This window comes from Nothobranchius furzeri, chromosome 2, assembly GCF_043380555.1.
Source record: "Nothobranchius furzeri strain GRZ-AD chromosome 2, NfurGRZ-RIMD1, whole genome shotgun sequence".
In the NCBI taxonomy this organism is placed as follows: domain Eukaryota; kingdom Metazoa; phylum Chordata; class Actinopteri; order Cyprinodontiformes; family Nothobranchiidae; genus Nothobranchius; species Nothobranchius furzeri.
In genome coordinates, this window is record NC_091742.1 from 96,489,588 (window position 1) to 96,615,243 (window position 125,656).

The 125,656-nt window shown below is 43.3% G+C and overlaps 3 protein-coding genes and 1 long non-coding RNA gene across 8 annotated transcripts; 2 read left to right on the forward strand and 2 right to left on the reverse strand.

Annotated features, from left to right (window-relative positions):
- Positions 1-24,923: 24,923 nt before the first annotated feature.
- LOC107374203 (oocyte zinc finger protein XlCOF6) lies at positions 24,924-37,915 on the reverse strand. Of its 2 annotated transcripts, XM_070548474.1 has the most exons (4): positions 37,631-37,915; positions 37,433-37,499; positions 28,688-29,161; positions 24,924-26,827 (listed from the first exon to the last, which is right to left on the reverse strand). In XM_070548474.1, the coding sequence occupies exons 2-4, from the start codon at positions 37,440-37,442 to the stop codon at positions 25,230-25,232; spliced, it is 2,082 nt and encodes a 693-aa protein (XP_070404575.1). In that variant the 5' UTR covers positions 37,443-37,499; positions 37,631-37,915; the 3' UTR covers positions 24,924-25,229. The 2 variants fall into 2 exon arrangements, with proteins under 2 accessions (XP_070404575.1, XP_070404573.1); XM_070548472.1 differs by lacking the exon at positions 37,631-37,915 and having other exon boundaries at positions 37,433-37,595.
- Positions 30,793-36,904, reverse strand: LOC139066258 (uncharacterized). 4 transcript variants are annotated; one of them, XR_011519184.1, is made up of 4 exons: positions 33,203-36,904; positions 32,997-33,065; positions 32,652-32,726; positions 30,793-32,063 (listed from the first exon to the last, which is right to left on the reverse strand). It is a non-coding gene; the product is annotated as an uncharacterized lncRNA (long non-coding RNA). The 4 variants fall into 4 exon arrangements; XR_011519185.1 differs by having other exon boundaries at positions 30,793-31,373; positions 31,613-32,063; positions 32,997-36,859; XR_011519183.1 differs by having other exon boundaries at positions 31,012-31,806; positions 31,959-32,063; positions 32,997-36,828.
- A 6,405-nt stretch (positions 37,916-44,320) lies between the features above and the next one.
- LOC107373262 (uncharacterized) lies at positions 44,321-116,921 on the forward strand. Its single transcript, XM_070548755.1, has 29 exons — positions 44,321-44,689; positions 44,833-44,905; positions 83,954-86,488; positions 91,346-91,595; positions 91,650-91,729; positions 92,982-93,043; positions 94,776-94,861; positions 97,484-97,770; positions 97,821-97,955; positions 98,714-98,841; positions 102,324-102,402; positions 102,777-102,909; positions 103,509-103,652; positions 103,736-103,869; positions 103,987-104,088; positions 104,843-104,908; positions 105,226-105,271; positions 106,973-107,102; positions 107,903-108,005; positions 111,695-111,842; positions 112,081-112,202; positions 112,582-112,661; positions 112,719-112,773; positions 112,868-113,033; positions 113,125-113,196; positions 113,303-113,360; positions 113,499-113,721; positions 114,737-114,742; positions 114,806-116,921. Exons 2-29 carry the CDS (start codon positions 44,890-44,892, stop codon positions 116,767-116,769), a joined length of 7,410 nt encoding a protein of 2,469 aa, XP_070404856.1. The 5' UTR covers positions 44,321-44,689; positions 44,833-44,889; the 3' UTR covers positions 116,770-116,921.
- LOC129157213 (uncharacterized) lies at positions 47,373-55,841 on the forward strand. The gene is made up of 3 exons (XM_070548677.1): positions 47,373-49,120; positions 49,207-49,416; positions 49,529-55,841. The coding sequence occupies exons 1-2, from the start codon at positions 48,518-48,520 to the stop codon at positions 49,411-49,413; spliced, it is 810 nt and encodes a 269-aa protein (XP_070404778.1). The 5' UTR covers positions 47,373-48,517; the 3' UTR covers positions 49,414-49,416; positions 49,529-55,841.
- Positions 116,922-125,656: the final 8,735 nt, after the last annotated feature.

A 125,656-nucleotide genomic window follows, 5' to 3' on the forward strand; every position in this document is an offset into this window, starting at 1 on the left:
GAATAGGGGTCAAAACAGCATCAGTGAATGACAGGATGCCTGAGCTCTGTGTGGGTACCTCCTGCTCTAATCAGTGGACTATAGAGACCAGGGCTTGAGGGATTACTTTTATAATTATTTATTTAGCAGACGCTTTTGTCCAAAGCGACTTACAAGTGATAATCGGCATGTTGCCCTTGAGGCCAACAACAACAATAACAAAAACAACAAACAATTTCCAGTCAGTCATAGGTGGCAGTGAGGCAGCATGATGAATCATGGAGAGGAGAGAACAAGGAGTGGACAGTAGAGAGGGGGGACGGGTGCAGGGAGGGTGCTAGTTTAGAAGATGCTCTCTAAAGAGCAGGGTCTTCAGGAGTTTCTTGAAAATTGAAAAGGAAGCTCATGTTCTGGTAGTGCTTGGAAGGTCATTCCACATTTGTGGAATGATGCATGAGAAGAGTCTGGATTGTCCTGAGCATGGTGTAGGCACTGCTAGCCGACGATCATTTGATGACCGGAGCGGCCGGGCCGAGACACAAGTCTTTGCAAGAGGATTCAGGTAGATGGGAGCCGTACCATCTCGGACTTTGTATGCTAGTGTTAGCAATTTGAATTTGATGCGTGCTGCTAGCGGTAGCCAGTGGAGCTCAATGAACAGAGGGGTGACGTGTGCTCATTTTTGCTGATTGAAGACCAGACGCGCCGCTGCGTTCTGGACTATTTTAACAACTTAGTTTGAGCCTTTTTGTTTGTACTTAGTAAATCTAAATTTGCTGTACTGTATTTGTGTCCACCAGCAGCACCTCCTAGCCAGCTAACGTTAGCTACATGATAACATCTGCTGTCTCCCCCAACAAACATTGGTCCGACGCAGACGTGGTGTCCACATCTAAAAATGGTTGCGGTAGGACAGCCCGAATTTGTAAAAAACTATTACAGATCATGTCTTTAAAATCCATTCAGATACATTTGTACATGCCTACAGTTATATGTATAATTCTTATTTTGACAATTAGTTACTTGTAGTTCAACATAGAATCCCAGCAAATATTGGACCGATGGCATTGTCGTGTCTACGGCAGGGATTGATGCAAAAAATTCTCATCTGACTGAAAATTATTGGGGGGGGGGGGGGGGGCTCACATTGTTTACACGCAGCCAGTATTTGGGTTTTGATTAATGGTTTTAAGGTCAGTATTCTTGTTTCTGAAAAATTTGGAATAACCCGTTCACATACACTGTGTTTATAAGTGTGGGTGTGGTGACTATCAAGTCCCACTTTTAGTCACCCTCGGGTGCGGGTGGAGGCAATGACTCGCTTCAACAATACTGTCCAGGCAGAAAGCGGGCTTGGGTTTATTGTCCCATTTATTGAATATGTTGACGATCACAAGCTGGGTCCAGAATGGCTATTTCTTGTCCAGGTTTATGTAAATGATGAAAGTTATAACGGCAAATGAAACCAGACGAAGCGGTAAAAACCGTGTGACCTCCCGTCACCCAGAAAACGCCAATGCACTGCCACCTCAACACCTTTATAGGCTCCGCAGTGCCACCAGTGGTCAAAGGAAATACAAACCGTAGTGCAATAAACTGAAATGTACATAAAACATTCTCAAAATAAACTTAGACCATAATATAATCTAAACCAGGGGTGGACATTAACTTCAAAACCAACCGGCCATCTGGGCCGGTAACTCTGAATATTTACCGGCCCTGCCAAGAATCTACCGGCCCCGCTGGTCAGCTGCCAAAACGAGTCAAAATAACTGAACAGTTTTAAATGTAATAAACCTTTATTTTGTACACATTCACAAACATAATTACGTATTCAAGTTTGAATTTGTTTGTTCCATCAACAAAACACGATTTTGTCGTCGCATACTTCCGGCATACAACGCAGTACATCACCAACTCCGCTTTGCAGTACTCGAGCCTTTGGCTGTGTTCGAGATGAGCCAGTTCTGCGCAGATTAGACCAGCGGTGATCGGCGAGCAGTGCATGCCAGTTAGATTTGTGTCCGACTTGACGCCGACTTGCTCTGACGTCATGCATACGTAGGCAACGATAACCTCGTGAGATCAAGGCGCCGCAGATTTTAGCGCAAGGCGATACAGTTGCTCTCCCTCGGCTGCAAAACCTAGAGGATGACGGGAAACGCCTGGCTCTCACCTGATCTAGATCTGATTGGTTCATATTTTGATCCAAACATCTGGTGGTAGAACATGAAATGTTAGTTGGTCACATGTATTCTGTAAATCATATTATGTTGATGATGACAACTATATAGGCCATAAAGAGAAATGTGTTTTGTTTTCTTTTGTCACGTTTCCAATGAGTACACTGAAGCTACAGCTGATAACCATTACTTATTATTACAGTCATCAGTCATGTTTTCATATACAATATATGATATCCACAAGCACGTGAGGATGTGTTTCAGCTGCTAACAGGCACCAGAATTAAAATTGAAAATTGAACAAGTGTAAACGCTAACGCGATATCTTCAGCCATCGTCACCCCCGAGCTACACATGCAGGGAAATCCAAGAGATTCAACTGGCAGAAACAACTGGTTCACACCAGTCTCTCTCACTCTCACACACTCACTCACTCACTCACACTCTCACACACACACACACACACACACACACACACACACACACACACACACACACACACACACACACACACACACACACACACACACACACACACACACGTAGAGGAAAAGAGCCAAGGAAATGGAGGACAAGTAGTTAAAAGAAAAACTACAGCTGAGCCGAGGCACGCCTCGAATGGGGCGCGTCTGATCTGAACTGAGGAGCGGCGAGCAGCGGCCGGACTTCGTGAGCGATTCGCTTCGGGCGCTTCCGCGGCCGGTGTGTCCCCGGCGAAACGCCGGCTTTCAGCCACTCCCCCCGCTGCTTCCGTCTTCTCTCGCCTTTTTTCCAGGCGAGGCGCTGCTCAACTCGAACACGGCCATTCTCTGCGCCTCCCGTCTTCTTTAAACTGCCAAGAATCATTCCACCTACGCACACGCTTCTCTGCTTCATACCGTTTCAAACTGTCTCGCTTCTCCTCACCAGTTTTAAAGCGTTTTGCCGGAGATTTCATCAAGAAACCCCATCCCTGTGGTGGCGCGATCTCCCTGCGTGCTTGTGTGTTTCTAGCGTGGTTCCACTTCGTCTTTAATAGTGAACTTATAGTTCACGTGACTATAACTAGAATGTGCAGTACGTGCACGAATCGTACAAGTACGTGGCTAGAGGCGCGCAGGTTCACGCGCACAAAACGAAAACGGCAGCTTCCTACAGGGCGGGGCCATGATGTAGGTGAAAGCCGGTGTGTAAATGACAAATAAGGCTTGGGCACCACCCGGGTGGTAAGTCGTCAAGTATTTACCGCCCGACGAGAAAATTTAGCGCCATTGGCGCTCGGGCGCTTTAAAGGTCCACCCCTGTAAACCAAAACAATAATGGCTCCTACACACCGGCCCCAATTGTGTAGACAGCACAATTAAATAATAACAAAATAAGGAGCCAAAAAATGTCCCAAGTAGTCCCATGCAGGATCTTCTCTCCATCTTATACAGCTGCTTGAAGAAAGCAGATCTTCGAGATGGGCCTCTCCAGCTGTCCGGTCTTTGTTTTCAGCTGAACTGCTCGAACAAGTCCATTTTTGTCAGGATGAATGTTGATTATTCTTCCAAGTTTTTTTTTTGTGGCAGATCTTGAAGCCATGAAGTCCCTTGCCGTGACATTGTCTGGGAGACAGGCTCATCCCAAGACATTTTTCTCCTGCACATCTCCTGCAGCAATAACTTTGGTAACAAAGTGAATGGTGCTAGGAAACCCAGTGGATCATTGATGGAACTGACCATTGAGAGAATGCCACATCTGGTGTGAGGTCTTTCTTCAATCACTAGTTGAAAGATAAGTGTCACTCTCTGCACACCAGCTTAGACCAAGAGCCTTTTCTACAGGCAGACTATCCCGTTCCAGATGTAGTTGTCTTGTTGAATTGGAACGTTGCTGTTCAGGAATGGACGATAGCACAGCACGACTTGTGCTTGTCCACTTTGAAAGCTCAATTCCTCCTTTAGAACACAATTCAGTAAGATCTTCTGCCAGCTTCACTGCAGTTTCTTCCATGGCAACAGATTTTAGACAATCATCCACATAAAAGTTATTACAGACAGTGTCAGTCACTTCTTTAGGACAGGGGTGGACCTTTAAAGCGCCCGAGCGCCAATGGCGCTAAATTTTCTCGTCGGGCGGTAAATACTTGACGACTTACCGCCCGGGTGGCGCCCAAGCCTTATTTGTCATTTACACACCGGCTTTCACCTGCATCATGGCCGCGCCCTGTAGGAAGCCACCGTTTTCATTTTGCGCGCGTGAACCTGCGCGCCTCTAGCCACGTACTTTACTTGTACGATTCGTGCACGTACTGCACATTCTAGTTATAGTCACGTGAACTATAAGTTCACTATTAAAGACGAAGTGGAACCACGCTAGAAACACACAAGCACGCAGGGAGATCGCGCCACCACAGGGATGGGATTTCTTGATGAAATCTCTGGCAAAACGCTTTAAAACTGGTGAGGAGAAGCGAGACAGTTCGAAACGGTATGAAGCAGAGAAGCGTGTGCGTAGGTGGAACGATTCTTGGCGGTTTAAAGAAGACGGGAGGCGCAGAGAATGGCCGTGTTCGAGTTGAGCAGCGCATCGCCTGGAAAACAGGCGAGAGAAGGCGGAAGCAGCGGGGGGAGTGGCTGAAAGCCGGCGTTTAACGCCGGGGACACACCGGCCGCGGAAGCGCCCGAAGCGCTGAGAAGCGAATCGCTCACGGAATCCGGCCGCTGCTCGCTGCTCCACAGTTCAGATCAGACGCGCCCCATTCGAGGCGCGTCTCGGCTCAGCTGTAGTTTTTCTTTTAACTTGTCCTCCATTTCCTCTCTATCTTTTCTCAGCTCTTTTCCTCTACGTGTGTGTGTGTGTGTGTGTGTGGGGGGGGGGGGGGGGGAAGAGAGAGAGAGAGAGAGAGAGAGAGACACTATGGTGTGAACCAGTTGTTTCTGCCAGTTGAATCTCTTGGATTTTCCTGCATTGTTCAATTTTAATTCTGGTGCCTGTTAGCAGCTGAAACATCCTCACGTGCTTGTGAATATCATGTATTCTATATGAAGACATGACTGTAATAATAAGTAAAGGTTAGCAGCTGTAGCTTCAGTGTGCCAAAAGAAGAAACGTGACAAAAGAACACAAAACACATTTCTCTTTATGGCCTATATTGTTGTCATCATCAACGTAACATGATTTACAGAATACATGTGAACAACTAACATTTCATGTTCTACCAGCGGATGTTTGGATCAAAATATGAACCAATCAGATCTTAGATCAGGTGAGAGCCAGGCGTTTCCCATCATCCCCTAGGTTTTGCAGCCGAGGGAGAGCAACTGCAGCGCCTTGCTCCAAAATCTGCGGCCACCTTGATCTCACGAGGTTATCGTTGCCTACGTATGCATGACGTCAGAGCAAGTCTGCGTCAATTCGGACACAAATCTAACCGGCATGCACCGCTCGCCGATCACCGCTGGTCTAATCTGCGCAGAACTGGCTCATCTCGAACACAGTCAATGGCTTGAGTACAGCAAAGCGGAGTTGGTGATGTACTGCGTTGTATGCTGGAAGTATGCGACGACATAATCGTGTTTTGTTGAGGGAACAAACAAATTCAAACTTGAATACGTTATTATGTTATTATGTTTGTGAATGTGTACAAAATAAAGGTTTATTACATTTAAAACGGTTCAGTTGTTATTTTGACTCGTTTTGGCAGCTGACCAGCGGGGCCGGTAGATTCTTGGCAGGGCCGGTAAATATTCAGAGTTACCGGCCCGGCTGGCCGGTTGGTTTTGAAGTTAATGTCCACCCCTGTTAGGATAACATTCAATGTTGTCTGTAGCAGTTTGCCTCAGAGCATAATTGGAGCAACTTGGCGATGATACAGCTCCGAAGAGGTGAACTGTCATCCGGTATTCCATTGGGCTGACAGACATGTCTCCTAATGGCCACCACAGAAAGCGCAGAAAGTCCAAATGCTTTTCTGACACTTTTACTTGATGGAACATGGCCTGGACATCTGTCATCAGAGCAATGTTTTCTTGCCTGAATCTGGTAAGAACACCGAAGAGAGTGTTGGTAAGGTCCGGCCCCTGTACAAGCTGGCCATTCAATGAAGAGCCTTTGTAGCTTGCTCCACAGTCAAAAACCACTCTCAAAGTCTTTTTCCTTGGGTGATAAACACTGTGGTGTGGAAGATACCAGACTTTTCCTTCTTTGGGTTCCATCTGGTCAAGAGGTACCTTTTCTGCACAGCCTTTGTCAATAAGATCCATCATGAATGCTGTATATTCCTTTTTGTAGACTTTGTTCCTCTCAAACTTTCTTTTGAGGGTCTGAAGGCGTTGTGCCATAACACACCAGTTGTTGGGCATGATAATGTCATCCTTTTTGAAGGGCAAGTCCAAACAATAATGTCCATCCAGCATACAAGCTGAATTTTCCATTATTTCCATAAATTTCTTGTCCTCGATTGACATTTCATGTTTTTCTTCCAGTGTTTTTTCATCAAAGTCTTGATTGTATTGAGATATCAACAGCTCCTCCAGTTTGGCAACAGAAATCCTGTTTGCGTAAACAGTTGTACAACCTTTCTGGGTAGTTACACTGCTTCGCAGGGGACCATTAATGGCCCATCCAAGTGGGGTTCTGACAGCATATGGTCCGTTGCCTTGACTGTTGATCATCTCCCATGGCTCCATGAGGTTTGATGCATTCATTCCAATCAAAAGCTCGACATCAGCATCCAGTTCCGGAATCCTGATGGTGCTGAGATAGTCCCATTTTTCCACATCTCTCTGAAGAGGAATGTTGTTCCGAGAGACTGGAATGGCTTCTTGTGTGTAAACTTCAGGAAGTTCTACAAAGCTGTTACTTTGTAGCCCCGAAATTTCCAGTCCAGTGGCACAACAGCTGCTCATCAACCTTTCTTGGCCCATAGTATGCAGCAAGATGTTAATCTTTGGGCCTTGCACGTTTAGTTTCTTCTTTAATTTGTTGGTAATGAAAGTTGCTGTGCTTCCAGGATCCAAGAAGGCATAAGCTTGAAACACTTGATCTCCTTTCTTAGATTTTATTTTGACGGAACAATTGAAAGAGTACAGTCCTCTCCTCCATCAGTACAAACATCAGCCTTATGAGACACGAGGGCACTGCTGACAGGTGTTTCTTGGGCTTTAGCTAGTTCTTTGTCAGAATGTAGGATGGTAGGATGCCTTCGGTTGCATTTATCACAAGTGAGGCGATTTTTACATTCCTTACTCATGTGGCCAACCTTAAAACATCCAAAGCATATTCCTTTTCCTTTCAGAAATTCAATTTTATCCTTTTGAGGAATCCTGGTTAGCTTTGGACATTTCAATAAGGAATGAGATTGATCACAATATGGACAGGCTTCTGGAGCTGGACTTCTGGTAGCTACTGGCTGCCCTTGTGGCTTTGGTAGCACAGGTGGGGAAGATATAGCACAGTCACCGGGTGCTATAGCTGTAACAAAGGTGCTTCCTTTGATGTTGGTCTTTATTGAGCCTTTGTTTCTTGGTACTTTCTTTGCTGCAAGACTTAGCCTTGTTTCAGAAATGTCTCCAAATAAAGGATGAGACAATATTTTTACTTGATGCTCAAGGAAGGTGACCATGTCAGTAAATGTTGCCCTGAAACCTCGCCATTCCTGTAGTTCACAGGCTGCAGTTCTCCATTTTTCACGTAGCTTGTAGGGCCATTTCAGGATCACTTGCCTCATGTAGGATGGTAGATTAAGTTCTTCCATATAATGTATGTCAGACACAGCATTACAGCATCCTCTTAAAAACAAAGCAAAGTCTTGCAAAGCTTGAATTTCTTCAGTTTTAATTGCTGGCCAACCAATGACTTTGTCCATATATGCTGTTGCTATTTTATGTTCATTGCCAAAGTGCTCCATTAGAAGACCTTTTGCCTTTTGGTAACCTTGCTGTGATGACATATGCATGCAGCTCCTGACAAGCTCTCTTGGCTGTCCCCTGGTGTATTGTTCGAGAAAGTACAAACACTCTTTATAGCTGTTGGTTTTTTCCTCCACACAATGTTCAAAGGCTTTAAGAAATGAAATACATTGTAGTGGATTACCATCAAAAATTGGAATTTCTCGCTGGGGCAAAGTAGCTGATAATTGGTGCTGAACAAGCATTGCTGTGATTTCATTTTGCTTTTGCATAATAGCACAAATTGCATTGTTATCTACAGGTGAAAATATTTGCACAGGGTTCTGCTGCTGGTTTTGGGAAGATTGTGGTTGTAGTGATTCACTTTGAATGGACATCTTTAACTTCTCTGTTGCTTGAGTTGAGTCGGTGCACTTGACTTGAGTGAGACAGTTTTAGGTCGAGCATCTGGTTCAGACACTAGGGGCGCTGTGGAGCTCAGCTGAAAGACGGCACCTTTTGGCACAAATTCCTTTGCTTGAGGATTAAACTCGGCTTGATTTTGTTCTCTGAGTCCTTTGCTCACATAAGTGTTCATGCCATTTGAGCAGGATCATCTTCCCACATCACTTCCTTCCAAAACAGAGAGTTTTATTGATGCAGCAGCTATTTGTGCTTCCAACTCCATTTGTTCCTTTTGCTTTCTTAATTTCTCCACTTCCAGTCTGTGTTTTTCCTCTTACTCTTCCAGCTCGTGTCTCCTCTTCAGAGCAGCAGCTTTCTCAATCAATGCTGCTTTCTCTGCCATGACCACTTTACAAGCGGATGAAGTGCTTGATCCGGACGCACGGCTGCTTTTGCGCGACCGTTTGGATACAATTGACGCACTATCTTCAGGTTTAACACAGTCAAAATGTTCATCATATTCTTTCACCCCAACCTTCGCGTCGGGCTCATCATCAGCATTTTCATTTTCATTCAAAACTTCGTTTTCTTTTAACCAACTGCACACTTCATTCACGAACGCTTCATTTGCAGCACTTTTATCTTTAAACCATGCATTTTGTCTCTGTAGTTCATCTTCGGGTAAAGAAAACTCCTTTAATAAAGTGTCATTAAGTGAAGATGCATTTTTACATAATGCACTGAACCCTTTAAGATGTTGTTTGATGGCAATAAAATTGGCAGATGATGAACAAAGTTCTTTTATTTTTGCCTTTATTCTATTGGCTTGTTTAAATAAATAAGACCTCTCCTTTTGCAGTTTTTCGATCTCAAAAGCCAAACCTTTAACAGAAAACTTCCTTTGTCTTCTTTCACTTTCATTGTCTCTAGAATTGGTTTCATCATTATCCAAATCCATTTCATTCATAAAACACCACTCAGCAAACACAAATGATTGTGGCGCTCTTCCTCACGCTATTTTACGCACTGCTGCGCTTTAATTTGCCACAAAGCACGAGTATTGACACAGTCACGTTTGCGTTTTCCAGACATCAGCACATGAATGAACAATTTAATGAGTGGAAGCCATCAATATCCTTAGCAGTTCTTATGAAGGCAATCAGCTCTTGTCAGGCCGCAGCGGCCACAGCGCATCAAGACTCCACTCCAGCGTCTTTAACCCAAAAGGATGACTGCACTCACCGGAGATGTCTTGAATGTTTTGCTTGTGTCTCAAACCTTTTAGATTGCTTTGATGTGGAGTCACAACAAAGGATCGATATGTGCTGGCGTCTCAATCCAACCTCCAGGTAAACAGCGCCGCGGGCGTGGCACCTGCCAAACTTTTCCTGATGAGCTCCAGATGATGCAACTTCCTCCAATTCCAGGCAGGTCCAGGTTTTTACTTGTTGTAGTGACTATCAAGTCCCACTTTTAGTCACCCTCGGGTGCGGGTGGAGGCAATGACTCGCTTCAAAAATATTGCCCAGGCAGAAAGCGGGTTTGGGTTTATTGTCCCATTTATTGAATATGTTGACGATCACAAGCTGGGTCCAGAATGGCTATTTCTTGTCCAGGTTTATGTAAATGATGAAAGTAGGGCTGGGGGTAAACGATTATTTTTAAAACGATTATTTTATCGAATAGTCGACTATTCTAATGACTATTTAGAAAATTAATCTAATGATTATTTTTCTATTGCACAATTAACAAAAACCAGAAAATCTCAAATAAATTCCTCAAAAAAATTGATAAATTCTTACTGTAAGAGAATAAACACTACAGGCCTTCCATTTTGTATAACACTGCTTTTATTGTGTTGCGGTTGGTTATGTTCTGGTGACATGTAGAACTTGGGAGTGCAGGCTGCTGCCTGAGAGGTGGTAGAAGATGGTGTCTCCATGCTGCTTTGTTTTGGTCACTTATGTGCGTGAGGCGAGTGGTCTTACGGGTTAAACCAAACTCAAGGTGATATTTTAAACTAAACTGAAAACCCACAACACTCTAAATGTAATAAAAGGGAGATCTACGCTACAAAAAAGATGAACTCTAAACCAAAACGTAACAGCTTATCCCAACGCAAGAAGCTGTTAGCGAAGATGCTAACAGTAGCTTTACCAACGTTAAGTTCAAGTTACCAAGTTTAAATAAACCAAAAACACCCAGCAGCAAACAGACCAGCACGGAGGAGAGACTGCTACCACCAAAACAGCTCTCCTAATGTCTGAAAGAAGCTCCTTAATGAAGGGAGAAGCGCTCCCGGTGATTTTCTACATCTGCGATAGACACGAAGCAGCGCATCTGACCCCGGAAGTTGTTGTCCGTTGCCGGGAGACGAAGGGGCAAAACAGGAAAATAATCTAGTAGTGGACGGACGTTGTTCCGGGTCTTCTGTATTTGGCGGAGATGTTAGTGAAGGCGGAGAAGAGGGCAAACTAGAGGAAAAACAGGCAGATTCCTCCTCTATTTACAAACTCCTGGGGATGCAACAAGTGGGCGCGGTGCGTCGACTACCGGATCTGACGTCGACTAATTTTTAGAATCGAGCCGTCGACTTCGTCGAGGCTTCGCTACAGCCCTAGATGAAAGTTATAACGGCAAATTAGATGTGGCATATGAAACCAGACGAAGCGGTAAAAACCGTGTGACCTCCCGTCACCCAGAAAACGCCAATGCACTGCCACCTCAACACCTTTGTAAGCTCCGCAGTGCCACCAGTGGTCAAAGGAAATACAAACCGTAGTGCAATAAACTGAAATGTACATAAAACATTATCAAAATAAACTTAGACCATAATATAATCTAAACCAAAACAATAATGGCTCCTACAGTGGGCACTGAGATTTTTCTGAGGTACAAAAGATGATAAGTATTAAAGTACACTAGGGGGGTTGGGGGCATGCTTGTTCAGCAACTCACCTCTTCCACTGACACAGACAGACAGACAGAGAGAGAGACAGAGACACAGAGAGAGAGAGACAGACAGAGACAGACAGAGAGAGAGACAGAGCGAGAGAGAGGAGAGAGAGGAGAGAGAGAGAGAGAGAGAGAGAGAGAGAGAGAGAGAGAGAGAGAGAGAGAGAGAAAGACTCCTAAACCCAAGCGAGCGCCAGAAGAGATTTTGATGGAACTTTTTTCTGATTATTCCAACTGAAGTATTTCCGTCGCCATGACGGAGAAATTTAATCCCTGGCTAACGTTCTAGGGTACCTCTTAGCCAATAGCGATGGCAGATTTAAATTCTAAAGCCTGATCCATGTTTCTCCGTCTGCGTCACTGCGGAGACTCGCAACGTCCTTGCGGGCCTGCCAGAGAGCTCCGTAAGGACGGACGGAGTCGATCTCTCTTTTCTAAACATCCGTCAGTCGAGACGGACAATGCAAGCTTGTGATTGGTCAAGACGCCGCTGTTGTCTACAGCGCCACCATTGCGCCCTCAAAAACATAAAGAGAGCCGAGGACAACAAGAGGCAGACACAGAGCAGCTTGAAGAATACCTCGCGAAAAAACTAAAAACATGAAGGTTTAATTCCCCCGTGACTGGAGGAGTGAAAAGCTGCGCAGCAAGTGTTTTATTTGTGGACGGAAATGACAGGAAACGTGGGTTTAGAGGTGGCGAGCGCATGAAGAGGTGGAGGAGGATGAGAGACAAATTTGTCTGTGTTAAAAAGTCTCTTATATACAAAAAACATAATATAAACACACTATCTTGGACCGATACATGACAGGATACCAGAGAACAACGCTACGCCCTCTGTTGTCCTGCCGAGGAATTGCTTTGCAACACTCTCCAGGAGACGGAGAAGTATGAGAGCAAAACGCTTCCGTCAATTTGTGCGTGTCTGTCCCTTGCGGAGCTGACGGAGAAGCATGAACCAGGCTTAATGCTGAGCAGAGTTTTTACCTGACAAAGGCACAACACTGACAGTTTTACGCAGAAAATTTAAATTTTAACTAGGGCCGTGACTCGATTCAAAATGTAATCTAATTAATTACAGGCTTTATAATTAATTAATCTAAATTAATCGCATTTTTAGTTTTTCTGTTTTAACTTAAACTTCTGTTTTCAACTTTAAGACACGTTGTTTGTGATTGTTTAACAGAGTAGTGAGAACACGGAGCGTTCTCCCAGCGGCAGCCAGGTGCCTCTCGTTTGTCAGACTACTTTCATAAACTACTGTTAGGGCAAAGAATTATTCTGTCTGGTGCTTTCAGCGCTGCACAGATGTTACGTAAATGTTAAAAATATAGCTTACAGCAACTTTTGTAAAGTTTCCGGTGCCACCGGGCAGCCGCGGCAGAGACGATCTCTGAAAAATGTCCGCGACACGGACTCCGTTGTTGTCTGGAAGTTTTTTTTCCCCAAGTTAAGAAAAGAGGCGGACGGGTTTCCTAAATCCTGCATCAGCCCAAGTAAGGCAACTTCTTTCTGTTTTTTTTTCCGTTTTAGTAGCCATTAGCACTGTGCATTGTTGTGTGCGTCAGTGATATTCGCTCTACAAGGAAATCGTGCAATAACAAAGGTTCCGCCTTTCTCAAAATGCAAGCTGTGATTAAATGCGTTAATTTTTTTTACGCGTTATTTTTTCTAATTAATTAATCATAATTAACGCGTTAAAGTCGTCGTCGTCGTCGTCTTCCTCCGCTTATCCGGGTCCGGGTCGCGGGGGCAGCATCCCAACTAGGGAGCTCCAGGCCGTCCTCTCCCCGGCCTTGTCCACCAGCTCCTCCGGCAGGACCCCAAGGCGTTCCCGGACCAGATTGGAGATGTAACCTCTCCAACGTGTCCTGGGTCGACCCGGGGGCCTTCTGCCGGCAGGACATGCCCGAAACACCTCCCCGGGGAGGCGTCCAGGAGGCATCCTGACCAGATGCCCAAACCACCTCAACTGGCTTTTTTCGATCCGGAGGAGCAGCGGTTCTACTCCGAGTCCCTCCCGAATGGCCGAGCTCCTCACCCTATCTCTAAGGCTGATCCCGGCCACCCTACGGAGGAAACTCATTTCGGCCGCTTGTATCCGCGATCTCGTTCTTTCGGTCATTACCCAAAGCTCATGACCATAGGTGAGGATTGGGACGTAGATCGACCGGTAAATCGAGAGCCTGGCTTTCTGGCTCAGCTCCCTCTTCCCCATGACAGATCGGCTCAGCGTCCGCATCACTGCAGACGCCGAACCAATCCGCCTGTCGATCTCCCGATCCCTCCTACCCTCACTCGTGAACAAGACCCCGAGATACTTAAACTCCTCCACTTGAGGTAGGACCTCTCCCCCGACCCGGAGGTGGCAAGCCACCCTTTTCCGGTCGAGAACCATGGTCTCAGATTTGGAGGTGCTGATCCTCATCCCAGCCGCTTCACATTCGGCCGCGAACCTACCCAGCAAGAGCTGAAGGTCAGAGCTGGATGAAGCTAGGAGGACCACATCATCCGCAAAAAGCAGAGACGAGATTCTCCTGCCACCAAACTCGACACACTCCACACCACGGCTGCGTCTAGAAATTCTGTCCATAAAAATGATGAACAGAACCGGTGACAAAGGGCAGCCCTGGCGGAGTCCAACCCTCACTGGGAACAGGTCCGACTTAATACCGGCTATGCGGACCAAACTCACGCTCCTTTGGTAAAGGGACTGAATGGCCCTTAACAGAAAGCCACCCACCCCATACTCCTGGAGCGTCCCCCACAGGGTGCCCCTGGGGACACGGTCATAAGCCTTCTCCAAATCCACAAAGCACATGTGGATTGGTTGGGCAAACTCCCATGCCCCCTCCATCACCCTTGCAAGGGTATAGAGCTGGTCCACAGTTCCACGGCCAGGACGAAAACCACATTGCTCCTCCTCTATCTGAGATTCAACTATCGATCGGACCCTCCTCTCCAGTACCTTGGAGTAGACCTTTCCAGGGAGGCTGAGGAGTGTGATCCCCCTATAGTTGGAACACACCCTCAGGTCACCCTTCTTAAAGATGGGGACCACCACCCCGGTCTGCCACTCCCTAGGAACTGCCCCCGATGACCACGCAGTGTTGTAGAGACGTGTCAACCATGACAGCCCCACAACATCCATAGCCTTGAGATACACAGGACGAACCTCATCCGCCCCCGGGGCTCCGCCGCTGTGTAGTTGTTTGACTACCTCAGCAACTTCTGCCCCCGAGATCGGACAGTCCATCCCCAGGCCTCCCAGCTCTGGTTCCTCCTCGGAATGCGCATTGGTGGGATTGAGGAGCTCCTCAAAGTATTCCTTCCACCGTCCGTCTATAGCCTCAGTTGACGTCAGCAGCTCCCCATCCCCACTATAAACAGCGTTAAAGTCCCGGCCCTAATTTTAACTAAAATGCACTAAAGAGCAAAACTATTGACTACACGTGTCTGCAGCATGATTAGACACGCATTTATATAGTTTATCAGGAAAAAATAAAGTTGATTTGGGGGTGACTTGCTTTTTAAATGTTAACCTAGCGCAAAACCTTTAATGTAAAGGAGTCCGTCCGGGCAGTGGGTGCTGTCACAGCCATTCATAGCCACCGGCAGCGCCGGGCAGGGCCTTGGGAGGTCTCAAGACCCTACCAAAAAACGCCTTGACCACACATTTGATCCCACACCCCCTTCCTGAATAACAAATTTTTTTTTAAAATATATGAGCCTGAACCAAAATAAAGATTTTAAAATGTTTCTATTCAAACTATGCAGAATAATAATTTATTTGTTACATAAAAAATATAGAGTCACTGCCACGCCCCATGAACGTTACTGCGCCTTCCGTAATTGTGTTCAAGGTGCTGCCGCTGAGTCACAAGCCTGCGGGAGCTAGCTTAATGAAGCTAAAATGGGTCACTTTGTCATACCTCTAACCCTAACACAGAACTACATCAACTGAAATGCCTCATTGACAGAAAAAAACAAAATGGGGTCTCTCTCAACAGCACCCATGACTTGCTGATTCTGTTGAGGCCATACAAGGAGGCTTCCATTGACTTGTACAAACTTGTGTGCATCTCCACGACACTGCCAGTATCAACAGCTGCTTGCGAGAGGAGCTTTTCCTGCCTACAGCATTTAAAAACCTACCTCAGAAACTAAAGTGGCGATGTCTGAACTAGCAATCTTGCTGTGCTGGCAATCAGCTCAAGAAGAACAAAAGAGATGGATGCAGATGTTGTTATTGATCGCTTTGCAGCCAATCATAAAAACAGATGTATTGATCTCTTTTAAGTGGTGAGTACACTCCTTACATTATATTTTAACAATTTTAAATTGTTCTGTGTTTAATGTGCTATAAACCCAATTGTTGCAGGAAATCACAGCTGTGGAGAATGGAGAGAAGACAAGCGGAGACTGGAGACTTAAGAGGAGCAGAGAAGAAGACAGGACACTGGAGAAAAGCAGCAGAGAAGAAGACAGGAGACTGGACAGAAGTGGTGAGAGTTTGAGAATACTCTTTTGTAATTATGTTTTCTGTCATGGGTGTGGCTATGGCAATTAAAGGATATTATGTGCACACTGCAATTGACTAATTAATTAAAAACAAAGTAGTTGTAGTATTTTTGTTGTTTAGTAGCAGTAATATGCAGTTAGTAGCTGTCCACTGCATTTTTTGTTTTTTTTGAGACCCCCCTTGAAATGACCAGGTCCCCCCAATAAAAGTTGTCTGGAGACGCCACTGTTCATAGCTATAGCCGTTGGCTGTTCTTGTAGCTGGGTGATAGCGGTCACAGCCATTAGAGGCTACCGACGCGCCCTCGTGGCTACAATCGGAGCTCGGCCCTACTGTAAATAACTCTGAAGGTGTGTCACATGACACGTGCTTCGGTTAAGATGTGTTTAGGAAATGTTTCTGGTGTAAAGGTAAACTTACTGTTGGCTGTCTTCTACTGCAGCGTTACCGTTCACAGCATCAAGGGTTAAGTGTGCCCTGCGCAGTGCCTTGTAGGTAGCTGGCCAGGCCTGTGGTTAGCCCTGTGTAATGGCTTGTAGGAGTGCAACTGTAGCCGACCTCCTCGGTCTCTGTCCTATTGTCTCTTTGTATTCTGCGTTGTGCGTCGTGGACCGAGGGACCGGCAGACAGGAACCACCACAGTTGGTCAGGCAGGTTTATTCTGTTTAAAACAAGAACACTTTCAACACAGCCCTTTGGTTACACAGCTCTCCTCACAAACACTGCACGGATTAAAAAGCCGCTCAAAAACCTCAAACTGGACAGATAACAACACTAAACAGGCTGTATGGTTGATAAATATAAGTTTAAAATGGTTTTTCTTTCTTTGTTGAAAAAGGCGGGCTGGACAACAAAACGGCGCGTTGCTGCCACAACAACCAACACAGCCACAGCGCCACCCATCGCACTCAACACAACAAACGTACATCACCACCCCCATGGACACAGAGCCGCGATCAACAGACACCACCACCACCTCATAAGAAAACTTACCCCACTACCACCACCCCCATTCTTCACCAAGAACGTCCCATTAACCCGCAGCAGACCCAGACCCCCCCCTACCCTGCGCGAACACGCAGGCTCCCAAACCTCCTCGGGGGACACGTGACCAAACCCCAAAAAGGTCTCTGCAGCAACAGTCACCTCGCGTGCAACAACCGACTTGATGGTCGCTACATGCTTCACCACCAGAAAGGCCAGGAACTTCCTCTAATCCCTCACCACCACCACTCTTAACCCCCATACGACATAAGACACCTCAAACGCCCTGACCGAGAAGCTGAGAAAGCCCAACATGACCCGGCCGGGCAGGCAGCTCCACCGCATCAGAAGTAATTAACCGTGGAGTGGACCCACGAGCCTCAAATCCCACCGCCGCCCCACTCAGGGAGGGAAACACGTGAGGAACAGAAACCTCACTCGACACGCGGTACACCCCCTTAACCACAGCACCCGAACGCGACTCACACACATCCACTCCCACCCCCATAAACGTTTCAAGCCGCAGCGCTTTGAGGCACTGGGCCTCGTCCGACAAACCACCACCAACACACCAGGAAACCCGACAGTAGCATCTAGCACCTCCCCAATCACCGTACTGAGCTCCCTGGACACCGCGAACGAGGCCCACTCAGAGCGAAGTTGAGCTGTCGTCGTACCGGGCCCGTTCAGGCCGTCGGCCCGCCGACCACCCAACCGACCCGGTACCACCCAGTCAGTCACTCTCTGTTCCACCTACTCCTGTCTAAAATGGTTTTATATTACCAACACACACACATATGCGACACAGCTCCACACACTCACCTGTCCCGAGCGCAGTTCAGCGCGAACTAAAGGAAACTTCTTCTTCTTCTTCGAGTTTAATGGCGGGTGGCATCTAACTTCTTGGTTCATTTGCGCCACCTACTGTGCTGGAGTGTGAGTCGGAGTAAGATCGAGAAAAAAAGAAAAAAAAAACTAAATTCTATGCAGACCACAGTGCTGTAGATACCCAACAACCAACTTAATTCCTTTCTTCATCATATAACAAATTCCTTACAGTCATCACTCCACCCCCTATGTCTCTTAATTTCTCCCTGAGTTGTCCTACTTCCCTCATATTTTATGCAGTCACACAAAACATGTTCCACTGTTTCTCCCCCCGCCCCACATCCACACAAACCTGTGGGATGTTTACCCATCAGATGCATTGTACTATTAAACCCAGTATGTCCCAATCTTAATCAAATTCAAATTTTAAATTCAAATTAAAATTTTATTTGTCACATACACATACATACACAGTACGAAATGCAGTGAAATGCCTTACACAACTGCTCGTGACCTAAGAGTTGAAAATAAAAAGACTGTACACCACGGATTAAAATGAAGGGTAAATTAACTGGGAAAGAGTAAGGTAAAATATATCTGAATTAAAGTTGAATAATAGAATAGCTTTACAACAAAATACACAACACAATACAAATGAGAATAAAAGGTAAATTTAGCTGGGAAGGAATAAGATAAAATATATATAAGTTGAAGCTGAGAATAAAGTAACTGTACAACAAAATACACAGTATGTAAATGTATAAGAATGTATGAAGAAATAAAAATATCTGTACAAAACAGCGGCTGAACAAGTATTAAATGGAAAATGAATATATATTTGTATATACATACATATATATATACATACATACATATATATGTATATATGTATATACATACATATATATATATATGTATATACATACATACATATATATGTATATACATACATACATATATATATATACATACATATATATATATATATGTATATACATACATATATATATATGTATATACATACATACATATATATGTATATACATACATACATATATATATATATGTATATACATACATATATATATATGTATATACATACATACATATATATGTATATACATACATACATATATATATATATATATGTATATATACATACATATATACATATATATATATATATATATGTATATATACATACATATATATACATATATATATACATATATATATATATATATATATATATGTATATATAAATACATATATATACATATATATATACATATATATATATATATGTATATATACATACATATATATACATATATATACACACATACATACATACACACACACACATACATACATATACTTTCTATTATACTTCTGACTGTATCCATTAATTTTTGCATCAACATAGTTTAGAGCCACATCCTATTCAAATACCATATTACTCCAAAAAGTAAGACTAATCAAATATTTGGCATACTTCTGAAAGCCATAAATATCCTATAACCCCCGTTTCCGTTCCTTAACTATATTACCGTCCTCCTCCCCAGTGACGATCAATCAGTCAATAGTTCCTCCCTTTGCGGTCTGTCCGTCTTTGTCCGACGGCATATAAGCTCCATTGCCTTTCGGGGATCCTCAAAACTTTTCTTTTCTCCTTTCCACGTGAAACGGAGGGTGGCTGGGTATGATAACGTAAATCTAATGTCCAGATCATACAGTTTCCTTCTTACCTCCGTGAACTTTCTCCTCTTCTCCACTACGTCTCTAGTCATATCAGGAAAGAAGGAAATCTTACAATCGTTCCACTCGATCCCGCCCTCGTCTCAAAAACGCTGCCTAACAGCCATGAGCACCCTCTCTTTTTCAAGAAAATTATGAAAACGAACAATAATCTGCCTTGGTGGTTGCCCGTCGTTCGGTAACGGGCCAGGGGAGCGGTGCGCCCGCTGCAGCTCCCTGTAGTGCAGATCAATGCCCAATGCTTCAGCAATGATTATTCTCACCAGCTCCCTTGGTTTGCCGTCATCAGCGCGCTCCTTAACCCCCACCAGGCGAAGATTTAATCTTCTGTCCCTGTTCTCCATGTCCTGACAACTCTCCGAAGCTCTTCATGCTGACGTGCTCTCTCTCTGGCTTCCTTATCCAGCCTCTCATTCTACTTTTCCAAATCCATAACCCGTCCATCCGCTTCCTCCAGCTTTTCACCAAGGCTAATAACTTCTAATTCCATTTTAGCCTGTGATGCTTTCACTTGTGAAACGTCTGCCTGTAGATCCTGCAGAATGCTGCTCACTTGAGCCATTTCCCGCATTGCGTTTTCCAACGTAGACTGCAGCTCCGCCATCGCATTCACTGGCACCAGGTTCGACAAGCCGGCCTCGTGACTCTGCGTAGTGTCCTCGCCATTGTTAACGCCGGCAAGCTTGTTGCTACTAGCGGCTACCATACTAGCTGCCTGTTTAGCCGACCTCGTTTTCGGATTCACAGTAGACATTTTGTCGCACTTTTCTCCTACACGCTCCGGGATCCTATCGTCAATGTTAGATTACTTTAACCTCTTAGAAAGTAAAGTCCCATTCAAGAAAATCCAGGGGAAAGTGGCTGACCCATCAGGAGGTCTTGCCTTAGGCGGCCATCATGGTCTGCGGTCGCACGTGACAAAGACCCGTTGGATCCTGGTAGCTTCAGGCCTGTGAGTCTGGTGAATGTTGACTGTAAGGTCCTTACAAAAATTTTGTCCATGAGATTAGAAAAACTTTTATCTTTGTTCATTCATCCTGACCAGGTGGGCTTTGTTAAAGGAAGGTCCTCATCTGATAATATGCGGAGACTGCTTCACTTGTGACACACCCTGTCCTGTCTCCCCGTTTTGGTTCAGCCTTGTGTCTCGTTAATTGCTCCCACCTGCCTCTCGTTTCCCAATCACCTTAGCTCCCGGCCCTCGTGTATTTAAGCCCCTTCTGTTCTGTGTCTTGTGTCGGTCCATTGTTTCAGTGTCCTGCGTGTTACGTATTAAAATACATGATAAACGTCCTACCTGTCTGTGTGGATCCTCGCCTCACCTCCGCTCCGCCAGGAGAGCGATGTGCCAGTCGCTGTCTTCTCCCTTGATGCTGAGAAGGCATTCGATCAGGTAGAATGGGAGTGTTTATGGAATATTTTGGAAAAATTTGGATTTGGGAGTGGTTTCCTTACATGGGTTAAGGCAATCTATGCAAAGCCTAGGGCAGCTGTAGTTACAAATGGTTTTATTTCCCCCTTTTTTAGACAGTATAGGGGTACAAAACAAGTAGACCCTTTGTCCCCGTTATTGTTTATATTGTTTATCGAGGCATTAGCAATTGCAATAAGAAAGGAGGGAGCGATTAAAGGGGTGGAAGCAGGTGGGAGAGAACATAAACTCTTTCTTTACGCAGATGACATTCTTTGTTTGATTTCAGAACCGACATCTTCTACACAGGCTCTTCTTGACAAAGTTGATTTATTCTCTCAAATTTCGGGTTATAAAGTTAATTGGCATAAGTCAGAGGCTACGGCCATTTCTAGAGCTTGTCATTCTACCATGGTGACTGCAGGGAATTTTAAATGGCTCTCAACTGGGATGAAGTATTTAGGGGTTAAATTGTGCGCTAATATAACAGATATAATGCACATTAATATGGCTCCTCTCCTTATTAAGATAAAGCACAGCCTGGAGAAATGGAAAGCAGTCAATTTAACATTATGGGGAAAAATTAATACCATTAAAATGGTGATTGTGCCACAATTTAATTATTTGTCAATGATGCTTCCGATTTCAATAAGTGAAGAGTATTATTATCAATATAATCAGATGGTAAAGGAATATCTATGGAATGGAAAGAAACCAAGGATAAGTCAACAAAAAATGTATGTAACAAGAAGGGATGGGGGTCTTGCTTTGCCAAATGTGGAGCTGTATAACATTGCCTTTGAAGTGGCTAAATTAACAAAACATGGTGGTAAAGAGGACACTTATTTAGGATGGGTAGCTATAGAAAAATAATTTACTGCCCCCTTTTGGCCTTTAGAAGCTTTGTCACAAAAAAGAGCACAAAAGAAGGAAGCTGAGTATAAAGAGAATAATCCAATATTACAGCATTCTAAAAATATCTGGATCAAACTCCACAAATGGTTAAAGATATCTCAGTATAAACAATTATATTCATCAATTTGATATAACCCAGCAATAAGGGTGGGAAAGGAAGTCATCTGTTGGAATACGTGGAGAGAGAGAGAGAGGGGCATGAGAAAATTAGAGGATCTAATCGACAACAGAACAGTGAAATCTTATCAGGACTTGAGGCTACAATTTAACATGGATAATACAGGTAACTTATGGAGATATTTCCAAATAAGAAGTAGCTTGGACAGTTTGGTTAAGGAGCTGCCTGAAGAGGACAATGTTGTACAGCTCTATTTAAATCTGGCAGAAATGTATCAGTCAGTATCTATGTTTTATAAGATGGCAGCCACAGTATTATATGGAAATTATGATGGCTTAAGGCATGTTTGGCAGAGGGATTTAAGCATAAGGTTGGATAGAGAGTCATGGCAAAGGATAATGTCCAATATGGGATGGTTTACCAGGGAAGCACGGGGAAAGCTGACACATTATAAGATAATCCATAGATATTATTTTACACCGGTTCGTCTTTATAAAATGGGTTTAATGAAGAACAATTTATGCTGGAAATGTAAAAGGCAGGACGGTACTTTTATTCATTCTATGTGGTCATGCTATGTTGTTCAACCTTTTTGGAAAAAAATATTGAATACAATGTGAGAGTGGTTGGGTATACCGCTCCCGGAAACTGCTCGACTTTGTTTATTAGGAGACTTGTCGTGTGTACCGAATATATCTACAACGGCAGGGGCCCTGGCTCTTACAGGCTTTATTTCAGCAGCTAGAGTCATACTGCGTAAATGGAAAAGTTTTGAGGCACCTGTTTACAGAGACTGGATAATAACAATGACGGAGATTGCATCTTATGAACTATTAATTGCTAAAATGAAGGGAAAAAAGACTCATATTTTGAAACCTGGAATGAATTTTTGTTTTTTATTGGTAAAAAGATATAAAAGTTGTTGGATAGCATGTTTTGAAATTATTATGAATGGTGGTTGTGTGTGGTTTTGAGTTAGCCTGTGCTGTAAGGGGGGTGGGTTATTTGGGTATTTTGTTTTTGTTTGTATGTAAAAATTTGGAAAACTTAATAAAAAAAACTTGAATAGCAAACTACACTTAAACAAACACAAGATAACCCCCCCCCCCCCCCCTCTCCAGTCAGTTAGTTTCTCCCTCAGTAGAGCTGATTAAGCACACCAGGAACTGATCATGGCTGCCTATGGGCGCGCTTCCATGGCAACACTTAAACAAATGACCTCAGAAGGAAAGGAGTGATGATCACCAATAAATCAACTTAACTTAAAGTAATTTATAGATTACCAAGATTATTTGACCTAAAACACACACAGAAATACAGGATTAAACAGAGACAAGAGACAAAACCGATCTGACCCTCTTAGACTTATCTTTGGGGTCATCTGAAGGCAATTGTCTTTGGTGTGAAGATACGAGACGTGCAGCACCTGAAACTACAGATACTGGAAGCCTGTGCTGGCATTTCTCAGTGTGGAGTTGCTATCAGTGTGTGAAAGAGGGTTGCACTGACAATCCAATGCAATGGGCAGCACATTGAACACATTTTATAAGTGGTCAGAAACTTGTAAATAACTCATGAAAGAATACATTTATATTAAAACCAAGCACACCATTGTTTTTCTTGTGAAATTCCCAATAAGTTTGATGTGTCACATGACCTTCTTCCTCTTGAAAAAAAAAAAAAAGTTGGATCCAAGATGGCCGACTTCAAAATGGTCACCAGTCATCTTGAAAAGTTTGCCCCCTCACACATATCCCATTGTATTAAGGTGTATCCATAGAAATGGCCCACCCTGTATTTATTATGATGGTGCAGTTTTACACGGCCATCATTGAGTCCATCCTCACCTCCTCCATCACTGTGTGGTATGCTGGAGCCACAGTGAGGGACAAACATAGACTGCAGCGCATTGTGCGCTCTGCTGAGAAGGTGATTGGCTGCAGCCTTCCATCTCTCCAGGACCTGTACGTCTCCAGGACTCGGGGGCGTGCAGGTCGGATAGCAGCTGACCCTTCTCACCCGGGTCACAGACTTTTTGAGCCGCTTCCCTCAGGCAGGAGGTTACGGTCCATCCGGACCAGAACCTCTCGCCATAAGAACAGCTTCTTTCCATCTGCCGTTAGACTTGTGAACAGATTATAAACACACAACCATGTTCGTCTTCTGTACTTGACATAACGTCACGTTATCGGCCATGTTACCATTACCTGCCTTTTTTTATAGCAAAGTTTTATGCTAGTTTATTATATTTTATTCTACTTTATTCTATTTTGAATTTTATTATTCAAGTTATATGTAGCACATTAGTACCGAAGCAAGTTCCTAGTTTGTGAACTGTTTGTTCACTGACAATGGCAATAAACCTTTTCTGATTCTGATTAACAAAACAATGCAACGATTTCAGGGTTGGACCTTCCCGACATGCGCCTGTTTCCACTTCACTGGGCTGTTTTCCAGGCCATTATAAGGAGCTTTCAGACTACCTGTACATGGGTATGGACTCCAAAAGGCCCGGTGGAGTAGCTGAGCAGAACTTTTGGTTAACACGTGCTGATAAGTTGTAACCCAGTAAGGAATTATAACCAGACTGGAAGCACAAGCAAACGAGCATCATTTGCACCGCTTTAATATCGCCATTATAAATTCCAGCACTGAAAAACCCAAGAGAAATCCTCCACAAAGACATAATTCACAGCATTTTGTTGTGTCAGAGAGCCATAAAAAAGGCATCGAATGCCACATTTTACATCACACAGCTGATCTCTGTCCTCTGCATGCTGTATCTTGACAGAAGAAAGTATTTTATGTTACTGTGGATGCTTTTTGGTGCTGCTCAGTGACATCACTGACTACTGGAGCAGTAGCAATATGTGGATGTCTGTGCATGTTCCTGAGAGGGCTGAATTTGTATGGAGACACAACATTTGAGGTCAAATTTCCTCTTCCCCGACTACCCTGAATTTCCGACAATGGAAACATGCCTAATGTTTTACCAAGAAGGGATACCTGGACATTTTTAGGGCCACCTGGTAGTTTATTTCTCACAAAAGCAAGCTACACCACTAATGTCTGGCTTGTATATTATGATATTGCATCTTTAAGGGTTCCATAACCCCTCAAAGTGCTTCACAACATAAACATTTACCAATGCACACACACCTGGGTCCATCAGGAGTAGTAGAAGAAGAAAAAAAATGCAGCTTTGGCAATCACGTGATCATGTTTGAATTTGCTATTTTTAATCAGAGAACAATAGATCTTTCAGCCCTAGAGGGCTGCTTAAAGATACCTTTAAGCTAAATCTTTGTCCACAGAGCTCTTAAGCAAAAGGCTTCTTGTCTGTGTGGACTCTCATGTGTCTGTTTAAATTTGTCTTAAAGCTAAACTTTTTTAAACAAAATTTACAGGCAAAATTTTTCTGTCCTGTGTGGACAGTCATGTGACCATTTAAATGTGTTTTCTGGCTAAATCTTTGACCACAAATCTCACAAGCAAAAGGCCTCTGTCCTGTGTGGATACTCATGTGACTGTTTAAAGTTGTTTTACGGCTAAACTGTTGTCCACAGATCCCACAAGAGAAAGGCTTATGTCCTGTGTGGACATTCATGTGACTGTTTAAAGTTGTTTTATAGCTAAATTCCTGACCACAAAGCTCACAAGCAAAAGGCTTCTGTCCAGTGTGGACACTCATGTGACTTTTTAAAGTTGTTTTATGGCTAAATCCTTCTCCACATAGTTCACAGGCAAAAGGCTTCTGTCCTGTGTGGACACTCATGTGACTGTTTAGAGCAGTTTTACGGCTAAATTGTTGTCCACAAAGCTCACAAGCAAAAGGCTTCTGTCCTGTGTGGATATTCATGTGACAATTTAAAGATGTTTTTCGATTGAACTGTTTTTCACAGAAACCACAAGCAAAAGGTTTCTGTCCTGTGTGGATATTCATGTGACTGTTTAAAGTTGCCTTATAGCTAAATCTTTGACCACAAAGCTCACAAGCAAAAGGCTTCTGTCCTGTGTGGATATTCATGTGACTGTTTAAAGATGTTTTGTGACTAAATCTTTGATCACAAAGTTCACAAGCAAAAGGCTTCTGGCCTGTGTGGACTCTCATGTGTCTGCTTAAATTTGTCTTAAATCTAAATGTTTTTACACAAATTTCGCAAACAAAAGGTTTCTGTCCTGTGTGGACAATCACGTGTTTGGTTAAATTGGATTTTTTCATAAATGTTTTTCCACAGTCATCACAACTAAATGATTTTAGTTCTTTCTGGACTTTCCTGCTTGAGTCTACATGTTGCTTCTCTTTAACACATTTTTTATTAACCAGACCGACTGAAGAACTTGTTGCTGAATGACCTGTCACTCTCACATGTTTCTGGAGAGAGCTCTTGTGAATAAACTGTTTACCACACTCAGGGCAGCTAAAGGACTTGTTGACAGACTTAACATCTGACTCAGAAGACTTGCTCGCACTCCAGTCATTGGCTCCCTCTTCAGTTTCAAACCCAAAGTCTGACTGCTCAGAATCTAGATTCACATCATCCTCTTCATCATCTCTACTCACTTTAGCCTCTGAAGAATCAGATGTCTGTTCATGAGGGTTTAAACCTGGGTTCCTGCTAGCTTCTGGTCCTCCACTAGTTTCTGCTGTCATCTGGTGAGCTGAGCAACTGGCTGGAACATCTCTGTCTTCCAGTTGCTGCTGATGAAGCTGGGAAAACAGAGGCTTCTCTTCATCATCCTCACTCTTTATAGTAACTACAGTGAACGGAAACCTGGCAGCATCAGTCTCCTCCTTCAGATGGAGCTGCTCTCCCTCCAGACTGGTCCAGAGTTCCTCCTTTATGAGGTGGTGTTCTGGGTCCTGCTGGTCCTCACCAGGAGCATCTTCTTTAACCAGCACCAGCTGTTGAACACCTGTAGGAAACACAGAAACATGATGTTAATTACTGACCACCGTAATTTCATATTCACACATAGAGGAGTTTTATTATTGGTTTAGGTTGGGGAGATAAGAACTGAATGAACATTTTACCTGAGTGACATTTTCATGTCAAGTTATTTTACAAAAAAAAGCAGGCTTCCTGGAATTAATCTGATTTTTCTAACGTATTAAAAACCTGAAACTTTGATTCAAAGTACTTATTTCACACACAATACCATAAAAAACTGATGAAAACTCTTGATTTGGGATGTTCTACACTGAAAATAATAGTATGAGGCCAACAGCAAGGTTTATACAGGAATCCCAAAGTTGGATTTAGTACATTTTACCACCAACATGACATCAAGCAGCCGCCTTTTCTTGGGGGAGGGGTAGATGCATAGCACTGACTAAGCCCTTTTCTCATATATACCACCTCACTTGATGAGATCATTCGATCGCATGGCTTCTCCTACCACTGCTATGCCGAGGTCACCCAGCTCTAGGCCTGGGCGATATGGCCTAAAATCAATATCACGATTTATTGAGGATTTCACCTCGATAACGATGAATGGACGATGACTACAGGTATCCGCAGAAACAAAAGTTGTCCACTAGATGGGGCTAGTACATGAGTCGCATTTTTACGTGACTCAAGGTGGTACAGCTTCTTGAAGGGACATTAACGTTGCCGACCTGCACACATCTTTTCATTTTTTATTATTGATAAGAGTCAGAAACTTTGATAACGATACATTTTTGATTTATTACCCAGCCCTACCCAGCTCTATCTGTCGTTCCCGCCGGACGACCACATGAATCTCAGACTGTCTCTCTGACGTATCAAGATGGATCAAATCCCACCACCTCCAACTAAACCGCTCTAAAACAGAATTACATGTCATCCCAGCGAAACCACCCATACGGCACAACATCTCCATCCAAAACGATTCCCTGTCTCTGGCTCCTTCAAAGGCAGTTCAGATCTTGGGCGTTGTGATTGATGACCAGCTGACCTTTAAAGATCACGTCGCTCCTTCATGCCGCTTCACGCTGTACAACATACGAAACATCAGACTGTACCTAACACGATATGCCACCCAGCTCCTGGTGCAATCTACCGTCAACTCCCTCCTCGACTACTGCAACGCCCGTCTAACTGGTCTTCCAGCCTGGACTGTGAGACCTCTTCAAATGGTCCAGAATGCAGCGGTGCATCTGGTCTTCAATCAGCCTAGAAGAGCACATGTCACCCCTGTTCATTGAGCTCCATTGGCTACCGCTAGCTGCTCGCATCAAACTCAAATCACTAGCGCTAGCATACAAAGTTCTGGATGATACGGCTCCCATCTACCCGAATCCTCTTGTAAAGGTTAACGTCCTGACCCGGCCGCTCCGGTCATCGAAGGATCGTCGGCTAGCAGTGCTGCACCACGCTCAGGACAATCCAGACTTCATGTGGAAGAACAGGAGCTTCCTTGTAGATTTACAAGAAACTCCTGAAGACCCTGCTCTTCAGAGAGCATCTTCTAAACTAGGACCCTCCCAGCACCTGTCCCCCTCTCTACTGTCCACTCCATGTTCACGTCCCTCTATGACTGATTCTACTGCCTCACTGCCACCTAGGACTGACTGATTGTTGTTAGCCTCAAGGGCAACCTGCCGCTTCATCATCAGCTGTAAGTCCCTTTGGACAAAAGCGTCTGCTACATACATGAACATAAACCAACTGGAGGCTCCTCCTAACGGTAGGTGTGAATTTCAGCCACCAGAGGGTGTGTTGGGTCAGTTCTGCTGGAGGTGGGCCACCGTGGGAAGAGACCACACTCAGAGCAGCTAAAGTTGAGTCTTACCATCTGACTCAGAAGATCTGCTCTCATTCCAGTCTCCATCTCCAGACCCAGGGTCTAACAGCTCAGAGTCTAGATTCACATCATCATCATCCTCTTCATCATCTCCACTAACGCCAGTCTCTGAAGAATCAGATGTTTGTTCATGAGGGTTCAGACATGGGTTCCTGCTAGTTCCTGCTCCTCCACCAGTTTCTGCTGTCATCTGGTCAGCTGAGCTGCTGGTTGGAACATCTCTGTCTTCTATCTGCTGCTGATGAAGCTGTGAGATCAGAGGTTTCTCTTCATCATCCTCACTCTTTATAGTAACAATAGTGAATGGAAACCTGGCCGCATCAGTCTCCTCCTTCAGATGGAGCTGCTCTCCCTCCAGACTGGTCCAGAGCTCCTCCTGTTCCTCCTTTATGTGGAGGTGTTCTGGGTCCTGCTGGTCCTCACCAGGAGCTTCTTCTTTAACCAGCACCAGCTGCTGAACATCTGTAGGAAACACAGTTACTGACCACTGACTTTATATTCATACATGTGACAGTTCTGTGTAACTGAGATGAAAAAACCACAACATGGACTTCATTCAGACAAAAACACGTTTCTACTCACTTAGAGAGCAGACAAAAAAGGCCTCGCAGCACAACCAGTGTGAGATTTTTACCGTCGACATATCAGCGTAATACTGCCGCCACGGTGTGTCTTACCAAAGCGCCGTGACGGCACGGCGATGAGAGAATGTAGCGGTTCCACCAAGCTTGGTAGTAATTAGGGCTGCAACAAACGATTATTTGGATAATCGATTAATCGGATGGGGTCTCGACACGATTAATCGGATTACATGGGGAAATTTTTAAAAACTGCTAGGGAAATGTTATTTCTCTCCTTCCTTCACTTTATTAAACACAACATTATTAGAAAACAGTTCAATAGCAGAAAAACAACATGCCATCACCTAAATTGTCTTATAAGGTGTATAGACAGAGACCCTAAGCTACATCTATCTGTGACCTAAAATGCTTGGTCCAAGTTAAACAGCTTAAGGGCAATTCTCATCTGTTTTGTTTGATCTCATCTGTAGACATTTATTATAACTGGGGATGTCAAACAACTAATTTTTAAATGTAATTAAACATCGGCTGTGAATTAATCAAAATTGATCACTATTTCCAAAAATGACTGAAAAAATAAGTTGTCACACACTCCATGGAAACTTTCAGAGAATCCACAAATAGTGGCTTTCAGATGGTTTTGTTACTTTTTGCAAGTTAAAGGAGCATGGGGCAGGATGAAGAAACGGAACTCATTAGCGACGCACTCGGCGCTGTGAGTAACTGCAGCCCGGCACGAGAGCGCGCACAAACTCTTCACTAGAAAAAAAAAAGTTAGTGATGTACGGCCAGAGCGCGGCTCGAACAAGGCACCGTGTCGAGCGATGAAGTAAGTAACATTGTTACTTTAGTCTAATATTTGTAAAGTTCCATGACATTAGCTTTTTAATTTAGCCATGACACTCGTGATGTAAAGCAATGTCTCCTTCCTATGAAATATTCATAAGCCAGTTTTGTGACTGGTTAGCAAGACAGTAACATGATGCTACTTTATCAGCATAAGGCTTTGTGGCTGCAGGTGATTTCTGATGTTTTTAGACCAGTTACAGTTATTATTTTGCACTAAGCTTACTAACAAGCTGTTATTGTTTATGCATCATGTAAGAACATTCAACATCATGTCACTGACATCATTTGTGAAACCAATTTCATTACAGGACAGGCATCACAACAATGTAAATAAGAACATAAATATCAATGTTTAGTTCAAAAATGCATCAAAATAAAATCATAATAAGACCTACAGGGTAATACAGTAATTTTTCCATTACTGTCATTGATTTTCAAGAATTCACATTGGAAGGAGTGATGGAAGACAGTTCAGATGGAGTGTGCCCGAGCCTGCCACAGACTTTGATGTGTCGTGGGAAAGTTTGAGACCAGGGGCTAAAGGAAAGGGGAGAGGAAAAGGTCGCTCCGAGGGTCGGGGAAGGACACGCTCAAGGGGTGAGGGCAGCAGGTTGAGGTCCAGAGCTCCTTCAAGAGGACCAGGGCGCCGGGGTAGGCAGCCAACAGCTTTCAGAGAAGAGGATCGAGACCGGCTTGCACAGCTGAGAGCTGCCAGTATAGCTGAGATGCAGGTTGGTTGTAGCCATTTGTGTAAAAAAATAAAATAAAATAATAGAGAGATGCCAAAAACTATAACATCACTCACTGGAGATATGAATCTAGTCATGTAAACATATACTCTTTAATTTCTAGACAGCTTTACAACACCTGAGCCAGGAGAGAGATTATATTCTCGAGAGAGCAGTGACCCGTCTTCCAGGGGTGATGCTGGATATCCTGGAGTTTTGGCAAGAGACGCCAGGACACCATCTTCCTGACTGAGGGCAGCCTAACCCAAAAATCCAAACCGTTTATCTACAACTACAGTAGTTCCAAAACAGCACAATACCTCAAAATAAGTTTAGCTGAAGACAGCATTTTCACCCAAAAATAAACAAACAGTTTGTGCAATATATTTATTTTTATTTATGTACAAAAAAGTTCTGTTATTTGCATTTGTACATAGTATTTTTTCTTAATTTCTAATAAATCTGTGTGCATGAAAGAAGTCATTCCTGTCTTTTGATGCTTCACGTAGCTGGGACCTTTATGGAGAGAGAACAGCAGCATTAGATCATACATAGATTACATGAGAATGCAATTCTGGAACTCTCCAGTTCTGAAGTTGACCTGTAAAAAAAAAACAAAAGCTACAACTTTGTAGATTATTAGGAATCACACTTTTGATTGCCTTTTCACCCACAATTGTCATTTCTATATGTAAATTGTCAGCTTTGATATTGACACTTTAGCTTTTTTGCTTATGAAAATGTTATTAATATACCTAAAGGTCAGATTGGTGACATCCTTCAACCAGCGTCTGTTGAACATGATTCGTTGAAGAGCCTCGTGCGGTGGAGATCCTGGCACCATGAGCTCTTTATCACTGGTCGTTGCATCAAGTGGTCCATGGTCACATTTGCCACGGGTCCATTCATGCTTCCCTGTGACATGGTGAAGCACACCCACCCACATGTCCTAACAGAAAAAATAAGTTTTATTTGAAAACTTTACATGTGACAGAAGCGCTCACCAACAGAAACACGAGAGCTGGCACTATTATGAAAAGAAAGGTAATTATGTCAATGTGCATTGTTGTCTTGTTGTCCAAAAGATGTCACAATACTTACATTAAACATATCACGATGTTGTGCTTTCTGGCAAATGTACCAAAATTGGTTGAAGATGTCATTCAGCCACACAAGTAGGATGGAAATTCCCTTTAGGATCCCAGCCTGTGAGCAAGGATAAAACAACAATTCCATCTTTTAGTTCTTTTTAAAACATAGAAGGGTTTTATTTACCTGCAACGTTTTGTTTGCGGCTGCAAACTTCGTCAGCCTGACAAAGTTTTCATAACAGTTCTATTCTGTTATGAAAACAATAAATAAAAGTAGAATTAATATATTGTTTTAAGACTTTGGAGTTTAAAAAAAAGAGTGTAGATAAGAATAGGGCTGGGCAATATGGCCTCAAATCTATATTGCGATATAATCTGAAGCATGTGCAGTAACGATATATATTGCGATATATTTTTTCATCTGTTTATAGATGTCAAATTGACATGCTTTTAGATATCCTCATGTGGCAAATATATGCCACTTGAGGCATATAGGCCTCCTCCTCCGCCCACTCCATGCTTGCAGTCACCGCCATTCTGTTGTCCCATTGTCAGCAGGGTGCACATCTTAGTGACGTCATGTGTTATCACAATATCGCCGTATTGCGATATAGCCAAAAACTATCATTATCCAATTTTATATCATTTCTACCTTATATCGTTTATATTGCCCACCCCTAGATAAGAAGACATTGTAACCCACACACTGTTGAGTAAGTTGTTTGCTTGGTCCTCATCAATTTGGACTGCATCCGTAGCTAGATCCATGGATTTGAAACTACAGACAACACAATAATATTTGTTGTACGTAAAGATAAATACTGGAACTTACCTGAAATGGTACTGATTCTAAAGAGATAAATGTGGAGCCTAATACATCTGTCATTAATTATTTCTGCAAATAACAACAATCTGCTGTGAATTGACACTTCACAACATAAATAAATATATATAATGACCTATATTTGCTTATCTATTGTGTTTTTATCTTTTTTGCACAGCAGTAATTTCCTGCGTATATGGCAAGACTTCTCATGAACAAATTTACCTTTCTTCAAAAGGATCCAATCCTTGGTCATCAGCTAAGGCCTCAACACCAGCCATTAGAAAATCTTCCCTGTAAAGATAATGTCAGAAGTGTTTGGTGGTGTGATGTTAGTTCTGAACCAAGTGTGGATATGCAAGGTGTAATTTAATGTATGAAATATCATAGCACAAAAACGTGAATATTTGTTTTACAGAAAAGATACTAACCCCTCAGACACAGGTTCAGTTGGAGATAATCGATGCAACATTTTAGCTGCTGTTCTCTTACTGGGTGTCGAGGTTGCCTTCACATAACCTCCCTGAATTGCAGTTTCAGGAGCCTGCTTCTTCCGGTAGCTGGAAAACACATTTTTAAACAAAAATGTCAACAAGTTGGTTGAGACTCTACACCTTCTGTTTACATAGATCAATAACGGATAAGCTTATTTACCTGTGGCACAACTAGTAATATGAAAATGCAGGTCAGTTATAAAAAAAATGTATTTATCATTTTCACAAACATATTTTATTCTGACCTACATTCAACAGGACAAATTTAGAAAAATAAACACAAACTTCTGCACAACTTTACTTTTAGTCAAACGTGTTGTTATGGCTGACTTATTATTTATTCTTATGGATCCTAATTTTATTTATTCTCAGCAATAGCGCTAGGGAAATATATTCCGATGGGGTTCTGTTACACAAACCCCACGAATAACATTATTTACTAAAGTAACAGTCCTGCTTAGAGGTTGGACTGTAGATCAAATATGACATAATTCTAAAGACTCATCTTTGGTTTGGAAAATGTCCGTTCTCTTCTACAAACTGAAGCGTGATCGCAGCTAACATGCTAACGCACGGTAGCTCTCTCCGGCTGAGCGGTGACGTCATTTAATCAAATCAAGCTCTGTTTACTTTTCTCGTCAGAATAAACGGAGCATCCATTTATCTCCAAACACATGCGGCGTGTCGTCCACAAAACGTAGAAGTGATCCGGTAACTCCTTGGTTGCTTTTAGTTTTTTCAAACTGATCAGGAAGCCATATGCTAAACACCGTTAGCTTAGATAAGTTTCTTGTTCATCTGCACAAAGATTTGTTAGATTACCTAAATCAGCATTATCTAAATCCATAAGTTTTATTTTATTTTCTCAAATTGTGCAGATACAGCTCTGATATGTTTACCTACTCGTTACTGAAACCTACAGCAGAAATAAGGAGACCAACACTTACCTGGTCACTGGAAAATGAGCCATGTCCGCATCCTTTTTCAGGCCCAAATCCAGTTGAAGCAGCCTCCATTCTTCCAGAGCGTAACCAATAGATATTCGGATCCCTGACCGACTTTTATCATATTTTCTTTTTGACTCTCGAGATGCCGCTGATAAAACCTTCTTCTTTGTGCCACTCTTTAGTGGGCTTTGAGTTGCGCTTGGTCTTTTGCTAGTTGTAGAATCCATTTCCAGGATTCTTCCTCTTCTGTTTGGGGTTTTAACGTGGCTAGTAGTGAAAGACGCGTTACCGCCACCTAGCAAGCTTCCAAATGTTTTTCCGGGTTTGAACCTTGTCGAGAACGCGCCTGAAGCGTCAATTTACGTCATATCCGTAAAACAGCGCGGGAAATTCGGATCAGGAATGTTTTGCATTTTGCAGCACAAAGCCTGATTAACAAAATGGAATGATAAACTAGTTTCATCATTCTTTTTAGTTTAAAATGCTTCATCACCCATAAGCTTCACAAGAATGAACATGTACTTTTTGTTTTTGGACAATTCCTGCCCCATGCTCCTTTAAGAAAAGCAGCAGATGAGACAGCATGTCTGATAATTTAGTTTTTCATCTGATAATATTAGAACATGTCAGTAATGTCTGAGGGGCTTTTATAAACACTGTATAACTAACACTACTGGAGAGGGTATGAATTACACAGAGGCTTCTGGGGAGCCCAGTTATGGGGGGGGGGCATTTTGCCTTGGCCCCCAAAATGTCTTGAAACGGCCCTGGGTGTGTGACTGAGTGTTGAAGGTGATCTGAATAGTATCAAATTTATAAATATTACATGTGTGTAACTTATTGTTATATACAGGTAAAAACGTGTAGTGGAGGTAAATCTACCTACATTTTACTTTTCAACACTTTGTTTTGTTTTCTTGTTTTTATTGAACTATTTTCCTGTCCTGTCTGTCTCTCATCTTCCTGCATCTCCTCTTAATTCTCCAGAAAATCTGTTGCCTGGATTCTTACTTTTTCACCTCATCAGTTACTTCTGAGCAGATCAAAGGGATCTCCTGACCGCAAAGCGCAGAGCGCGTTTTCGATGCTGCGTGAGGTGACATCACCGCAGCACAGGTGATGAGCTCCGCAGTGGCAGAGCGCTGCAGGCACAAGTAAGACAGAAAATAGAGAACATGTGCAGACATGAACGATCGTGTGCTAATTATAGTTTTTTGGTTGCGCCACTTTGAGAATGGACCGTGCGCCGGAAGCAGCAGCCTGGATCGCTGCGCAGCAATGCGCTGTGCCGCTCTCTGCTCAAAAGAGTCCAAAAATGATATAATATAGAAAACTTTTTTCCAGCTCCCTGGATGTGTAGGACATACAGCTCCCCCATAATTCGATCCCCGCTCCTGGATGAAAAGCCGGACATTTTCATCAATACAAGAACCCGCAGTCCGGACGCCCGGACAGAGAGTGAAAAGTGGACACGTCCGGGGAAAACGGAACGTACGGTCACCATAGTCCTCATAAAGCGGGAAATTATAGATACAGTATTTTGCTCGTGCCCTGGGCCCTTTAGAGTTCGTGGGCCCTGGGCAATTGCCCAGTTAATCCGGCCTTGGGCGAAACCGGTTCGCAGCAGCGCGAGTCCCCCCCCCGCTCATCTAATAAGCGTCGCGCTCACGACTTTAGACTCTTTTTTTACGAGCTTAGGGCATGTCTAGCCTGTGTAATAATCCGGGACTTGGATGAATCACTTTTGAAAAGTTTTTAATTTACCCGGACACGGAGTTCTCTCCTTCCTCGCTGATGATCCCGACATGCTTTCGTTTAAGACGCTGCATCACCCCGTGCCATGCTAAGTCTGGCCTAAACGTTGCAGGTAACGAATGTCTTCGCCTGATTTAACTGAAAATGCTCCCAAACTTAAAAAGCTTTTACCTTTTTGACTCTCGCTGCTTCTGCCATGTTCCTCTTCCAAACACCTGCCGGCTCTCCCTCGCGCTGATCTGTCTGCGCGCAACTGCGGGCGGGAAGGGGGGGGGCTTTTGGAAGAGTTGTGCGACACAACGAATCGATGACGCAATTCGTTGCCAACGCTTTTAGTAATCCATTTTCATCGAATTTATCGATTCGTTGTTGCAGGCCTAGTAGTAATATCCCCACAACGCCGGACCTGGGAATGTACATTCCTACTCGGTGTTATGATGACATGAGGAACCAAGGCCCAGCTCCGGCCGGCTACGGCATTGTAATGAAAGGTAAGTGTAGCTTTTGTTAAACTGGGGCGATGCAGAGCTCTAGGAGCTTCTCTCCATTAGAGCTGGAGGTCACCTGACAGTTCACAGGGACCTTTAGGAGCAGCTTGTGGAAAAGTTTAAGGAGCGCCGCTTCGATCGCTATAAAAAGCAACTTATGTTCAAGATCAAAGGAAGTCTTGACAGCCCAGAGGACCCCCCAATACCCTTTTACCGCCATCGCGTTTCTATCCTCTGAGGGTCTGGGCTCAGCCCCCAGTGTCCAAGGAACAGACGCCCCTGCACCAAATTAGTTACGATAATTCACATCAAACTATTTTCTTACAAAAACACGATGAGACGCCCGTGGGGAAAACCCTGTTCATCCATTCACCAGTACCTGTGTCCATGCTGTCCAACACACACACACACACACACACACACACACCAGTACCTGTGTCCATGCTGTCCAACACACACACACACACACACACACACACACCAGTACCTGTGTCCATGCCACACACACACACACACACACACACACACACACACACACACACACACACACACAAGTACCTGTGTCCATGCTGTCCAACACACACACACACACACACACACACACACACACACACACACACACACACACACACACAAGTACCTGTGTCCATGCTGTCCAACACACACACACACACACACACACACACACGCACACACACAAGTACCTGTGTCCATGCTGTCCAACACACACACACACACACACACACGCACGCACACACACAAGTACCTGTGTCCATGCTGTCCAACACACACACACACCAGTACCTGTGTCCATGCCACACACACACACACACACACACGCACACACACACGCACGCACACAAGTACCTGTGTCCATGCTGTCCAACACACACACACACACACACACACACACACACACACACACACACACACACACACACACACACACACACACACACACACACACACACCAGTACCTGTGTCCATGCTGATGGATGATCCTGAAGTGGTAGCAGGTTTTCTTTAGCCGTGTTTAGCTAACAGCTGCAATAGAAACAAAGCAGGAGAGCTGATTAAGATGCTGCTTCAGAACAACGCAGGAGATTAAAGATCCAACGCTTTGGTTCTGATCAGCTGAGGACAGATCCAGTCTGGAAAAGAGGACCTTTGCTCACCAGAGTTCACGGAGTAGAGCTAACCGCTTTTTCCTCCAGAGTCACATTCAGATTCGGGGCTTTTCCGTCGGAGAGTGTGAGCAGGATGGATGAGAGAGCGAGCAGCGATCCTGCATCATGACCAACTCAGATGAGCGAGTCTGATAGAGGGAACCTCTTCAATCTGATGAAAGCAGCAAAACGAGCGCGTTTCTCAGAGAGGCCAAAGGAACAACAACAAGCTAGCTCTGCTAGCAGCTTCTGGTTTCTGCTTTTTCCGGTGGTCGGTGACCAGCGTAAAGGTGCACTAGCGCCACCTGCTGGACTGGATAAACATGCATTCACTCATACACAGACCTGTGTTCAGTATTAAATCCGCGGTTTCTTCAGAAGCCCTGACAGAGAGGAGACCAGTAAAAGATTACTTTCTGTTTTCTTTCTTTAAACAAACTGAAAAAGATCTTCAGCACCAGACAAATGCTTTCTGTACAGAATGTGAGAGAAACTTCTGATGTCGTTGATACTTTTGTCTTTAGTTGAAGCTGCTGTGAGAGGCAAACAGAACATTTAATGAAGGTGCTGATGTGGGGATTGTTTCATGTAATGCTTGATGAGACCACCAGAGGACGGTGCTCTTGTTTTCTCCACTCAGAGCCCTGATAGGCCAAAATAAAGAATAGTGTTGATGCTAATGATAACAATATTCCACATATAATAGACTGAATGTAATAGTATATATAATAAATATACTCAGTATAAATAGATCCTACATAAAATGTAGGACTAAACGTTGGACTTTCAGGTACAGTTCATAGTCCAGTCTCCTCTTGAAGACTGTGTTTATGTTGTTTCTATTGTTGATCAAAAATCAAAGCTCATCATCATGACGTGGGGTTCCCCAAGGCTCAATTCTTGGAACACTGCTCTTCAATCTCTACATCAGTGATCCGCAAATTGCGGCCCGTGGGCCACGTCCGGCCTGAAAGCCCTCTCTTTATGGCCCCCAAACCCCGCACGCACACCCACCCCTACCCCCGACGGCCAACTGGGAGGTGTAGGATAGATAGAACTGAGGAAAATAATCAATGCGTGAGATGCGGGCATAAACCATTCTGCATCATAGAAGAGTACGCCATAATCAATTATAGTGGAATGTAGTTTTGTTATTTTAACAGCGGCACCAGCGTAGCATCCACATCTGTCAGAGCGGGTTCTCCACATTTACTGGGCAGGAAACTTTGGTCCTTTATGTGGTACTGCAGGGCTGAGTGCTGGAGTTGTAACCTGAGACCAAACCCAAACCGAATCAGCCCGATCGGTTCTGTTGGATTTGGGCTGTGAATTATGTTAACTGAGCGGGTTGTTGCGCAGCGCGCTCCGCTCGCTCGATCAGCGACTGAGGGTATAGAATAGATTTTTAGATCATCCTTCTTGTATATACAACTCTTAACAATCTGGCTCCATTCTAACATCAGTGACCTGATTTTTCCATACACTCTTAACCGAGCACTTCACTCTCAGACTGTAGGCTTACTGGTGGTTCCCAGAATATCTAAAAATAGGATGGGAGGCAGATCTTTTAATTATCAGGCTCCTCTCTTTTGGAACCAGCTCCCAATTTTAGTCCATGAGGCAGACACCATGTCTACTTTTAAGACTAGGCCTAAAATATTTGTATTTGATAGGGCCTATGGTTAAAATCTGATGTTAGCAGGGGATCTTTCAGCCTCACACCGAGTGCCGATGCCTTCTTTCAATTTTAATCTGCACTTAGACACACAAGGTTCTGGGGGGAAGTGGGGCTGTGTGGTGGCATCAGCTGGCATAGGCCAGACAATGCCTGCACTGCCCGCTCCCCCCAGCCATGGAATACACCTCATCAACACGCATCAACACTGTATCAGAATCAGAATCAGAAAAGGTTTATTGCCATTGTCAGTGAACAAGCAGTTCACAAACTAGGAACTTGTTTCGGTACTAATGTGCTACATATAACATGAATAATAAATTTCAAAAATAGAATAAGTAGAATAAAATATAATAAAACTAGCATAAAACATTCAGCTATAAAAAAGGCAGGTAATGGTAATATGGCCGATAACGTGACGTTGTGTCGAGTACAGAAGACGAGCATGGTTGTGTGTTTATAATCTATTCACAAGTCTAATGGCAGATGGAAAGAAGCTGTTCTTATGGCGGGAGGTTCTGGTCTGGATGGACCCTAACCTCCTGCCTGAGGGAAGCGGCTCGAAAAGTCTGTGTCCCGGGTGAGAAGGGTCAGCTGCTATCCGGCCTGTACGCCCCTGAGTTCTGGAGACGTACAGGTCCTGGAGAGATGGAAGGCTGCAGCCAATCACCTTCTCAGCGGAGCGCACAATGCGCTGCAGTCTATGTTTGTCCCTCACCGTGGCTCCAGCGTACCACACAGTGATGGAGGAGGTGAGGATGGACTCAATGATGGCCGTGAAAAACTGCACCATCATCTGGGCCGGCAGCTTGGCCTTTTTCAACTGCCGCAGAAAGTACATCCTCTGCTGGGCCTTTTTGAGCAGGGAGCTGACATGTGGTATTGGAGCAGGCGGGCAAAGACTAGGGGTCTTAGCACACCTCTGTTGTCACTTGGCTTCCTGGGGCTGGAGGCTAAGAGGGGGGAGCTGGCCGTCTGGTTGGGGTCTGGGGTGGTGGGTTGCTTTGCTCAGAGTGGGGCGGGAGGTGCCTGCTCATCATCACCCCAGCAGAAAGGGGCGAACTCTGGTGATCGGTGATGGTTGTACCCTCTGTGCAGCGGTACCGGGACCAAAGAGAATAGGGTGTGTATGGGGACCGTGAGTGGGTGACTAGCATTCATTTTTGTAAGTCTTAGGTTGCATGTGTATGTGTGAGCATGAGGGAGGGAGTGTGTGACTGTCTGTATATGACCGTATATGCAGAGGTGGAAAGAGTACTAAAATGTTGTACTTAAGTACAAGTATAATTACTTTCATGAAATTTTACTCAATTACAAGTAAAATTACCTGCCTCAAAATGTACTCAAGTAAAAGTAAAAAGTAGCTTATTTCAAATGTAGTCAGAGTAAAAGTTACTTAGTTACTTTTTTGACTGTGCAAGGACGGGCTCTTCTGAATAGTTAAAAAAAGACAATGGGGTATAAATGTCAAAGTGGCCGTTTTTTTAATTAAATGAACAAATATGCATATTGAAGTACAAAGGCAGTTACACTGCAAACTAGTAACATAAATTAGGTTATAGTCACAAGCCCATGACTTTTCCCTGAATGCTTATTTAGAGCAGCTGATTTTTAAAGTTAGCAGAGTTCATCTTTGGTAGTGGGTTCACTCACTCATTTAAAGATATCGGCCAGAGGCAAAGTTTGTTTGAACAGCATGTGTAAATGTGTATTAAAATCTCAGATGAAAAAGGTTTTTGGATTTTGACGGCTGGAATTGTAAGAAAATCTGATGTTTGTGACTGGCGAGGGAAAAACAGAAACTAACTTCCAGTCTAAGCCCTGGGCAGCAGTTGACGTTTCACATGGAGCTCTGCTGAAACAGCTGTAGTAAACAACGCCTGGCTCCGCTGTTTCTGCGTTAGCGTTATAGCAGAGAACAATGTGTCATCAATCAGATGTAGCTTCTGAAGCCTCTACTAGTCCATCAGATTTGTTTTTTCTCTGGGATACGGTGACGAGAATGGATATTAGATTACTGGAGAAGTTCAACCGAACTCCGACCCCGCCAGCTGGATATCACTACCAGAGGTGCAGACATGTTTTAGACCATTTGACTCAGAAGACCTGCGACCTGATTTGGACATAGAGGAGGATTCTGTTCATCTTCAGAACCAAAATCGGTACAGTTTGTTTACTTTTCTTAAATATTTCATTTCTGTGCTCCACTGGAAGCTCTAAGCTGACGAGTTCTCAGCTGGTCTTAGCTCCATCATGTGTCCCAATATAGTTCAGTAATCTACAGTTTTACTGCTGTGTGTATTTATTGACATAACTCTGGAAAATAATTTACCAGAATAAATCTTCCTGATGCTGGGGTAACTCCTTAGCTCAATTCGTTGTTTGCACTAATCCAGGATGTCATGGAGGTTCTAATGTTGAAATATAGAGACCATCTTTTAGATTATATCTCTGTGTGTGTGTAAGTGTGTGTGTGTGTCGTAGCTTTCCCACAGGACTTATTCTTTCCTTACCGGAGCGAACACGGTTAGTTTTGCTGCAGTCATGCTAACGGGACTTGTCTAGAGTCCAGAAGTAGCTGTGCGGTTCTAGATGGATTTATAGATGTAGGTTATTATTTTAGATCAGACCTGTTATTTAAAAATGCGTGTAGGACACAGACACATGGCTCAGACCTTTTGCTGCAGCTGTAAACGCAATTTTACATAATAATTAGGAGCATGAAAGTAAACAAATAACAGTGAATCACAATATTAGCATCAGCAGCTAGCTTGTTTTACGTGCTGGAGTGACGTATGCGAAACACAGTTCTTCACTGTCTGGAGGAGAGGATTTGGATTTTCTGTAATAATTTATGATAAAAGTCCTTAATAAAATAAAAAACTGAACCCAGTACATGTTTATATAGATAATAAAGTGTAGTTATTTTGCATTTCGACAATTTTAATGCCGAGCCAATACTTTTAACCCTTCACCACTGAAATCAGTTTGTTCATTCCAGTCCTCCTAAATAATCCTCCAATCATCCAACTGGAATCCTTAACCCTTTGATGCATGAATTATGAAATTGTCAACCATGATTTTTTAAACAACAATTTTTTTCATTCATCTTTAGGTGTGAATGAAACAAATTTCATATTCACATATTTTTTGTAAAATTTAATTTAAAAATAATTTATTACATGTCCACCTCAGTGGACAGCGTGCAATCTGAACATGAAAAATGTTGGCTTGACTTACTGAAGTACAGATGGAGGGGTTCAAATGCAATAAAGTCTTCAACAGCTGTGCTTAATAGCAAAAATAAATAAATAACAATTTTAAGTACCTGTCCACTGTAGTGACAATTATGCATCAAAGGGTTAAGGGTCCCGTAACGTCCATCCTGTCAGAACAGGCCTTGGGAGCCCAGGTGTTACTAGAACTAACGGTGTCTCCTCACCAGCATGAGCCTCCAAACTGTGACACATTTTAAAAGGCTTGTATCATGATATGTTACACCTCCCAGACCAAAGATTGGTCCAATATAAGATAAAATATTATCATAAACACTGCAGAGACATCATTATTATATGTTATTTTCCTGAGCCATTACTTCAGCCAAGATATAAGATGCATGGATTTGATGAAACCATGCTGTCTTATGCAGTCCTACACACACACACACACACACACACACACACACACACACACACACACACACACACACACACACACACACACACACACACACACACACACACACACACACACACACACACTGCAGCATGTTAGAATCATGTGAATGACTAATTTAACTACACTGAACTGCTTTTGTAATACTTTAATCTCTTATTCTGGAGTAAAATAAAGAAACAAGCTAAATCATCACATATCCGTGGCATCAAGGAGCATCTTCCGAGTTCAAACACAGGGATGGAGCACGATGTTTACACCTGAACAGTATCAGGATTAACTCACAGAGGCCTGCAGGTCTTCTGTTTTATGAGCAGAGCGCTGAGAATCCGCTTCTTAGGAGCGCTAAACGTAATTTTGCCGCTTCCGTGCGCGGTAAGGAAACACATTTCAAACACGGAACCGAGTCTGGTTGCCGAACCGAGCAGAATTCTGATGACGTCACACCGGTGCGCGAAGGTGCGGGTTCCAACCCACAGGAGAGGAGGGAGAGAGGAGGTAAACAGCGAGTGGATCACAGAACTTTTGTTTTTGAGCAAAACTGCGGTAAAAATGGCAGTTTGTCCTCATCATAAAGCGTGTAGCCCCCCCTCCCCGGTTTAGACGTGGTGCTCATGCAGGTGTCTCTTTCTGTTCCGACGCTGCTACACGTAATATTTTTAATTTATTAAGCCTAAAATTTATTTTTACTCAGTAACGGATATGATTTAAAATGTAGCGAATTACAATTCTTTTTTAAAAACTTACTCAAGTAAAAGTAAAAGTACAGATTTTAAAAACGACTTAAAAAGTATAAATTTACAAAAAAGCTACTCAATTACAATAACGTGAGTAAATGTAATTCGTTACTTTCCACCTCTGCGTATATGTAAGGTAGGGTCTTGGACTCCTCCCCTGTTCTGGGACCTCTTGTGCTGCTACACATCTTCGCCCCATTTCAGCCACTTGTATCCACGATCTTGTTCTTTTGGTCACTACCCAAAGCTCGTGGCCATAAGTGAGGGTAGGAACGTAGATCGAACAGTTAATCGAGAGCTGAACAAGAAGGCGAAGCTCTCTCTGCACCACGATAGACCAGTACAACACCCGCATCACTGCAGATGCACCAGTCTGCCTATCAATCTCGCGCTCCATCTTTCCCTCACTCGTGAACAAGACCCCGAGATACTTAAACTCCTCCAATTGGAGCAGGACTTCATCTCTGACCTGGAGAAGATATTCTTTACTCGATGTGTGTTCATTTTTTATCACCTTAATCTAACAGCTGAAATGTCTCTTCAGCCTTGATTACATTCACAGCCAAAGATGATTTTACTTCACTCACTTTTAGGGAGCGTAGCCTTGGCCAGGAAGAGGTAATGTCATCAGGTGGTATCGTCATTGCTAAGTGCGCCTCCAGTCCAGCAGGCGGCGGTAGTGCACTTTTACACTGGTTACACACCACCGGAAGGAGCAGAAACCGAAAGCTGCTAGCAGAGCTAGCTTGTTGTTCTGGTGTGTGAGGAGAAGATTTGAGGCTCTGCAGTAAAAACGTCTTCACTTCAGTCTCTGGGAGAGTTGACCAGCTAAAGCGACTAACTGCTGCTGCTGCAGAAATCTTCTCACCAGGCTGTGGAAACTTTCTTCTCCTCCTCAACAACTTGGTGGAGTTCTTTCCAGAAGCAGAGAAGATATTCTGCGGTCTTCGTGACAATCGGAGCTCCAGGATCAGGTTGTGGGTGAGAAAAGCTTTTCTCTAGACTTCCTGCCCTCTGGATCTGCTGCTGTTCCTTTGGCCAGAACCAAAGCGTTGGATCTTTAATCTCCTGCGTTGTTCTGAAGCAGCATCTTAATCAGCTCTCCTGCTTTGTTTCTATTGCAGCTGTTAGCTAAACACGGCTAAAGAAAACCTGCTACCACTTCAGGATCATCCATCAGCATGGACACAAGTACTGGTGTGTGTGTGTGTGTGTGTGTGTGTGTGTCTACATTAGTCAAAAAAGGAGGTCGACTGATGTTTTTTTTTATTGCCGATACTGACATGTGGTGCTAGATGTGAGTTTAATTATTTTTTGGTTGATTTTCACATCTGACATCATCTAAAATGCATTCAGTCTCTTGGCTTCTAACTATTAAATGTCAACATCTTCATATTTACCATAAACAAAACCCTTTAGGGCCTTTTTCAGCTCCCAGCTCACCAGCCTCCTGCTGATATCACACCTCCTTTCCTTGGTTTGGCTCCACGACTTGCTGCCATGCTGGACGTGACTTTAGTTGAGCCATCAGACAGAAACTCAACAGTTGTTAGTGTTTGATCTAGCGCAGGGGTCCCCAACCAAACAGCAAGAGGTCCACTACCTACATCACCACATTTATCCTGGATCCGAAGATTTAAAATCAATCGACCAATTTTTTTCTTTCAGTTTTATTCAACATGTGATTAACAATATAGATTTTTGTCTCAACTTAGAACAATTATTCATACGCTCATTAAATCATCTGGCTAGCTGAAAATACCATCTACTGGAAGTACTGATGAGGAAAAAAACAGGTGACATTGAAATTATATTGCACACAAATCAACATTAAGGTGAAACAATTCACCTAAAACCTAAAGTACAGTCTGGAAAACTAAGTCCTTTAAGTTGCACAGAAAAAAATTGAAAAACACCACAATGTATCATCAATTTTCCATATGCTCACTTAATCATCTGCAGAGCAGAAAAGTGCAATCTAGTTGAAGTTCTAATAATAAAGAGAAAAACTATTAGAAAATGAAATAACGATATCCACCGTACCTTAACCAGCATTAAAGATGCAACCAAGTCACCTAAAATTCAAAGTATTTCCTGAAAAAATCAATAGTGTTTTAAATTGTGCAGAAAATATTCTTGACAGTCACGGTGTAAATAATTATTGGTGCCCAATTAATCATCTGCTGAGTAGAAAAGTGCAATTCAGTTGAGGTATTAACATTAAAGGAAAAAACTATTTGACATTGAAATGATGACATTTCTTTACAGATAAATCAATTTTCAAGTGCGAACAATTCACCTAAAAATGAAAACACTATTCAGAAAAAATAGCAACTGCTTTAAACTGTGCAGAAAATATTTTTGACCCACAACACAATGTAACTCGCACCATATTGCAAAACATCACTGGCTCTTACTTCAGTGGGAGAAGTTTGCATTTGCAGCTAACGTTTGAAACTTTGGGTGCATGAATGCAAATGTTCGTTAGTAGGGCTGTAGCGAAGCGTCGATGACGTCGACGACTCGATTCTAAAAATTCGTCGACGTCAGATCCGGTAGTCGACGCACCGCGCCCACTTGCTGCATCCCCAGGAGTTCGCCCTCTTCTCCGCCTTCACTAACATCTCCGCCAAATACTGAAGACCCGGAACAATGTCCATCCGCTACTAGATTCCTTTCCTGTTTTGCCCGCCTTCGTCTCCCAGCAACGGACAACAACTTCCGGGGTCACATGCGCTGCTCCGTCTCTACCGCAGATGTAGAACATCACCAGGAGCGTTTCTCCCTTCATAAAGGAGCTTCTTTCAGACATTGGGAGAGCTGTTTTGGTGGTAGCAGTCTCTCCTCCGTGCTGGTCTGTTTGCTGCTGGGTATTTTTGGTTTATTTAAACTTGGTAACTTGAACTTAACATTGGTAAAGCTACTGTTAGCATTTTCGCTAACAGCTTCTTGCGTTTGGATAAGCTGTTACGTTTTGGTTTAGAGTTCATCTATTTGTGGCGTAGATCTCCCTTTTATTATATTTAGAGTGTTGTGGGTTTTCGGTTTAGTTTAAAATATCACCTTGAGTTTGGTTTAACCGCCCAGTTTAGAGTTTGGACCTTTGGAGATCCTTGTTTTGGTCCAGAACCCTGTAATCTTTGCCCAGTGGGACATCCCTAGTTATTTGTACGTTTGTTTTAATTCCCCACAGGCAGAATTAGTTTTATTATTCCCAACCTGTGGATGGAAAGATTTATGATTTTTTGTAGTTGTAAATAAACTTGATCATCATTTTAACTTTTAAATCCCGTTATTGTCCCTTCCTTTTTGCACACGAGCCAAACTCCCCAGGAAGAGTCGTAACACCACTCGCCTCACGCACATAAGTGACCAAAACAAAGCAGCATGGAGACACTCCGTCTCCAACCACCTCTCAGGAGGCAGCCTGCTCTCCCAAGTTCCACGTCACCAGAACATAACCAACCACAACACAATAAAAGCAGTGTTATACAAAATGGAAGGCCTGTATGTTTATTCTCTTACAGTAACAATTTATCAATTTTTTTGAGGAATTTATTTGAGATTTTCTGGTTTTTGTTAATTGTGCAATAGAAAAATAATCATTAGATTAATTGTCTAAATAGTCATTAGAATAGTCGACTATTCGACAAAATAATCGTCAGAGTAATCGTTTACCCCCAGCCCGATTCATTAGTCAGCTGTGAGGGAAGTTTGTTTTTAATCATGTTAACAGTGGAGAAGGCTGATTCACAACTGTATGTAGATCCAAACATGGTTAAGGTATGCACCGCCACTTTAAAAAGTCCAGGAAACGTAGTCTTTGGCACCCAAGTTGAGCTAATCATCCAGCGAATGAAGATGTCTCCCAGCAGTTTGTGGCTGTGTCCGAATCCAGAGGTAGGATGCTTGTGAGTACGGGTCCTCGCCGGTCTAGCAAGGCCGGGTCCTTGCTAGACCGCTAAAACCGGAAGTCAGCGGCTCTGAATTCGGACAGTACTAGCCTCGTTTTTATTCCCGCCCCCAGGTCCAGTTGCTTAGCTACCGTGACGGCGTCAAACAGGCTAACAAGCTAGTCAGAGGTGAAAATGGATCCACAGCAGTATTCCCTTTTATTTTTGGTTTTTGAGGAGCTGCGACTGCTTAGTAAACGTCACCGGCCTTTGTATTTAAGGCTGAGAAGCAGCCATATCCAGGTAAAATTATTTTTTGTTTAGTGAACCAGCTTTCAGGCATTACATGTTAACTTTAGTGCTAGTTTCATTTATATTTTAAGCAACAGAAAGACATGTGGCTGAATATACACATTAGTATAGAGTAGACTAACATGCATATAGTTAATTTAACCTATATTCATCTAAAATAATTAATGGAATGACATTTTAGAAGTTTGTATTTGATCATAATGCTTGGTTCTGTGCATAAATTTCATAGTAAAAGTAGCATTACAATGTGTTTAATGTGTATTGTCCTTTTCAACTTATGCCTAATAATGCCTAGCTCGCTTCTAAAAATCTCAAGCATTTATACAGTTTTTTTTTAAATTGTTTTATTGTTCTCTACTTTTCTTTTAACAGAACAGACCCCTGTACTGTATGATAAACATGAGTGTGCCAGTCCTGGACCGTTTTTTTTAACCAGGATGATCCCAGGCCAGATTTTCGTCTGAGCAGGGAGTCTTTTGTGGTGTTGCTAAATCTCCTGAACCAAGATCGGCGACATGGTTGGGGTGCCACAATCGAGACCCTGGTGTTTCTGTTCTGGTTGGCAAGTGGAACATCCTACAGGGTGGTCTCAAGAGTATTTGGGATGCCTCGCTCAACTGTCCACGACATCGTCCATCGAGTCACGGAGGATGTGGTCGCAATCCTCCATCAGGTCATTCACCTCCCCAAAACCCCAGAGGAGATGGAGGTTGTGTCTCGTGGGTTTGCTGGGCTGGCTCGACACAGAGCTTTCATGAAAGCAGCAGGTGCGATTGACGGCTGTCACATTCGGATCAAGGCTCTGAGCGGTCCTGATGGTCAGTGCTACAGAAACAGGAAACTGTTCCCATCTATCATCCTGCAGGCAGTTTGTGACCATCAGGGCCGCTTTATCGACACCTATGTGGGCTGGCCTGGGTCGGTCCACGACTCCAGGGTCCTCCGGCACAGCCCACTGTACAGGCAGTCAGCCTTTCCTCCTCCAGGGCACTTCATCCTCGCGGATGGAGGGTACCCATGCCTCCAACATCCACTCCCCCTCATCACCCCCTACAAACGGGTGGTTCAAGGTGTGGGAGCCCAGCGCTTCAACAGCCATCATTCCAGGGCACGCTGCATCATCGAGCGTGCTTTTGGAATGATGAAGACCAGGTTCAGGACCATCTTCCTGAAAGCGCTGGAGGTCCACCACACCTTTGTACCTCATGTAAGTTAACACAAGGTAGAAATAAACTTTGGGTGTAATCTTTGTTTGGGAATGAAATATAAATTAAATTTTTATCTCTATTACAGGTCATGATGACAGCATGCACCATCCTGCACAACATCTGCCTCAGTGCTGGTGACATTGTGGTGCAGGACGATGAACTGGAGGATGATGCTCCAGAAGATGAGGGGGAGGCTGGTTTGGAGGCAGTCAGTGGTGACCTCTGGCGGGACCAACTTTCTGCTGAGGTGTCTGCTCTGGAGGAAGTACCACCAGATCACAATTACTGTTAACAGGCAAGTAATTTACGTAGGAATCTCTAGTTTAAAAATCATTTAGTCCTGTTATCTGCTAGAGTTACAAGTATTATACTCATGATCTCCTTTTTTGCATATATCTGAATGTTAGTGATGTGACAGCCGTCGATTGAGCCAGCCCAGCAAACCCTTTTGATGGACGATGCAGTGGTCAGTGAGATGAGGCATCCAGAAGCTCCCTCTGCAGACCACTCTGTCTGATGTTCCACTTGCCAACCAGAAACGTTCAGCCACGGATCTCGGTTCCTGCACTCCATCCACCTCGATGATCCATGTTTAGTAGATTTAGCAACACCACCAAAGACTCCCTGCTTTCCAAGTTTACTGTATATATTTTACTTTTATCTTTACTTTTATTCCTTACAGTGTTCCCTTACCATTTATTTACTATGTTGTTATTTGTTAAAAACTGAATAATAAAACTGTTAATGATCAAAAAAGAGTTATCAATTAATAGAAATTTTATTACATTTAAACAAATAACAAAAACATTCAAACACATATATAGAACCTGAACCAGAAGAAACTAAAAGAAAAAAAAAACCCATTTCTCTGCCATCCTTTCCATCAATGCTAAAAATCTGTCCATCCTTCTTTCTCTCCTCCGCTTCCCTCTGTTGTCTCATGTCCTCCCTGATCAGGTCAAGGAGCTCATCAGCCCTTCTCCTTTTTCTCCCTGATGAGGAGTCCGGCTTCCTTCCACCACTCTCCCTGTCCTCTCTCTCACCCACTGCTGCACTTGGCCCTGGAGTGTCCTCGGGAATGGAAGCAATAAGGACAGGAGGCATAGTGGAAGGCCTCTGTCCCAACACCTCGTCCATGGGGACAAACCAGGGCCAGTTTTCAGCAGTGGGCTTTCCGCTGACTCCCTCTCCTGACCCTGGATACTTGCAGTCCTACAGACAAAGGGAATTAGAATTACAAGGCTTTATTGTCATTTAACAACAGAGAACACTGTGGGCACAATGAAATTACAGATGCTCCTTAAAGGTGCTGGTTCTGGAAGAGAATAGAGAGGAATAGAAGAACAAAGTCAGATTATAAATCATAGTTGATAAAACATGCAATAAACAATATTTTAATTTATCAACATGGGAGATGAAAATTGTGTTCTGTTTTTTTCCGCCTAAAATGAAATTAAAAACATAAAATCAGTAATGTGGTTTCTTAAAAATTAACTTAAATAAACATTAAACTTAGTTTTCGTTATTTTTGGCGTTCGTTACATGATTACATAAGATGCAAGCTCTTTTACGGTGAGTTTTTTCCAATTAGACTTTCAAGCAGGTGGGGTGTTAACCTTAAAACAAATGATGAGAAGCTTTATTCGCTAAATAAACACACACACGGGAATTATGACGGGACCACCATACAAGCTCGTTCTCGCTGATTTCTGCTTAAAATGTACTTATACAAACGAAAAATGTCTATAAAAAGAACCGCTTTCAGCTTACTTTTCTACCGCTATTTTCTTTTAAAAAGCCTGCTGGGATCAAGCTAGTTTACGGTGGGTTTTTTCCTATTAAACATTCAAGCTGGTTTTCGGTGGGGCATGTTTTAGCCTAAATTACATGAAAAAAAAAAATTGCGGTATTAGATCGTATATAAAACATAAACCAAAAGTGCCCAAACACGTATTTTATTTTTTGACCGCTATTTTTTTTAACTAACTTACATTTTAAGCTGTACTGCTGTCCCGCTCCGTCCGCCGTTGTTGCGAGTGTCGAGTCCAGCGGCCGGCGTGCAAAGCATGCTGGGATACCCTTGCTCCTGTGAGGATCCATCAGACCCATCCTTGAAATGTGGGTGGAGCGAGGACGCGTTTGAGGACGCGAGAATGAGGATTCTTGGAATTCGGGCAGTACTCGTCGCTGCGCTTTGACGTCATCGACCTCAAAATGCGCACTCACAAGCATCCTACCCGTGGATTCGGACACAGCCTATATGTCCCTGGCCAACTGATGAGCAGATGGAGTGCAGCTGGTCCACTCCTTGACACGCCCACCTGCAGGAGAAGCTCAGAGAAGGTTTAGCAGAGAGAGGAGGACACCCCAGACCATGACATTGGCTGTGCCTAGAAATCCTGTCCATAAAAGTTGTGAACAGAGTCAGTGACAAAGGGCAGCCTTGGCGGAGTCCAACTTTCACCAGAAAGGAGCCGGTCATAAAGGGACCTGACAGCCTGTATCAGAGGGCCTGGTGCCCCATACTCTAGAAGTACCCCCAAAGGGCCTCCCGAGGGACACAGTTAAGGATTGGCTACATGTACACTACCTGTCAAATGTTTTAGAACGCTCCAGTTTTTCCAATTTTTTATTGAAAATGATGCTGTTTAATGTCACATTGCTCTCTGAAATGAAAGCATAGTACAAATAAGCAATTGGAGTTAAAAAAGAAATCATGAAATCAATTTCTAGACCAAAATGTATTCTAAACATTTGACTCATCAAAGTAGCCACCTTTGGCAGATATAACCGCTGAACACACTCGTGGCATTCTTTCTATAGAAATCAAATATTCTTCAGAAAGTTTTTCCCACATCTGTTGCAGAAGTTCTCATAAATGTGTGGCACTTGTAGGTTGCTTTGCTTTCTCTCTTCTGTCCAGTTCATCCCAAACTAGCTCCACGGGGTTTAAGTCTGGAGACTGTGAAGAAGACGAAAAAGAAGAAAATATCATTTCTATAGCGCCTCTCAAGATAAAAATCACGAGGTGCTTCACAAAAACAAAAAAATGTACAAATATAAAAAAGAATGTAGAAAAGGAAAAATTCCACTTGTACAGTGAGGTCCATAAATATTGGGACATCGACACAATGCTAACATTTTAGGCTCTATACACCACCACAATAGATGTCAAATGAAACGAACAAGATGCGCTTTAACTGCAGACTGTCAGCTTTTATTTGAGGGTATTTACATCCAAATCAGGTGAACGGTGTAGGAATTACAACAGTTTGCATATGTGCATATGTGTGTGTTATATTTGTGCAAAAACCCTAACCCTGACCAGCTTCATGGGGTTTAAGTCTGGAGATTGTGCTGGCCACTCCCATGTTTACAAGCTCACCATCTTGTTCTTTTTTCCTGAGTGTAACATGCATAGGAGTGGTTTGGGTGACTTGTTTTATCAGGACCAGATGTAATTCAGATCAGAAGCTAGGATCAGCCCACAGGAGTAAGTGACACAGAGACAGAATGCAATAGACTGTTAGGTTGGTACCAATATAGAATATATTATAACACTTATTTAACAATACATACAATAAATAAAAATTGACAATATACAGAGAATAAATTACAAATCATCATAAGTCAGTCAGTTGTCCATTAGATGGGTTAGCACATGATCGTTGGCAACTTCAAGCTCCAGCGGACCTAAAGACCCACAAATGGGTCCTAAAGAGTGAGTTCAATGTTCATGAAGGAGGGGGGGATTGTGAAGGATGTGATCAGGGTAATCACGGCTCGCTGTTTAATGAAGTTGCTGAGGAACAGAGACTTAAAGGTGGCTACAGGAGCCTCCTACCAGCCCAACAGTGGTGGAGTGAGTCTGATTCAATCGGCCTGACTTGGTTCAGGAACTCAGGAGTTCTCGGCTTCCAGCCTAGGTTCTAGTGGGTAGCTCGCCATCCATGAAGAAAATCTGGCCTGAAAGAACAGGGCCAGGTGGTAAAAGTGTTGTATAATACATTCATCCAACAACTGACAATAATGTTCACTGGATATATTTATATATCCGAATAAGTCACTCATATAACATTAATCATTCAGTCATTCAGATAACATTAATCATTCAGTCATTCAGATAACATTAATCATTCAGTCATTCAGATAACACTAATCATTCAGACATTCAGATGACATTAATCATTTAGTCATTCAGATACCATTAATCATTGACAACCAAAACACAAGAGCATTTAAAGTGCACTAACATTTCCAAATAGCCCCATACACAATAACTCACTATAGAATAACTCCTCAGGCAATTAACCAAGTGGTGCTTTTACTTACAGAAATCACACACAGTAGCCCAGACTAATCAGCCAACCTCATCTGCACTGAAAAGCTAAGCTAATCGGCCCATGGAAATAATAGGGGACACTAACGCTAACAACAACAACTCACCTTTTCCGTCAATTTAAAGATAACTCCGCACTCTTTCCTATACGTCCGACAACCGGTAGTTGGCTCCTGAAACGGACAGTCAACGATCTTACTTTCACTACTCGGGACGGCGTAAAAACAGAACGTTTAACTTTATACCGACCTGCAGCAACTCCTTTCCCTGCGTCTCCTTGCGCTTACCGATAACGTCTGGCTTTGAGCTGTTTAACTTCCTGATTGGCCTAGATTTGGCCACTTTATTAGAGACAGACGGAAAAGACAGAAAAAACCCCGGACCCATCACCTGGCAACTGGGTTACATGAGGTAGTTCTGGCATAGCTTGGACTTATGTTTTGGGTCATTATCTTGCTGTAGGATGAATCCCTGACCAACTAGGCGCATACCAGAGAGTACTGCATGGCACTGGAGAATGCAGTGGTAGCCGTTTTGATTCAGGATGCCTCTCACTCTGTACAAGTCACCAACCCTGGATCCAGCAAAACTGCCCCAGACCATCACACATCCTCCTCCATGTTTGACAGTTGATGCCACACACTGTGGAACCATCCTTTCACCTACTCGACGGCATACAAAGATCCTGCGTGATGAACCGAAGATTTCAAATTTGGATTCATCAGTCCATAATACCTTCTTCCAGTCTTCAGTAGTCCACTGGCAGTTTTTCATGGCCCAGGGAATCCTCTTTCTCTTACTCTGACATCTTACACCGGGGACACACCGGCCGTCGAAGCGCCGGGAGGCGAAGCGCTCACGAAATTCGGCCGCTGCTCATTGCTCCTCAGTTCAGACCAGACGCTTGTTTCTCCGCTCCGGTCAAGGCGTGCCTCGTAGTTTTTCTTTTAACCACTTGGTGTCCTCCATTTCCTCTCTGCCTTTTCTCTGCTCTTTTCCTCCACACCCCCTCCCCCTTGCTGTTTGTGTGTGTTTGTCCGCGTGTGTGTGAACCTATGGTGTGAACCAGTTGTGAACCACTTTAGTTTATTTGACTTATTCATGATACACACACTCCACATTAATTCAGACAGAGTCAGGATTATACTTATAAAAATGACTCTAATTCTATGTTCCTAAACTAAATGATTTTACATAACGGATAATGAATGAAATGATGGAAGGGAAGCTAGATGTTTTAGCAAAACCTTTCTTAAGTATCTGAGACAGATTGTGGAATCTGGGTGGTAAAATCAGTTTGGCTGTATGGTTTGATGAGGTAGAAATTATTATTAAAACCATCTGAAGCCATTTGTGTCGAGTCTATGCACACTTGTGTTGAGGTCCCAGCGATCTACTGGGTGAAGAGGTCGGAATGGACACAGCCGGTAGAGTGGACCTCTGGCAACGGAACTCGTAAATTACCTCTGACACAACTCATCTAGCCTGAGATACCTCCAGGTGACGGCAGGAAGCTGGAATGCAAATTTTGCATCTGAGGCTGTTCGGTGGATTTTATGAGCCGTTGTGTCTGAAATCCCTCGCAAGCATTGCAGAGAGGCTTTGACCTTGAGGTCAAAAGATAGGATGGTCTCAAATGCCTGCTCACTGGTTTGACCAAACCAGGAGGCAGCTGGAGAAAAGACTTTATCATGAAGCAATTTCTGTTTTTATCAACTTTGTTTACAAATTCTGTAAAATCAGAATTTGACATGTTTAAGAGGGCTTTAACAAATACCTCAGAAAGTCACTCCTTTACTCAGATATTTGGAGGTTAACTCTTAGTGTAAAGTGCAAATATAACAGTTATGTGAAGTGAATGTTAAACCTTGTTATTAATGTATTGATGTATGAGTGTGACACTTATGCAATTATAAAGTTTTAAAAAGCCATTCATGATTTAAGGAAGATGAACTTTATTCGGAGTGAGTGCAAAAGTCTCGTCTTCTGCATGAGACCTTGGGCAAAGATAATAAGGCTTCCTTGTTCGGCTTTCGCAATGCTTTATTAAAATTCCATAACATAAGTTAGAATTGAAACTGAGCCATTGTCATAACGTTTCAAAGTATTGTTTTATCTTAGAAGTATGGTGCTGGCAAAATTAGAAAATTTACAGCGATTGACAGTGCTTCAATTCAATTCAAGTATATTTATAAAGCGCCAAATCACGACAAGAGTCGTCTCAAGGCACTTCACATATTAAACCAGTGTCAGTGACTTTACAGCAATTCTCATACTAAGCAAGCATTTAACGACAGTGGAGAGGAAAACTCCCTTTTAACAGGAAGAAACCTCCAGAGGATCCTGGCTCAGTATAAGCAGCCATCTGCCGCGACTCACTGGGGATGGAGAAGACAGAGCAGACACGCACATGCCAACACCAACTCAACCACAGACACGCACATGCACATCCACACACTCAACATATTTACCAAGTAGTGTTTCTATGGTTACATTGTGATTTCTTAGTAAATATTCTATTCGGTGGGAGATAAACTTTATTGTACTTATCCTAGTGAATCTATAATTAAATGGGTAAACTAGTAGTAGCACATTCAATGTCAAAGAGAGTAAAATGTTATTATCAGGAGAGGGAGAATGTTTAAATGGTTATTAGCAGTGTTCAAAACGATTCCCCCCCCCCCCCCCCCCCCCTGTGAGGCCACCACAGCTCAGCAGAACATCGTTGTAGCTTCTTCTGGGGAGAAAGACACAGAGAAAAAATAAAGTTAACAGCTGAAATAGCAGAAAATAATGCAGTTAAAGAGCAGGTTGTAGAAGAAAGTAGTCGAGTGTGGAGAGTGTTCAGTATGTCCTCCAGCAGTCTAAGCCTATAGCAGCATAACTACAGAAATAACTCTCTGGATAACCTAGCCTTTTAGATGGAGGCATGTTGGAGGCAGGGCAAGGGAGAGCCGTCTTTACCGACTGTACACTCCACCTCCCTCTACTCCCCCACTTGTCCAGATCTGGGCTAACATCATATTTTAACCATAGACAAGGTGTCTGCCTCATGAACTAAAGCTGGGAGCTGGTTCCACAAGAGAGGAGCCTGACAGCTAAAAGATCTGCCTCCCATCCTATTTTTAGATATTTTGGAAACCACCAGTAAACCTGCAGTCTGAGAGGGAATTGCTTGGTTAGGAATGGATAGAACAATCAGATCACTGATGTATGATGGAGCTTGAATATGAGCAGTTTTACATGTGAGAAGGAGGATTTTAAAATCTATTCTGAATTTAACAGGCAGCCTATGTAGGGAAGCTAAGACAGGAGAGATATGATGTCTCATTTTAATTCTCATCAGAACTCTAGCTGCAGCATTTTGGACAAGCTGAAGACTCTTAACTACATTCTGTGGACTTCCTGAGAGTAATGAATTACAGTCACGTGACTAGAACTAGAATCGTGCAGTACGTGCGCGAATCGTACAAGTGCAGTACGTGGCTAGAGGCGCGCAGGTTCATGCGTGCAAAACTAAAACAGCAGCTTCCTACAGGGCAGGGCCATGATGTAGTTGAAAGCCGGTGTATAAATGACAAACAAGGCTTGAGCGCCCCCCAGGCGGTAAGTCGTCAAGTATTTACCGCCCGACAAGAAAATTTAGCGCCATTGGCGCTTGGGCGCTTTAAAGGTCCACCCCTGCCCTAGCAATTGCAGATGGGACCATGTCCAGGGACATGAGGTACGGAGGCATCCTCCCCATGAGGAGAAGGTCGACCGAGGCGCTCATGTCCCGACCATAGTCTGCCAGGCAAGCGGTCAGCATCTGTGTATGAGCATAATCAACATTCACAAAGGAACACAACTCATTCACAGCTGAAGTTGTTTAATGCAAAATGTCGCTATGAGTGTTGAGTACCACCATAGTTTGTTTTTCAGACATGCCCAGCTGTCTCAGGGTGCGTCGCTGCTGCAGTACCTGCTTACACAGATCCGGGTATTCTCTGCTAAGCTCATCAACGTGTCGACGAACTGTGTGAATCTCAACCGAGTTGACTGTGGAGAATGGGAAGTTTAAAAGATTCCCAATTGCATTACCAATTGAGAAAAGTCCGTCCAGGAAACGCTTTGGTCTTCTGCTGGTACCGGAAAGTTCACTGTTAGAAACTGTGTACTTAATTGCCTGCTTAAGAATGTGACTGACATCAGCTACTGCATGCTGTGTCATGGTACGAGTCCAATGTTCCCCCGTTTTTGAGAGGTTGCCGAAGGCATTCTTCATCTTATCAGTACATGCCATAGCGGGGTCGAATTTGACGAAGATCTTTTGTGTAAATAAATGATAGTTAGTCATTAGTAGACCTGGGCAGTCTCGATGTGCGATACCCGAAGAGGGCCCAGGTTCGTACAGATGCGTTAGAGGTAGCCGGTGATGGGTACCAACCGCAGTTGATAGCAGCCCGAAACACGCTACTAACAAAACTTATTTTACCAGACCTGGAAATGGAAACCAGGGACGCTGTAGGTTGTACAGTGGCGTGGCCTTGCGAGGGTTCAGCGCAGGTGGAGGCTCAGAAGGGCCCTCGTTCGACGCGCAGGAGCAGTCAGAGAGATCGGGGTCAGCCAGTGGTGGTATAGGGCACCGGACCCCCTCGCCTTCGGTAGGTGAGTCACCAACCTCTGGGCTAAAGGTCACCAGCGCCTGCTGTAGCGCAGTAACGTCAGCGACGTCATCAGCCTGTCCTTCGGCAGGGGGACTCCCCACCGCAAGGTTCTGAGCTTCAGCCGGAGTATCAGCTTCACCCTCTGTCCCCCCTTTGGCAGGTGGTGTTCTCACCGCAGGGTGCGGAGTCTCAGCTGGTGTCTCACCGCAACCACCAACTCCCACTAGGGTAGGTGTCTTCCCCACCTCCGTGTGGGGTGGTGTTACAGAGACTTTGCAGACTCTCTGGATGTCACTGACTTTACTGGTAATGGATTGACCGACCAGGTTGACAGTTCCGTTGACTTTGTCACCGCCTGAACCTTTAATGAGGTGCCCAAGGGACGCCAAGGGTATCGGTTGGGTCGCCTCATTTTGGAGTGTCCAATCTTTAAATGAAATGCCGGCGTCAAGGCGTCGTAACAGGTCTCCTCCCACTACGAATGGAAGCTTTTCGATGTTAGTCACAAACACTGGATGGCTCATGGACATGCCTCCCACTGTGAAGTTGATGGATACCACATCCGACAAGGATCCTCGGTCTGCAGAGAACGGTTGGATCTGCCTAATGCAGGTTGTGAGTCCTATGACGCGACCCTGTGCAGCTGCAGCAATATGGACCTGCTCCCAGAGAGAGCTGGACATGATGGTATAATCTGAACCCGTGTCCATGAGAGCCTCACAGTCCAGTACCCCCTCCTGGGTCAACGGAATGTGAGGTTTATTTGTAGGACCACGTTGGGTGATACTGCAGAGAACTCTTCGTGGAGGTTTAATCGGTTTGCTAGGTCTGGTTTCAGGTTCTGTGGGTTTTAGAGTGCTAGCGCTGTCGCGAGCGTGTCCCATTTATCGGTTCCGTTAAAACCTAGTTCTGTTAGAACTTATAAGACTGCGCTGCTTTCTCAGGGTTCGTGGGCTGTCGGTGAGTTTTATTGTATTAGACCCTGGTTTGGACTACCTAATTAGAATCAGTTTCCTATTTTAAGGTAAAATGATATGCCATACTTGTCCTTTTGTGAGAGCACACTTCCTTTTAATACCTCCCGTTATCTAGTGGTTTTAGATACTAGGGCAAAGTTCAAAAGCAGGCCAGTCTTCTGACAATTCTTTGGGTTATTTAGGATTAATTTGCGCCCCTGTCAGCTTTAGTGGGCGGTGGTAACTAGAAAATGATTCTTGTTAGTTGATCAGGCTAACATAGATTTATCAATTTATCTAATTAATCCAACCTACCCACGCTGGCGGAGATTTTTTCACACTTGCCAACAGAGCCTACTTTAACCTACTAATGTTTTGGCTTATCATCCTTAAGATATCTCGTTACTCACAGGAGAGGAGAAGACTATCTTCTTTACTTAAGGTTTCTTTTTCTTAATCTGTCACAAACCGTAAAGCAAATCCTGATAATTCAGGAACCTGTAATTAATGTGCTTACCTCTCCTTATTGTTCAGGTCGGGGCCCCAACCTTGACCTTTAAAAAACACCTGGAAGAATCAGGGATGTGGATTCTTTTTCAAAAAAGTTTATTCACAGTCACAGAAGTCACAGAAGGGGGGCCACTGCTCCCTTTTCCTGTCTTCCCTCCTCCTAACCTATCATGGTTCTGCAGACCAGGCTTCTAATCTCTAAACAGCCTACTTCCTGTCAACCGCCACCTGTCATGCTTACAGGCCAGAATCATACTTATCAATAAAACTATCACCCCCGACATTAATCCGAGTGCACACAGGGGCCAAAACAGTGCGTCCCAGACTGGGACTATTATGTTTTCTCTCACCCCTTTTAATAAAGTCTCCATGGAATCACTGGTTCCTTGAATTACATTATTTGAAACTTGTACCACACTGTCACTCACAATTTCCCCCACTCCTCGAACTACCAAACTTACATGTCTTAACGTGCCATTAATACCATACGCGAAATAATCAAACCAGTCAGCTTTTTGCTGATCCAACGATCTCCGAAAGGCCGAGCAATAACCACTCCTTAAATCCCAATTTGGATAATCTCTAAAGTTAGGAAATTCTTTGGGCGTGTCAGGGTCAATTGTGAATCTTTCAGGTTGAGGATTCTTTCCTAATCTAGGTTCATTAAAACACACATGATGATATATGCCTAATCCGTTAAGGTAATTAAAATTTACCAGACTGAATGCTCCCCATTTGGTCGTTCCTGGGGTTGTGAACCCTGGGGGCACTAAGTCTCCAACTTTATCACCCATAATCATTATGCGATCTAAGAGGCCATTCCCGGTTTTTGTATTATTGATCTCCCAGGTGTTCGTTTTATCAATAGAAAACCAATTTGTTTTGACTCGGAGTTGACCGTTTTCTAACACCAGCATTTTTGTTCCTATTAATTTTCTCTCAAAGGTTTCTGCTTCAATCCGTGTGTCCTGGGGATAATAATCATATTTTTGTTTATTATATCCCTCTCCGTACCAGTATGTCATAGGATACGTCTCGTACATTTCTTTCCTATAATACAGGGGTGGGCAATTATTTTTTCCATGGGGCCACATGAGAAATAGAAAATATTGTGGAGGGCCAGGCCAAAAGGCTGAAGTCAATTATGCATAATGTTAATGGTATTTCTTTATAAAAAGCAGTAAATACCATCGTTTTTTCAAGCTGGTAAGAGTAGACTATATGTTATAAATGAGCAAAAAGGAAAAAGTGAGGTTGGCTTACAAAAATGTGATTTATTCAAATTTCCCAAGGCAATGGTAAACAAAGTGCGCATTTGGTTTTTGTTAAACATTTGTGACTTATATTAGTTAACAGTTTTAGTCATATTCACTCCAAAACACATTTTGAGTTTCAAATATTGTTGGAAAGAGGTTCTTAGCATTCTACAGACACACAGTATTGTCTGTAAAATAAAATCACTGAACTGTGATCTTGAGAAAGAGGTTTATAAAAATTGTCCCAGTTCACTGCTAGTTGCCTACATTTGTGGTCCAAACACATTATTTTGTGTTTTTAAGCGATTTTTTTCTTATTCAATGGAATAAATCTAGTCTCTGCTGGGCTTTAATGAGTGCATCAAAGTCAGGTTGAATGTCTGAGGTGGAGATGCGAAGCACAGCTGACAAATGTTCATCAGTGAAAGAGGATCTATACCTGGATTTTGTAAACTTCATCATTGAACATGTTTGTTCACAAATGTAGGTAGAGCTGAAGAAAATCAACATCTTCTGAGCATGTCTCCTCAGGTTTGGAAAGTTCTCCTCCTTAAGAGAAGAGTAGAAATCCAGCAGAGATCCTGAATCTCTGCTTTCAAGTCCCAAACCCTCTTCAGCACTTTACCCAGGCTGAGCCATCTGACAGCTGTGTGGAGTCCTCCAAAAGAGCCACACACTGTCTGTGATTCATTTTCCGTGCCCTGATGAAGTTTATTATTTTAGTAACAACATCAGTAACATGGTTGATTTTTAGCACTGACTTGCACAACACATGTTGGTGTATAATTCAATGCAAAAACACCTATTTTTGATCTGCATCGATTTCTGTCACCTTATCTTAGATGCGTTTCAAAAGTCCGACATTTATCCCTGTAAGATTTGTACAACCTTCTGTTGTGACACCTAACAGTCTCTCCCATTTCAATCCCAAAGTGTCCGTGCACGCATTTACCTCTGTAAAAAGATCACTCCCTGTCGTTGTCCCTTTCATCGACCGCATTGCTGCTAGCTCCTCTGTGAGCTCCGTTATCCCCCGGACATCACAGCTCTCGTCTAAGGCCAATGAAAAAAAGTCAAAACTTGCCACTTCACGTTGCAGCTGAAGCTCCAGGTTCCCCACGGTTCGCCTGGACAGCGGGATTTGCTCAAATGCGCCTTTTTTTCAGGGCATATTAGTGCGGCGGAGTCCACCATGCACTCTTTGACAAACTCTCCCTCCGAAAATGGCTTGCTGTTTTTAGCTATTTTGTGGGATATCACAAAGCTGGTCCTGGTTGCTGCATCCCTGGATGTGTGAAGCTTAGTAAAACAGCCTTGCTGCTTTTGCAACTTTGCTAGCAAAGCTTCGGATGCCCGTGCCCTCTCAGCATCAGATGAGTTCTTGTATTTTTCCGAGTGTTTCTTGTCGTAATGCCGACTCAAACTGTAGTCCTTAAACACGGCAATCTCCTCCCCGCAAACCAAACACATGGCTTTGCCTCCGACTTCAGTAAAAAAAAAAAAAAAACTTAGCAGTCCAATTTTTGTTGAAAATCCTGTGTTTGGCATCTTTTTTTTCTTTTCTTTTTTTTTTTTGCATGAGCAAACATTTCTGGGGCTACAATCACCCGCGGGCACTTGTTGCTATACGTATTGCATCATTGTGCACGTAAAAAACAACTTCAAAATAAAAGCAATGCAGCCTTAGCCCATGCATGAGGTAAAATGAGAAAATACATTTATTTTGTAATTTCCAATTAACCTTACGCGGGCCGGTCAAAGTCAACCAAAGGGCCGTATGTGGCCCGCGGGCCGTAAAATGCCCAGGTCTGCTATAATATCTATAGTCTTCTGGAATATTCCTTTGCATATAACCGCGTAAAACTTTATAGCATAACTCTCCAGTTCCTAAAGTAGCTATGTTTAGATAAGGGGGTCTAGGTTTAAAAAATTCTCGATCTCCTAATGTGTCCGGACGCAAACCTCTGATCGTCAATCCATATAGTTGTGAATACCAAAAAATACACATTCTTCTAGTTAATCCTTTAGTATTATTACAGACTTCCACGTGACATCCTTCAAGCATTAATGTATAATTTCTAGCCCATGTAGGACTGTGATAAAAATCTTTCTTATGGCTTGGTCTAATCATTTCGTTTACTGCTTCGAATATGGAGTCTGTCTCAATTATATTATCAGGAGTAGCTGTACCTTTTTGGTAATATGCTCCTGCGATCCTTATTCTAAGTGGCTCGCCTCCCTGCCATAAAGCGCTGTTATTCGCTTTCCTGGTTAAACAGAGCCTAGTTTCCTCATTCCATGCATGAAATCCTGTATCTAAATTAGTGGGATCAGATTGATTCTTTTTCATCCATTGCACTACTTTCGGGTGTTTGAAATTAGGAACCTCATAAACCCATTCTGTATAAAGAGTGTGTTTTATCTTATGCAGCTCCCATCCTTGTGGCTGAAGGCCTACCTCATTATGGAGGCAGAAAAATGTCCAGTTAAAATATGTACTATTAGTGGGAAGTATATAATTCTGATATCCTGTGTAGTTTGCATATTCACTATGACCTTTACGTAAGAGTCGAGCTAAGTCTGAAGTAGATCTCTTACCCCGCACACCGGGCTCCAGAAAGAGAGGAACAGTCTCTTCACCTTCCTCAGCCTCAGCCAGGGGATCAGACATTGCAGGGGGTACTTTTGATAACCATTTAATCACATTATCATTTACTTTCTGCCACATGTGACTCTCTTCTATCATGGACAAGGAATCATATTTTAGTGTTGTATTAGGAGGGGGGGTCGGAAAAACGTCTCTTCTTTCTCTCCCTCTTGATAATCTTTGATACCAATGCGTAATATTTCCTGTTTGCCAGGAACTTAAACTACTGTCTTTGGTCTGAAAACACCCAAATTCGATTCTATGAGGCCACCATCTCTCTATTTTTATTACTTTAAAAGTGGTGAAGTTGTGTCCCCATTCTAAATCATTTCTAAGACAATATTTGTAAACCCACAACTCTACTTCACCTGAAGTTTGATTTAAGATTTTCTTTTTCCTTAATATTATCTGACAAGATCGATTAAGCTCTGTGGATCCTGTCTGATCCATTAAGACTGCCATATACTCCGCCCATGGGCCGGTCTCATCACACTCCGTGTCATTCCTCTCCTCCTGCTCTGCTGCAGAAAATGTCACGGCGGGTGTAGCCATGATCCGGTCAAATCCATTTTCTCCACAGGGCAAGCGCAGGCAACCAGTTTTGTTCCCTGTTACACTACAAATCTTGAATCCAATCTGTGTTGCTATCATGCAGGGGGTTATATTCTCATTAAAATCTTCTTTGGGCCATAACAGCTTAATTTTGGATACATTCCAATTCCCTACTAATTGTTGCGGTCCTCCGTGAGTTATGTTGTATGTCACCGAGGACACATGATACGTTCGGAGATATACATGTACCCCATATGCAATCGCTATACTTAACCCTATTAGGCTAAATTCGAAAAGGATAAAAAAGGCCCATCTGATCCATTTTATTATCCAATTCTGTCCTTTCGGAATATTTACATTTTTCTTTTTAACTTTGGGGTCAACTCCAGCCGGAGTTGCATACCTGACCACTTTTCATTTTCTGCTGCTTTCCCTCTTATGCTTCTGAGGAGACAACATCTGCAAAAACAGAAGCATAAAAATCAGCAGGAAATGAAAGCGCCCTGCTCTAGTTAGTTAGAGTCAGATTGGAGACCAGCCTTCTACGAGACATTCTAGTGTGAGCAGTCCCATAAATCTTAGGCCAATGTGCCTCCCCTCTCCGGGTGGTCACTATGTTAACAGCCGAGCTGCAAATGCGACCCAACAGGCCTATTACCTCCACCAAAGTTAACTGATAAGGCATGAACTTACGCTCCGCCCCTGGTCCAAGACTCTTCAGCTCAACCAGGTATGATGTAACACGCTTACGCATCCCTGGGGGCTCCTGAACAGACAATCCTGTATGCCATTCAAGAGTCCCTGACAGATAAGTTCCCCATCTGTCATCTTTCTATTCTTGAGTTACCCCAATCTGTGTACCTGTTTCCCATGCATCAGCCAGCGTACCAAATTGCTGTCCTAATATCAAGCTCTTAATAGACTCAAATTTGGACCGAGCCTGAAGCTCTTCCAGTCCTTTTTCTCTGGTCTTGAGCTTGACCACAAATGGATAAGCTTCCACCCATAAATCTCTAACTGGCTTTACCAGGCTAGGATTCCTGAGCAGCTCTCCTACAAAAAACATACTGGGCTGGCTTGTCGGTAAGCAGGTAGTCAAAACACCATTCTTCGTGAAACAGCACCCATCTTTGATTTCACCTCTGTGGGTGCATTCACAGACCTGCCAGGAGATGATGCCTGGATTATTCCTCAAGCAGGTTCCGCAAAAACATATTTTAATGGGAGCAGACAGCTCCACTGCACCCATATGCAAGTCTGTTCCTCTCTCCAGGTGAGGGGGCTTCTGCTCCCGGAGCCCCGACCATTTAATTAGGGTGCACAGAGATCCGCATGTCACGCATGTTCCCGGCTTCCAGCCTCCCCATTGCGCGTAACGATACACATTTGCAGATTCTATGAAGCCCGGAAACATAGCCACTTTACAATCTTTAATAGAATCCCCCTTCGTTACCAGAATGAGGCCCGGAGTACCTAGGATCTTACAAGTCATTTCTTCGCTAGATTTTGATCCAGCCATGACGTTTAATCGCATCTCACTTGTGCCTCAGCACCCGGACAGCGCCCCGCCGCAGCTCCATACTAGCTTTTCCAGCCTCATTCTGAAAGCTCCGGTTACAGGACACTGAAATATCTATCTGCCATGGCTGGTTAAGTTTCTCTTTTTTATTTTTATTTTTTTTTATTCGTTTTCACGTCTTATTCTTTATTCTTACTCTTTATTCCTTCTTATTTTTTTGCCTAGCTTTTATCCTTGGCTTTTCTTACGTCGGAAAGCCGTGATTTCTTTATACCTCTTTGAGTTAATCGTCCGTTCTCCCAAATTTCTTTCCTTTTCGAGAAATTGGTGTGGTTTTCACTCCAAGGTTATAAGCGTATCCGGTCCATGGTGCGTAAGCTTTTATAAGCCTAAAAGACAGTTCTACGTCGGATAGTCCGGTATCTAATATTTGTACCTTCGCTCTGTAGCCCCACGTTGTTGCGCCATGTGGCATGCACGTCCCATTTGCCGGTTCCGTTAAAACCCAGTTCCGTTAGAACTTATGAGACTGTGCATCCATCAGGGTTCGATGGGGATGTCGGTGAGTATTATAGTATTAGACCCTGGGTTGGGCGTCCTAAGTTAGAATCATATCTTTTATTTTAAAGGTGAAATAATATGTAAGACTTTTCCTTCTGTAGTAGCTCACTTCTTTTTAAGCAATCCCGTTATCTTAAGGTTTCTTTATATTAATCTGTCACAAACCGTAAAGTAAGTCCTGATAATTCAAGAACCCATAATTAATGTGCTTACCTCTGTGCAATTAATGGTCAGGGCTCCCACTCATGAAGCTTTAGAGAAAACCTGAAATAATCAGGATTATGTTTCTTTTCCAAAAAAGTTTATTACAAAATAGAAAAATACAAAAATGAGTAAATATAAAAAACAACCGATATTCCCCAAGGAGGGATTAGTTCAAAATGATTAAATAAGAGAGTTAGTTTACACCAGCTCCTGTCTTCTGAGAATCTCCCCAAACTCTTTCTAAAACTCTTGTCTAGCTCTGCTTCTCTCCAAAAAACTGACCTGTCATCCCCCATCCAGCAGGACGGGGGATGACCCCTCCAAATCTGCTCTGTCTCTTCTTGTCGTCTGCCCCAGCTGCTTGTCGAATCTCAATCTGAATCCTCTGCTGTTCAGAGCTGTTCTTATATACCCTTCCTGGGCCAGCTTAAGGTCATGGGGTCATTTACCAGACACACACTTTGTAGCTCAACACAAGACATTTGGTATCATTTTCACTACATGCAGCATTCTTCGTAACACAGGTCATTACATCATCTTTTGCAGCATTCTTCAGTTTCTCTCCAATGTTCCTGAGAGGGCTTCTGGATCTGATGGGCTTGTCTTCATTCTGTTCTCCTCCAATCCCATCTTTCCAAGCCAGGGGTGGATCCAGGGGTGGGGCCAGCCAGCCTGACCTTTTGCCTAGTTCTGTCCTCTTGTCCCTGTGACCCTTGTGTGACCCTTGTTTCTGACCACAATTTTTTGACCTGCAGCCCAGCTCCTGTCTTCTGGCTGATTTTGCTCGCACAAGCCAGTTCAGTGTGGCTCACCTTTTGACCCCGTACTTGCCACTGTCTTTGGCATGTGGGGACTGGCAACACTTCACCTGAAGTTTGATTTAAGATTTTCTTTTTTCTTAATATTATCTGACAAGATTGATTAGGCTCTGTGGATCCTGTCTGATCCATTAAGATTGCCATATACTTTGCCCATGGGCCAGTCTCATCACTCTCTGTGTCATTTCTCTCTTCCTGCTCTGTTGCAGAAAATGCTGTCAGAGAGGGTCTAGCCATGATCCGGTCTAATCCATGATTTTCTCCACAGGGCAAGTGCAGGCAACCGGTTTTTTCCCCCGTTACACTACAAATCTTGAATCCAATCTGTGTTGCTATCATGCAGGTGGTTATATTTTCATTAAAATCTTCCTTGGGCCATAACAGTTTCATTTTGGACATATTCCAATTCCCTACTAATTGTTGCGGTTCTCCACGAGTTATATTATATGTCACCGAGGACACATGATACGTTCTGAGATATACATGTACCCCATATGCAATCGTTAGACTTAATCCTATGAGGCTCAATTCGAATAGGATAAAAAAAGGCCCATCTGATCCATTTTTTCATCCAATTCGTTCCTTTCGGAATATTTACATTTTTCTGTTTATCTTTGGGATCAACTCCAGCCGGAGTTGATGCATACCTGACAACTTTCCGTTTCCTGCTGCTTTTCCCTTTATGCTTCTGAGGAGAGAACATCTGCAAAACAGAAGCGTACCTAACCCTAACCCTAACAGAAGCATAAAAATCAGCAGGAAATGAAAATGTCCTGCTCTAATTAGTTAGTGTCAGATCGGAGACCAGCCTACTACGAGACATTTTAGTGTAAGCAGTCCCATAAATCTTAGGCCAATATGCCATCCCGCTTCGGGTGGTTACTATGTTAGCAGCTGAGCTGCAAATGCGACCCGACAGGTCTATTACTTCTATCAAAGTCAACTGATAAGGCATGAACTTACGCTCCGCCCCTGGTCCAAGACTCTTCAGCTCAACCAGGCATGAGGCCACTCGCTTACGCATCCCAGGGGGCTCTTGAGCAGACAATCCTGTATGCCAGTCAAGATTTCCTGATAGATAAGTGCCCCATCTGTCATCCTTATATTCTTGGGTCACCCCAATTTGTGTACCTGTTTCCCATGCATCAGCCAGCGTCCCAAATTGCTGTCCTAATATCAAACTTTTAATAGACTCAAAGCTGGATCGAGCCTGAAGCTCTTCCAGTCCTTTTTCTCTAGTCTTGAGCTTGATTACAAACGGATAAGCTTCTACCCATAAATCTCTAACTGGCTTCACCAGGCTAGGATCCCTGAGCAGCTCTCCTACATAAAACAGGCTGGGCTGGCATGTTGGTAAACAGGTAGTCAAAACACCATTTTTCATGAAACAGCACCCATCTCTGATTTCACCTCCGTGGGTGCACTCACAGACCTGCCAGGAGATGATGCTAGGTTCATGTCTCAAGCAGGTCCTGCAAAAACAAATTTTAATGGGGGCAGAAAGCTCCACTGCACCTGTGTGTAAATCCGTTCCCCTTTCCAGGTGAGTAGGCTTATTCTCCCGGAGCCCCGACCACTTTATTAAGGAACACAGAGTTCCACACATTACGCATGTTCCCGGCTTCCAGCCCCTCCATTGAGCGTAACGATACCCGGCAGGGGAAGCTGTGAAGCTAGGAAACATGGCTCCTTTACAGTCCGTGACAGAACCTCCCCGCGATACCAAAACGAGGCCCGTGCTACACAAATTCTGGCATATCATTTCTTTACTAGATTTTGACCCAGCCATGACCTTTAATCAAGTAATTTCTTCAGTGAAGTTATTTTATGACTTGATTAGGGTGAACGCGTATACCAGTTTCAGTTAAAACCACGTTTCCAGTTACGTCCTGTATTATAAGGGGTCCACTTACGTTATGCTTAATGCAATTTCCCTTTTGGATCCGTCCTCTTTTGACCCAAATCCTCCCACCTTTCTGCAACACAGAAACGGGTTCCGGGTTAGTTTTTTTCTTAGCTCTTTTCAGCTTCGTCCTTTTAAGGATCACATTTAGTTCTGAAATCTCCTCCGGAGTATCCCATCGGGAATCCAGGTTGGTAAGAATGTGATTTTTTGCCATCCTAACTGCTCTTTCTGCTATTCCATTAGTGTGGGATTCATATGGGATAGAAAAAATGTGTTGAATACCCCTCGACTCAAGCAGACAAGCAACTTTGTCATTTTTGAATTCAGGCCCTCCATCTGAGCGAAGTATCTCACACGTAAGAGGCAGGTGCAAAGATAAGGCCATGCTGACCGTATTTCCTGTGACCCGTTTCAACGGTACCACTTTGCTCTGGTCCCCTGGACCATTATCTTTGATCACCAAAAAGAATTTATATCCATTCCCTCCTCTAGAAGCACATTCACCAACATCTGTGCTGAAATGCACCCCTGACACATCACACATGATGGGCTGATGGTCATAAATCACAGGTTGAGCCCCTCCTTTTAATTTACACGGCTCACATTTCGCTTTCACTTGGGCTGTTAGTTCTCTCAGTTTTGGCACAAAAATATTTTCTTTCTTGAAAATCTCACGCAAACGCTGTATTCCCACATGTCCAGAAGTTACATGTGCGTAGGTCACCAGCTCTTCATCAGCTGCAGGAGTCCTGTTCTGTAAAAACGCTGTAGGCAGAAACAAACCTCGAACTTGTACCAAATCATCTACCTCTGCGTTACCGACTTCATCGGCACTGGTACCTCCTGTATGGCTATTAACTTGTGTTACCACAATCTGTAATTTTTTCTTATAGCACGAAACAAGTGTCCATAAGTCAGCATGCTCCAGTTTCTCCCCATCAGTTTTCTGAAAGTCCTTAGCTTCCCAGAATGACAGATGGTCATCTAACCCATCTCTCACATATCTAGAATCTGTGACTAATCTCACTGATCTAAGTTTCAGCTTACATGCATCAGCAAGAGCCATGACTACTGCTGTTAGTTCAGCTGTCTGAGCAGACCCAATAGCCTGTCCTGCCTGTTGGTATTTCCTGTTTCCCAACTGGCTCACAAACCCCCACTTGCAAAAGAGTGACAGACCAAAAACCGTTAGCCAAGTCAATGCATGTTTTATATTTCTTAATAGGCATGGTTCGGAGCTGCATGTATGGATCAAAAGTTTTTCGTACATCGTGTGGAGTCACTCTATTTAATCCTTTTAAATTGTGTATCAGTCTGTAAGTTCCATTAGGTTTAGGAACAGCTTGAATGGGAAGACAGGTGGATAATGCGTCCTTTTCCTCTATTATCCCCTTCTCACAAAGCTCACTGAGCGTACATCTGATCTCATCTCTTCCTTCTCTGATTGGATACTGCGTCTCTCTGGCGGGCATAGCTCTTTTAATTATGCATCGATCTTTCACTCTGCCACAATCATTTTTATGTGTAGCCCAATTTCCTTTTTGTATTATTTCTCTGAGTCTGTGTGGGTCCAAGCTAGTTTTCTCCAGCTGCTCTTCAATGAGTCTGGTCATATCTAGCTCACCTAGAAAACTCACTCGCAGTGCTAGGTCCTTTTAGCCTGGCAAGCCAGACTAAATAAATGTATTATTTAGTCTGGCCATGCTCCATTGACAGCTCTCGGTTGTGGGGCGGGTTCTACCGTTGTCTTTCAAATGATCTCCGCATTCCACTGGACAATGAATGTGACATACTCTTGTTTCACTCTGTTGCATCATCCCACCCACCAGGCATATAGAGTGCCCTGATTGGCCCACAAAGCGGATAAAGCTCTGTGATTTGTTCACTAAGCAGATAGAGCACTACGACTGGCCCACCATTATGGACCAATCACAGCTCTTTATGTGTTTGAAACCCCTCTAGAGAGCTGTGATTGGCTAGCCAGAGTCCTGGTAGGAGCTGCTGAGGTTCCAATGGAGCATGTCTAGACCATTCTTTGCAAAGCAAGAATTTGGTCTAGTTCACTAGGCTAAGGTCCTTTGTTATTGTTACTAAATCCTTTAAACTAATTGAGTTTTCTGCACCTTTTATATAAAGAATTCCCTGTCCATCTTTATGAACTGCCATGCTGCGAATAGAACCATCTGCAAGAATTACATTTTTGTATACTATTTGTTCCATCGGATTATTCTCACGCTTTACTGATATAAACGCACCGGTATCTAAAATGTATTTTGTATTTTCGTATTTTACTTTAAGCCATTCTCCATCCCAATGTGTATGAGATGAGAGCGCCTTAATTATTTCTACTTTTGTGGCTGTTGGGGAGTTCGGCTTTTGTGATTGTATTTCGCATCCCAATCTTTTTTCGATTGGATCAGCTTGTCCCTCTGTTCCTTCGTCATTCTGGCCCATTCCTCTGGGTTTGTTCTCCTGGGTCGAGGCACAGGACACCCTGGCGGTCCCAAGAAGAATGGCCTTGCATTCGGATCCAATTGGTTCCGAGGTTTGTGGCCCTGGCTCGGTTCTATTCTGGGTGGGGGTTGTCTCAGCTGAGAGCTCGCTGATTGGCTCCCCTGCAGTGGGTGTGAAGGGAGCAGAGAGATTGTATCTGACTTTTTAATCTGCTTCCTACCTGCCGTCCTTGATCGTTTTTTGACTGCTTGAATTCTCTTGTACGATCCCATGCCTGTGCTTGTCGGATTTTTTCTTCAGGAGAGAGATTAGGCCACATTGCAGCCATCGTTAATCCTCCTGGCAAGTCAGCTAAAAGTTTTTCCTGCTGAACCTGAGAAAGCCCTGCAATTGTTCCCAAGCACCCAGCTAATGTAATTTTTCCTGTACTGATTTCAAGACTTAAAGCTTTCCTCCGCCTTTCACCAGAATCCTCACCAATTCCTCTCGGAGAACTGTCTGCCAAGGACATCAGCGAGGCTCCTGGGGTTAAACGCAGATCGTTCTTTAATGCAATGATCTGGGAAATCTCCGGACTTGAAAGTTGTTCATTCGTCATTCCTCGATCCTGAAGCCTCTGTACATAACCAGTATCTGTCTCACCAGGCGCTCTCTGAGGCAGGATGGTGTGATCAAAATGTCCTAAGCTTACTTTTGACTGTTCTTGTGCGGTTTGCCAGTGTGGGGAATATTCCTGTTCTAGGATTCTTTCCCTAGGCATTGAATGAAATTGTCCTCCCTGCGGAGTGCTTCGGTTCACATCTAGAAGTTGGGAGGGGCTGCGCGGCGAGTAGCAGTGAGTTTTCACTGCCGAATCTCTAGCCATGCATCCACCTCGATAAAAATCATATCCTTGAGCCAAAAAGGCATGTTTAAAGGGCTGTCCCCAGCCTGGCTGTAACATAACTTCCTCTCTGCTCTTTGCTCCTTGGATTGCTGCAGCTGTGGGCCCATCCACAGGGTACCATTCTGGAAAAGGATTTTCTGCTTCTTCTCCTGCATAATTCTGGTCTCCCTCTGTATTAATTGCAAACTGGCCTCATCCTGGTTCTGGAACTGGTCTCACCGGGCCTACATTAGGAGTTGCCTGAGGGTCATAATTAGGGCTGCAACAACGAATCGATAAATTCGATGAAAATTGATTACTAAAAGCGCTGGCAACGAATTGCGTCATCGATTCGTTGTGTCGCACAACTCTTCCAAAAGCCCCCCCCCTTCCCGCCCGCCGTTGCGCGCAGACCAGAGCAAGTCAGATCGGCGTGAGGGAGAGCCGGCAGATCGGCGCGAGGGAGAGCCGGCAGATCAGCGCGAAGGAGAGCCGGCAGATCAGCGCGAGGGAGAGCCGGCAGATCAGCGCGAAGGAGAGCCGGCAGATCAGCGCGAGGGAGAGCTGGCAGATCGGCGTGAGGGAGAGCCGGCAGATCGGCGCGAGGGAGAGCCGGCAGATCAGCGCGAAGGAGAGCCGGCAGATCAGCGCGAGGGAGAGCCGGCAGGTGTTTGGAAGAGGAACATGGCAGAAGCAGCGAGAGTCAAAAAAGTAAAAACTTTTTAAGTTTGGGAGCATTTTCAGTTAAATCAGGCAAAGACATTCGTTACCTGCAACGTTTAGGTCAGACTTAGCATGGCACGGGAGTACTACGGTGATGATGCAGCATCTTTAACGCAAGCATGTCGGGATCATCAGCAAGGAAGGAGAGAGCTCTGTGTCCGGGTAAGTTAAAAACTTTTCAAAAGTATTTCATCCAAGTCCCGGATTATTACACAGGCTAGACATGCCCTAAGCTCGTAAAAAAAGAGTCTAAAGTCGTGAGCGCGACCCTTATTAGATGAGCGCGGGGTGGGGTGGGGGGTGGTGGGGGACTCGCGCTGCTGCGAACCGGTTCCGCCCAAGGCCAGATTAACCATATGGGCAACTGGGCAATTGCCCAGGGCCCATGAACTCTAAAGGGCCCAGGGCACGAGCAAAATACTGTATCTATAATTTCCCGCTTTATGAGGACTATGGTGACCGTACGTTCCGTTTTCCCCGGACATGTCCACTTTTCACTCTCTGTCCGGCGCGTCCGGACTGGGGGTTCTTGTATTGATGAAAATGTCCGGCTTTTCATCCCGGAGCAGGGATAGAATTATGGGGGAGCTGTATATCCTACACATCCAGGGGAGCTGGAAAGAAGTTTTCTACCGATGGCGATATTACATCATTTATGGACTCTTTTGAGCAGAGAGCACAGGAAGCGGCACAGCGCTGATCGTTGTTGCACAGCGCTCCAGGCTGCTGCTTCCAGCGCACGGTCCATTCTCAAAGTGGCGCAACCAAAAAACTATAATTAGCACACGATCGTTCATGTCTGCACATGTTCTCTATTTTCTGTCTTATTTGTGCCTGAAGTGCTCTATACTGCGGAGCTCATCACCTGTGCTGCTGTGATTTCACCTCACGCAGCATCGAAAATGCGCTCTGCGCTTTGCGGTCAGGAGATCCCTTTGATCTGCTCAAAAGTAACTGCTGAGGTGAAAAAGTAAGAATCCAGGCAACAGATTTTCTGGAGAATTAAGAGGAGATGCAGGAAGATGAGAGACAGACAGGACAGGAAAATAGTTAAATAAAAACAAGAAAACAAAACAAAGTCTTGAAAAGTAAAATGTAGGTAGATTTATCTCCACTACACGTTTTTACCTGTAAAAAACAATAAGTTATACACATGTCATATTTATACATCTGATACAATTCAGATCACCTTCAAAACTCAGTCACACACCCAGGGCCGTTTCAAGACATTTTGGGGGCCAAGGCAAAATGCCCCCCTCCCCCCTAACTGGGCTCCCCAGAAGCCTCTGTGTAATTCATACCCTCTCCAGTAGTGTTAGTTATACAGTGTTTATAAAGGCCCCTCAGACATTACTGACATGTTCTAATATTATCAGATGAAAAACTAAACAATCAGGCATGCTGTCTCATCTGCTTCTTTTCTAAACTTGCAAAAAGTAACAAAACTATTTGAAAGCCACTATTTGTGGATTCTCTGAAAGTTTCCATGGAGTGTGTGACAACTTATTTTATCATTGATCCTATCGTCTAATCTCACAGCTGAAACAAGCATCCTTAATAATCTGTGCACAGGAAGCTTACCAATGCTGTAGTAAAACAAAAGGTATAATAATTTATTATTAATAAAACCTTGTTGCAGCACTAAAGCAGAAAAATGAGTTTTTGCATTAAATATGCAAAATATTTACATATGAATTGTTTTAGAGCCCTTTTATTGGCAGAATCTGATATTAATTTAGTTCTTACAAAAAACGGGTCCCAACATGGTTTGTGTGGCATTGCCATAGTGTGACATCATAGGCACAGATCCCCTGTCCTCTTGTTTGGAAATGGAAATATGATCACCCTATATTAAACAAACTGTCCACCCGGGCTTTTGCGCTGCACAGAGACGCTTCGCTGCCTATGACTCAACGTCAGTTGAGAGTCAGTCTCATGCAGACTGACCAATGAAGAGAGGGCCTCAAGTTAAGACCCTCTCCTCATTGGTCAGTCCACACGAGGTGGGTCAAAGGTTACTCTGGGCGGGTTACGTGTTGTCAGGCATTCAAGTATTGAGTATATTTACTGCATATTACAGTAAAATATTCTGTATGTGACCACATTATGGTGATCCTCGGGTCGTGATGATGGAGCCCTTGAATATTGTTGCCCAGGGTACAACGAAGTGTTAATCTGGCCCTGGTTCCGCCGTCACATTCCCGCAGAAACTGGTTGATCACACCGGGGCCAGACTACTAGCATGTGGTTTTACAACCACAATGTCCTCGGAAGCAAAAACGCTTTTAAATGGGAGGGAGGAGTCCTAACTGTTGCTGCAGGCGTGTTGTGTGAGAGTGCAGTTATTTACTGGTTAATATATTTTTGGGTTCAGTTGCTTTCATGTGGCCTAATGTGAGTCTATTTGGGATCATTGGAATGATCAGCAGCATTTCTTGATGTGACTTTATGGCAGTTGCCCAGGGCATCATCACAAGGAGGGTGGCATTCATTTACTTTTGTTTTATTTGGTATTTTTCAGTCATTTTTGGAAATAGTGATCAATTTTGATTAATTCACAGCCTATGTTTAATTACATTTAAAAATTAGTTGTTTGACATCCCCAGTTATAATAAATGTCTACAGATGAGATCAAACAAAACAGATGAGAATTGCCCTTAAGCTGTTTAACTTGGACCAAGCATTTTAGGTCACAGATAGATGTAGCTTAGGGTCTCTGTCTATACACCTTATAAGACAATTTAGGTGATGGCATGTTGTTTTTCTGCTATTGAACTGTTTTCTAATAATGTTTTGTTAAATAAAGTGAAGGAAGGAGAGAAATAACATTTCCCTAGCAGTTTTTAAAAATGTCCCCATGTAATCCGTTTAATCGATTAATCGTGTCGAGACCCCATCCGATTCATCGATTATCCAAATAATCGTTTGTTGCAGCCCTAGTCATAATATTTAATTTGTACCAGACGGCTATTTTTATTTAGTCCTCTAATGCCATAAACTATAGGATTTGTCTTGTCTCCTTTTTCTGCTCTCTGGGGTTGCTGTTCTACATTTTCACTGTTCTCACTTCGCTCATGGGCTGTAACTGGAGATAACCAACTCAGTTTTTCAGGTGTTCTACCACCAGGAATACGAGTGCTGCATTTTTGTTGGGATCCGCATTCTGACCTGAGCGTCCCCCTGGGTGTGCCACGCACCACTAGTTGGGTGGCACGTTCTTCTTCCTCATATTCGGCCTCACTGTCACTGCTCCTATCTCTGGCCTCAAACCAATTTTTGACTTTCTTCTCTACTCGCGGCAATGTTGATTTATCTACCAAAATTACGACCGGAATGTCTCCAAGCCTGCTGGAGGCTTCAGAATAAACCACCAAACCTGCACCATATGCCTCAGTTATCCGACACACCTGGGGTTTGTTATTAAGCTTCAGCACTAGCCGTCGCGCTCCTAAATCCAGGGCTTCTGACACTACCCGCTCCCAAGCTTGGTAAAAAGTGACGTCAGGGTTATAGGGGTCTACGTTAATTATGGAAATAGCGCTGATACGACCTTCCAGATTCCCTAATTGCTTGTCTAAGAGAGTAGTAATTTCTCCTGCCTCGTAATTACGATCTACCAGCGGGATCATGGAGTTTCTACCTTCTCCTCTAAGAGTCTTCTTAGAGAGCTCAGTGAAGATGTGGTTCCGGCAGAACTTTGTGGATTTTTCAGAAAGATCAACACATCTTCTTCTCGGAGCTCCGCATCTATTTTCTCACTTGACAGAATTATCACCGGCTCTTGACCTATCATAACATGGTTCGGAGGAGCTGCGGGGCTATGGGGTTCTAACGGGGGGAAAGGAATTGGGTTTGGAGTCCTTTCAGCCCCTAACGGTCTCTGGGTCTCGTCCTTCTCCCACACAGCAACATGCTGTTCAGTGGACAATCTCCCCGCTCCTCTCATGGGCCCCTGAGAAGGGGTTTGTGCATGGAGAAATGGGTTCCACTGCGCCGGCCGAACCGAGTCAGGCGGGTTCGGTGGGGGTGCAGGGAATCTGCTTTCGGAACCGGGGCTCACAGGGAATTCCCCGCGGAGCGCTGGATATAAAGGAGGTGCGGTCGGTACCGGTGGATCCTCATCCCATGAGGATGAGATTTCAACCGCAGCCCTCCGTCGGTACATTTCCGCTTGGAGCTCCGTGACTCCCAGTCGGTTACATAACGCCTGTCTCATTTGAATTGCCTCATTTTTGCTTCTAGATAAGAAGTATATTATTCTACCGCTAGCCTGTTGAACCATGAACTCTGCCATCGCAGAGTACATAGCTCCCGGGTCACATCGGTACTGTCCGACTCCAAATGGAGTAAGAACTAAAGGTTCCGGTCCAGTTGGGAGTTGCTCCAGCAATCCCAAAAGGATCTCATACTGTTCATCCTTAGAGAGGCTCGCTGGATTTTCCCAACAGCACCAAGCTACCTGGCTAAAAGCGGGGTCATTTCGTTGTTCTCCCAGAATTACCAAATCTCCCACTAACTCAAGACTCAAGACAACTTTATTAGTCCCCGAGGGGCAATTCGAGACAGCATGGGAAGCAGCCAGCACTAAAATCTCTAAATTCTAAAAACACATCCAATTTACACATTTGTAAAACCCATAAAACCTATATACACATTCATGTCATATCCTCACATGTGAATGACCAACAATGAATAAAACTTTGGCTCACACACACACACACACACACACACACACACACACACACACACACACACACACACGTAACTACATGCACACACACATTCAAGTAATGCACACTCCCCCCTATCTGCACTGAGAATTAAGAAGAAGCTCAGCTCTGGGAACAAAGGAACTTCTCCTCCTCTGTTTTACAGCACGGGCATCGAAGTCGGCGTTTGGAGGGCAGCCACTCGAAAACAGTATGAAGAGGGTGTGATGGGTCTTTAATGATTTTCTGTGCTAAACTTCCTGTATTATGGTCACATTGAGAAGTTAAGTTTCGCGGTGGTAGTCCAATGATCCGAGAGCACACCTTGACGGTGCTTTGTAGACGGTTTCTATACTGCAGGCTGACAGAATAAAACCAGCAGGGGATGGAAAATGTGATAACACTCTATAAAAGAATAATAGAAAGTCAGTAAAATGTCCTTCCTGACTCCAAATGAATTCAACTTCCTCAGGAGGTAGAGTCGTTGCTGGCACTTTCTGAGGACGTCCTCGGTGTTGGAAGCGAATTTCAGGAGGGGATCAAAGGTGGTCCCTAGATATTTATACTCTTCAACCAGCTCCACTGGCTGTCCATGAATGATAGTGGAGGCAGCGGTAACCAGCGCTCTCTCTTTGAGAAGGACACCACCACCTCCTTAGTTTTGGTCACATTCAGCTCCAGGCATGCAGTGTCACACCAATCCACAAACTGCTGCAGGACCTGCCCGTGGTAAACAGTAGGGCCTGCCAGAAGAGACAGGAGCACAGTGTCATCAGCGTATTTTACCATGTAACTGTCAGGCTGGATGGATCTACAGTCATCTGTGTAGAGAATGAAGAGTAGAGGAGACAACACGCAGCCCTGTGGGGTGCCAGTAGAGGTGTAAAGAAGGTCTGAGAGAGTGTTGTTAACCAGAACTCTTTGTGATCTGTTAGTTAAGAAATCCAGGATCCATAGGATTATCTGATCATCCAGGTGAAAAAGAGAAGCGAGTTTGCCAGCCAGGATGTGAGGTTGCAGGGCGTTAAACGCTGAAGAGAAGTCAACAAACAGCAGTCTAGCTGAAGAGTTTGGGATCTCCAGATGTCTGTGTACCATGTCTAAGACGAATGTTTTTGCATCGACAACACTTCTCCCTTTCCGATACGCAAACTGAAGTGGATCTAACTGAGGGTGTAAGGCTCTGATAATGTGATGTTTCAAGATCCTCTCCATAGCCTTCATCGGTAAAGAGGTCAGAGCCACAGGTCGAAGATCATTGAGAGCCTTAACCCTGCTGGTCTTGGGGATGGGTATGACCGTAGAGTGTTTCCAGAGCTGGGGAACTGCGCTTGTATCCATGGAACTCTGGAACAAGGTCTGAAACACACCCCCTAGTTGCTGTGCACAGTTTCTGAGAACTCTGCTGCTGATGTGGTCTGGACCAGGTGTACTTTTCTCCTTAGTCTGCTTAAGAGCTTTCACAACCTGCTGCATGGTAAATCTGAATCTGAATGCAGGGTTCCCAGGGCTTAATTTAGATTTTATTTCCTGGAGCTGGAAGTGATTATCAGACTCGAAACGAGTATAAAAAGAGTTGAGATCATCAGGCAGAGATGTCGGTGTGCTGCTGTCCACCTGCCACTAGGAGTTGCTATTGCTGTATTTGCTGAGGCCATGGTCTTCAAACCCAGCCAAGCAGAGCAAAGGCTTCCCTCCGTGAACTTTTCCTCCACTTTATCTTTGTATTTTAATTTGGCCATTTTTATGGCTCGCTTGACCTCTCTATTGATTCCCCTTTTCTCATGTTCAGAACCTGTGAAGAAAATCTTTTTTTTTCTTATTTAAGATTTCTTTTAGTTCTTTAGTGATCCACGGTTTATTGTTGGGAAATATGGAAACTGTTTTGGATGGAATAATACTGTCGACACAGAAGGAGATGTATGAGGAAACTGTGTCAACCTGCTCATCTATATTGCTGGATGTAGAAAGTAGGCTAGTCCAGTCTGTAGATTCAAAGCATTCTTTTAGATTAGAGATGCCTTCCTCTGTCCATTGTTTGATATCTTTAACAGTCTTTTTAACTCTTTTGATCACTGGAATGTATGCTGGGGCGAGCAGAATAACCAAATGATCAGCAGAGCCCGGGGGGGGGGGGGGGGGGGGGGCTCTGTAAGCATCCTGGACCGAACCATAACATTTGTCGAGGATCTTACCCATTCTGGTGGGGCACCTGATATATTGCTGATAGCCTTTCAGGGTCTTATCAACAAGACAGTGATTGAAGTCACCCAGAATAAATTTGGGAGAGTCTGGTGATAACTGTTCAATTTTGTTTAACACGGTAGAAATGTGTTTGGTTGCTGTAGAGGCATTAGCTTCTGGATGAATGTAGACCAGCATGATAAAAAGCTGAGGAAATTCTCTCGGGAGATAAAATGGGCGAAGGGAAACGACCAAGAGTTCAATGTCTGTGGAACATAGCTGTTCCCTCACTACAATAGTGGAACACCATTGAGTGTTTATGTAGAGACATACTCCGCCGCCATGTTGTTTGCCTGTGAGCTCACGGCTCCGATCTAGGCGTATTGGGGGCTAAAACCATCAATGTGTAGCGAATCATCACTAACATTCTCATTTCACCATGTTTCAGTAAATGCAAGGATTGAAGCAGTCCTATATTCATGCATATGATTGACATTAGCTTGTAGCTCATCTGTTTTGTTACAGAGAGAGCGCACGTTGGCCAAAATGATGGAAGGGAGGGCCCGCTGTTTAAGAGTCTCTCTTTTGAGTCTGGCTCTAACACCACCTTTCTTCCTTCCCCTTCTGGTTACCTTATTGTATGTAGGTCTTTGCTGGTTGGAGAAGTTTTTGCGAATGATTTCTTCTGGAAAGCAGTCCGTGTTTGTCATGATGTGGGTTTGTAATCCAAGTTGCACCAGCTGGTCTCTGTGGTAGATGAGGCGCGGTCCGTCAGGTAGCCGACTTCTAACAGCAGACACAATCTCATAAGAGATGAGGCAAAATGTCCCTACAATTGCCAGGATCCTCAGAATATCCATTCCAGAAGAAGTTGTAGTCCAGAGTAAGGAGTCACCGGAGTAAGAGGGATAAAAAGGGAAGCCAGGTAAGTAAACAAAGCTTCAGCTAGTGCCTGAGCCAGGCTACATTTAGCATCCAGGAAGTCTCCAAAGACAACACATTTAAGGTGCCAAATGTGCATAAGATGTGTACAGGGAAACATCAAAAGAACTAAAACTTTTAAAAAAAGCTAATAAATATCCAGAAAAGCAGATTAAAAAACCTATACTGCTGCAACACAAGCTGACCAGTTGACCGCATGAGCAGCGACCACACTATTGAGGTTCGCTGGATTTTCCCAACAGCACCAAGCTACCTGGCTAAAAGCGGGGTCATTTCGTTGTTCTCCCAGAATTACCAAATCTCCCACTAATGGAAAAACATGAGCATTTCTCACTTGTGTTTCAGCATTCGGACAGCGCTTAGCCGCAGCTCGAGCTGTTCCAGCCTCATTCTGAAATTTCCGATTACAGGACACTGCCAAAATGCCCTGCGGTTCGCCTTGATATGTGGCTATCTCTCCGGTTACAAATCTCACATTAAGGAGAATATTCTCCGGTTTTACCGTTAAAGATCTATCTGTCATGGCTGGTTAAAAGTTTTTCTTATTTTTATTTTATTCGCTTTTACATCTTATTCTTTATTCTTGTTCTTTATTTTTTTTTTTTTTGTCTAGTTTATCCTTGGCTTTTCTTGCGTCGGAAAGCCGTAATTCCTTTATACCTTTTTAAGTTAATCGTCCGTACTCCCAGATTTCTTTCCTTTTCGAGAAACTGGTGCGGTTTTCACTCCAAGGTTATAAGCGTATTAGGTCCATAGTGCGCAAGCTTTTATCAGCCTAGAAAACAGTTCTACTTCGGTAAGCCCGGTATCTAATATTCCTTCACTCTGTAGCCCCTCGTTGCGGCGCCATGTCGCGAGCGTGTCCTATTTATCGGTTCCGTTAAAACCTGGTTCCGTTAGAACTTATAAGACTGCGCTGCTTTCTCAGGGTTCGTGGGCTGTCGGTGAGTTTTATTGTATTAGACCCTGGTTTGGACTCCCTAATTAGAATCAGTTTCCTACTTTAAGGTAAAATAATATGCCGTACTTGTCCTTTTGTGAGAGCACACTTCCTTTTAATATCTCCCGTTATCTTGTGGTTTTAGATACTAGGGCAAAGTTCAAAAGCAGGCCAGTCTTCTGACAATTCTTTGGGTTATTTAGGATTAATTTGCACCCCTGTCAGCTTTAGTGGGCGGTGGTAACTAGAAAATGATTCTTGTTAGTTGATCAGGCTAACATAGATTTATCAATTTATCTAATTAATCCAACCTACCCACGCTGGCGGAGACTTTTTCACACTTGCAAACAGAGCCTACTTTAACCTACTAATGTTTTGGCTTATCATCATTAAGATATCTCGTTACTCACAGGAGAGGAGAAGACTATCTTCTTTACTTAAGGTTTCTTTTTCTTAATCTGTCACAAATTGTAAAGCAAATCCTGATAATTCAGGAACCTGTAATTAATGTGCTTACCTCTCCTTATTGTTCAGGTCGGGGACCCAACCTTGCTTTAAAAAAACACCTGGAAGAATCAGGGATGTGGATTCTTTTTCAAAAAAGTTTATTACAAGATCAAAAAATACAAAAAATGAGTAGATATAAGACTGATCACTTCCCCCAAGGAGAAATTAATCCTAATAATTAACTTAAGAATAATGAGTTCGCTTACACCAACTCTAAGTCTTCTTCAGCTTCAGGCTAATACCCTCTAACACACGCTCACTGACTGTGTCTCCTTCTCTCTGCTGTCCCTTTTTATACTCCTTTTGGGACAGCCTAGACAAGGTAAAATGTTTTCTAGTTACACATATATCATTATCACATGACAGTAAGGTCATGGGGTCATTTACCAGTTTCACACTTTTTAGCTCAACACAAGACATTTGGTGTCATTTTCGCTACGTGCAGGATCCTTCATGAAGGTTTTTCAGCTTAGCCCAGGCCATTAGGTGTCTTCTCCCAGAGTCCAGCATTCTCCATGAAGGCTTTTCGTCTCCTGATGAGCTCTTTTCACTCTGTCTCCTTCCGTCCCACCTCTCCTGCTGATGGTTGGGTCAGACACTTCTTGACCTTCTGCCCAGTTTTGCTCCCGGAAGCAAGTTCTGATCTCTTATCTCTGCGACCCTTCCGTGACCCTTGTTTCTCGCCACAATTTCTGACCCGCAGGAACTTGCAACAGCGCCAATAGAAACAACCACAGCAGGTCTCACCGTTACATATTCTTTGGGTAAAACCAATTGAGTCTAAGATATTACTAAAGACAACATTGAGGCTATCATTTTCAATGTCCACATGACTGTTAAAATCCCCCACTACAATGACCTTATCAGTATTTAGCACCAAATAAGATAAAAAATCGGGCCTGGTGGACGATATAAAACTACAGACAAATATCAGACCAGACAACTTTTTTCCAGTCTTCAACTGTCCAGTTTTGGTGAGCTGGTGCAAATTGTAGCCTTTTTTTTCATTTTTGTAGTGGAGATGAGTGGTACCCGGTGGGGTCTTCTGCTGTTGTAGCCCATCTGCCTCAGGTTGTGCGTGTTGTGGCTTCACAAATGCTTTGCTGCGTTCCTCGGTTGTAACGAGTGGTTATTTCAGTCAAAGTTGCTCTTCTATCAGCTTGAATCAGTCGGCCCATTCTCCTCTGACCTCTAGCATCAACAAGACATTTTCGCCCACAGGACTGCTGAATACTGGATGTTTTTCCCTTTTCACATCATTCTTTGTAAACCCTAGAAATGGTTGTGGGTGAAAATCCCAGTAACTGAGCAGATTGTGAAATACTCAGACCAGCCCAACAACCATGCCACGCCCAAAATAGCTTAAATCACCTTTCTTTCCCATTCTGACCTTCAGTCTGGAGTTCAGGAGATGGTCTTGACCAGGACCACACCCCTAAATGCATTGATGCAACTGCCATGTGATTGGTTGATTAGATAATTGCATTAAGGAGAAGTTGAACAAGTGTTCTTAATAATCCTTTAGGTGAGAGTAAGTGTGAATGTGAAGTTCTATCGATCGGTAATTCACATCGTGTTTCTGTGTTTCCTACAGATGTTCAACAGCTGGTGCTGGTTAAAGAAGAAGCTCCTGAGGAACAGAGTGCAGGTGAGGACCAGAAAGACCCAGAACACATCCACATAAAGGAGGAACAAGAGGAAAAGTGGACCAGCCTGGAGGGAGAGCAACTCCATTTGGAGGAGAAAACTGATGCTGCCAGGTTTCCATTCACATTGGCTTCTATAAAGAGTGAGGATGATGAAGAGAAACCTTTGTTCTCACAGCTTCATCAGCAGCAAGTAGAAGACAAAGAAGTTCCAACCAGCAGCTCAGCTCACCAGATGACAGAAGAAACTGGTGGAACTAGCAGGAACCAAGATCTGAACTCTCATGAACAGACATCTGAGTCTTCAGAAACTGAAATGAGTGGAGATGATGAAGAGGGTGATGATGTGAATCTAGACTCTGAGCTGTCAGACTCTGGGTCTGAAACTGGAGAAGAAGACAGTGACTGGAATGAAAGCAGGTCTTCTGATACACATGTTAGGACTGTCAACAAGTCCTTTAGCTGCCCTGAGTGTGGTAAACAATTTGTCCACAAGAGGTCTCTCCAGAAACATGTGAGAGTGTCAGGTCATTCAGCAATAAGGTCTTCAAGCTGTTTGGTCAAAAAGAAATGTGTTGGAGTGAAGCAACATGTAGACTCATGCAAGAGAGTCCAGAAAGAACTAAAATCATTTAGTTGTGATGACTGTGGTAAACGATTTAGTGCGTTGTGTGATTTAAACGTTCACACGAGAGTCCACACAGGAGATAAATCTTTTGCCTGTGAGACCTGTGGTCGAAGATTTAGTCAAAAGGCAGCTTTAAACAGGCACATGAGAGTCCACACAGGAGAAAAACCTTTTGCCTGTGAGCTCTGTGAAAAAATATTTAGCAGTAAGACACAATTAAACAGTCATATCAGAGTCCACACAGGAGAAAAACCTTTTCCCTGTGAGCTCTGTGATAAAATATTTTGCTATAAGACAGCCTTAAACTATCACATGAAAGCCCACACAGGAGAAAAACCTTTTGCCTGTGACCTCTGTGAAAAAAGATTTAGCAGTAAGACACAATTAAACAGTCATATGAGAGTCCACACAGGAGAAAAACCTTTTGCCTGTGAGCTCTGTGGTAAAAAATTTGCCCACAAGGTGAGTTTAAACTATCACATAAGAGTACATACAGGAGAACAACCTTTTGCCTGTAAGCTCTGTGATAAAAGATTTGACTATAAGACAGCTTTAAACAGGCACATGAGAGTCCACACAGGAGAAAAACCTTTTGCCTGTAAGCTCTGTGATAAAAGATTTGGCTATAAGACAGCTTTAAACAGGCACATGAAAGCCCACACAGGAGAAAAACCTTTTGCCTGTGAGCTCTGTGAAAAAATATTTAGCACAAAGACACAATTAAACAGTCATATGAGATTCCACACAGGAGAAAAACCTTTTGCCTGTGAGCTCTGTGGTAAAAAATTTGCCTACAAGGTAAGGTTAAACAGTCACATAAGTGTACACACAGGACAGAAGCCTTTTGCTTGTGAGCTCTGTGGTCGAAGATTTAGAGAGAAATATAGTTTAAACGTTCACATGAGATTCCACAGAGGAGAAAAACCTTTTGCCTGTGGGCTCTGTGGTCAAAGATATGGCTATAAGACAGCTTTAAACTATCACATGAGAGTCCACACAGGAGAAAAACCTTTTGCCTGTAAGCTCTGTGATAAAAGATTTGGCTATAAGACAGCTTTAAACAGGCACATGAAAGCCCACACAGGAGAAAAACCTTTTGCCTGTAAGCTTTGTGATAAAAGATATGGCTATAAGACACATTTAAACAGTCATATGAGAGTCCACAAAGGAGAAAAACCTTTTGCCTGTGAGCTCTGTGATAAAAGATTTGGCTATAAGACAGCTTTAAACAGGCACATGAAAGCCCACACAGGAGAAAAACCTTTTGCCTGTAAGCTCTGTGATAAAAGATTTGGCTATAAGACAGCTTTAAACAGGCACATGAAAGCCCACACAGGAGAAAAACCTTTTGCCTGTAAGCTTTGTGATAAAAGATATGGCTATAAGACACATTTAAACAGTCATATGAGAGTCCACAAAGGAGAAAAACCTTTTGCCTGTGAGCTCTGTGATAAAAGATTTGGCTATAAGACAGCTTTAAACTATCACATGAGAGTCCACACAGGAGAAAAACCTTTTGCCTGTAAGCTCTGTGATAAAAGATTTGGCTATAAGACAGCTTTAAACAGGCACATGAAAGCCCACACAGGAGAAAAACCTTTTGCCTGTAAGCTTTGTGGTAAAAAATTTGCCTACAAGGTAAGGTTAAACAGTCACATAAGAGTACATACAGGACAGAAGCCTTTTGCTTGTGAGCTCTGTGGTCGAAGATTTATAGAGAAATATAGTTTAAACGTTCACATGAGATTCCACACAGAAGAAAAACCTTTTGCCTGTGGGCTCTGTGGTCAAAGATTTGGCTATAAGACAGCTTTAAACTATCACATGAGAGTCCACACAAGAGAAAAACCTTCTTGACTGAGACCTGTGGTCAAAGATTTAGGGGCAAGACAGAGTTAAACTGTCACTTTAGAGTTTACAAACGACATAATGAATTCTTTTGAAAGTGTGATTGACGGAAAAACATCCGATCTGTGAGAGCAGGGGAGTGGAAGATATTATATATATATATATATATATATATATATATATATATATATATATATATATATAATATATGTATGTATGTATATATATAATATACCGTAAATCCTCTAATACAGGCCCGGGCCTCTATTTGACTCAAGCTCATCAAGCTCCAGGCCTTTATTGGAAGGAGGGCCAGTATTAGAGGCAGGCCTCTATTTCCATTTGAGCAAAATGAACTAATGTTCATTGGAGTTTTTGACAATTAAAATTGCGCCCACATTTTCAAAGTTAAACACATTTCTTTTAAAAACGGTAGTTTCTGCTTCAGCCATCTCCCCCCTCCCCCTGCTTTAGCCCTCTCCCCCCTCCCCCTGCTTTAGCCCTCTCCCCCCTCCCCCTGCGCAGCGGCCGCAAACTCACTGATGCGCCTGCAGCCTCTCGGAGTTCCTGCTGCTCTAAACATTAAAATAATTATTTCATTTTCTGTTCCTCACTTCTGATGACCTTCAATGGTGTCTGTTTGTTGCAACAGCAGGTACAAAAACTAACTTGTTTTTATTTTGACTATTTTTCTGTCCTGCCTGTTTATTATCTTCCTGCATCTCCTCTCAATCCTAAAGAAAAACTGCTACCTGGGTTCATATATATTCACCTCATGAGTTACCTTTGAACTGCAGTTCTAAAAGATCTACCGACCGCAAAAACAGCGGAGTGCTCGCTGTTTGTCGGCCGTATCAGTGATCAGTGCGTCGGAGGACAAGGTGATGCGCGCAGCGCCCCGCTCCACAGCATGCAGCAAACGCATCAGGCGCAAATAAAAGACAGAAAACATTAAAGGAAATGAACTGACATGAACGATCGCGTGTTAAATTAGTTTTTGAGGTGGCGACACCTGATTGTTACTGTGGCCGTGCTCAGGAGGCAGATCTACCGACCGCGAAAACAGCGGAGCGCTCCCTGCTTGCCGGCCGCATCAGGGACAAGTTGATGCGCCCCGCTCCACAGCAGCGATACACATCAGGCGCAAATAAAAGACAGAAAACATTAAAGGAAATGAACCGACATGAACGATCGCGTGTCAGTGCCTACGGTCTGGCACAGCGCGTTGCCCCCCCCCCCCCCCCCCCCCACCCCCTGAGCGCAGGAGCTTGTCACCTGCTGACAGCAGGCTGCTGTCTTTTCCGAGGGCTGCATCTTGCCGGTCATTATCACGTGACAGCGACTAGTCGACGACAGGCATAAAAAGTCACTATAGTGAAGTTGACTAGTTCATACACCCCCTACTGCTGCTCTCCAGAGTGTTCTGCAGCATAATCAGCACGTTCTCTTTGAACTTGATAGTGTAATGACCTGGCTGGGGTTGTAAGCCAGGTGCATTCTGGGTATTGTGTCATATGTGTTTCCTATCATTCTGCTAGTTCCTATGTGCTGATTTGCGTGTTGTGTGAGTGTTATGTAAGCCACAGGGAAGGTGATGTGTGTTCTGTGGAGCGGGTTGAATTAGCATGGTTAACTGACACCGTGACTCTGTGTGGTAGGAGCGTGATAGAGGATCGTGTCTGTAGCGTTACAAAGCGTTGAAGAAAAAGCTTAATAAAGGTCTGCGTGAACGTCTACTGCCTCCTGCTGGTTGATTTGGGGACTATAACCCTGCCACCGGGACGCTCATACTTGCTTGTTACTACATTCCACCCGGCCACAATAAGAGACCGGCCATTATTTACCTAAACTAACTCTGACACCGGCCACAATTGGAGACCCGGCCTTTAATTGAATACCGGCCTGTATTAGAGGATTTACGGTATGTATGTATGTATGTATACACACACACATATATATCTGTGTGTGTGTGTATGTAATTGATTGATTGAAACGTTTATTTGAACATAAGACAAAATATTTTTTTAAATCAATGAACATAGTAGAAAAGAAAAGATATACCAAGAAAAAAGAAGTCTGTCCAAAGGGAGTAAGAAGAAGCAAGTTCTTATTCAATCCCACCCCCTTGTCCCACATTACTAATTTACTTTATTACCATCTATACATACATACACACATTCCTCCCCTAGGTATTTTAAAATTTTTAGTCCTTCGTAAATGATATCCCTCATCACTCTGGTTGAAGAGCTTTTGAATATTAGGTGGCAATAAGTGCTTACTAGCTTTAAACATGATTTGAGCTGTTTGATAATGAACCAGGTCTTGAAGTTAAAAGTATTTTGACTGTAAAAACAAAGAATTTGTATGATCCAGATACCCAACTTTATGAATGACACATATTACCCTCTTTTGCAATACTGATAGTGGGTGTAGTGCATTTTTATAATTGTTTCCCCAAAGCTCTATACAGTAAGTGAAATATGTCAGAACTAATGAACAATACAGAATATGGAGTGATTTACAGTCCAACAATTGCTTCATTTTATTTATAATTGCAATGTTTTTTGCTGCTTTGGTTTGCATGTGTCTAATGTAGGGCTTCCAACTAAGTTTATTATCCAGGATCACGCCCAAAAATTTGATTTCATTAACATTCTCAATTTTTCCATCATCAATCTTTATACATACTTCTGTTTTGTTTTTACAACTGCCAAACGTCCTTACCTTTGTTTTTTCTATATTCAATGATAATTTATTATTATTCATCCATTTTTTTAGTTTACTTAATTCTTTATTAGTAATATTAATTATTTCATTGAGATCATTTCCAGCGTAGAACAAATTTGCATCATCAGCAAATAAGATTATCTTCAGAGTTTTGCAGACTTGAAAAATGTCATATATATATATATATATATATATATATATATATATATATATATATATATATATATATATATATATTAAATAGAGCAGGTCCTAATACTGACCCCTGGGGGACACCACAGGTAATCCCCATACTTTCAGAAGTGACAGCATCCATTTTCACAAATTGTTGTCTTAGATAAATAATTGGTGATCCAGTCCAGTGCCATTCCCCTAATGCCGTACTGTTGAAGCTTGTTTATGAGAACTGGGTGATTTATTGTATCAAAAGCTTTCCTAAAATCTATAAATACTCCAATAGCATATTTACTTTTATCTAATGTATTAATTATTTCATCGGTTGCTTCCATTATTGCAAGTGCTGTTGTCCTCTTTTCTCGGAATCCGTACCGACTATGGTTTAGTATTTCGTGTTTATTTAAAAAGTTTTCTAGTCTGATATTAAATAGTTTTTCCAGGATTGTTGAAAATTGAGGAAGAAGTGATACTGGCCTGTAGTTTTTAAATAGATGTTTTTTCCCTTGCTTAAAAATTGGTATTTAGCTACTTTCATTTTCTGAGGAAATAAAACCAGTTTGGAAGGATACGTTAAATAGATAAGATAATGGTTTTGAATACCATCAATAACTTTTTTAACCAACACCATATCAATACGTCACAATCAGTGGAGACTTTGTGGTTACATTTATCAACAACTGATTTCACTTCCAACTCATCCACTGCTGAGAGGAAGCTTGAGTCGGAGTAGTTTGTTTTTATTTAGTAGTAGTAGTTTTTTTTTTGTAAACTTTATCTGGTTTCAGCTTCCTTAGTTAGTAGTTTAATAAAATTTGTATAAAGACTATTTTTCTTTTTACAAGCAGTTTGTAATCCTTTAGTTAGCCATGGGAGATTTTTATACTTATGACTTCTATTGATGACCTTGACTGGACAATTCTTATTGTAAAGTGTCTTAAATATGTCAATAAATTTACTATATGCCATGTCAACATCATCTTCGCTATAGACTTCATCCCAGTCTTGTGACATCAATTCCTCTTTAAATGCAGCAATTAAATCGTCTGTTCGTAATCTCTTATAGGTCTCTTTCCCTGATTTCCTTTGACACCTACTTTCTTTAATTCCATTGCTGATGTTAAAGTATACAAATATAGGTAAGTGGTCACTAATATCATTTAAACTAAATCATATCTATCTAATCTATATTTCATTTAAACTAAATCATATCTATCTAATCGCACTCAATTTGTCCAACTGTGCACCTTCCGCTCAAACCCCAAGCCAGTTACCTCTGGAGTTCCTATGGGCTGTCTTAGGTCCCCTTCTCTTCATAATCTACTTACTCCCACTTGGCAATATCTTCAGGAAATTTAATATTCATTTTCACTGCTACGCCGATGACACCCAGCTATACTTCTCTACCCAACCAAACCCCCCGCTCCCTTCATCCTCTTTCTCAGTTGCCTCACCGAAGTCAAATCCTGGTTTTCTTTTAACTTTCTACAGCTCAACAGCAATAAGACTGAGATCCTCGTCATTGGCACCAAGTCATCTCTATCTAAGACCAGTTCATTCTCACTCAGCTTCGACAACACCACACTTCTCCCCACAGCCAAAGCTAAGAGCTTGGGTGTCATCTTAGACAACACCTTATCCTTCATTCCTCATATTAACAACACAATAAAAACTGCTTATTTTCATCTTCGCAATATCAATCGGCTCCGCCCCTCCCTCAGTCAGCACTCCACTGCGATTTTGGTCCACAGCCTGGTCAACAGTCACATTGATTACTGTAATGCCCTCCTCTCTGGTTTCCCTCTAAAATCACTCAACAAGTTACAGTTAGTCCAAAATTCAGCTGCCCGGATAATCACCAAGACCTCCACTTTTGATCACATCACCCCTGTTCTGCAACAACTTCACTGGCTCCCTGTCAAATACAGAATTGACTATAAGATACTTCTTCATGCCTTTAAAGCCATCCATAATCTCTCTCCCCTTCATCTTTTTAATCTCTTCCACATTATCACTCCCACTCGCTCTCTCCGAACATCTTCACCTTCCCTGTCTGCTCCCCGCACTCGTCTCTGTACTATGGGAGCCAGAGCTTTCAGCCACTCAGCTCCAAAACTCTGGAACACTCTACCGCCTGACCTCCGCATTATAAACTCTTTCTCAACCTTCAAGTCTCAACTCAAAACTCACATGTTCCGCCTGGCTTACTCATTGTAACTGTCCTCCTTCCATCTACTCTTTTTTTCCTCAATGATTTTGGCTTTCAGTTCCTTCACTTCTTTTACTAAATCCATCAGTACCGTTTGCTGTTTAACTATCTTCGATGTCTCTTCAGTTAGGAAGTTCAGTGAGAGCTTAATGTCCTCCAGCTCCTCACCAGCAGATTGATGTTTTTTGGGAGGCATGATGGCTAAAGTGACTAATTTCAGAACAAACAGAATCCCACCTGATAGAAAATGAAGTCCTAGGCTTAAGAGCTGTTAAATTCTTTATGGAGCAGACCCTTTAGTTGTTATACTGATATTTTACCAAGATGTACCAGCGGTAGACTCCCAGAGGTCGGTGCACAGCCCAGTGCCTGGGTCTGGCCTGGTGGTTGGAGCAGGGCCTAGTCTGGTAGCAGGAGCAGAGCCTGTAGCTGGAGCAGTAGTGATGTGTCCGTCGCAAACGAACCGGCTCTAAGAGCCGGCTCTATAAGTGAATGACGGGAGCCGGCTCGTCATTGGGAGCCGTCACCCTGAAAGATCCTCCCTCTTTCCCGTCCCGACTGCTCTGTGTGTGGACAGTCTGGACACGCAGTTACACATGTTGACCAATCGCCTGTAGCTTTCACCAAAGCAAGAGGGGAGGGGGGAGGTGAGGGGACGGCTCCCAATGACGAGCCGGCTCCCGTCGTTCACTTCAAAGAGCCGGCTCTTAGAGCCAGTTCGTTCGCGACCGACGCATCACTAGAAAACACCTCCATGATGTTGAGATCGGGCTCTGTGGGGACCACACCATCACTTCCTGGACTTCTGGTACTATATATATATATATATATATATATATATATATATATATATATATATATATATATATATATATATATATATATATATGTATGTATATATATATATATATATATATATATATATATATATATATATGTGTGTGTGTGTGTATAGACTACACACAGCACTTGTAGTCTTTATGATGCAGAAGTAGTTTAGTTTAAAGGGGCATTATGGAAGTTTGACAGCCAAAACATGTATAGAAATAATAAATGTCTTCTTCATACTGCATCCTGCAATGCCCTGGTCCTGTAGAATGAGCCCTGGCATTTTTACTGTGATTGCCTGTTTTTCTGTAAAATCACAGAAAAAGAGAGATGCTCGCGTCGAGCAGGCTGCTTCATGCACATTCACGCTCAGGCATAGCCCGTAGCATTTGCTATTCACAGCGTTAGTCTTTGTCGCTGTTCCTAACGCCTAGTGACAAAGCTAGCTACATTTCTGAGGACCCTTAGCTACTTTCTGTAGAACTTTCTTCAAGATATTTCCTGCAAATTAGCAACAAAATAGCCATTTTCGCTCTGAACCGTTCTTTGAACGTTGTTTCAGCTGTCATCAAGGATATAAATGTTACAGATCAACAATATATCGCTGGTGCTATAGCTCACCTGGTAAGACATCAGACTCTTGTGCAGGAGACCTGGGTTTGATTCCGGGCGTTAATTCAATTCAATTCAAGTTTATTTATATAGCGCCAAATCATGACAAGAGTCGTCTCAAGGCACTTCACATAATAAACATTCCAATTCAGGTCAGTTCATTAAGCCAATCAGAAATAATGTTTCCTATATAAGGAACCCAGCAAATTGCATCAAGTCACTGACTAGTGTCAGTGACTTGATGCAATCCTCATACTAAGCAAGCATAAAGCGACAGTGGAGAGGAAAACTCCCTTTTAACAGGAAGAAACCTCCAGAGAATCCTGGCTCAGTATAAGCAGCCATCCTCCACAACTCACCGGGGATTGAGAAGACAGAGCAGACACACACACACACACACACACACACACACACACACACACACACACACACACACACACACACACACACACACACACACACACACACACACACACACACACACACACACACACACACACACACACACACACACACGGGTGTTAACATTATTTATTCACAGTTTCTATTTACATTAATGGTATATTTTTTTACAGTAAGATGCCCAAATTTTTATTTGAGACTCGCTGAACGGCATTGAATTCACAGATAAAAAAAGATGTGGGTTCAACTTTCATTTTGGAACAATTTTTCAAGCAAGGGAAGGGAATGATCTGAGCATGCAGGAGGACTGACCCATCATAAACCTTTGTCGGCTGTGCTGAAGAGAAAGGTACAGAACCAAATTATTTAATTAATTAGCTGCACGTTCTCCTGTCCTCTGTCCTCCGGGCCACACACACACACACACACACACACACACACACACAAGGGACTGTCTCAGCTGTTATTTTCATTAAGGAGTGTGCACGTACAGCATGCGCGCCTCATGCACGAGCCTACTATTGAAGCTGCCGTTACGCTTTTGGCCTGAGGGGGCAATCGCAAGCATAACAATTCAAAACTCCGTGAAGTCCCTTTAATTTTATTGTTGTTTTTTAAATTTTGTGATTCCTATTTTCTTCTTCTTCTTGTGAGACTGGTGGTGCAGCACCCTAGTGCCCCCTATGGACCAGCCACCACTGGTGACTTGGGCTTTGAGTTTAGTTTCTCCTTCAGGGACACTTAAGCCCTTTTGGTTGTTACTACTACTTACTCTTGTTTGATTCCCGTCCTAAAAGGGTTAAGCTAGATTGTTCCATTCTGACGGAATATTCACTCACTGTTTTGTTCTGTTTGTTTTTAAGTCCAGTGGCACAAATTGGGTTAAATCCACCGCGACTTTCAAGATAATAGGGTTTTTTTCTATAACTAAACTGTTGACTCGTCTTACTTATGTTACTGATCTCACACTCCTAGCGAGCCTAAAAAGGGGTCCATAACAGTTACTAACATTAGTTTTAACGGGGTTAAATACTGGTGGTGTTTAATCCGAACGCAGCTCCAAAACAAAACAAAACAAACAAACACGATCCTCGGACGAAAATCTAAAAATGTAAATCTGCTAAAGTCCTTGACAGAAAACTAATTGTTTGTGGTGATTTTGTTCCATTTGATGAACCTTGAGCTCAAAACCGTTGTGAGAAGTGTTGTGTACGTGTTCCTGGGTGAATAATAAAAGACAATGAAAGCAGTTGTTTAAAGTAAAACCCTGACAATTTATTTCTGAGCCACAGATGATTTAAACATCTTGAATTATATGGATTTTACCCAACATGTCATGCAGCCAACTCACAACAGAGGACACACCATGGACATGGTCATCACGTATGGCCTGCCCACTGATGTGTCCTCTGTTGTCGACTTGGCAGTGTCCGATCACTATTGCGTATTTTTTAACATCACCAGCGTTATCCCGTGTGCGCCCTCTGTGACAACTGTAAGGAAGCGTCATCTAACCCCTGAAGTGGCTGCTGGTTTTCTTAAAGCTTTTAACAATATCTCTCCAACTAACGTCTCCGCCCTTTGTGATTTTATTATCAATGATTTTAACAGAAGACTTGAGTCAGCTCTTAACTAGCTTGCTCCACTCAAACCCAAAAACTTACAGTCAAATCATACATCACCTTGGAGAAATGAAAACCTAAAAAAACTAAAGACAAACTGCAGAGTAGCGGAGAGGAGATGCAGGAAAAACAAGATAACAATAAATCATCAGATACCGTAAATCCTCTAATACAGGCCCGGGCCTGTATTTGACTCAAGCTCATCAAGCTCCAGGCCTTTATTGGAAGGAGGGCCAGTATTAGAGGCAGGCCTCTATTTCTATTTGAGCAAAATGAACTAATGGTTCGCTGGAGTTTTTGACAATTAAAATTGCGCCCACATTTTCAAAGTTAAACACATTTCTTTTAACAACGGTAGTTTCTGCTTCAACCCTCTCCCCCCTCCCCCTGTGCAGCAGCCGCAAACTCACTGATGCGCCTGCAGCCTCTCGGAGTTCCTGCTGCTCTAAACATTAAAATAATTATTTCATTTTCTGTTCCTCACTTCTGATTACCTTCAATGGTGTCTGTTTGTTGCAACAGCAGGTACAAAAACTAACTTGTTTTTATTTGACTATTTTTCTGTCCTGTCTGTTTATTATCTTCCTGCATCTCCTCTCAATCCTAAAGAAAAGCTGCTGCCTGGGTTCATATATATTCACCTTATGAGTTACCTTTGAACTGCAGTTCTAAAAGATCTACCGACCGCAAAAACAGCGGAGCGCTTGCTGTTTGGCGGCCGTTTCAGTGATCAGTGCATCTGAGAACAAGGTGATGCCCGCAGCGCCCCGCTCCACAGCATGCAGCGAAACGCATCAGGCGCAAATAAAAGACAGAAAACATTAAAGGAAATGAACTGACATGAACGATAGCGTGTTAAATTAGTTTTTGAGGTGGTGACACCTGATTGTTACTGTGGCCGTGCTCAGGAGGCAGATCTACCGACCGCGAAAACAGCTGAGCGCTCCCTGCTCGCCGGCCGCATCAGTGATCTGTGCGTCGGAGGACAAGTTGATGCGCCCCGCTCCACAGCAGCGATACACATCAGGCGCAAATAAAAGACAGAAAACATTAAAGGAAATGAACCAACATGAACGATCGCGTGTCAGTACCTACGGGAGCGTGGTTTCACAGACGCGGAAGTGATAGCGTCGGTGAAACGCCGGCTGCTCTAGGAAACCCCCGAGCGTTCGAGCGTCAACGAAGTGACACGGAAATGCCGGGCTTTCCAGAAGTAAGTAAGATAACTTACTATGAGCTGATAGTTCGTTGGATTGATTGGTAGGTTGGAAACTCTGATCGTGAATCTGAAGAAACGATGACTGAGCTGTAAAGGCGACTTCCGTTTATAGCCGCGGTTTGTGACGTAGGTGCGACGTGGAGGGAATCCCCGCGAGGGGCATGCTGGGAGTCCCTACTTCGCGGATTTTCACCTATCGCGACCAGGTCTGGAACGCATCTACCGCGATAAACGAGGGATTACTGTAGTTCATACACCCCCTACTGCTGATCTCCAGAGTGTTCTGCAGCATAATCAGCACGTTCTCTTTGAACTTGATAGTGTAATGACCTGGCTGGGGTTGTAAGCCAGGTGCATTCTGGGTATTGTGTTATATGTGTTTCCTATCATTCTGCTAGTTCCTATGTGCTGATTTGCGTGTTGTGCGAGTGTTATGTAAGCCACAGGGAAGGTGATGTGTGTTCTGTGGAGCGGGTTGAATTAGCATGGTTAACTGACACCGTGACTCTGTGTGGTAGGAGCGTGATAGAGGATCGTGTCTGAAGCGTTACAAAGCTTGAAGAAAAAGCCTAATAAAGGTCTGCGCGAACCCCTACTGCCTCCTGCTGGTTGATTTGCGGGACTATAACCCTGCCGCCGGGACTCTCGTACTTGCTTGTTACCACATTCCATCCGGCCACAATAAGAGACCGGCCATTATTTACCTCCGCTGACTCCGACACCGGCCAAAATTGGAGACCCGGCCTTTAATTGAATACCGGCCTGTATTAGAGGATTTACGGTATATTCACAACTACTAAAAACATACAACAATGCTGTAAGAAATTGAAGAAACGCATATTTTTCCAAAATCCTCTCGACCGTGAGTGGGTGACTAGCATTCATTTTTGACACCTTAATCTAACAGCTGGAATGTCTCTTCAGCCTCGCCTCTGTCAGTGCGCCCCAGGGCAGCTGTGGCTACCCTGTAGCTCATCACCATCAGTGTGTGAATGTGTGTGTGAATGGATGAATGATACACTGTAGTGTAAAGCGCTTTGGAGTCCTTACTCTGAGAGGTGCTATACAAGTCATTTATCATTTAAGTCTTAGGCATGAGGGAGGGAGTGTGTGACTGTCTGTATATGACCGTATATGTAAGGTGGGGTCTTGGACTCCTCCCCTGTCCTGGAACCTCTTGTGCTGCTACACATCTTCTCCCCATTTCAGCCACTTGTATCCACGATCTTGTTCTTTTGGTCACTACCCAAAGCTCGTGACCATAAGTGAGGGTAACGTAGATCGAACAGTTAATCGAGAGCTGAGCAAGAAGGCGAAGCTCTCTCTGCACCACGATAGACCAGTACAACACCCGCATCACTGCAGATGCACCAGTCTGCCTATCGATCTCACGCTCCATCTTTCCCTCACTCGTGAACAAGACCCCGAGATACTTAAACTCCTCCAATTGGAGCAGGACTTCATCTCTGACCTGGAGAAGATATTCTTTACTCGATGTGTGTTCATTTTTTATCACCTTAATCTAACAGCTGAAATGTCTCTTCAGCCTTGATTACATTCACACCCAAAGATGATTTTACTTCACTCACTTTTAGGGAGTGTAGCCTTGGCCAGGAAAAGTTAATGTCATCAGGTGGTATCGTCATTGCTATGTGCGCCTCCAGTCCAGCAGGTGGCGCTAGTGCACCTTTACGCTGGTCACCGACCACCGGAAGAAGCAGAAACCGGAAGCTGCTAGCAGAGCTAGCTTGTTGTTGTGGTGTGTGAGGAGAACATTTGAGGCTCTGTAGTAAAAACGTCTTCACTTCAGTCTCTGGGAGAGTTGATCAGCTAATGCGACTAACTGCTGCTGCTGCAGAAATCTTCTCACCAGGCTGTGGAAACTTTCTTCTCCTCCTCAACAACTTGGTGGAGTTCTTTCCAGAAGCAGAGAAGATATTCTGCGGTCTTCGTGACAATCAGAGCTCCAGGATCAGGTGATGGGTCAGAAAAGCTTTTCTCTAGACTTCCTGCCCTCTGGATCTGCTGCTGTTCCTTTGGCCAGAACCAAAGCGTTGGATCTTTAATCTCCTGCGTTGTTCTGAAGCAGCATCTTAATCAGCTCTCCTGCTTTGTTTCTATTGCAGCTGTTAGCTAAACACGGCTAAAGAAAACCTGCTACCACTTCAGGATCATCCATCAGCATGGACACAGGTACGGGTGTGTGTGTGTGTGTGTGTGTGTGTGTGTGTGTGTGTGTGTGTGTGTGTGTGTACATTAGTCAAAAAAGGAGGTCTGATGTTTTTTTTATTACCAATACTGACATGTGGTGCTAGATGTGAGTTTAATTATTTTTTGGTTGATTTTCACATCTGACATAATCTAAAATGCATTCAGTCTCTTGGCTTCTAACTATTAAATGTTAACATCTTCATATTTACCATAAACAAAACCCTTTAGGGCCTTTTCAGCTCCCAGCTCACCAGCCTCCTGCTGACATCACACCTCCTTTCCTTGGTTTGGCTCCACGACTTGCTGCCATGCTGGACGTGACTTTAGTTGAGCCATCAGACAGAAACTCAACAGTTGTTAGTGTTTGATCTAGCGCAGGGGTCCCCAACCAAACAGCAAGAGGTCCACTACCTCCATCACCAAATTTATCCTGGATCCGAAGATTTAAAATCAGTCGACCAATTTTTTTCTTTCAGTTTTATTCAACATGTGATTAACAATATAGATTTTTGTCTCAACTTAGAACAATTATTCATACGCTCATTAAATCATCTGGCTAGCTGAAAATACCATCTACTGGAAGTACTGATGAGGAAAGAAACAGCTGACATTGAAATTATATTGCACACAAATCAACATTAAGGTGAAACAATTCACCTAAAACCTAAAGTACAGTCTGGAAAACTAAGTCCTTTAAGTTGCACAGAAAAAAATTGAAATACACCACAATGTATCATCAATTTTCCATATGCTCACTTAATCATCTGCAGAGCAGAAAAGTGCAATCTAGTTGAAGTTCTAATAATAAAGAGAAAGACTATTAGAAAATGAAATAACGATATCCACCGTACCTTAACCAGCATTAAAGATGCAACCAAGTCACCTAAAATTCAAAGTATTTCCTGAAAAAATCAATAGTGTTTTAAATTGTGCAGAAAATATTCTTGACAGTCACGGTGTAAATAATTATTGGTGCCCAATTAATTTTCTGCTGAGTAGAAAAGTGCAATTCAGTTGAGGTATTAACATTAAATGAAAAAACTATTTGACATTGAAATGATGACATTTCTTTACAGATAAATCAATTTTCAGGTGCAAACAATTCACCTAAAAATGAAAACACTATTCAGAAAAAATAGCAACTGCTTTAAACTGCAGAAAATATTTTTGACCCACAACACAATGTAACTCGCTCCATATTGCAAAACATCACTGGCTCTTACTTCAGTGGGAGAAGTTTGCATTTGCAGCTAACGTTTGAAACTTTGGGTGGAACGGGGTTACGGCCATTCTTAAGCACGCATGCAAATGTTCGTTAGTAGGGCTGTAGCGAAGCGTCGATGATGTCGACGACTCGATTCTAAAAATTTGTCGACGTCAGATCCGGTAGTCGACGCACCGCGCCCACTTGCTGCATCCCCAGGAGTTTGTAAATAGAGGAGGAGTCTGCCTGTTTTTCCTCTAGTTCGCCCTCTTCTCCACCTTCACTAACATCTCCACCAAATACCGAAGACCCGGAACAATGTCCGTCCGCTACTAGATTCCTTTCCTGTTTTGCCCGCCTTCGTCTCCCGGCAACGGACAACAACTTCCGGGGTCAAATGCGCTGCTCCGTCTCTACCGCAGATGTAGAAAATCACCGGGAGCGTTTCTCCCTTCATAAAGGAGCTTCTTTCAGACATTGGGAGAGCTGTTTTGGTGGTAGCAGTCTCTCCTCCGTGCTGGTCTGTTTGCTGCTGGGTGCTTTTGGTTTATTTAAACTTGGAAACTTGAACTTAACGTTGGTAAAGCTACTGTTAGCATTTTCGCTAACAGCTTCTTGCGTTTGGATAAGCTGTTACGTTTTGGTTTAGAGTTCATCTTTTTGTGGTGCAGATCTCCCTTTTATTACATTTAGAGCGTTGTGGGTTTTCGGTTTAGTGTAAAATATCACCTTGAGTTTGGTTTAACCACCCAGTTTAGAGTTTGGACCTTTGGAGATCCTTATTTTGGTCCAGAACCCTGTAATCTTTGCCCAGCGGGACACCCCTACTTATTTGTACTTTTGTTTTAATTCCCCACAGGCAGAATTAGTTTTATTATTCCCAACCTGTGGATGGAAAGATTTATGTTTTTTTGTAGTTGTAAATAAACCTGATCATCACTTTAACTTTTAAATCCCGTTATTGTCCCTTCCTTTTTGCACACGAGCCAAACTCCCCAGGAAGGGTCGTAACACCACTCGCCTCACGCACATAAGTGACCAAAACAAAGCAGCATGGAGACACTCCGTCTCCAACCACCTCTCAGGAGGCAGCCTGCTCTCCCAAGTTCTACACGTCACCAGAACATAACCAACCAACACAATAAAAGCAGTGTTATACAAAATGGAAGGCCTGTATGTTTATTCTCTTACCGTAACAATTTATCAATTATTTTGAGGAATTTATTAGAGATTTTTTTTGTTTTTGTTAATTGTGCAATAGAAAAATAATCATTAGATTAATTGTCTAAATAGTCATTAGTATAGTCGACTATTCAACAAAATAATTGTCAGAGTAATCGTTTACCCCCAGCCCGATTCATTAGTCAGCTGTGAGGGAAGTTTGTTTTTAATCATGTTAACAGTGGAGAAGGCTGATTCACAACTGTATGTAGATCCAAACATGGTTAAGGTATGCACCGCCACTTTAAAAAGTCCAGGAAACGTAGTCTTTGGCACCCAAGTTGAGCTAATCATCCAGCGAATGAAGATGTCTCCCAGCAGTTTATAGGTCCCTGGCCAACTGATGAGCAGATGGACAGCAGCTGGTCCACTCCTTGACACGCCCACCTGCAGGAGAAGCTCAGAGAAGGTTTAGCAGAGAGAGGAGGACACCCCAGACCATGACATTGGCTGTGCCTAGAAATCCTGTCCATAAAAGTTGTGAACAGAGTCAGTGACAAAGGGCAGCCTTGGCGGAGTCCAACTTTCACCAGAAATGAGCCGGTCATAAAGGGACCTGACAGCCTGTATCAGAGGGCCTGGTGCCCCATACTCTAGAAGTACCCCCAAAGGGCCTCCCGAGGGACGCAGTTAAGGATTGGCTACATGTACACTACCTGTCAAATGTTTTAGAACGCTCCAGTTTTTCCAATTTTTTATTGAAAATGATGCTGTTTAATGTCACATTGCTCTCTGAAATGAAAGCATAGTACAAATAAGCAATGGGAGTTAAAAAAGAAATCATGAAATCAATTTCTAGACCAAAATGTATTCTAAACATTTGACTCATCAAAGTAGCCATCTTTGGCAGATATAACCGCTGAACACACTCGTGGCATTCTTTCTACAATAGAAATCAAATATTCTTCAGAAAGTTTTTCCCACATCTGTTGCAGAAGTTCCCATAAATGTGTGGCACTTGTAGGTTGCTTTGCTTTCTCTCTTCTGTCCAGTTCATCCCAAACTAGCTCCACGGGGTTTAAGTCTGGAGACTGTGAAGAAGACGAAAAAGAAGAAAATATCATTTCTATAGCGCCTCTCAAGATAAAAATCACGAGGTGCTTCACAAAAACAAAAAAATGTAAAAATATAAAAAAGAATGTAGAAAAGGAAAAATTCCACTTGTACAGTGAGCTCCATAAATATTGGGATATCGACACAATGCTAACATTTTAGGCTCTATACTCCACCACAATAGATATCAAATTAAATGAACAAGATGCGCTTTAACTGCAGACTGTCAGCTTTTATTTGAGGGTATTTACATCCAAATCAGGTGAACGGTGTAGGAATTACAACAGTTTGCATATGTGCATATGTGTGTGTTATATTTGTGCAAAAACCCTAACCCTGACCAGCTTCATGGGGTTTAAGTCTGGAGATTGTGCTGGCCACTCCCATGTTTACAAGCCCACCATCTTGTTCTTTTTTCCTGAGTGTAACATGCATAGGAGTAATTAGGGTGACTTGTTTTATCAGGACCAGATGTAATTCAGATCAGAAGCTAGGATCAGTCCACAGGAGTAAGTGACACAGAGACAGAATGGAATAGACTGTTAGGTTGGTACCAATATAGAATATATTATAACACTTATTTAACAATACATACAATAAATAATAATTGACAATATACAGAGAATAAATTACAAATCATCATAAGTCAAGTCAATTGTCCATTAGATGGGTTAGCACATGATCGTTGGCAACTTCAAGCTCCAGCGGACCTGAGGACCCACGAATGGGTCCTAAAGAGTGAGTTCAATGAGGGGGAGGGGGGGGATTGTGAAGGATGTGATTAGGGTAATCGCAGCTCGCTGTTTAATGAAGTTGCTGAGGAACAGAGACTTAAAGGTGGCTACAGGAGCCTCCTACCAGCCCAACAGTGGTGGAGTGAGTCTGATTCAATCTGCCTGACTTGGTTCAGGAACTCAGGAATGCTGGGCTTCCAGCCTAGGTTCTAGTGGGTAGCTCGCCATCCATGAAGAAAACCTGGCCTGAAAGAACAGGGCCAGGTGGTATAAGTGTTGTATAATACATTCATCCACCAACTGACAATAATGTTCACTGGATATATTTATATATCCGAATAAGTCACTCATATAACATTAATCATTCAGTCATTCAGATAACACTAATCATTCAGACATTCAGATGACATTAATCATTTAGTCATTCAGATACCATTAATCATTGACAACCAAAACACAAGAGCATTTAAAGTGCACTAACATTTCCAAATAGCCCCATACACAATAACTCACTATAGAATAACTCCTCAGGCAATTAACCAAGTGGTGCCTTTACTTACAGAAATCACACACAGTAGCCCAGACTAATCAGCCAACCTCATCTGCACTGAAATCGGCCCATGGAAATAATAGGGCACACTAACGCTAACGACAACAACTCACCTTTTCCGTCAATTTAAAGATTACTCCGCGCTCTTTCCTATACGTCCGACAACCGGTAGTTGGCTCCTGAAACGGACAGTCAACGCTCTTACTTTCACTACTCGGGACGGCGTGAAAACAGAAAGTTTAACTTTATACCGATCTGCAGCAACTCCTTTGCCTGCGTCTCCTTGCGCTTACCGATAATGTCTGGCTGTGAGCTGTTTAACTTCCTGATTGGCCACTTTATTAGAGACAGACGGAAAAGACAGAAAAACCCCGGACCCATCACCTGGCAACTGGGTTACATGAGGTAGTTCTGGCATAGCTTGGACTTATGTTTTGGGTCATTATCTTGCTGTAGGATGAACCCCTGACCAACTAGGCGCATACCAGAGAGTACTGCATGGCGCTGGAGAGTGCAGTGGTAGCCGTTTTGATTCAGGATGCCTCTCACTCTGTACAAGTCACCAACCCTGGATCCAGCAAAACTGCCCCAGACCATCACACATCCTCCTCCATGTTTGACAGTTGATGCCACACACTGTGGAACCATCCTTTCACCTACTCGACGGCATACAAAGATCCTGCGTGATGAACCGAAGATTTCAAATTTGGATTCATCAGTCCATAATACCTTCTTCCAGTCTTCAGTAGTCCACTGGCAGTTTTTCATGGCCCAGGGAATCCTCTTTCTCTTACTCTGACATCTTACGCCGGGGACACACCAGCCGTCGAAACGCCGGGAGGTGAAGCGCTCACGAAATTCGGCCGCTGCTCATTGCTCCTCAGTTCAGACCAGACGCTTGTTTCTCCGCTCCGGTCAAGGCGCGCCTCGTAGTTTTTCTTTTAACCACTTGGTGTCCTCCATTTCCTCTCTGCCTTTTCTCTGCTCTTTTCCTCTACACCCCCCTCCCCCTTGCTGTTTTTGTGTGTTTGTCCGCGTGTGTGTGAACCTATGGTGTGAACCATTTGTTAATAGCTGGCCTACGCGCACGCATGTGTGTGTTCGTTCGTGTGGTTTTTATGCAGTGTCTGTTTACGAACACGTTTGACTATCGCGGAATTGTATTTTGAAATGCTTTATTTTGTTTACTTTACCGGCCTGCCTCTTATGTCTAGGTTCTACTTCCTTCCAGAATTGACGTGGTTCACCCGCGGCTTGTGAAAAAAATAGAGCAGATGCCGAAATGATCGCTGCACCGCGCGGGCTGGAGCACCGGCACTTCGGCGGCCCATGTGGTCTATAGAAAAGGATTACAAGGGCGCCGAATGAAGGCGGTCCCCATTTCGCGGCGCTTCGGCGGCCGGTGTGCTCCCGGTGTAGCAGTGGCTTTTTTGCTGCAACTCGTCCCGTCAAACCTGCAGCTCCAAAAATTCTCTTCACAGTAGAAACTGAGACTTGCTGACTACGATCACTATTAAGCTGTGCTTGAAGCTGTTGTCCTGTGAGCCGTCTATCACTCAAGCTGTTAACTCTCAAAAACTTGTCCTCTGATGCAGTTGTGGCTTTGGGTCTGCCAGACCTCTTCCTGTCAGTTTGCCCCAGTTTCTGCGGGCCTTTTGAGGGTGAAGGACCTTGTACTCTCTGACACCTTGACTTTCTTTGTAATTTATCTGTAGGAAATTCCTACGTTTTTAAGTGTTATGAAGATCTGCCTCTCTTCCATTGTTAATTGCCTTTTTCTTGCCATTTTTGTAGCAACACACCATTATCTGTAGTGCAATACTGCTCAGCTGATGCTTACGAGGTTATGGTACCACAGTATGTTCCAACACTGCTTTTATGCAGACAGAGGGGGTTGCAAGTAATCCAGAAAAGTTGGAACACCTGTGGGAATTAGTAGCACCAGCTTTCAAGGCCTGATCAACCTCTATTGCTGCAGAACAGCTGTGTTCCCTGAAAAAGGCCTTTTTGTATAACTCAGAAATGTACATTATTTTTCAGTTTTGAGTAACCTTACCTTTTTTTTTTACCTCTGGCAGTTCACCACTTAACTTTGTACCCAGGGTCCGAAATTAAATTTTTTACTCACCGGCCAAGTTGGCTGGTAGATGATGAAAATCTACCGGCCAAGCATATCTTTTACCGGCCAAAATTATAAATGATTTAGATCTACCTAAAGCATGTAATTCTATATTATGTTGATTCCAAACAGAGTGACAAAATAATTAAAACATCAATTAATAAGGAAAACAACTCTTTTGTCATTTTTTACTATTTATTTATTTATTTTTAGAGATGTTTTTATGAACTCTTTCATTGAAATCTAGTCAGACTCCTTGTTTTCTCTGTCCATGAAGTCTGGCCTCCTGCTTCCGACACCGTCTTTGTGCCAAAGCATTACAGCCTCATTTGGGTCATAGTCCTTGATCTCTGGAGAACACAGCTGCACCATGAGAATATCTGAAAGTGTGTCAGGGCTAGGGTTGTCACGGTAACCGGTGTAGCAGTAAACCCTGGTAAAAAAATAAGTTGACAATAATAATAACCGTCTTGTTTTAAAAAAAAATATCTCGGTGGATTACCGTGGCTGCGGTGTAGGCACGGTGACCCTTACCAGCCACCGTATCATCTGTTGGAAGTTGCCGGCGGCACATGCGCACTTTGTTGTTTACGACCAAAACTTTCTTTAAGCTAAAGCTGAAATAATGGCAGGAGGAGACGGCAGCACTTGGGACATTTATTATCCCTCAAAGAAGACAAAGTCTGAAGTACGGGCATTTTTTTTTGGATATTTGAAGAATGCCGAGGGACAGTTGTCTGTGAAAGGCAGCAACGCTACGTGGCCATCATAATGTAGCCATTGTCTCACTACTCCGTCGTCTCCGGTTCGCCACTTTTCACAAAATCTTCTGGTTGCCACTGGTCCTGGTGGTTTTTCTTCCAGTTCGACGAGTTTTCATTTGGAAGGCTGGCTGACTCCAGTTAAAAACCGCCACATTTCATCGCTAGTTTTAACACGAAGCTATCGGCTAACTTGATAAACTGATTGAATGGGATAGGTGGAAATGACGTTGGATGCGGCGTTCACGTTTCACGTACGTTTGTGTACGCTGCATGCAGGCGGGAGGAGTATCAGAAATCCGTGGAAGATGACTGATAAACATAACTAATTTGGTGCAAACATTTACTCGCCAGGTGGCAGGTAGAGCTCAAAAATTTACTCGCCAAATGGAGCAATCTGCTCGCATTTGGCGAGTGGCGAGTGTTAATTTCGGACCCTGTTTGTACCATTTCAAGCTATTTATTGGACTCGAATGACAAACTGCAATAAATAACTGAACAAATTGGGGCGTTGTTAAACTTTTGACCGGCAGTGTATATTAAATGATCGATAAGATGTGATATTTGTTGGGTATTTTTATTTATTTAATCCAGGTGTACCTCAAAGAGAAAGTCCAAAACACACAAGGAGGGTTAGAGATAATATTGTTATTAATATCATTTACCAATAAACACAAATATCAATAATCAGATTTTGCAAAACCAGAGAGACCAAAGAAAACTCACACACCAGGGAGGTCGGTTTAGTCTCTCAAGAAGCGGAAGCCCATCAAAAGGTTTTATTCACAGATGACAAAGCACACACACATTGAAAGTTGACCCAACCTCCTCCTTAACTTTCCCAGGTTTAGAGAGTTTGTTGTGTTACCACGACTGCAGACTTACAAGGTCGATTTTCCCCTGTGGCAGGGGCCAGTTAATAACACCAGATGTTTCTCAGACAAAATCATATTTACCACGTTAAATGTTAGTAAGGTTAATGAACTCTGTTTGAAAAAACAATCTTTTTATCCAACAATATTCCATATAAATGTGTGTTGTGATTTGAAGTTTGTATATTTATATACTGTAATTAAATAATTTAATTACCTGATTTTGTATATTTATACAATCTAAGTAATCAATCAGAAGAGGCTGTTTTTATCATCAGGGAGTTTACTTAAACACTTTGTATTGACTGAGAGACAAGAAAGAGAGAAAGTTGGGATCGTTTAAGAATCTTTAATTTCTATAATTATAAATTCTTACAATCTACCAGGACTATCTCAATGATGGATGCATATGGATGTAGATGGTTCGGGGTGGTGTGTGTGTGTGTGTGTGTGTGTGTGTGTGTGTGTGTGTGTGTTTGTTCAGAATCTCTAGGCTGAGTAGCGAATCTGGTTGTTTTGACTAGGCTACCACGAGGCTTCAGAAGCTGATGACATGAGCCGCCATTTGCCGTATTTACGTACCCAGGAAGAGTCTCCCGTGTTAGATCAGGAATTGCCAGGTCTCGGACCTTCAACGATACTGGAGCTGGTTGAAACAGCGGTCACAGTACACAACGCCCGTCTGAAGGGTCGACTCAGGTAGTGGTTGGCAGGCGTCAGCAAGTTCACTCTTATGAACTTCAACCCGTTGCTCTTCCAAGACGGGAGATGACATAGGAAACTTAGACGCGTGTAGTCCGAATCAGTGCAAATCACTAGTTTACGGAAGCCACGGACCCTAGCGCCGCGTAGCACGATCACGATCCCCGCTACTTCAGCAAACTGTGAGGTCCTCTCCCCCAGAGAGTAAAATTGGGACTCCCTCCGGTCACCGTCCACCCAGACGACACCCACGCCCGCTCCAGGCGCAGGACCGTGCCGAAAAGCACTGCCATCTACGTACACGGTCGGCAAATCCGCACAGACTGACTGGTCGTAGTAGTGGTGGTTGTGGTTTAGAAGAGTCTGAGGGGGGCTGGCTGGCGGGACTGACGCGATGGCGTCGTCCGAGCAGTGTTGGCACGCAGCCAAATCCATGCCAAGAGGGCTACGTCTGTTCTGGGCGTAGCGCACCTCGATGTCGAAGCTTTGAAGAGCCAGCAGCCATGACGCGATCCGCGAATTGGTCACCACACCATCTCTGATGCGCTGACTGTTAAGGAAGGTCACCGGCTGGTGCTGTGTCTTAATGATGATTTTCTGGCCGCCAATGTAGTTCGCAAAGTACTTAACTGCCCACATGGTGGAAAGCAAAGCTTTTTCACAGTCTGAGTACTTCAACTCAGGCCCAGCCAAGAGCTTACTAGCATAGGCTACCACACGCCTGTCGCAGTCGTGAATTTGGTAGAGACCAGCACTCAAACAGTGAGCTGAGAAACCAACCTCAAGGTGGAACGCCTTGTCACAGTCGGGGAGCGCCAAGCACTGGTTTGACGAGGTAGAAATTATTATTAAAAACCATCTGAAGCCATTTGTGTCGAGTCTATGCACACTTGTGTTGAGGTCCCAGCGATCTACTGGGTGAAGAGGTCGGATTGGACACAGCCGGTAGAGTGGACCTCTGGCAACGGAACTCGTAAATTACCTCTGATACAACTCATCTAGCGTGAGATACCTCCAGGTGACGGCAGGAAGCTGGAATTCAAATTTTGCATCTGAGGCTGTTCAGTGGATTTTATGAGCCGTTGTGTTTGAAATCACTCGCAAGTGTTGCAGAGAGGCTTTGACCTTGAGATCAAAAGATAAGATGGTCTCAAATGCCTGCTTACTGGTTTGACCAAACCAGGAGGCAGCTGGAGAAAAGACTTTATCAGGAAGCAATTTCTGTTTTTATCAACTTTGTTTACAAATTCTGTAAAATCAGAATTTGACATGTTTAAGAGGGCTTCAACAAATACCTCAGAAAGTCACTCCTTTACTCAGATATTTGGAGGTTAACTCTTAGGCCCTGTCCACACGTAGCCGGGGATCTGCCAAAACGTAGATATTTTTCTACGTTTTGGCCTTTCATCCACACGAAAACGGAGTTTTTTCACACGAAAACGGATCTTTTTAAAAACTCCGGCCAAAGTGAAGATCTGCATTTTCTCGGTTTTGGTGTCTGCGTGTGGACAGACAAAACCGGAGTTTTAAGGTCCCCAACGTCACTTTCCGCGACAAAAAAATGCTGACATCACGTGTGCGACCTGTGTTTACACTAGCCGGCATCATGGAAGCCTTCATAGCTGCGCTCTGTCACTACCCGATCCATCAATTGTCCAAGCGCTTTCTGCTTGTTTGTTTTTTGCAAGCGGAATTACTGCTCCTTGCGGAAGACCACAGACGAAGGACGAGGTTAAGAACGGGGGAAGTACTGCCGCCTACAGGTCTGGCATGTCCTTAACAACGTATTTATCCGGTACGTGTGGACAGAGTTTGTTTTTAAAAAGAGGTGGTATGGATGCAAGTTTTTGAAGTGGCGGATATTCGTTTTAAAAAAAAAACCGGCTACGTGTGGACTAGGCCTTAGTGTAAAGTGCAAATATAACAGTTATGTGAAGTGAATGTTAAACCTTGTTATTAATCTTATGATGTATGAGTGTGACACTTATGCAATTATAAAGTTTTAAAAAGCCATTCATGATTCAAGGAAGATGAACTCTATTCAGAGTGAGTGCAAAAGTCTCGTCTTCTGCATGAGACCTTGGGCAAAGATAATAAGACTTCCTTGTTCGGTAACAAGATCTCGGCAGTGCTTTCTTGTTTGGAGGCCAGACAGATGGGGTGTTTCGGTCTGCAAATAAAAAAATAAATTTCTGGTCATTTTGATGAAAACTTGACATTTGGGTACGCTACACGGTCGAACGCCTTCTCCAATCCATAAAACACATGTAGATTGGCTGTGCAAACTCCCTCGCACTGAGTCAGAGGTTTGAAAATCTCTTGAACCCTCCTCTCCAGAACCCCCTTTTTTGGCACGTGGAATGTCACCTCTCATTTTGATATTACAATATTGAAATTAAACCTTTTGATTGAATCATGGACAGCTTTCGCAATGCTTTATTAAAATTCCATAACATAAGTTAGAATTGAAACTGAGCCATTGTCATAACGTTTCAAAGTATTGTTTTATCTTAGAAGTATGATGCTGGCAAAATTAGAAAATTTACAGAGATTGACAGTGCTTCAATTCAATTCAAGTATATTTATAAAGCGCCAAATCACGACAAGAGTCATCTCAAGGCACTTCACATAGTAAACTAGTGTCAGTGACTTTACAGCAATTCTCATACTAAGCAAGCATTTAACGACAGTGGAGAGGAAAACTCCCTTTTAACAGGAAGAAACCTCCAGAGGGTCCTGGCTCAGTATAAGCAGCCATCTGCCACAACTCACTGGGGATGGAGAAGACAGAGCAGACACGCACATGCCAACACCAACCCACCCACAGACATGCACATGCACATCCACACACTCAACATATTTACCAAGTAGTGTTTCTATGGTTACATTGTGATTTCTTAGTAAATATTCTATTTGGTGAGAGATAAACTTTATTGTATTTATCCTAGTGAATCTATAATTAAATGGGTAAACTAGTAGTAGCACATTCAATGTCAAAGAGAGTAAAATGTTATTATCAGGAGAGGGAGAATGTTTAAATGGTTAGTAGCAGTGTTCAAGCCGATGCCCCCCCCCCCCCCCCCCCCAAAATGAGGCCACCACAGCTCAGCAGACCATCGCTGTAGCTTCTTCTGGGGAGAAAGACACTTAGAGAAAAAATAAAGTTAACAGCTGAAATTGCAGAAAATAATGCAGTTAAAGAGCAGATTGTAGAAGAAAGTAATCGAGTGTGGAAAGTGTTCAGTATGTCCTCCAGCAGTCTAAGCCTATAGCAGCATAACTACAGAAGTAACTCTCTGGATAACATAGCCTTTTAGATGGAGGCATGTTGGAGGAAGGGCAAGGGAGAGCCGTCTTTACCGACTGTACACTCCACCTCCCTCTACTCCCCCACTTGTCCAGATCTGGGCTAACATCATATTTTAACCATAGGCAAGGTGTCTGCCTTATGGACTAAAGCTGGGAGCTGGTTCCACAAGAGAGGAGCCTGGTAGCTAAAAGATCTGCCTCCCATCCTATTTTTAGATATTTTGGGAACCACCAGTAAACCTGCAGTCTGAGAGCGAAGTGCTCGGTTAGGAATGGATAGAACAATCAGATCACTGATGTATGATGGAGCTTGAATATTAGCAGTTTTACATGTGAGAAGGAGGATTTTAAAATCTATTCTGAATTTAACAGGCAGCCTATGTAGGGAAGCTAAGACAGGAGAGATATGATGTCTCATTTTAATTCTCATCAGAACTCTAGCTGCAGCATTTTGGACAAGCTGAAGACTCTTAACTACATTCTGTGGACTTCCTGAGAGTAATGAATTACAGTAATCCAGTCTTGATGTAATAAATGCATGAACTAGTTTTTCAGCATCACTCCTGGAAAGGATGCTTCTAATCTTAGCAATATTCCGAAGATGGAAAAAGAAAATCCTACAAACCTTCAAACCTTCCTACAAAGCTTCATACCGTTTCGAACTGTCTCGCTTCTCCTCACCAGTTTTAAAGCCTTTTGCTGGAGATTTCATCAAGAAATCCCATCCCTGTGGTGGCGCAATTTTCCTGAGTGCTTGTGTGTTTCTAGCGTGGTTCCACTTCGTCTTTTATAGTGAACTTATAGTTCATGTGACTAGAACTAGAACGTTACAGTACGTGCATGAATCGTACAAGTGCAGTACGTGGCTAGAGGCGTGCGGGTTCACACGTGTTAAACTAAAACAGCGGCTTCCTACAGGGCAGGGCCATGATGTAGGTGAAAGCCGGTGTATAAATGACAAACAAGGCTTGGGCGCCCCCCGGGCGGTAAGTCGTGAAGTATTTACCGCCCGACGAGAAAATTTAGCGCCATTGGCGCTCGGGCGCTTTATAGGTCCACCCCTGCCCTAGCAATCGCAGACGGGACCATGTCCAGGGACACGAGGTACGGAGGGATCCTCCCCATGAGGAGAAGGTTGACCGAGGCGCTAATGTCCCGACCGTAGTCGGCCAGGCAAGCGGTCATCATCTGTGTATGAGCATAATCAACATTCACAAAGGAATGCAACTCATTCACAGCTGAAGTTGTTTTACGCAAAATGTCGCTATGAGTGTTGAGTACCACCATAGTATGTTTTTCAGACATGCCCAGCTGTCTCAGGGCGCGTCGATGCTGCAGTACCTGCTTACACAGATCTGGGTATTCTCTGCTAAGCTCATCAACGTGTCGACGAACTGTGTGAATCTCAACCGAGTTGACTGCGGAGAATGGGAAGTTTAAAAGATTCCCAATTGCATTACCAATTGAGAAAAGTCCGTCCAGGAAATGCTTTGGTCTTCTGCTGGTACCGGAAAGTTCACTGTTAGAAACTGTGTGCTTAAGTGCCTGCTTAAGAATGTGACTGACATCAGCTACTGCATGCTGTGTCATGGTACGAGTCCAATGTTCCCCCGTTTTTGAGAGGTTGCCGAAGGCATTCTTTATCTTATCAGTACACGCCATAGCGGGGTCGAATTTGACGAAGATCTTTTGTGTAAATAAACGATAGTTAGTCATTAGTAGACCTGGGCGGTCTCGAAGTGCGATACCCGAAGAGGGCCCAGGTTCGTACAGATGCATTAGAGGTAGCCGGTGATGGGTACCAACCGCAGTTGATAGCAGCCCGAAACACACTACTAACAAAACGTATTTTACCAGACTTGGAAATGGAAACCAGGGACGCTGTAGGTTGTAGAGTGACGCGGCCTTGCGAGGGTTCAGCGCAGGTGGAGGCTCCGAAGGGCCCTCGTTCGACGCGCAGGAGCAGTCAGAGAGATCGGAGTCAACCAGTGGTGGTAAAGGGCACCGGACCCCCTCGCCTTCGGTAGGTGAGCCACCAACCTCTGGGCTAAAGGTCACCAGCGCCTGCTGTAGCGCAGTGACGTCAGCGATGTCATCAGCCTGTCCTTCGGCAGGGGGACTCCCCACCGCAAGGTTCTGAGCTTCAGCCGGAGTATCAGCTTCACCCTCAGTCCCCCCTTTGGCAGGTGGTGTTCCCACCGCAGGGTGCGGAGTCTCAGCTGGTGTCTCACCACAACCACCAACTCCCACTAGGGTAGGTTTTCCCCACCTCCATGTGGGGTGGTGTTACAGAGACTTTGCAGACTCTCTGGATGTCACTGACCTTACTGGTAATGGATTGACCAACCAGGTTAACGGTTCCGTTGACTTTGTCACCGCCTGAACCTGTAATGAGGTGCCCAAGGGACGCCAAGGGCGTCGGTTGGGTCGCCTCATTTTGGAGTGACCAATCTTTAAATGAAATGCCGGCGTCAAGGCGTCGTAACAGGTCTCCTCCCACTACGAATGGAAGCTTTTCGATGTTAGTCACAAACACTGGATGGCTCATGGACATGTCTCCCACTGTGAAGTTGATGGATACCACATCCGACAAGGATCCTCGATCTGCAGAGAACAGTTGGATCTGCCTAATGCAGGTTGTGAGTCCTATGACGCGACCCTGTGCAGCTGCAGCATTACGGACCTGCTCCCAGAGAGAGCTGGACATGATGGTATAATCTGAACCCGTGTCCATGAGAGCCTCACAGTCCAGTACCCCCTCCAGGGTCACCGGAATGTGAGGTTTATTCGTAGGACCACCTCGGGTGATACTGCAGAGAACTCTTCTTGGAGGTTTAATTGGTTTGCTAGGTCTGGTTTCAGGTTCTGTGGGTTTTAGAGTGCTAGCGCCAATAGAAGCAACCACAGCAGGTCTCACCGTTAAATATTCTTTGGGTTAAACCAATTGAGTCCAAGATATTACTAAAGACAGCATTGAGGCTATCATTTTCAATGTCCACATGAATGTTAAAATCCCCCACTACAATGACCTTATCAGTATTTAGCACCAAAATAAGATAAAAAATCAGAGATCTGATTCAAAAACTCAAGAGTATGGGCCTGGTGGACAATATAAAACTACAGACAAATATCAGACCAGACAACTTTTTTCCAGTCTTCAACTGTCCAGTTTTGGTGAGCTGGTGCAAATTGTAGCCTTTTTTTCCTGTTTGTAGTGGAGATGAGTGGTACCCGGTGGGGTGTTCTGCTGTTGTAGCCCATCCGCCTCCAGGTTGTGCGTGTTGTGGCTTTTCAAATGCTTTGCTGCGTTCCTCGGTTGTAACGAGTGGTTATTTCAGTCAACGTTGCTCTTCTATCAGCTTGAATCAGTCGGCCCATTCTCCTCTGACCTCTAGCATCAACAAGACATTTTCGCCCACAGGACTGCCGCATACTGGATGTTTTTCCCTTTTCACATAATACTTTGTAAACCCTAGAAATGGTTGTGGGTGAAAATCCCAGTAACTGAGCAGATTGTGAAATACTCAGACCGGCCCAACAACCATGCCATGCCCAAAATAGCTTAAATCACCTTTCTTTCCCATTCTGACCTTCAGTCTGGAGTTCAGGAGATGGTCTTGACCAGGACCACACCCCTAAATGCATTGATGCAACTGCCATGTGATTGGTTGATTAGAAAATTTGCATTAAGGAGAAGATGAACAGGTGTTCTTAATAATCCTTTAGGTGAGAGTAAGTGTGAATGTGAAGTTCTATCGATCGGTAATTCACATCATGTTTCTGTGTTTCCTACAGATGTTCAACAGCTGGTGCTGGTTAAACAAGAAGCTCCTGAGGAACAGAGTGCAGGTGTGGACCAGAAAGACCCAGAACACATCCACATGAAGGAGGAACAAGAGGAAAACTGGACCAGTCTGGAGGGAGAGCAACTCCATTTGGAGGAGAAAACTGATGCTGCAAGGGTTCCATTCACATTAGCTTCTATAAAGAGTGAGGATGATGAAGAGAAACCTCTGTTCTCACAGCTTCATCAGCAGCAAGTAGAAGACAAAGAAGTTCCAACCAGCAGCTCAGCTCACCAGATGACAGCAGAAACTGGTGGAAGAGCAGACACTAGCAGGAACCAAGATCTGAACCCTCATGAACAGACATCTGATTCTTCAGAAACTGAAATGAGTGGAGATGATGAAGAGGGTGATGATGTGAATCTAGACTCTGAGCTGTCAGACTCTGGGTCTGAAACTGGAGAAGAAGACAGTGACTGGAATGAAAGCAAGTCTTCTGATTCACATGTTAGGACTGTCAACAAGTCCTTTAGCTGCCCTGAGTGTGGTAAACAATTTCTCCACAAGAGGTCTCTCCAGAAACATGTCAGAGTGTCAGGTCATTCAGCAATAAGGTCTTCAAGCTGTTGGGTCAAAAAGAAAGGTGTTAGAGTGAAGCAACATGTAGACTCATGCAAGAGAGTCCAGAAAGAACTAAAATCATTTAGTTGTGATGACTGTGGAGAAAGATTTAGTGCAATGTGTGATTCAAACATTCACATGAGAGTCCACACAGGAGAAAAACCTTTTGCCTGTGAGACCTGTGGCCGAAGATTTAGTAGAAAGGGAAATTTAAACAGTCACATGAGAGTCCACACAGGAGAAAAACCTTTTGCCTGTGAGACCTGTGGCCGAAGATTTAGTAGAAAGGGAGATTTAAACATTCACACGAGAGTCCACACAGGAGAAAAACCTTTTGCCTGTGAGACCTGTGGCCGAAGATTTAGTAGAATGGGAGATTTAAACAGTCACATGAGAGTCCACACAGGAGAAAAACCTTTTGCCTGTGAGCTCTGTGGTAAAAAATTTGCCCACAAGCTAAGTTTAAACATTCACTTGAGAGTCCACACAGGAGAAAAACCTTTTCCCTGTGAGCTCTGTGATAAAAGATTTAGCCTTAAGACACAATTAAACAGTCATATGAGAGTCCACACAGGAGAAAAACCTTTTGCCTGTGAGACCTGTGGCCGAAGATTTAGTCGAAAGGGAAATTTAAACAGTCACATGAGAGTCCACACAGGAGAAAAACCTTTTGCCTGTGAGCTCTGTGGTCAAAGATTTAACGAGAAAAATGGTTTAAACAGGCACATGAGATTCCACAGAGGAGATAAACCTTTTGTCTGTGAGCTCTGTGGTCAAATATTTAGAAAGAAATATAGTTTAAACAGTCACATGAGAGTCCACACAGGAGAAAAACCTTTTGCCTGTGAGCTCTGTGGCCGAAGATTTAGAAAGAAATATAGATTAAACAGTCACATGAGAGTCCACACAGGAGAAAAACCTTTTGCCTGTGAGCTCTGTGGCCGAAGATTTAGTCAAAAGGGAAGTTTAAACAGTCACATGAGATTCCACAGAGGAGAAAAACCTTTTGCCTGTGGGCTCTGTGGTCAAAGATATGGCTATAAGACAGCTTTAATCATTCACATGAGAGTCCACACAGGAGAAAAACCTTTTTCCTGTGAGCTCTGTGGTCAAACATTTAAATATAAGACAACTTTAAACTATCACGTGAGAGCCCACACAGGAGAAAAACCTTTTGCCTGTGGGCTCTGTGGTCAAAGATATGCCTATAAGACAACTTTAAACTATCACATGAGAGTCCACACAGGAGAAAAACCTTTTGCCTGTGGGCTCTGTGGTCAAAGATATGGCTATAAGACAGCTTTAATCTATCACATGAGAGTCCACACAAGAGAAAAACCTTGTTGCCTGTGAGACCTGTGGTCAAAGATTTAGGGGCAAGACAGTTAAACTGTCACATTTGAGTTCACACACGACACAATGAATTATTTTGAAAGTGATTGATGGAAAAAATCCGATCTACACGCACACAGATATATATGTGTGTGTGCATATACATATATATATATATATATATATATATATATATATATATATATATATATATATATATATACACAATGTACATATGTATATATATATATATATATATGTATATGTATACACACACACACATATATATATATATATCTGTGTGTGTGCGTGTGTGTGTAATTGATTGATTGATTGAAACGTTTATTTGAATATGACAAAATATTTTTTTAAAAATCAATGAACATAGTAGAAAAGAAAATATATACCAAGAAAAAAGAAGTCCAAAGGGAGTAAGAAGAAGCAAGTTCTTATTCAATCCCACCCCCTTGTCCCACATTACTAATTTACTTTATTACCATTTATACATACATATATACTGTTGCAAGTTCCTGCGGGTCAGAAACTGTGGCGAGAAGCGAGGTCCACAGAAGGGTCGCAGAGATAAGGGATCAGAACTTGCTTCTGGGAGCAAAATTGGGCAGAATGTCAAGAAGTGTCTGACCGAGCCAGCAGCAGGAGAGGTGGAACTGAAGGAGGCAGACTGAAAAGAGCTTATCAGGAGACGACAGGCCTTCATGAAGAATCCTGGACTTCGGAAGAAACTGAAGATCAGTTGCAAAGATGACACTAAATGGCTTGTGTTAAGCTAAAAAGTCTTCATGAAGAATCCTGGACTTAAGGAGAAGCTGCAGATCAGTAGCGAAAATGACACCAAATGTCTTGTGTGGAGCTAAAAAGTATGAAACTGACAAGTGACCCCATTGTCTTGCTGTCATGTGATAATGGTATATGTGTAATTGGAAAACTTTTAGTTTGTCTAGGCTGTCCCAAGAAGAGTATAAAAAGAGCAGCTAGGAGTAGAGAGGAGACAAGATTTTGGGGCAGTCGACAGTGAGAGACAGCAGATTTGGGATAGAAGAGGTCATCCTCCGTCCTCTGGACGGAGAACGACAGGTCAGTTTTTGGGGAAAGAAGGAGAGAATCATACCTAGAGTTAGAGTGACCGGTTAGTGTTGACGCAAGTCAACCATTTATTCTTATGAAGATTTTAGCATCAGCATCCCCCACAGGGGATAGGTTAGTTTTATATTTACTCATTTTTTGTATTTTTGCCATTTTTGAGACAGAGAGTCAGTGAGCGTGTGTTAGAGGGTATTAACCTGAAGCTGAAGAAGACTTAGAGTTGGTGTAAGCCAACTCATTATTCTTAGTTAATTATTAGGATTAGCATTTCTCCTTGGGGGAAGTGATCAGTTTTGTATCTACCCATTTTTTGTATTTTTTAATCTTGTAATAAACTTTTTGTAAAAAGAATCCACATCCCTGATTCTTCCAGGTCCTTTTTAAAGGTTAAAGTTGGGGCCCCGACCCAAAACAATAAGGAGAGGTAAGCATATTTAATTACAGGTTCCTGAATTATCAGGATTTGCTTTACAGTTTGTGACAGATTAAGAAAATGAAACCTTAAGTGAAGAAGCTAGTGTTCTCCTATCCCGTGAGTAACGAGATGTCTTAAGGATGATAAGCCAAAACATTAGTAGGTTAAAATAGGCTCTGTTTGCAAGTGTGAAAAAGTCTCTCAGCGTGGGAGGGTTGGATTAATTAGATTAATTGATAAATCTATGTTACTCTGATCAACTAACAAGAATCATTTTCTAGTTACCATTGCCCACTAAAGCTGACAGAGGCGCAAATTAATCCTAATATGACCCAGAAGAATGGCCTGCTTTTGAACTTTGCCCTAGTATCTAAAACCACTAGATAATGGGAGATATTAGAAGGAAGTGTGCTCTCACAAAAGGACAAGTACGGCATATCATTTCACCTTAAAATAGGAAACTGATTCTAATTAGGGAGTCCAAACCAGGGTCTAATACAAGAAAAATCACAGACGCCCCACGAACTAGGGGTTGTACGAACTAGTCGACTAGTCGACTTCACGGCTCTGTAGTGACTTTTTATGCCTGTCATCAACTAGTCGCTGTCACGTGATAATGACTGACAAGATGCAGTCCTCGGAAAAGACAGCAGGTGATGAGCCCCTGCGCGTCTGGATCGAGGCGGAGGCGACGCGCTGTGCGGTACTGACACCGGCGGTAAAACGGATATTTAACCAAACTGTGACATTTTCCCTCTTGCAATTTTACCTTCCCCTCACCCCCATCCTAATCTTAACCAGTTTGTGCATGCCAAGCTCTGATCGTTGACGTGCGCTCCAGACATTGCGTCCTGAGCACCGCCAAATCAGGTGTCACCACCTCAAAAACAAATTAAACACGCGTTCGTTCATGTCGGCTCATTTCCTTTCATATTTTCTGTCTGTTATTTGTGCCTGATGCATTTCGCTGCTGCGGAGCAAGGCGCATCACCTGTTGTCCTCCGGTGACGCACCCCCAAGATTCCATTATCTCCACTCCGCTCCGCTCCGGCATGAACTCCGCAGCAAAAACGGTCCCGTTGTAGTCGGCCGGCGAGCAGCGGCACTCCGCTGTTTTTGCGGTCGGTAGATCTTTTAGAACTGCAGTTCAAAGGTAACTCATAAGGTGAATATATATGAACGCAGGTAGCGGTTTTTCTTTAGAATTGAGAGGAGGTGCAGGAAGATAATAAACAGACAGGACAGAAAAATAGTCAAATAAAAACAAGTTCGTTTTTGTACCTGATGGTTGCAACAAACAGACACCACTGAAGGTAATCAGAAGTGAGGAACAGAAAATGAAATAATTATTTTAATGTTTAGAGCAGCAGGAAAGGCTGCAGGCGCATCAGTGAGTTTGCGGCTGCTGCGCAGGGGGAGGGGGGAGAGGACTGAAGTAGGATGCAGAAACTACCGTTATTAAAAGAGATGTGTTAACTTAGAAAATGTGGGCGCAATTTTAATTGTCAAAAACTCCAGCGAACCTACCGACCGACCCCCCGGCCGCTTCCGGCGTATGACGTCATCAACGACTAGTCGAAGTCGACTCGACTTTCATTACTTGACTGTCGACTTTAAAAAAAATAAAGTCGTGCAGGCCCTACCACGAACCCTGAGAAGCAGAGCAGTCTTATAGGTTCTAACGGAACTAGGTTTTAACGGAACCGACAAATGGGACACGCTCGCGACAATACATACATACATACATACACACATTCCTCCCCTAGGTATTTTAAAATTTTTAGTCCTTCGTAAATGATATCCCTCATCACTCTGGTTGAAGAGCTTTTGAATATTACGTGGCAATAAGTGCTTACTAGCTTTAAACATGATTTGAGCTGTTTGATAATGAACCAGGTCTTGAAGTTAAAAGTATTTTGACTGTAAAAACAAAGATTTTGTATGAACCAGATACCCACCTTTATGAATGACACATATTACCCTCTTTTGCAATACTGATGGTGGGTGTAATGCATTTTTATAATTGTTTCCCCAAAGCTCTATACAGTAAGTGAAATATGTCAGAACTAATGAACAATACAGAATATGGAGTGAATTACAGTCCAACAGTTGCTTCATTTTATTTATAATTAAAATGTTTTTTGCTGCTTTGGTTTGCATGTGTCTAATGTAGGCCTTCCAACTAAGTTTATTATCCAGTATCACACCCAAAAATTTGATTTCATTAACATTCTCAATTTTTCCATCATCAATCTTTATACATACTTCTGTTTTGTTTTTACAATTGCCAAATGTCATTACCTTAGTTTTTTCTATATTCAATGATGGTAAATGGTAAATGGCCTGTATTTGATATAGCGCCTTCTAGAGTCTTCAGGAAATTTAATATTCATTTTCACTGCTACGCCGATGACACCCAGCTATACTTCTCTACCCAACCAAACCCCCCGCTCCCTTCATCCTCTTTCTCAGTTGCCTCACCGAAGTCAAATCTTGGTTTTCTTCTAACTTTCTACAGCTCAACAGCAATAAGACTGAGATCCTCGTCATTGGCACCAAGTCATCTCTATCTAAGACCAGTTCATTCTCACTCAGCTTCGACAACACCACACTTCTCCCCACTGCCAAAGCTAAGAGCTTGGGTGTCATCTTAGACAACACCTTATCCTTCATTCCTCATATTAACAACACAATAAAAACTGCTTATTTTCATCTTCGCAATATCAATCGGCTCCGCCCCTCCCTCAGTCAGCACTCCACTGCGATTTTGGTCCACAGCCTGGTCAACAGTCACATTGATTACTGTAATGCCCTCCTCTCTGGTTTCCTTCTAAAATCACTCAACAAGTTACAGTTAGTCCAAAATTCAGCTGCCTGGATAATCACTAAGACCTCCACTTTTGATCACATCACCCCTGTTCTGCAACAACTTCACTGGCTCCCTGTCAAATACAGAATTGACTATAAGATACTTCTTCATGCCTTTAAAGCCATCCATAATCTCGCTCCCCTTTATCTTTTTAATCTCTTCCACATTATCACTCCCACTCACTCTCTCCGAACATCTTCACCTTCCCTGTCTGCTCCTCGCACTCGTCTCTGTACTATGGGAGCCAGAGCTTTCAGCCACTCAGCTCCAAAACTCTGGAACACTCTACCGCCTGACCTCCGCATTATAAACTCTTTCTCAACCTTCAAGTCTCAACTCAAAACTCACATGTTCCGCCTGGCTTACTCATTGTAACTGTCCTCCTTCCATCTACTCTTTTTTTCTCAATGATTTTGGCTTTCAGTTCCTTCACTTCTTTTACTAAATCCATCAGTACCGTTTACTGTTTAACTATCTTCGATGTCTCTTCAGTTAGGAAGTTCAGTGAGAGCTTAATGTCCTCCAGCTCCTCACCAGCATATTGATGTTTTTTGGGAAGCATGATGGCTAAAGTGGCTAATTTCAGAACAAACAGAATCCCACCTGATAGAAAATGAAGTCCTAGGCTTAAGAGCTGTTAAATTCTTTATGGAGCAGACCCTTTAGTTGTTATACTGATGTTTTACCAAGATGTACCAGCGGTAGACTCCCAGAGGTCGGTGCACAGCCCAGAGCCTGGGTCTGGCCTGGTGGTTGGAGCAGGGCCTAGTCTGGTAGCAGGAAATGAGCCTGTAGCAGGAGCAGAGCCTGTAGCTGGAACAGTAGTGATGTGTTGGTCGCAAACGAACCGGCTCTAAGAGCCGGCTCTATGAAGTGAACGACGGGAGCCGGCTCGTCATTGGGAGCCGTCACCCTGAAAGCCACAGGCGATTGGTCAACATGTGTAACTGCGTGTCCAGACTGTCCACACACAGAGCAGTAGGGTGGGGAAGAGGGAGGATCAGACTCAGACACACAGCAGAGCACATGCAGGAATGAGGAGGAGGAAAAAGGTGAGCGAGAGAAGAGAGTGCGACGAAGACGGTGAGAAAATGTGCGCCAGCAGTCGGAAAGTTGAGATTTCTTAAAGTGTTCAGTAAATAAATCCATAGAAATGATAAATATTTGATATATTGCATTTCTTACATTAGTAAATTCTTTTACACATACAAGTGCTGGCCAGTAAATTAGAATATCATCAAAAGGTTGAAAATATTTCAGTAATTCCATTCAAAACGTGAAACTTGTACATTATATTCATGCAATGCACACAGACCAATGTATTTCCGATGTTTATTACGTTTAATTTTGATATTTATAGGTGACAACCAATGAAAACATCAAATCTGGTATCTCAGAAAATTAGAATATTCTAAAGGCCAATGAAAAAATGTTTGTTTCTCTAATGTTGGCCAACTGAAAAGAATGAACATGAAAAGAATGTGCATGTATAGCACTCAATACTTAGTCGGGGCTCCTTTTGCCTCAATAACTGCAGTAATGCGGCGTGGCATGGACTCGATCAGTCTGTGGCACTGCTCAGGTGTTATGAGAGCCCAGGTTGCTCTGATAGTCGTCTTCAGCTCCTCTGCATTGTTGGGTCTAGCGTATTGCATCCTCCGCTTCACAATACCCCATAGATTTTCTATGGGGTTAAGGTCAGGCGAGTTTGCTGGCCAATCAAGGACAGGGATACCATGGTCCTTGAACCAGGTGCTGGTGGTTTTGGCACTGTGTGCAGGTGCCAAGTCCTGTTGAAAGGTGAAGTCTGCATCCCCATAAAGTTGGTCAGCAGCAGGAAGCATGAAGTGCTCTAAAACTTCCTGGTAGACGGCTGCATTGACCCTGGACCTCAGGAAACAGAGTGGGCCAACACCGGCAGATGACATGGCACCCCACACCATCACTGACGGTGGAAACTTTACACTGGACCTCATGCAACGTGGATTCTGTGCTTCTCCGCTCTTCCTCCAGACTCTGGGTCCTTGATTTCCAAAGGAAATGCAGAACTTGCTTTCATCAGAAAACATAACTTTGGACCACTCAGCATCAGTCCAGTCCTTTTTGTCCTTGGCCCAGGCGAGACGCTTCTTGCGCTGTTTCTTGTTCAAGAGTGGCTTGACACACGGAATGCGACACCTGAATCCCATGTCTTTCATGAGTCTCCTCGTGGTGGTTCTTGAAGCGCTGACTCCAGCTGCAGTCCACTCTTTGTGGATCTCCCCCACATTTTTGAATGGGTTTGTCGTCACAATTCTCTGCAGGGTGCGGTTATCCCTAGAGCTTGTACACTTTTTTCTACCACATTTTTTCCGTCCCTTCGCCTGTCTGTTAATGTGCTTGGACACAGAGCTCTGCGAACAGCCAGCTTCTTTAGCAATCACCTTTTGTGTCTTGCCCTCCTTGTGCAAGGTGTCAATGATTGTCTTTTGGACAGCTGTTAAGTCAGAAGTCTTCCCCATGATTGTGGTGCCTTCAAAACAAGACTGAGGGACCTTTTAAAGGCCTTTGCAGGTGTTTTGAGTAAATCAGCTGATTAGAGTGGCAGCAGGTGTCTTCTATATTCAGCCTTTTCAGAGTATTCTAATTTTTTGAGATACCAAATTTGGAGTTTTCATTAGTTGTCACTTATGAATATCAAATTTAAATGTAATGAACATTGGAAATACATTGGTCTGTGTGCATTGCATGAATATAATGTACAAGTTTCACGTTTTGAATGGAATTACTGAAATATTTTCAACCTTTTGATGATATTCTAATTTACTGGCCAGCACTTGTATACTTTACGCAACAGAAAATCTGAGGAGCCACTTGGGAGCCGAAAGAGCCGGCTCTTTTTGGTGAGCTGAGCCTAAAGAACCGGCTCTCTAAAAAGAGCCGGAATTCCCATCACTAGTGTTTTCCTCATCAGCTGTGTTCAAGTGTAGCTAAAAGAGTTGATGCTGTATTGGAGGCAGAGGGTGGTCACACTAAACACATGTTTGATTTACATTTGCCTTTTGTTCAGTCACTGCTTTTTGTTCATTGATAAAAATAAATACATGCACTAAATCTCCCATCAGAGCAGTCGAGGCCCGATGCAGTGCAGCATCCTGCTCCGACTCTGGGCTGCTTCCTGGTCCCTCGCCTGCTGTGATTAAACAAAACAAAAAATAAGGAGGTGGATGTGTTGGTCCTCCTGGTCCTGGTCAGGTTCTGCTTGTGCCCACCAAGCCATGATGACTAGCTGGTCTTCAGAGATCCTCTTCCCTCTCCCTACACAGAAGGAAGAAGAAGTGGAGATGGTTAACATTTAGAACAGTACAGAAAGTAGTAAATGAAACAACAGATGCTGCATCAGGAGGACGTGCTCTGTTGCTCACAAGAACAGTGAAAACGTGATTTGTGCTACTTTTTAAATGAAATAGTTTATAAATATAACAGTGAGCATTGAGGTAACTGGAACTAGAACACAACCAGAGGTCTTACAGGGTGAGCGTTCTCTTTTCCATGTGATTATGACCATAACTTGTGCTGATGTTCTACCATGTTTGTAGTTCTTGTTGCTTTAGTGGTTTGTAGTTTTACTAACATGTAGCTACAGTTTAGCTCTATAGTAGAAGCTCACCAGCATGGCTCAGAACCAGTGCACTTACATTAGTGAACATAGAGTTTATCCAGCTGAACAATAATGGTGAGCAGACCTTCTGTTCCACACATGATATAAGTGAACACACACGCATCAGGCTGAGCTTTAACACCACACTTTCTATAGTTTACCAGTTTAGTTTGTGTGAAAACAATTAAAGAACACATGAAAACTAGGTTTGATCAGCAGAAGTCACGTTTCATCATCTTATTAGGGGCTCGACACACGGGAGGCGACAAACGACCGCGATCAGCGAAATTCGTCGCTGTCGCTTTTATTACCTGACACACGGGAGGCGACCCGCGGCAGCCCTCTGTTCCATGGCGAAATCGAAACTTCCATTGTTTTGATTGGCTGTGTCAGGTTGGAGGGAATTAAGGTTATTTAGCGGTTCAGAGTTTAAAAAAAAGTGGTAGATGTGATGTTTCACAAGGTGCTGCTAGAGTTATGTGAAATCTTACTTCTGATTTTACTATATAAAACATGATAATAATCAACTTCTCCTCCATGTTTGCTCGGAGATGTACGGAGCATCCTGTCCGCTCATTGGTCAGTGAATGATTCCTCCGTTGTAGTGATGGGAATTCCGGCTCTTTTTAGAGAGCCGGTTCTTTTGGCTCCCAAGTGGCTCCTCAGATTTTCTGTTGCATAGAGTACATTTATAACCAAAACAATGCTAAACTATATGTAAAATGATTTACTAATGTAAAAAAATGCTATACATCAAATATTTATCATTTCTATGGATTTAATAACTGAACACTTTAAGAAATCTCAACTTTTCGACTGCTGGCGCTCATTTGTAAAACTGTAAAACTGGGGTGATGTGAGCTCGTCTGCTGGATTTGGT

Excerpts from the sequence above, each read along its gene's own strand:
- LOC107374203 (XM_070548474.1), bottom strand. Across the intron at positions 26,828-28,687 it reads CAGATCTTCTGAGTCAGATG|GTGTTCAACAGCTGGTGCTG; the intron begins GTAAGACTCAAC and ends TGTTTCCTACAG.
- LOC107373262 (XM_070548755.1), top strand. Across the intron at positions 86,489-91,345 it reads CACAAGAGAAAAACCTTCTT|CCATCCATAATCTCTCTCCC; the intron begins GACTGAGACCTG and ends ATGCCTTTAAAG. Across the intron at positions 113,197-113,302 it reads CTCAGTCCCCCCTTTGGCAG|AGACTTTGCAGACTCTCTGG; the intron begins GTGGTGTTCCCA and ends GTGGTGTTACAG.
- LOC129157213 (XM_070548677.1), top strand. The coding sequence starts at position 48,518 with ATGCCTCGCTCAACTGTCCACGACATCGTCCATCGAGTCACGGAGGAT. Across the intron at positions 49,121-49,206 it reads ACCACACCTTTGTACCTCAT|GTCATGATGACAGCATGCAC; the intron begins GTAAGTTAACAC and ends TCTCTATTACAG.